The following is a 135,940-nucleotide window of genomic DNA, read 5'->3' as shown; positions in this document are numbered from 1 at the left end:
CTTCTTAGCAGGGCATACTTCTCTAGTCAGCAAGGAGCTGACTTCCTACTGGCTCATTTATTCCCATTTTACTACCCAGCAAAGGAAAGGGGGAATATTTGCTACAGCCTCAACTGCTTCATCTTACTTAGAATGCCGTCATTCAGCAAGAATTAGGAATTGAAATGTGTCATTTCCAGTTCTTCCTGACAGTTGTAATGTTCTCTCTGTTTATTACTGAATGCAATCCATTCTACTCAACACACTCAGTATGACTTTTAGTGAGAAATCTTTAGCAAAATTTTGTAAATCATTCTCCATACTTAGGCCAACACTTTTGCTGATCATAGAGCAGACTTTGGGCAATCTTGTCTAGACCCTAGTCACTTTGAGTGACACCTGGTGCTTGTTTAAGATTCCCTCCCCTCCCTCACATACCCCAAGCCCGAGTTTGCCTTGGACCTTCTGAGCCTCCAGCTGCTGGTAGCTTCATCCTCCGATCACATTTCCCTCTTCCTCTTCCCCTGCACACTCTAGGTGGCTTTGACCGCACCATGGGCAGCAGCTCTGCAAGTCACTCACACCCCATCACACGGAATGTAAACATGTTTATGGTCAGTCGTTTGCTGTCTTGTGGTTTCCTTTAATTCAAAGTTAAAGCCCCCTCAGGGTTTGCCATGGTTTCTTTGCGAGTCCCAGAACACTTATTTACCCTGAACATGAAGGTGGCTGATGGAGCTTCAACCAGACAAACCACAGCATCCTGTAGTCGATGTGCAGATAATTTGGGGCCAGTGTGGACTTTACGTGCATCTTGAGAACTTCTGAGTGTTATTTGATCTAGTGCCCTGAGAAGCAATCCCAGTACAATATCAAAGCTTTGTATGAATATTTTCCTTCTGGGAGTCCACTCAATTCTAGAAATTTTGTAGTCAAACTCTATATATTTTTTTTACCGACAATGTTGACTGTATAATTTTGACAATTTTCAGGCATTCTTTATTGCAAATTCTTTTGAAACCAGTGGTAAATGCTTAGTGCTATGGACAATATTGACCACAAATTAGATTTGAAATTTAAAAGAAAGGAAAAATAAATTAGTTCATTTTAGGTGTTCTAAAACCTGACTAATTTAAAAATATTGTTACCTTTTCTGAAGTCCACATGCTATTTTTTGTCTTAGAAAAACTTAAATGACCTTAATGTTGGAAGTATCTAGTAGCTGCTAGCCTACTCACATCTCTGGCTGAATATTAGCAGGCAACACATGAGATTATTGTCACAGCTGAGAGGATACTTTAGAGCTCAACACATTTGCAAACATTCATTAATTATTCATTCATTCAACAAATATATAGCTAGTGCTTACTCTGTACCAGAACTTGTTCTGGGTTTTAGGCCTTAAAATGATGAAAAAGATACAGTGTTTCTGTCTGCATGGAGTTTATAATCTAGCAGAGGCTCAAATGGTTATTAATTGAATAAGTGAATGAGTGAAGTAGACAGAGGAAGAAGGCTGGGATTGGGCTGGATTGTGGTCAGAGTAACCAACAATTTCTGACAATGCCCGAGGAAGCCAGAGGAAGTCAGTCCCAGGTGTCTGAACCAGCTTAGCGACCTCACCCTTTCTCCCTATACGTGTTGGCTCTACAAGATGCTCTGTCTCCCCATTCCAGTGCTTGGGAAGTGATTGCTGTTTTCACCTCCATCCTCCCTTTTGCTCCTACCTGCTCCATAATGTTGGCTCCAGATACAGTCTTCCTCTTTGCTGGCTCTTTTGTGCCAGGCTCCTTTGGATTAATACTTCTTTGGCCTGGTTGTTGGTTCTCCTCCTTGCCTTCATCCCTAGATCCTGTCCTTGCGATCCCTTCTTATATTCCATAGCTGTTGACAAGTCCTGCCTTAATCTGAGCCCACATCTAGTTTCTAAATTGGAGACTTAGCACCCCTGACCCAATAGGGGAAGTGGATGTCAGGGACTGGGGCTTAGCAGGCACGGCTTATTTGGAAGTACCATGATAAGGAGGAGATTGGCAGGAGAAGATCAAGGAGTCAGGGGTTCAGGGTTGCCTTTCTGTCTGGCAGAGTAACTAAAGTGCAAAATAAACAATTAAGGTAAGATCCAATCTTGTGAAAGGCAAGTATGGGATAGGGCCAAAGCTGACATTTGGTGGACACGTGGGTGTACACCAAACCCAGGCTGTGTTAGTATTAATTCCAGATTCCATAACTGGAAGTCTGAAGCCATTGACCTGACAGTCTGGTTAGGGCTGAGACTCACACAGAGTACTGGTTAAAAGCGCAGGCCTTGAGAGGAGTCAGAAGGTACGAATCCCAATTCTGCTGCTTACTAGCTCTGTGACCTTGAGTAAACTGCTTCACCTTTCTGATCCTTAGTCTTCTTACCTGTAAAATGGTAATGGTAACACCTACCTTACGTGGATGTGGGGAGGGTTAAATGAATGCATTTGGGATGACTATGGGACCTCTTCAGAAAGAAAGGCTGATGAGTCTTTGAGCATGTAGGGCTCACCATGAGGCTGAGGTGACAGTAGCCCAGGGCTGGCATGACTGACTCCGGTTTCAACAGCAGTTTAATGCAGTCACTTAGGTCAGGCTGCTGGAGAGCAATAGCATTCAGTGGGTGCATTCTCCCACTGGATCTGCAGGAGGGGCTGGGTGGCAGTACTCTTGTACTTGCCATGGCTCTGCTGCGAGCTCATAACCTTGAGGACTGAAGCAATGCGTCTCCTTCCTTTAAGTTCAGACAATGGTGACCAAACATTGAAAACAGACATACATATCTGGCCCCTGTTGCTGAGTTCATTCCACACACCAAAGTGAGACTTAACTTTTTATTCTTCTGCTCAGAAATCTTCAGTTGCTCCTCATTTTTAACTGCATCATTTGCTCCACTTTCTAGGCCTTTATAACCTGATTTCAAGTTATTAGTCACTCAGCTGCCTTTGCTTCCTGACACTCCCTCCTCTGTCCCACCTAGACCTGCGTCTCCAAATCACAGTTTTCCTTTATCCCTTGGGTGCTTCACCTCCAGTTGACTCTGTCCTTCCTCTCTTTAAAATCCTACTCTTTCTTCAACCTGGTTCAAGTCTCACCTTGTCCTTGTAGGCCTTTTTGACTCGTGGAATGCTTATAGATCTACATATCCAGCAACTCCTGTAATATTTAATAGTTTAGAATTTATCACATTTCACAAAATCTAAGATGCCATCAGCTGAAGATGCACCATTATTCTATGTACCATTAGAAGAATGCTTATAATTGAACTGGCAACCACAGAATGTAAGACACATCCTTATTTCAGAAATGTTAAACTGTGAAAGAGTACATCTTGGAATCAATGAAATATGGTAACTGTTTAGTGGTACATATTATTCATAATTATAATGGACATAATTATTATTCCCTAATTGTGTATTTTCTGACTCCTAGAACATATATTCATGAGGATAGCTTTCATGCCCGGCTCATTCACTAATGTTCCAGCACACTGTCTAGGACTCAACAAATGACAGAATAAAGAGACCTCTAAATTGAATGGAATGTTCCTTAAAGTCAGTGATTATGTATTGCACTTACATATACTTATTTTTTGAATTGACATGTAACGTGCATACAGTAAAGTGCACTAATCTTAAGGGTAGGGCCTAAAGTCTTTTAATATATGTATACATCTGCATTATAATCACTCAGATTAAGATACAGAACATTTTCCTACCGTGCTTTTCTCAGTGTTGAGGAAATAGAAGATATTTATCCGTACTGTAGACCTCAGTTTTAACTCACTACTGTTTTCGCCAGCTCAGTGGCTCTCGGGCTCCAGTGTGCATAGAGACTCCTGGAAAGCTCGTAGAAACAAAGATTGCTGGGCACTGCCTGCAGAATTTCTGATTTACCAGGTTTGTGGCAGAGCCTGAGAATTTGCCTTTGTAATAAGGCAATGCTGATGCTGCTCCGGGGGGGTGGGGGTGGGGGCGCGGATGGGGAGTCTCCACAACAATGTCTCCCAAGTCAGGAGCTCATTCTAGTCAGGAGTTCTTCGACTTTTCTTTGCCATGGACAGACTAGGCCGAGTGTGGTAAACCCCATGTACTTCTCAGTAAAATATTTCTAAATGGAATAAAATAAAACACCTAGGACTATGAAGAAAGCCAACTATGTTAAAATGGATTGTTCAGGTTGTTTTAAAATTATTTTTAAATTCATAATATTTACAATATTTGCAACAAGCCAACTGTAATGGGATATGAAATATTTGGGGTTTCAATTGGGGATAAACTCACACACCTCCTAATTAATACTACTATGCTTGGTGCTTACATTTATAATTGAAGGAAATGATAAATTTCAGATAGAGATTAGTAGAAATAAAGAACCTCGGTTAGAGGTTTTGCGCTGGTACAATCTGAAATGGCATGTTCTAGCCTTTACATTTAGTAAAGTTCCAAAGGCTTCAATTCAGTGCAGTTCAATGTTATTACCTCCTACGGGGAGACACTGTAATAAATGCTCAACATTCAGAGAGGTTTTAATTCAAGAACCTCTCGTTTTGGGGAGGGAAGACCACAATATAAACTGATGATTAAAGTGGAGTGTGACATATGCAGAAACAGAAGTAAACCCAGGCACAGAGCAAAGAATGCAGTGGTTTATGCAGAAGCGTGAGAGAAGAGTCTACTATCTCAGTTAACTGGAACTTGGTTGAAGGGAAATTGTGGTGGTGGACTATGAAATTGGAGGTTCCTGATGAAACATGCCTCTATATATTTGGGGATCCCCCAAGTTGACTGTGAATTTGATCACAAAAATGGCCTTGGCAGAGAACATGAGCAAGCAGGACACAAATACTTGCACACTGGGGTTTGTCTCTTGTCATGCTCGGGCTTCTTCAGCTGCCATGTGAGAAGCTAGGGCTTAGATTGCTCCGTGGAGAGAAGCGTGTGGAAAGTGGCCCTGCAGGATGTTCCAGCGTCAGGGGAACTCTCAGCTGAGTGTAAGAAAGCAGCGTAAGAAACCCCAAGTGGGGAGTGAGCAGGGTAAGAACAGCCCAAACAACAGAATCATGAGAAATAATACATCGTTGTTTTAATCACTGTTTTTAAATTATATTTTATTGATTATGCTATTACAGTTGTCCCAATTTTTCCCCCTTTTGCCTCCCTCCACCCGGCACCCCATCTCCCTCAGGCCATACCCACACCATTATTGTTCATGCCCAGGGGTCATGCATAGGTTCTTTGGCTACTCCATTTCCTATACTGTACTTTACATCCCCGTGGCTATTCTGTAACTACGTATTTGTATTTCTTAATCCTCTCATCTCTTCACCCACTCCCCCATAACCCTCTCTCATCTGGCAACCATCACAACTCTCTCCATATCCATGGTACTGTCTCTGTTCTTCTTATTTGCTGAGTTTGTTTTTTAGATTCAGTTGTTGATAGATATGTATTTATTGCCATTTTATTGTTCATAGTTTTGATCTACTTTGTCTTAAATAAGTCCCTTTAACATTTCCTATAATAATGGTTTGGTGATGCTGGACTCCTTTAGGTTTTTCTTGTCTGGGAAGCTCTTTATCTGCCCTTTGATTCTAAATGATATATTTGCTGGGTAGAGCATCTTGGCTGTAGGTCCCTGCTTTTCACGACTTTGAATATTTCTTACCAATCCCTTCTAGCCTGCAAAGTTTCTTTTGAGAAATCAGCAGAGTTTTGTGGCAATTACCCTGTAGGTAACTAACTTCATTTCTCTTGTCACTTTTAAGATTCTCTCTTTATATTTAACCTTTGGCACTTTAATTATGATGTGTCTTAGAGTGGGCCTCTTTGCATCCATCTTGTTTGGGACTCTCTGTGCTTCCTGGACTTGCATGTCTATTTCCTTCACCAAATTAGGGAAGTGTTCTTTTATTATGTTTTCAAATAGTTCTGCAATTCCTTGCTCTTTCTCTTCTCCTTCTGGCACCCCTATGATGCAAATGTTGGAATGCTTGAAGTTGTCCCAGAGGCTGCTTACACTATCCTCATTTTTTTGGATTCTTTTTTCTTCTTGATCTGATTGGTTGTTTTTCACTTCTTTATCTTCCAAATCATTGATTCCATTCTGTTTTATCCACTCTACTGTTGTTTCCCTGTAAACTGTTCTGTATTTCCATTAGTGTATCCTTCATTTCTGACTGGATCTTTTTCATGCTGTTGAGGTCCTCACTAAGTCCTTGAGCATCTTTATAAGCAGTGTTTAGAACTCTGCATCTGATAGATTATCTCTTTTTTTGTTTAGTTCTTTTTCTGGAGTTTTGTTCTGTTCTTTCACTTGGGCCACATTTCTTTGTCTCCTCATTTGTCTCCTCCTGTGTTTGTTTCTGTGTATTAGGTAGAGCTGCATTGACTCCATGTCCTTGTAGTGTGGCCTAATGTAGTAGGTGTCCTATAGGGTCCCGTGCAACAGTTCCCCCTATCACCCAAGCTGGGTACTCAAAGTACACCCTTTGTGTGGGCTGAGCACACCCTCCTCTTGTAGTTGAGACTTGACTGCTGTTGGCAGGTCAATGGGAGGGATTTACCCCAGCTCAGCTGCAAGGATTGGCTGTGACCATTGACCACCAACCTCTGTGCTCCGTGGAGGATCAGCTGTGCAGGGGCAGGTGGTGGTGCTCCAGTGTGGCCTGTAGCTGTCCACTGGGTGTGCAGGCTCTGGGGTTTCCTGGGTGATATAGGCCATGGTGAGCTCTACCTGTATTTTGCCCAGGGCCACCCTGCCTGAGCTATAAAGCCATCTGAGATGCTTTTTACTTTTTCTGGGCTTGGAGATTCCCAGGTGAAGCCAAGCTGTGAATCTGGGCTGGCTGCTGCTAGTGCTGTGTATGGGGCTACTTAGCAAGAGTTACAAGGCTGGGAGCTTACCGAGTCTGTCTGTTGCTTATTTGAGAGGATTTAGGAAATTGTGAAGCATGAGCCAAAACCAGCCATTCATATGGAAAAGCAGCTTTGGTGGGCCCATAAATTGGATAGGATGGAGTCTCAAAAGATTTCCAGAGTGGTGCAAACAGGGTTAGCCAGGTTGGTGGAGTCTCAGATATGACACCTGCTTGCCAGCTCTGTGGTTCTGTGGGGGAGGGCTCCAAAAAAGGACAATGGCTTCTGCCTGCCTTTCTATCTGGGAGAAAGCTGCCCCCGGCTCTCTCCTTGATGCCAGACACTTTAGTTCCTCCCTGTGTGCCACTGGTGCCTTTCCAGCTGCTACCCTGGTGCTGGAGCTCAGAGGGAGTCAGTCTGATCAAGTATGTGTGTGGGTTCTTTAAGAGTGACTGCTTGGGACTCTAGAAGTTTCTTCCACTGATTCAATCCCTGCTGGATTTTATAGCCAGAAGTTTTGGGGCTTATCTTCCTGGAACTGGAACCCTGGGCTAGGGGGCTTGGTGTAGGGCTAGGACTCCTTGTTCCCAAGATATCCCTCCACATGTGGGTGTGGAACCAGCAGGTTCTGTGATTGCACTCCTCCTACCAGTCTGGATAGATGTGGTTTCTTTAATTCTGTAGTTGTCAGACTCCCATTCAACTCAATTTCTGATGGTTCTGAGTGAGGGTTGTTCTATATTTTAGATGTAATTTTGATGTGGTTGTGAAAGGAGGCAAGCCGTGTTTACCTGTGCCTCCACCTTGACTGGAAGTAGCCGCTGTGTTTGGAGTGGTTTGCTACACACCGATAGCTCGCCGAAGTAGTTGCAGAGGACAAAACACTATAAAATAAGTGGATGCAGAGGTTTTTCTGCAAACGAGTAAGAACAACTTCCAGAGACACTCATGTGTTTCATACGCTTAAATCCTGTAAGATCTAGGGCCAAAGAATTGCCCTGATAATTATGACTCTGGTAAGCTGAAATGCTGATATTCAGAAACTGGTTACTTTAAAATCATACTCTTAAAACCTGGGATTTTGAGCCAGAAAATATTTGGAATATGTGCAGCCTAACCTTCACTTAAGAGATAAGGGCACTGAGGCCTGAGAGGTTAAAAATCGCACAGTATGTTGCTTGTAGGGTCTAGAAGTGAAGTGAAATCTCCTGGTTTCTAATGCACTGCCTTATAATAAGTAAAAAATAGTAATGTGTAGATTATCATATCCATTATCTTATTTTATTTTCACAATAGAAGCTTGACAAAAGGAATATTTTTATTCTTTCCAATTTTATAGATGAAAAACCTGAGATTTTGATTTGAAGAGAGCTGCTCATTTCATATCACTCATAAAACCAGGTTTTGGGCTTTGATATCATGCTGCGTGTGATGTTCAGTAGAAAAAGCAAGGAAATAAGCTAACATATTTTGGAAAGAGAATCAGTAGCAGACACTAATCTGGTTCATCCTTGAATTCCTTATGGCAATATACCATGCACATAATGGTCACTCAGTAAATATTTGTAAAATGAAATAAATACATGAGTGAATGAATGAATGAGTAACTGAACAAACAAGGGATGAAACAAGATTATGTTTCCTTTTTTCCAGGCATCACATTCTTTATGTGTATGGCTGGTCAAGATTCCCCTGGACTTGAGAAAGGATAGGGGATAAAAATGCCAGTCAGTAGTAATGGCAACATTTTGCAATTACTGTGCTTTGAATTCTAAATCGGAGTGATGAGTACAGAGGTATGTCGCACATTTCAATACGTCTTTCCTATCCCGCATGTAATAACTCAAAAGGCCTTCTATGGACATGTCACAGCGGGAGAAATTAGGGGAAGGGAGACCTTCCAACTGAGTCATCAGGAAACAAAGGTTACTTCTCCACTCCCAATGGGGAAAACTGAGGCAGAGCAAGTGACTCAGATAGCTGTGAGCAGCCGTGTCCAACAGAAATGTAGTGAGAGCCATATACTTAATTACAAATGTCTAGTAGCCACACACAAAAAGGTAAGAAGAGATGAAATTAATTTTGACATTAAATATTTTATTTAATTCCTTATGTCCAAATGCTATCTTTTCAACATGTAATCAATATAAAGTTATTAATAAGATATTTTCCCTGTTTTTTCTGTGGGTGTTTTACACTGACGGTATACCTCAGTCCAGACTAGTCACCTTTCTAGAGCGCAATGGCCACATGTGGCTAGTGGCTATCGTTTTGGTCAGCACAGGCCTAGTCACACAGGACACAATGATTCTGTTAAAGAGAAGGTGACCATAATTACAGCAGACAGGAAGTAGTATCCCAAGGAATACTTGAGGAAATAACCCTGCTTTAGCCCAAATGCATAACCCAGACCACTGACTTGGAGCTGCAAGGGAGATTCTACTACCCCCCCAGGGAAGTCAGGCCCAGAGTTTCAATAGCCACCTGGGAAGGTATTTGGCTGTGTAGCTCTGAGCAAGAAACTTAACCTTCATATCCCTCAGTTTCTCATCTGTTACCACTCAGCTGCTCAGATGCTTCCATGAAATAATAGGTAAACGCATTCAGTCAACACCGGGCAGGTAGGAAGCCCCCAATTAATAGTAGCTATAATGACCTACTAGTGTGTCACCTTATCACACTAACCTGAACCCCACTTTGGATTTTTAATAACAGATTAGTAGAGCTTCCTACAGATCACTGCCTTCTTTTCTGCAGCAAGTACAAAGGGCTCTCAGGGAAGGTGAATTAAAGAAAGAAAAACACACACACACACTGAAAAGCGAGCCTTCTACCGAAGGGAATCTCATATTAAAAAAACAAAGTGGCGCTTTTTTAACACCACTCATACATAACACAAATATACATAACATAAAATTTGCCATTCAAACCATTTTTAAATGTGTGGTTCTGTTGCATTTATTACATCCACGTTGTTCTGCAACCATCGCCATCATCCCTTCCCGGAACTTTCCAAACCCCCACGAGGAAACTCCGACCTGACAGCCCCCAAACCCACATTTCCAGCCCCCGGTGAGCACTGTTCTGCTTTCTGTCTCTTTGTATTTGACTATTCTAAGTTCCCCTGTAACATTTGGGGGTTTTTTGAAGTAACATTTGTTCTTTCTTTAAACATTAAAATAAGAAAATTTGTTCTGAAATACTGATAGAATAAACACAGAGATTTTTTAAAACAAAATCATTAATGTTGGAATGCATGTTGAGAAGGCTCAGGTGAGGGCACGGGAGTGACAGGCTGTGGGGATCACACATGCATATCTGAAGAAGTGATCCCGCAAAGGTCTTTTCTTACTTTGTGAAAGGAACTCTGTGTGAAAACATATACACATACACACATAAAGGTTATACATAGTGATGCCAAGATCTTCACGAATATCAGCAATCTTCCTGTAATAGCAGATACTTGGGTTCCAACCTGGACTTTGTCACTAGTTTGCCATTTGGGCCAGGCTTGGGCCTGATCCTTTCAAGTTCCTCCTGTCTTCGTCTGTAAAAGGCAGATCCTTCCTACCTCCTAGAGTTGATGTGCAGATCAAACAAGATAAAGTGAAAGAGCTCTGAAATGAAGCCCTGTAGAAATGCAAGGCATTATTAAAGACTGTGGAGAGATTGTGAACACAGTTTGATTCAAGGCCAAAATCTTGTCCTTCCAAAATTTAAAAAGATACTCAGTATCTGCAGAGTATTTAGAAAACCAGACTCCTGCTTTGGTGACTCAGTACCACAGCTGAACTGTGTTCTCAGTGCCGTACATTTGGTGCCTACTGCTGTAAGTCATCTCACCACATAACCACACTAGATGTAATTGTACAGCATTCCAGCAATGTCTTCAATTTTGGGTGGCTAAGAAGTTATAAATCCACAAAGCGTCAGGACAAAGTGATGTCTTCACAAGGAAGTTTTATTTTCTCTTCACTTTTACTTTATTCCAGCAGCAAGAGAGCTGCTTTTTATAACACATCTGCTATGAGAGACGTGGCAGCCAATGCAATTTAATAAGCACTTACTGAGTGCCTATGAAAGTATAAGTCAATTGGGGTAGAGAGAGCAGTCATCCTCGACCCTGCGAATGGCTCTCCTTTTCGTTTCCGGTCCATAGAGTTGCAAGAATTTTATCTATGTTCAGACTGGGGTTCCAAATTTAAATAACCCATTTCCACCTAGAAAATGCCTGCAGGCCCATACTCCACCTGCGTGTTTCTGAGCTCACTTCTCCCACCTCACTCAGTTTTCACAGACCCAGTGCGGGCCTGTACATTTAAGTTCAGTGTCCCCCGCCTCCAACCCCCAGGATTTCACTTTCTCCTTCCAATGCATTACTGTTAGATTACTCTTCTCTTTCCAAAAAGTTTAGGACCTCTCTTGTAACAATTATCATACTATTATTTATTGAGATCTTCCCTGGGTCAGGCGATGTGCTATGTGTATTACAGCATCTCCCTTACATAGGACAGGTAATGTTACTATTGTATTTCTATTTTTTAAAAGAAAATTTATTTATTTATTTTTAGAGAAAGGGGAAGGGAAAGAGAAAGAGAAGGAAAGAAGCACTGATGTGAGAGAGAAAGATCAATTTGTTGCTTCTCACATGCGTACCTTGTGCATGCCAAGACTGGGTACTGAACCCGCAACCAGGCACGTGCCCTGACCGGGACTCGAACCAGAGACCTTTCACTTTGCGGGATGATGCCCAACCCACTGAGCCACACTGGTCTGGGCACTATTTCTATTTCATAGGAGTGGTACAGAAGCTTAAAGAGGTTAAGTGACGTGTGCAAAGTCACAGTGTAGGTGACTGGTGGAGTTGGGACATGCACGGTAGCCTGTACATTTAATAACTGCCCTGCACTATCCCTCTCCCCTTGCCTTTTGCTTTGATATCAACCAAGTTCTGTGAAATTTAGGTGTCACTTACACGCAAACCATTTTGAAGAGTGGCAATCTACTATAGGTTAAGAGGAACAAGGCACTGCTGACTTGATACAATCCCGTTAACTAAGATTTATTCAGTACTCATATGTGCAAGGCTCTCTGCTTAACGCATGCACGTTCTCATTTTAACATCCACAGTAGACTTAGAGGGCAGCCTTTGCATCTCTTTAACAATTAAGCAAACTGTGCAGCACAAGAAGTAACTGTAAGGTCCTACTAGAATGTGGTGGAGCCCGTATTTGAAACTTGGCCATTTGACTTCAGAGCTCTAGCTTTTAACCTCTGAGCCACACAACCTCTTTGGATGAGTTGAGGGCCCCCAACAAGATCCTGTCTCAAAATTTCTCTCCCATCTGCCTGCCTCAGAGCTTTAAGTGAGAATCCTAAGCCCCTCCCTAGCAGGTAGGAGTGGCTGTTTGTTTCCTGGGGAGGAGTGACACCGGGAGTAGCAAGCACTGAGCTCCTTCAAAGCCCAGTAAAAGGTCATGCAAGGCACACACAGGTGAGCCAGACCCAGTACCTACCCTCCAGGCTGGAGAGGTACAGAAGGAGATAACCAAGGAAGACACAATCAACACTGAAAGGCTGTACCATAACAAATGAAGTCATGCCACTCCTTTGCTTAAAATCTTTTACCAGCAGCCATCACCAACGGGATACAGCAGCTCCCCTCAGCAAGGCAGGCATGCTACTCCTCCTGTATCTGCCTCCTTAGCTTCATCTCTGCCTGCCTGTCACACACCTTGTACACCAGCCACTACATATGACAGGTATGTTCATGTCTTCCTTGTCTCTACACCCACTGTTCTCTCCTGCTTCCATCTGACCTAAGTTATAACCCTCCCTCAAGACTAACCTTGGTAATTTCCTCAAAAAACTAAAAATGGAACTGCCTTTTGACCCGGCAACCCTAAGAATCCTGGAACCCCAATTCAAAAGAAGCTATGCACTCCAGTGTTCATAGCACAATTTACAATAGCCAAGTGCTGGAAGCAACTTAAGTGCCTATCAGTAAATGAGTGGATCAAAAAACTATGGTACATTTACACAATGGAATACAACCCAGCAGAAAGAAAGAAGGAGCTCCTACCCTTCAAGAGAGCATGGATGGAACTGGAGAGCATTATGCTGAGTGAAGCAAGCCAGGCAGTGAGAGACAAATAGCATGATCTCACCTTTAACCAGAACCTAATCAACAAAACAAACAAGCAAGCAAAACAGAACCAGAGACATAGAAATCAAGAACAAACTGACAGTGACCAGAGGGGAGAGGGGAGGAGAATAAAGGGAGGGGGGAAGAAGGAGAAGGGTCCTCAAGGAACTTGTATAAAGGACCCATGGACAAAGCCAAAGGGAGGTGGGATTGAGGTGGGAGGTGGGGGTGGGTGGGGCAGGGGAGAGGGGGTTGGAAAAGGGGACAACTGTAGTGGAACGACAATAAAAAAAATGAAATAAAAAAAAGACGTTGGCCACACTTCATTTAAGTGTGCCCTCCTTTCCCAATGTGTGACTCTATAATACTTTGTACACCTAGTATAGTAGTTATTACCCTAAATTGAAATTATTTACAAATTCGTCTCTTCAAAAGCAAGGAGAGTGGCTTAGTCCTTTCCTGCTTGCTGAGCGCTCACCCACAACAGGGACAGAGTGGACTCCTGGTTTGGGTGCAAGGACTCCTCCGCCAGGTTAGCGGTCCTGCACCGCTACTGAAGGATGCCTTTGGGGTTCCGCGGTGGTAAGTTTGGGAGGAGGAAGACCTTCGGAAGAACCCAAGGCAGACCTGGGCCGCCCTCTTTAACAAGGACAACACCTACTGGGCAGTTGATGAAGAAGGCCTTCAGGTTCACCAACTTGGGAAGTTTGCCTGGGCTGGCCCAATCATCAGTAATTTTTGAGAATTGGCTATGATACAACATTGTGTTTATAGGCCTGCCTGTCTCCCCACCAGCCTGCACCTTCCAGCATTGCGCCGGTCCTTGTGCACCCACAGGGTGGCTCAGGCAGTTCACCTGTGCTCACCGCTTATCCGGGTGTTATTTTATCACGTACTTTGAAAGGATGAGCTCATTTAATCTTCTCAACCTGTGAGGTGTTTTTATCTTACTGGTGAGGAAACGGATGCCCGGAGCGGTTAAAGCGTCTCGCTTGGGTCACGAGGCTCCAGCACATTCGGCGCCCCTTTCCCTACAGGGTGGTTGACGCCAAATGAGTGGATCGGCTCCTCGCGCTCCACGCTCTCGGATTCCAAGGTCCCCCAACGCGCAGCGTTAAATAAATAAATAACAGCGCTGCGTTCTTTGCGCAGTTAAAAAGTTGTTTCCGGGCGAGGTACGCTTGAGAAGACCGGGACGGGAGGACCCAGACGGCCTGGCGGAGGAAGAAGCGGACGGGGCGGGAGCGGGTGGGCGAAGGGCAGGCAGGGGGCTGGGGCCCGCGGGCGCCGAGGGCGGGCAGGGGCGGGCCGGGGAGCAGGCTCCGCGCTATTGGCCCGCGGCCCCGGAGCGCCCCGCTGCGGCGCCCACCGCCCGCCGCCCGCGGGAGGAGCCTGCACACGCAGCCCAGCGCTGACAGCTGCCGGGCGACACCTGGACCGCCGGGCTGGCCAGCGAGCGGGGCCGAGCCGCCAGCGCCCCGCCAGGGGAGAGGAGGCTCGCGCCGTCCGGTCCCGAGGAAGGTAACGCGCCGCGCCCGGGGCCGCGGGTGAGGATGCGGGAGGCGGCGAGACGCGCTCCCTACCCGTCTGCGCTCCGGAGCGCGCCGGGTTCTAGTCTCTGCATTTTGCCGATTCGCTGTGTTACCTCGGGCAACTTCCTCTCCCTCTCTGGGTCTCTTGTTTTCTTCTCTGTTCAACGCGGGAATCTTCTGACTTCTAAAACGTGAACCGCGTTTCGGCAGCCAGCAAGCTCCCTTCCTCAGTTTCCCACCTACTTAAGAGCCAGCTGCGCTGCGCAGAGGGCCGAGTCTCCAGGAAACGGAGGTGCCTGGATAGGTGGGGGCTCTGCTGGGAGGTCCTGTCTCTTGGGGCGTTTGAGGACGGAGCCCGGGGTTGGGAGGGCTGCCCGCAAGGCCTGGCTGCTGAGTAACTCCCCCCAGATTGCTCAGGTGAAGTAGGGCAGGACATCAGGACCTGTCTACAGGTGGGGTGTTAGGAAGGGAATTGGGGGACTGATGATTCCTACTTGGGAAATAAGCAGATTTGTTTCGGAATTCTCTTCCTACACCCAGACCTGTCCCACGGCGAGTTATACCTTCCGTGAATGGTACTTATCCTCTTTTAAGGTGGAAAACCAACGGCTTCAGCGGCCAAGTCATGGGGCTCCACCAGCATGTAGGAAGTGGGCCTCTCATTCTGCACCCACCCTGCCCTCTCCCCTTTCCTCCTTCCTCCCTTTAAACCCCCCTGTCCTGATAAAAGGTCCTTATTTTCATTTAGTGTTGGTTTGTGACCCGCAGCCTCCCTGCAGGGCTTTGGGCTCTGAGTTGAGATGGCAGCCCAGATAAGAACCGAATATGAATCACACTGTCAGCCTCCTGACCCGCACAGCCTGGCAGCGATGTGCAGAGGACGCCCAGTGAGGTTTCACACAGACAGACGACACTGGATGGTGGGATGGATTCAAACTGCTATCCGGCTTCCTGTCCCCTTCTTGGCAGCCATTCCCAGCTAGGGAATAGTGGCCCCAGCTGTCTGTCAGCTGGATGGAGCCACCCAACAGAGGAGGATGCTTGAAAGGAACTGGGGACTCGGAAGGGTTTCGGTGGAAGTTCTTCAGCATTCTCATCCCTCCTCCCCCCCCCACCTCTGCTCCTCCCATAGTTTTTCTGCTTTAGGGTGGTTTCCAGGTAAAATCAGATTCCAGGACCCTTCAAGAGGGGTGGGGGAGGAGTGATGCAAACCAGTGGCAATATTTACTGTCTTTTGTTGGGTGCTTATGGGCCAGACACTTTTCTTTGCATATCACGTGTCCTTAATTCTCATAAACCCTTTTTTCTTTTTCTTTCAATCCTCATCTGAAGTTATGTTCATTAATTTGAGAGAGAGGGAGAGAGAGAGAGAGAGATGTTTGTGAGAGAAACATTGCCAGTTGTATGTGCCCCCACTGGAGACCAGGGACGGAACCTGCAAACTCTTTGGTGTACAGGATGACAGTCCACCCAGCTGAGGCACCCGGCCAGGGCTCCTTTACCCCATTTTACAAACGTGAAACCGAGGCTCAGAAAGATCAGGTCCCTTAGTCACATGGCTAGTAAGTGGCACAGCTTGCATTCAAATCCATTTTCTGTGAGTCTAAAACCTGCGTTCTTTCTACCTTTCTGATGCTCCTTGTGTGAGAACGAGCTGGAGTAGTAATGGCAAAAATGAGTATTGAGTTCTCACTAAGTGCCAGACACTGTTCAGGGCGTTTAGAGGTGTTATATCATTTATGGTGCGGGAGTTTCGGTGGTTTTGCTGGCAATCAGTGACTGCCTCCGCCTCTCTCTAGCAACTCTCCTATTCCAGAACGCCTGCTGATCCCGCCCAGCTGCTGGGAGTGGGTGTGGCAGGGGCCCTGTTTTCTTTATCCCAGAGGTGGTTTGAGGTCTAATGAAAGATTGATTGTCCACCTCTGATCCGTTAGCCCTGACCGTTGGCTTGTGAATGATCCCACTGTCCCCTAAGAGGTCTTTCTCAGGCTTCACTCAATAAACATTTGTGGAATGACTGAATTAGCACCTTGTGCTGCGCAGCCTGCTGTCCTGCAGACACGTGAGGCAGCCCGACCCGGGCCCAGAAGCCAGGATGCCAGGCCAGACAGCTCTCACCTCCGGCTAGGGAAGTAGGGTGAACTCTGCGCCTGTGGCTTTTGGATTTCCCTGGTAATGTGTTTGCTGCCACCTGTTTTGTAAAGAACTTTCAAAGATCTAGTAGATGAAGAGAAATTTGGCTTAAAAAAAAAACTAACAGTAAAAGTGATTTTATTAATAAGGTTGCTGCTCTCTCAAAAAGTCGGGGAGGGGAGAGTCAGGTGGTGCGGTTTGCCTTAGGGCTTCCCCAGCTTTCCCATGGAGGGGTCTCCCAGAACAGTGAAGACTGACATGCACTCCTGGGTGGGGGGAGGACCTCACGTCGGCGCCAGGCAGCTTGGAAATCGATGTAAGGATCGATGCAATTTTTTCATTTGATTTTGTATGTTGAATTTGGTATGCATATATATATTTTGTTTTTTCCCCTTTCTCCAAAATCCTTGTGTAAAATCGGTGTCCTGGCACATTGGGGCTGAGAGCACTAAGACGGAGAAGAGGCAAGGCCAAGGGTCTGGTCTGGGGACTCGGAGTACTGCCTGCATTTTCCACTTGCTTGGTTCACAGTAATAGAGCTCCCAAGCCCCTACGGACACAACCCCATTTCCCATTTTTCAGCATGAAGAAAATGTTTTAAAAATAAAAACAATCTTTATTGTTTTTTCTCTTGTCTCCCCACTCTGCCCCTCCCTGCCAGCTTTACTGAGATGTAACTGACATATAACATTGTGTAAGTCTGAGGTGTGTGTTTGATACATGTAGATATTGCTACTTTTTTTTTTGTAGTGGGAACATTTAAGATGAACTCTCTTAGCAACTTTCAAGTGTGTAATTCGGTATTGTTAACTGTTGCCACCATGCTGTAATTAGATCTGCAGAACTCATTCATCTCACCACTGAACCCACATGGCCCCACTTCCCCACCCCCAACCTCTGGCAATCACCGTTCTGCTCTCAGTTTCTATGAAACCAGCTCTTTATGGATTCCACTTATAAGTAGATCATCGTTGTTTGTTTTCCTATTTCCATAGCTATACATGTTTATTGCAAAAACCCCCCATATTAGCGTTAATAATGTACTGCTAATAATCAGTACATCTGCCCTCAAGATTCAGCCTTTCAAATCTTTTTCTCTACATTTGTGAGTAAATATTTTTAAAGAGGAACAAATTAATTATTTTTGATTGAATTATTGTCAAAGCTAAGAGCCATTGCAGATTGTTTTTGAAAGAATGGAGAGAATTATGAATAATTTAAAACATCATAAGGTTAATCCTGTTTATGAACCCTTAAAGCTCCTCCTCCCCATGATTCACCTGTGTCATTCAGCTTCCTGCAGAGAAGCACCTGCTGCAGGGCCGCTGCTGAACTTGCACGCGCAAGCTGTGCTCCTTTCCCAGTGACTCAAGTGTCTTAAATGTCTCAAGTGTAGCAGCAAAGGCTGCTCTTCGGTGCCGTTGATGTGCAAAATTTGAGCAGAAAATTCTAAAGCTAAATTGCACAGTAAGGAGGAGAGAGCCTTAGACAAGGGAGTCGCTATGAGGACCAAGTGACAAGCGTTATTGTTACTTGCATTGCATGAAAGTGTGTATGCTATTTTTTTTAAGTTTAGATGTAGAAAGATAAAAAGCATTGTCGCTCTATAAAATGCTGGAATCTAATTCTTGGGTTTAACATGAGTAGGAATTAATTATGAATGCAAATACTCTATTTGATCCCTACTCTTAAGTTTTCTTCAAAAAATGTAGAATTCCTTGATGGCTAGAGGCTTCTGGATCTTCAGAAGAAAAGGACAGAAAGTAATCCCATTTCACAAAAGAAAAGCAGACATTGCCACTCAGGGTCATTCTTCATTTGCACGGGGTCTCAGAGCTCCTGAGAGCTGTGTCTTTTTGCTTTAAGCAAGGCAGAGTCATGCAAGGAAGGAGCAATGAGAGCAGCTAGAACAGCGGTGGGCTTGAGGGGCCGTGGACGGGCCCACTGCAGGGCTGCCTGCAGGCACACGCCTGGCTCCTGGAAGCTTGGGAGCGGAATGGGCCCTGCATGGGGAGGCAGGTGGCTCGGCTTCTACTCCTGCCTCAGAGACAAGCTGTGCAATCTGGGCTTTGTCATATCCTCTGCCTGACCCTTGGTTTCTTTATCTATAAAGTGAGGGAACTGGACCACATGAGGTTCCTTCCAGTGTTAAAAATCTATGATTCTGGGTTATTTTCCATTAACGTCTGCCCAAATAGAAGTGTGGTAGAGAATTACCACATCCAGATGAATCAGGTGGCATAAAATGTGTCTGCTTCCTGTTGCTTCAAGATCTCGGTGCCCCTCATGATTTTCTAAGGGTCTCCCCAGCTGACCGCCCTCATGGAGAACACATGGTCAGTAGATCGTTGGGACCTGTGTCTACTCCTCTGTCTGTTAACTCTTAACCTAGTAGAGCCTCCTCAGATTGTTGGGAGGAGAGAACTGCTTTCAGGCAGCTTTTGGGAAGATGGGTTGACGGAATAAAGCCACGTGTCACTCAACACTCACCTCTTAAATCACTAAATATTTTTTTTTCCTCAGTGCCCACTGGAGACTTGGCCGTGTGCTAAGACTTTTGCAGGATGGGGGAGGAGCACACTCTTGAGTGGTGCAGAACTCAGGGTAGGGGTCGGGGGAAGATGGAGAAAGGAGACAGGCGAGGGCAGCTGGAGGGTTTGGAGTACCACGGAGATGAAAAGACCAGTTTGTGAAAAGATTGGTCTCCCAGGGGCTTGCACTGTCTAGTTCAATTCTGCATCCACATTGCCTGGCACTCAGTGGGAACTTAGTAAAGTATGTTTAATGAATTAAATGAACAAATGGATGAATGAATGACTTCTGAGATGAAGTCTTTGCTGAAATGTGTTGCAATAACCCTCAGGTGATTGCAGTAATTTCCTTACATATGTGAGGTACTTTCAACCACAAGAACACTTCATATGCATTATCCCCATAGTGATGCCAGAGATAAGAGGCCAAAATAAAAGCATTTCCTAATGTCTTACTTTCTAGACACTGTGCAACTACGAGCAGAAATAGATTTGGTTGATTGTTCCTAGACGAATCTCATTTCTCAAATGCAGCAAGAAATATATATTTCATAGGGGAGGGTATAAGACCTAGTAAACAATTCCACAAATTTGCATTCTGAGTTAGAGGGAGAAAGACAGTCTCTGCTTTTCTTTTTGCCTTACAGAAGCATTGTTTTACTGCTAGTCTTGACAGAACTGGTACCATCGGCTTCTGATTAGAAAGATATGTTTTGTGCTGGCATTACTCATGGCCACAGGCTCCTGGGCTCTTCTGCCACTGGCTGAATCAGTTGCTTCAAACACAGGGCTGTGAGGCTGCGGGCCTGGGCTGGGTGTCAGCCAAGCCAAGTCGCTCAGTCAGATCAGGGCCTCAACCACCACCCCCTGGGAGGAACACTGAGCGGTGGCATGTTAGATTCTGTAGGGCAGGTTCTTTACCACTGCTAGTTTTAGGCTAGTCATTTCAGTTTTAGATGTAAGAGGTGTGGGTTTTCAGTTTAATTCTTTGATTCTTCATAGAATGGATTCTAGGGTTTTATCAGGTCTACCACGTCATGTTCGGGGTACGTCCCGAGACCTTTGTGGTGCCCAAGTCTGCAGCTTTCGCCACAGTGTATCAGTTTCCTCAGTGTGTCTGTAGAATGGGAATGATCATACCTGCCTCACAAGATTGTGCAGAGGATTGAATGAAGTCACATATTTACAAAAACCAGCAGAAAAGGACATTGACACACCGTCGCTGGGTGGTCGGCCAAGGACTCATTAGCCAAGGACTCACCACCTCACACCTATCTTTACTACATTTGATTTAACTGCAATTTCTGTGTGACATATACTCGCGGTAACTTGTGAACAGTGGAAACCGCAGGCATTCGGTCTGCAAATGCTATGGCACTACTGGTAGTAATTGGTTAGATATGGTTCCAAAGTTCATCCTCCAAAGTTACTTTTAAAAAATCTGGTCTATCTTTTTTGCTAAAGTAACATATTGTATTATATTTGGTTGCTTTAGACTGCTTTTTCAACCCTGGGGGGCAAGTGAATGATGATGGTATCTGACATTTATTGAGCAGTTACTATGTACCAGACACTGTTGGAAGCACTGTACCTGCACCCAGTTTTTAATCCTTCCTAATCTGTTATTGATGGTATTTTTGGTACTATTGTTTCCCCATTTCATGATGAGGAAATTAAGGCACAGACCAGTTAAATAAGTTGCCGAGCATAACACAGTTGTGAGGAGCAGTCATTAGTGGAAGGTCAGAGGCCAGGGTGTTACGAAGCATGATGGCTGGCAAGGTGATGGGGGCGGCCCTGGCGAGGAAGGTGTTTCTGGCTTGTGTCCATGAGCAAGTGTGAGTCTCAAGGCCCATGTTTCCTATCGGGGTTACTTTGTTATGGAATAAACTTGGCTTTGGAATCCATCTTGAGTTTAACCCTTGGATCCAATTAGTAGTTGTGTAATTGAACAAGTTACTTAACCTCTCTGAGTATCAGTTCCTTTTCTGAAAAATTTGCATGTATCTTTCACAAAGTGGCTCTGAGGAATAAATAAGATGATGAATATATTAAAGTGCTTAACATTGTGTCTGACACAGAGTAGCTATTTAGTGTCAGTTCCTGTCTGTTCCTTCCCTCTGTCTTCTCCTCCCTTATCTGTCTCCCCCTGGGCTTCCTCTTGACTTTGCCATTTTCCAACGACACTTCATCAAGTCACTCCATTTACAGATGCTTCAGTTTCCACGTATAGAAAATGAGGTTGATGGTATTTGCCCCACTATTTTATTGGGTTTTCCTCTGGTCATTAAGCTTACAACCAGATTCTGGGGATTAAAAAAAGAATAAGAATATGCCCATAATAAGGGCAACAATGATAAGGTAATACGTACAATACAGTGAGCTAACTGTGCTAAGAGAAATATGCGCTGCTTATTGTGAGATTGCAGAGAGACCAAGTGCCTGGAAAAGTTGGATGGAGACAGCTGAGGTAGAATCACAGCCCAGGAGGAGTTTGCTAGGTTGAGAAGGGAGTGGAGTAGAGAGAAGGGGTTGAGGGACTTTCAAGTTCAATGGCATGGTGGCAGGAAGGGCATGGGATAGCAAAGGAGCAGGGAGAGACCCCTGCATTGGCACGTGGACAGGTAAACTGTGGCTGGAGGTGATGCTCGTGTGGTGAGCCGAAGCCCAAAAGTGAAACCAGGCTAAAAACTTGGCGTTTACCTTGGAGGCTGTAAGGAAGTGTCTAAATATTGTGAGCGAAAGAACTAGATTTCTTTTTAGGTCAGTAGCACTGCCCAAAGTATAGAAGATGGATTTGGAGTTGAATGAAGGCACACTCGTTTGGACTTACGGGTACAGATACGACAGCATATTTTAATGACTTGTGTAAAAGTTACTTGTAGATGTAGTGCTACTATTTAAGACTTGTACAGGAAGGTACCTGTGTGTTGGAAAATGGTAACTCCATGTATTAATTTATAGACTGGACCACACTGGAGTGAAATTATTCCAAAAAGATACATATGGCCTACTTTGGAGTTATGCACATTTACTATTTTTTAAGTAAAAGACCCCGTATGCCTTTGGCAAATGAGTGAGGCTTGGACGTAGACAGAACATTTAAGGCCCTTTTTAATATCTCCAGAATTGAGTTTAAGATTCTGGAAATAGTTGACACCCAGTGCATGCTGAATTTGGTTAGTGCTTCACAGAGCTTCTTGTGCTCAGCATGCACTGCTGTGGTTAACAGTCTCCGAGTTTCCTGGGGGGAGGGGCAGGGAGGCCTGAACCACAAAACTATCATTTATGGGCAAATCGCAAGAAACCGGGTGGCCTTTTCCCCCAAGCAGTCGGAGTCAGGCACAAGTACACACAAGTGTGTGTTTGTGTGTTTCTAGGTCTGTGTTTATGTTTTCCTAAGTGTCGTCTGCTTTATGCAGACCAGAGGGAAAAGCTGACATACACCCGGGGTTCTGCAGGGGGAGCCACAGGGGAGGTTGGCCCTGGTTACTGGAGATGCCTGGGTGGAGAGAGGATCACCTGCTTCCCCACAGGAACTGGGTGGTGGCTGGGAGCCAAGGGTGTGGCGGAGATGTGGCTCCACCTGTCAGATTCTGCTGGGGACACAGTGTACCCCTGCCATGGCACTGAGCACAGGCGTTTGCTTGGTGTGGGAGGAAGCGAGGATGCAGTGGATGTGCTCGCTTTTTCTCTCCTCCGGTAGCCTTTCCCCAAGATCACTCTGAGCGGTCAGGAACTGAAGGGAAGTCTCGGGTTGGCTTTCACTACGCAGGGAGCAACATGTGTGCTTTCAACTCCTTGCGGCATCTCACCTTGAGCTTTTGGAATACGAGAACTTTGAACCTGACCTCCTTTACATGCCAGACCTCAGGCCCTTCTCACTGGGTCGATCATGTCTAGGATGATCCTTGGATAATCCGGGAGGGGTGGGGTGCAGGGAGACAGATGTCTACAATTCCTGTGCAGTGTGAAGTCGAAAATTAATAATTAGAGGTGAACACAGAGTAGAGAGGTCTAGTGAGCGGGAAGGCGATTCAAATGTCAAGGGCTTCCTTAGAAGAGGTGACCCTTGAGAAGCTTGAGGGATGAATAGGGGTCAGAAAGTTCAGAAGGGCAGACAGTAATGTGTCGGGCACTGTTCAAGGCGCAAGGATGGCGGGAGCTGAGGCCAGAGAGGTAAGCAGTGGGCTGATCGTGGAGAGTGTTGTACATCTCATTAAGGGGCTCGACTTTTTTCAGATCCTGTCGTGTGTCCTGTACTGTGTGGAAACTCGGCAAGTATTTCCTCTCCGAGCCTCAGTTTCGTCATCAGTGATATGCAGAAGACAGGGCTTGCCTGGCTTTATCTCACAGCATTGTAGCGCGACCAAAATAAGATAATAATAATAGTCAACAATTATTGAACACTACTACGTGCCAGAATTTGAGCTACGCTGTTTACACGAAATAACTCATTTAATCCTCAGCATAACTTTATAAGATAGGTACTGTTAGGAAGCCCATTTTACAGATGTGAAAACAGAGGCACAGAGGTTAAGTAACTGGTTTCAGATCATGAAGCTATTAAGTGGTGGAGTCAGGAGTTGAACTGAGGTAGTCTGGCTATTGCTTACGTCCCTGTCGTGGTGTGTGTGTGTGTGTGTGTGTGTGTTTATAGTGTTACCTTTTCTATCAGGCTTAACAACTGAGTTACTTTTGCTTTAGGGAGAAGAAATGCATAGCTGTGGGCTTACCATCTGTGGTGTTTGGCCCCCCAAATGCCCATTACCCGTGTTCTGTGTGTCGGGGGGAAAATAGCATGGCTCCTGATGCGCCCTGGGCAGGTAAACTTCTTGAGCCATCATTACTGTGCTTTTGGATTGTGAAGAGCACCCTTCACTGTCCCTGAGCTTCCCCCGTCTCTGCCCATTGAGGGAGGGGCAGCTCTGCTGCGGGCCCATCAGTGTGTTGTTTGGGTTTCATCTCTTCACCACCATCTGTTCTTCTGAAGGCAGGGTCCCCTCTTTACCACTTTCTCTACCTCATCCTCCAGAACTTTATCTCAGTTTCTTCCTCAGTGACATGAGGCCTTGGCTCACACACAGTTTTCTGCCCCACCCTGTCTTTGATTGGCAAAGGTCACTGGTGACATGGCAGTCACCAAATCTGTTGCCCTCCCTCTGCTCTGGTCTGCCTTGACTCTTGCTCTAACTGGCTGGGTTGATAGCTCCTTCTCTCCTGAAATTCTTTCCCCAGTGTTGTGATAAATTGCTCTTCTGCTTTTCCAACCTAACTGCTCTTTCTGCTTTCAGTTGACAAGTACAATGTCATTTGCTTTCTTTTCTGATTTTTTTCATTGCATTCTTTCCCTTGCTGATATTCAACCACCCCCATGGCTATAGCTCAGCCTTGGAGCTGGAGACTTCCATATTTATAATTCCAGACACAGCCTCTCTCCTGAGTGCTGGTTCTTCATTTCCACCGGAGATCTAGACCTGTCCACTGAATTCTCTGCCATGTTATTAGTTTTTATTAGTTTTTACTTTTAACCCGGCTTCCTTCCAGGCATTCCTGGTTTGGTGCATCAATCCCACAGTTAACTCAGCTTAAGTAAAGAACTTGGAGTCGTGTTTGAGTCTTTGAGTCTTGTGCGTTTCCAAGGAGCATTGTTACTGCTTCCTTCCTGATGTTGTTCCCAAAGGACACCTGTATTTCACCTCTTCTGGCTTTCATTGGCTTTTGTGAGGTCTATTGTGAAAGCCGTAGCCCTTTAGCTTAGAGTGACTTCTCTCCTTCATTCATGCTAAAGTAAACTGATTGAAAAAGGAAACACACGCACACAGGCTCTCCATCATCAACTGCATAAAGGACAATCTCCTTTGTCCAACAGTTGAGACCTTCGATGATCTGATCCTAGCTGCTGTTTGAAATTCTTGTCTCAAACCATCCCCTTCTGTGAACCCTGTCTTCCAATTAAACTGACTCCAATCAAATGATACTTTCATTGCCCTCGTCAAGTTCTTCCCAGCCCTGTCACTTACTCTAAAATCCTGTCTTCAAAACTGCAACCCTGTGGTAATGCTTACCACAATCTTTCCGGTTGATCACAGCAGGGAGGGTCCTCTTCCTTCTCTAACTGGTTTAGTGTTTGGCTTATACCTCTTTTATGGTTGTCATCGCATGCCACCTTGTGTTATCATCACTTTTTATTGACTCATCTTATCTTCCCGGTGAGTGTGAGGGTTCTAGAGGGCTGGGATGGAAGGAGTTTGTTATTTCCTTAACTCTGGGAGCCCAGCAGACTGATACAGTACAAGTGTGCTGAATGAATGTTTTGAAGCACTGAGTTATGTTCACTATTTGTTTAAAGGATTTCGATGCATAGATTGGCCATAAGAATTTAGTGGTCAATTGGCAGTTAGCAACTAGGTATTTGGTTTGCTGTTCCCATGTGTGCAGGAAGGAATTAATATAGCAAGCCTGAGACGGCTTCTCGTTAGAAAGGCCTCCTTGACCAGCACTTGAGAACTTGGATTTGGAAGGGTTCCCACCACTCCAAATGATAAGAGTAGCTCACTGTACCTCAACTGTTGTACAAACAGCACAGTTTATGATGAGCACCTGCTTTCCCTGTGGAGTCTGGAATTTGAGGGCATGCCAGGGATGGGGTATCTACTGGACCAATCCGCTGTAAAAACTCTGGGCCCTGAATCTCGGTGAGCTTCCCTGATTTGTAACATTTCCCGTATGTTGTTACAACTTGTTGCGTGTCCTGTGTGGCTCCACTGGGAGAAGACTCTTGAAAGCTCACACCTTGTTTTCCCCAGACTTCATCCCATCTACCTTTTTTCTTTGCTGTTTTGCTTTGTATCCTGTCACTGAGTCAATCACAGATGTGACTATGGCCATTTGTTGTCCTTTGTGTCCTCCTGGTAAACTATCAAAACCTGGGGCTGGTCTGGGAACCCCCTTAACACACCATGAAACGTCACCAAAGCAGAGCCAATCCTTTTTGTCTTTTCTTGAGCCAAGATTTCAGAGATATTAACGGCAGAGAGGTTACTGGGCCTTACATCAGAGACAGCCCAGGTCCTAAGGCTGTGTGTGTATGGACATGTCAAAGCATACGTTGCTCTGCAGAGAAAGCTGAGGTCTTTCGATGGCTCACTGTAAAATTTCGGTCAGAAAGAGCTATCGGAGAAGGTTTGATTGAGTTTTTCATAACATCTCAAGTACTGTCAGAGTCCTAAACATATCAGTTATCAGAACTAGGCTCTTAGCAAAATTAGGGGCAATTTTTTACCTGGGCTCCATTCTCATTCTGCCTCTAAATCAGGGGCTGAAGTTCCTTGGGCGTTTTTCCTGCCTGGAAATAAGGGATAGACAAGGCGTCTGCTGTGTTGAGCTTCTATTGTGCCAAACATCAGCTAGGTCTTTAACACGGATGATTTCCTTTAATCCTTACAAAGATCCTCAAAGGTTGGAATTGTAAGCCATGAAATACAGATAAGGAAAATGGAACTTAAAGAAGTTAAATATTTGCCCAGAGTCACACAGCAATGAAGTGGTAGCCCTGGAACTCAAACGCAGCAGGTCTCACTCCCAAGTCAGTGCTTTCTCTCTTCCCCCACCGGGCCGCCCGAGCACAATGGTGCGACTCCATAAAATAATCATCATTATATCAGCTCCTTCACAGGTGGCAAAGTCTCACCTGAGCCTCAGTAAATGTTAAGTTTTGAGAAGTTCTCGCTTTTGGTGCCTGGCTGGAAGTTTTAGAGAAGGAGGTTTCCCTGGTGATGATACTGAATGTGCTTGTGCGTGGAGTCTGCCTCCTGTGCGCCTCCCAGCATGGCTGCTCCGTGGCCGTGTGCGCGTGGCCCGGCAGTGAGCTCTGTCTGTGGGGGTGTCGGGGGGGGGGGGGGTGGACGTGTGGCCCGGCAGTGAGCTCTGTCTGCGGGGGGGTGTGGGGGGGCGGAGGGATGGTTGGCTGGGTCATGTTGTCAATTTCAAGGCAAGCTTGCCTGAAGTCTTCCCTCCTGACAGATTTTGGGCAAACACTTATCTGGGAATGATCTGCTTTATTAATTTGAAAGTAAAGGAAGTGTTTTGCTTTTTTTTTTTTTTAAATGGAACTATGGGGAGAAAAATAGAAACGGACAATTTGGGGTACCCTCTTCTATTCTTGTCAGCTTCATCCTGGGAAATGTTGTCATGTAACATTTCTTTTAGATGATCAGCACACTCCAGGATGGAAACAAGGCCTTGGACTCCAGAGAGTCCAGTGGGAGGTGCTGACCATGGGCGAGTACATGCAGCCCCCGGTCAGTGCCCGGTATAGGCTTGGTTCACAGTTGGCACTCATTGAATGGATGTGACTGGGCGTAAGTATCTTACGTCTTCCGTTGCCCAAAGGACAGAGTGACTGGGCCCTAGTTCCCATTAGTGTGCTCGGGCTGACGAAGGGAAGATTCACTTTTTTCTTTTTTTTTTAAGGTCAGATGTTGATCCTGGGACCAGGCCACCATTATTACAGAAAATGAGATGCAAATGATTTTTCCATGGTGGGGCATGGTTTTATTTGGGATGCTGAGAATAGATTTAGTGGTGCTAGTACAATAATAATAACAGCTAATACTTATGTGGTGTTTATTCTGCTAGACTAAGTGCTTTATGCATACAGACTCATCTAATCCTCACACTGCACCTTTAAGTGGGTATTTGATCAATGAGGATGCTGAGGTGTAGAGAGGCTGTCTCTCACCCGAGGTAATTGCCAAGTAGTAGCTCTGAAACATAAATGTGGATGCCAAAGAGCAGCCACTTAACCCTTCCCTTAGTGATATTATAGGGGAATAGAGATGTATGCATCCCCCCCCATTTTTTTATTGTGGTAAAATGCACATAAATTTATCATCTTAACTTTTTCTAATATATGGTAACTTCAAACACATCCACAATTTTGGGCAACCATCACCACCATCTAGCTCCATAACTCTTTTCATCTTGTAAAAGTGAAACTCTATACCCATTAAACAGTAATTCCCCGTTCCACCCCTAGCTCCTGGCAACTGCCATTCTACTTTCCATCTTTATGAATTGACTATCTAAGTACCTCACATAGGGGGAATCACACAGCATTTCTCTTTCTGATACTGGCTTATTTCATTTAGTATAATGTCCACAAGATTCATCCATGTCGTAGCATGTGTCGAACTTTCCTTCCTTTTTAAAGCTCCATAATATTCCATTGTGTGTTTACACCACATTTTGCTTACTCATTAATCCATGAGTGGAAACTGGGCTGCTTCCATGTTTTAGCTGAATAATACTGCCATGAACATGGGCGTGTAAGTATTTCTTTGAGACTCTCTTTCAATTCTTTTGGACATATATATCCAGAGGTTGAAGAGCTGGATCATATGATAACTCTATTTTTAATTTTTTAGGAACTGCCATACTGTTTTGCCCAGAGGCTATACCACTGTACATTCCCACCAACAGTGCACAAGGATTTCATTTCTTCACTTCCTTGTCAACACTTGCTGCTATCTGTTTTTTGATAGTAGCCTCCTAATGGATGTGAAAGGAGAATCTCATTGTAGTCTTGATTTGCATTTCCCTAATGATTAGTGATGTGGAGTATGTTTGCATGTTCTTATTGGCCATTTGTATATCTTCTTCCAGGAAATGTCTATTCGAGTTCTTTGCCCAGTTTTTAATCATCATTTTTTTTTTGGTTGTTGTTATTGAGTTTTAGGAATTCACTATATATTCTGGATATATAATCCCTATATATATAGTCATATATTCCCTTATCAGATATAGATTTTCAAATATATTCTCCCATTCTGTGGGCTACTTTTTTTCTGTTGATAGTGTATTTTGATGCACAAATTTTTAACAATTTTCATGAATTCCAGTTAGTCTATGATTTTTGTGTCATAGCCAAGAAATTGTTGCCAAAACCAATGTTATGAACGTTTTGGCTTGTATTGTCTTCTAAGACTTTTAGTCGTAGATCCATTTTTAGTTGACTTTTATATGATAGGTAAGGGCCCAACTTCATTCTTTGGCATGTAGATATCTAGTTTTATTTATTAAAACAGCACTATTTGTTGAAAAGACTGTCCTTTCCCCCTTGAATGGTCTTTGTACCCTTGTCAAAAATCTTTTGAGGAGACCTAGCCATTTGAAAGCTGTCTAGTTCTTGGTATTCCTTGGTTTTATTAAAAAGAAAGTACAGGTGATGGACTTCACTTTCCATGAATTCCTGGAGCAGTTTCTGAAAATTCTGTTTTTGTTTCACTGCTAGGGACACCTCAAACAATTATTTAAATTTTTATCAGAAAGAAATGTGAATTCATGTTTGAGTCTCCTTGGACTCCTCCCGCCCCCAAACGTAATATTTTTTCCTCTTCTCTAATACATGGCTAGTAGTAGAAATCAAGCACAGACCAGCAGAAAAGACTTAAGGTCTCTCACTGCAGGACCAGTTCATGGAGAGACACGAAGCCCAGTTAGGGGTCTAGATCCTCTTGAGTTTTGTGACATGAAGGTCTGTTTTGTGACCTTGAGGAGGCAGGAAGCAGGAAGCAGGAGGTTTTATGGCCTGCCCTGTTGTTCTTTAAGGTTTGAATCTGAACTTTGGAGTCATTGCGGCAGGGGGACGGAGGAATTGTGAGCTCCTCTCTCTAGTGAGTTGCAGAGCATCATTCATTAAAGATGGCAAAGCATTAACTTCTTATTTGGACATGTTTCCAGCTGTGCTGGGCTTGTTTTTCAGAGCACATTGTTATTCTTGATTAAATATTTTGCAGGGTTCACTTTGCATTGAGAGAGCACACAGACGAAATGTGAAAATGTAGTTGTTTGCCAGCTTCGTCCACAGATTCTCCAACCTTTTTTTGGTAATAGTTTTCATTTGTGCAGAACTAAGTAATGCGACAGCTGCGAGGCTTTACCCGTGGAATGGCTATTTATCTGCCTGTGAGGACAATTTCCATGACAAGAAGTGTTGAGAACATTTGCTTGATTTTTAATGACAGGTTTATAAAACATTGGTTATGAGATATATCAGTTTACATTTCATGGATGTTATCAAAATTTGAGGTGGCGGAAACTTTTCTCCACGCCTGTCTCTTGGAGAAGGTTTATAATTCGGAGGTCCTGAAGAGGAAAAAGGAAACTGCTCATCTCTAAAACATAGAATTTGATTAATCACAATTTTCAAATTACTTCCTCTCCTAAAGGTGTTTGTGTTTTGTAATGAAGAAGATGTAATAAAAACTCGGAGACTTAAGAATCTGGTTGCAGGAGGGGGGAGGTGAGTTTATTAACAATTTTCTTTTATGATTACTTCTCTTTTTTAAAAAAATGTAATCTTTATTATATTTTTTCCATTACCATTTAGTCCCCTTTTACCTCCCTTTCCCTAGCAATCACCACACTATTGTCCATGTCCATGAGTCCTTTTTTTTGCTCAATCCCTCCACCTCCAAACCTCCCCTGCCCACTAGCTGTCATCTGTTCCCTCTCTGTGAGTCTGTCTCTGTTTTGCTTGTTAGTTCAGTTTGTTCATTAGATTCCTCATACGAGTGAAATCACATGGTACTTGTCTTTCTCTGATGGGCGTATTTCACTTAGCACAATGCTCTCCAGGTCCATCCATGTTGTCCCAAAGGGTTACGTTTTCTTCTTTTTTATGGCCGATTAGTATTCCCTTGTGTAAATGTCACATAGTTGTTTTATCCACTCATCTACTGAGGGACACTGGGGCTGCTTCCATAGCTTGGTGATTGTAAATAATGCTGCAATGAACATACAGGTGCTTATGTTCCTTTGAATTAGTGTTTTGGGTTCATTTGGATATATTCCCACAAGTGGGATTACTGGGTCAAAAGGCAGATCCATTTTTAATTTTTTGAGGTATCTCCACACTGCTTTCCACAGGGGCTGCACCAGTCTGCATTCCTACCAACGGTGCAAAAGGGTTCCCTTTTCTCCACATTCTCACCGGCACTTGTTTGGTGATTTATTGATGATGGCCATTCTGACAGGTGTGAGGAGTTATCTCATTGTGGTTTTAATGTGCATTTTTCTGATAATTAGTGACACTGAGTATCTTTTCATATGTCTATTGGCCATCTGTATGTCCTCTTTGGAGACATGTCCATTCAGGTCCTTTGCTCATTTTTTAATTGGGTTGTTTGTTTTTTTTTGTGTGTTGAGTTTCGTAAGTACTTTATAAATTATGGATATTAACCCCTTATCAGATGTATTTTGGCAAATATGTTCTCCCATTCAGTGGGATGTCTTTTTATTTTGTTGATGCTTTTCTTTTCTGTGCAAAAACTTTTTAGTTTGATGTAGTCCCATTTGTTTCTTTTTTTTCCCCCCTTGCCTGAGGAGTTATATTCAATTAAAAATTGCTATGAGCAATGTCCACGATTTTGCTGCCTATGTTTTCTTTTAAGATTTTTATGGTTTCAGGGCTAACATTTAAGTCTTTGATCCATTTTGAATTTATTCTTGTGTGAGGTATAAGAAGATGGTCTAGTTTCATTTTTCTACTTCTCTTTATAAAATCATTTGAGTCTTCAGTGTATTGTTTCCTAAAGGCACTTGTTTGAAAAAAAAAACATCCTTCTGGAGACTTCAAGATATTTAAACTGATATACCCCATGGGGCCCCATTAATAGTTTATATTACGTGAACTAGAAACATAAGCTCCAGATTAAGACACAAAGTAGAACGCAGAAAGGCAAAGGACATTTGGCTGTCACCTGCCTCCTCTGCCCTGTCAGACAGCCGACTCTGAACTGTGCCAGATGGTTGTTTTGAAGGTGCTGTGTGTGTAGATCCCAGGGTCACCTGTGATTTGAAGACCACCTCCCACTGCCATAAAGCCCGGGTTGCTGTCATGGCTTCCCTGGTGAGTTATGTGTCTTTTAATAATTCAAAGAGTCTAATCTCCTACAGGCTTCCCCTGGAGCAGACTGTACCCTCCCTCAGACCTTGTTCATCTGGCTTCTTTTGACTCTTGTTGGGTCCACACCCCAACTTAGTACATAATAATAATCTGTCCTATAGAGTTCACCAATTACACTCTGTGTGTGGGTTCGATCTCGCCTCTCAGCATGTCGAGGTTACTGATCCCCTTCTCTTGCAGCTTTTGTATTCCTGTAACAGCTGGTAGAATTCCCAGGGAATGAAATTGGGAGTTATGAGTCTTTCTCAGCTTAAGAAGTTGAGAGAGAGCAGCTATTAGCTGCACGTATTCCCTTCCTATGTGCTCAGAGCTCAGGCCTATGACCCCACATAGTTGCTGTCGACATCTCGCTAACCGCACTTCATCTAAGACTTTGATTTAGGCCAGAGGAGAAGGGTGAAGTGGGCACTCAGAGTTTTCAAGTATGCATTTGAAGAGCTATTGTAGGCGTATGAGAAAACAGCTGTTTGCTGTGTCCACAGTGGTCTGTGCAAAAGGGAACAGATGGCAGATTAGCTGGTAAAAAGATAATAAAGGGCTGGCAGCCTGAGCGGTAAAGTCCCTGCTCACAACATAGCATAGGCAGGTGTTGAATCAGTGTCTTCAGGCTTGCAGTTTGGTGTTTTTCTGTAATTCTCTACTCCCAATCCTTAACCATTGCAAAGGCTGTGACTGGATGCTCAGGTGGTCTACCCAGCAGAGCTGAGGGCTCTTACTTTCTGGATTTTTTAAGACTAGGTGACTGTCTGCCTGGGGAGTAAACATGAAGTCCAAAAGAAAGTAGAATATTTTCCTGGAAGTTTCTGTAAGCCAGAATATTTACTGAGAGTTTTTTGTTTTGGAAGATACACATTTGTTCCCCTGTACCCTTTCTTCTGCCTCGCCATACTTCATCTCTTCACCCTGCGCTGGATTCTAGGTCCTTGGGTTTTCTCTTATGCTGTGGAATTCCAATGAGGCGGGAGCTGCCAGCACCACAGGGCACACCCCAGTTTCCCAAGAATCTTCCAGCTTGTTCTTTGTCTCTGACATGTGGGAGTCCAGAGATCAGAGGAAGCTGCTGGAAAGCTGTCCTTGAAAGGTGGCTGAATTTAGAATGAAAGAGAAAACAGTGTTTGACATGCAGTAGTCATTCAATAAATAATTATTGAACAAGTGAATTATGGTGCTTCTTCCCCTCCTTCCCCTGTACTTATAGAGCTAGAAGGGAACCTAAAGATAAATTCAGTTCAACCTCTTCATTGTATGGGGTGAAACAAGTGAAGATTAGGAATGTTAAAAGATCTGCCCAAAGTGATACATCTCGTCAGGGGCATGTCATTCTGTCTTGCAATTATGTTAGGTTGAACCAAGTGAAATTGCCATTTCTAGGGGTCAAAATGGTTGTGTATGAGCAATTTTGTGTGGTTAAACTCAATATGCTTGAAGGATCAATACTGTATACAGTCTTACTTTAATAGTAGCAGGAACACCAGGGGAGTCCAACCCGCAGCCTGCAGGCTACGTGTGGCCCAGGATGGCTAGGAATGCAGCCCAATACAGAATCATAATTTACTCAAAACATTATGAGATTCGTTGGTGATTATATGTCACAATGTATTTAATGTGTGGCCCAACACAACTCTTCTTCTTCCAGTGTGGCCCAGAGACGTCAAAAGGCTGGACACCCCTGAACCAAGCAAACATATGGCTTCGTGCGCAGATCAAGAATATTGGTTCTGAGTAAGATGTTCCCGGTTCTACATCCTTGGTCTTTCTAAGCTGAAATGTCCTCATCTATATGATAGGAAAAATATGACGTGCATCACTCTTAAGATGGTTTCAAAGATTCAGTGAGATAAATAATTCTTTGAAGTGCTTAGTCTAGTGCCTGGCACAAAGGAATTACCTAATTATGATTATGATATTATTATTCATTGATTAATAAGGAAGAGAATAAAACTGAAAGGTCTGAAGAGTTAAAACCCTTCTGAACAGCATATTCACCTTTTCTGGAATTGACGGGACATGTCACACCTGTGCTGTCTACCATGAACATAGCTTTGTATTCTGCATCATGTTCTTCTGCTAGTTATAGGGAATGTACTTGGAATGATATCCTAGCTTTGCAACCACTGCTTTGACAAATGTGCTCTTGTACTACGCAGGGTCTGCCCCTCTTATGGACGAGTCCTTCTCAGTTTCTAGTAGAGTCCAGGAGTAGAGTCGAGGCTCAAAATGCTGTTGACCGAAACTGACTGAGTTAGTGTATTCTTTTAAAACCTGGACCCTGGAACCACATCCAGTGTTTGTCCATTCCTGCCCCGTGGGTCAGCACATACCTCTGCTGCCTGTGCTTGGAGACACCTGTGTGTAAAGAATTTCTCAGAGACCTCCTCATGACCCAGTGACACATCCAGAGCAAACATGTTTTCAGACAGCTGCACAGTTTGGGGAAAATTATTATTCTGTGGGCAAGAGTGGACTAAGGCACTCCCAGCCCCGAGAAGGAAGCAGTAGACTTACCCTGAAAACAAATACTTCCCTAGCAGAGAACATAAACAGAGGTGCTCCCTCCTTCCCAGTACCACCAGCACACCGTTCTTAGGAATCACTAGGCTTTTTTGGGTGTCTTCCCCTCATGTGTGTACTGCCTTTGGACAGGACCACACATGAGACCATGGTGGGGAAGAGCAAGCCCAAGCCAAGCCTGCTTCCATAGTGACTGTTTTCACTGCTGTCGTGAATGCCCTTATTATCTTTCTCTTTAACTGGCCTCCTCCCATTTACCCTATCCTGTATCTCCGTTTACTTTGTCTACGTTACTTTTGTGACGGTAAATGGAAGCAAAGTTCGATCTCTAGAGAAAGGTGCTACCTCAATTAAACACTGCATATTTACTGCAAAGATGTAAGCTTATTAAGGACTGGCCAACATTCTGAACTGTAAAGTGAGAATTAGTGCCTGGAAGTATCTATGGAAGGATAAAACATTTAGTGGGCATCTATTTAAACTGACTTTGAGCTAGGCTGCTTATGTATATCACGTCTCATTCCTATAGCAATGTTGCAAAACTAAGTATTATTCTCTGTTTCACAAATGGAAAGACTGAGGCTCAGAAATTAACCGGCACAAGCTCACGCAGCAAATGATCAGTGCAGCTCTCTGGCTGCGGCTGTGTGTGTCCTTGCTACCAATGCAGCTCCGCTGGAGGCCACCTTTAGTCTCGCTCCAGGCCTGCAAGGCAGGCGGGCACATGGGAGAAAACTGGAGCAAAAGCATTGTGAATTCTCAGTTTATCCGGCTCTGGATAAGGAGTAGAAAATGCATATAGTCCTTTATTCACTTATTCATTTATTTTAAAAATTTGTATTCAGTCTCCACTCTAGGCTCAGCACTGTGCCAGGCACTGAGATGGTACTAAAAAAGGTATACACGTGGGCCCTGTCTCAGGAGTTTTTATTCTAGATAGGAAGATACGAAAGCATGAAATGTTTGTCCTTCATGGAAGAACAGCAGCTAGATTGTGTGATAAAAACAATTGGTGTGTTGGGAGCTTAGAGCTGGGAGAGTTCTGTGTAGGTGGTTGGGAAAGGTGTATGTTACACACACGCTCCGTGTGAAATTGGTGGTGCTGATGGTGGAGGAGGGGAGGTTGCTTCAAGATACATAATTTTAACCATGTATGGGTCCAGGTGGGTACTCGAAACATCTGGGGAACCGCTCTGTAAAGAACATGGGTTTCCAACCACTGTGCTCTACATGTGAGACTGATACAGAATAATATTGACTGTGAAGTGTAATTAAAAATAAAATATGTATTTATTTTTAATTAAACTCTTTATTTTGAGGTCATTGTAGGTTCTCATGCAGTTATAAGAACTAATACAGAGAGATCTGTGTGACCTAACCTCTCTCCCTCAATGGTAACATCTTGCACAGATATAGTGCAATAATTATTGTACAAGAATCACAAGTAGGGCATCTGTATGGATACAATCCCAGTTTCCCAGTTGTACGTGTGCTGGTGTGGGTGTGCACACGCCTGTCTGTGTTAAGTTCTGTACAATTTTATCACACGCATCTAGCACCGTCGTCAAGATACTGACTCGTCTCATCTGCACAAGGGTCCCTCCCGTTTTTCTTTTACAGCCGTGAGCATCTCCCTCTCACCTCCCCACCCTGACCCCTCGTAAGTACTAACCCGTTCTCCATTTCTGTGGTTTTGCCCTCTCAGGAATATCATGCAAGAGACATCATACAGTGTGTGGCCCTGTGGGGTTGTATCATTCCCTTAGATTCATCCAAGTTGTCGCGTGTATTCATAGTCTGTTGCTCGGTTGCTTAGGAGCTGTCACCTGTTGAAGGGCATCAGGGTTATTTCTAATTTCTGGCTATTACAATTAAAATGGCTATCAGCAGGATTTTTCAGACGCTACCTGTGTGGCATCATTGTGTCCAGTCGTAAGCAGAGTGTGAAGTGGGGGTCACTGTCACTCCTTCCTGGGGAATATTTTGTTCTTTTGTTTAACACTCGTCCGACAAGTGCTCTCGGAGCGAGGCGCCGCACTACTTGCATTCTACTAAGAAACAGGTGAGCGGACATTGCCTTTGTCGACTCTTGCACTTCAGTGACCTGCAGCTCTCGGTACACGGCTGCTCCGGAGAAATACAAAGTAAAAATCCCATTTGCGGCCTCATTTAAGCTCCTGTGGACTCTGATAGAACTCAAGCCTTCCTATAACTTTACATGATGATTTAGAAACTCATTTAAAATCTTAAAGTCCACTTTTTGAATTATTTCGGAAACAAAAGAACAGAAGAAGTTTCTACGGAAATTGTTTAAAGATCTGATTTTCTTTTTATGAAACTCGTAGACAAGGACTTTTCTTCCTCGGTATTAGATGTTAGACATTTGCTAGGTGCTGCCTGTTTGAGGGGAGAGGGAAATGCCACTTTTCCTTGCCTTCCGTGCTGAAGGAGATTTATCATATTTCCAGCTGCCCTCGAATAAGCTGTGTTGTTTGCTTGAGCTCATACTGAAACTCTGTCCTATCCACTCCAGTATTTAGGAAATGTCTTTTGATTTTAGTTTTGTTTAGAATTGCAAAAATCTCTGCCCTCAGGTGACACTGAATTCCCCAGCGGGGACCTCCTTGGATTCGTGCCTCTGGTTTTAGGGGAGGGACGCTCGGGTGCTTTTCACTTTAGCACAAATCACACATAGCTGTGGTTGCAGTGTGGGGCGGGCGTGGGGTGCGTGGGACTTCTCTTGGCGTAAATTGCCCTTTTCTCACCTCCCACTCCTTCCCGCCCCACCTTGCAGCCTCTTCTGATTGCTTCGAATAAGAAGTAGTAGCCAAATGAGAAGATACTGCATTGACTGCATGCAAATGCTGATGTGTTGCAGCAGGCAGAAGGCTGCGGGCCGATAGGAACTAGGTTATAAGCCCAGATGATGGAAACACTTTTCCCTTACCAGCTCTGTGGAATTGTGGGAAGAAATGAAAAGTAAGATTTAATATGATGTATTTTTTTGCATAATTCCTTTTTTTGGTGAATGTTGAAGGCTGATAATTTTCTATGCTTCCGACGTGCTCAAATTTAATAAAATGAGCGTGCAATAACGTAAGCCCCATGATGATATCATTGATTTCCCTTCATTTCAGCCTAGGTGGTAGTAGTGGCGTTTGAAAGCCATGATTTTGGGGGATAGTGAAATTATGGACCCAGAATTTGAAGTGAAAAAGCATCGTGGGCAGACTAGTTCTCCTTGATCTCCGTGGTGTTTTCTTCCCCTTTTTTTCCTTCTCTTGCGTCTCAGATTAGAGAAAAATCAGTAAAGCAGAGAATATATCCGTAAATAAGATTCCCCTCACCCCACCATCACATCTCTGTTAATTTACTTATTCCTTTTTGAAACACATTCATGAGGTTCACCACACTCTTCTTTTCCTCTTGGTGGCTTTGGCCTTTCTAATGGAAGAATAAGGCAGAAGGAATGTGAGGCGATTAGTGGTTAAGCAGCCCGAAAAGTCCAGGCTCTGTTTGCAGGACGTTATGTTACTCCATCTCCGCCATTAAAGTTTGACAAAGCTTAGTCTCGCATTTATTTGAGTTCATCGAACACTTTGCCTGGAGAAATGTCTCTTTTGTCCTCTGACTGGATCAGACTTCTCCCTGGGTTTAAGAAAGAGCTTTTTAGTTACCTTATGAAGGTTGGTTTTAGGACATTGTCTTAGTTTGCACCAAGAAGTCCGCCCTGTGGCACACGGCCCCATGGCTGAGTGGTGCCCGTCTGGCCTCCTAGGGCCTCCTCTCCTCAGGCTCCTTGTGGAAGTCCAGTCTGAGGAAATCTGTGAGCAGGACCCGCCAGTGATAGAAAATGAGGCAAGTCAGAGAGTTCGGAGAGCAGAGAGACAGGGGGCAGAAAGAACCTAAGATTCATAAAGCTACAACCCCGGTCACCCAAACCAGGCCAAACCAGAGAATGACTCCACACTTTGCGACACCTTTGTCCAGGAAAGACAGGGTGGTGTGGTGGTCAAGACTCTGGGTGCTGGAGCTGGGCTGCCCGAGTAGCGTCCTGCATCCCACTTACTAGTTACTCAGTCTCTCTCAGCCTGCTTCCTTATCCGTTACATGCTTACTTGGCATGTTGTGAGAAATCAAGATAATGATACAAAGTGCTAAGAACAGTGCCTGGAACATAGTAAGTGCCATGGAAGCCTATGATATTTTCACCGTTATGAGTAATAAGAACTATTTTTACCCAGTTTGTTATTTATTACCAAGAACAAGGGATATTTAATTGATTGTAGAGCCGCCCACGCTTAGAAGGGCCTGAGCACTGTGGAAAGGATGCCTGTGTTCACTGTGTTTCCTGCAAGATTGGGATGCTGTTATTCTGGGCTTTGAGATAAAATGAGAACTGTACTCCTGAGTTATAGGGCCATGGTCCACTGTAGCCAAATCCCGCCGTGGCCTGAATTTTGCTCCTTTATTAACTCGTCTGAGTGTGAGCAGGGGTCTATAAGAAAGTGCGTCTTTTTTCAGCACCCGAATTTTGCCAATGAGAATGAAGCCCCAGAAGGTGAAGAGACTTGCCTAAAATCACATAGCTAGTGAGTGACCGGGCTGGGGGAAAACTCGACCCTGCTAATTCTCAGGATATCGTTCCTTCTCCAAAACACAGGTTTGCCACAATCCCAGCCTCTCTCTGGCAGTTTAATGTACTAATGAGTCTCTCTCACACAGCATGTCCTTACGAGGTATTTACTGATTGGCCTTCGTTGAATAAAAATTTATAAAATGAAGGTTTATCGTCTTCCAAAATCCAAGTTATGGATAAGATTGTTTTACCTAAATAGTTTCAGTTTGCCATTATAGCTTAAGTATTTAAGATCTACCTTTGCTAAGAAAAAAAAAATAAAAAGAATAACATGCTTTTTATGACCCATATGGTTTTGGTTTTTAAATGAAAACTTGATATTCTATTATCTCAGTTTGTAGAAAGTAACGGATATCTCTAATATGCACACATACACGCATATCTGTATGTTACAGTATCCATAGTACTTGAGAAGACAGACGGGTAAAGCTACTTCACTTTTGTGAGCCCTGTTCCTCTTCTGTAAAATAGGAATGGTAATGACACTTTCCACACAGCGTTGAACTGAGGCTTCAGTGATACAGCTAATGTAAGTGTTCCAGCGTGGAGGATCTTCATAGAAACAGCAGCGATGGCGAAAACTTCACACATAATCCTGCTGTCCCTCTCCCCATGAACAGCTACATCTGAACCAAAATAATCTTTCTTAGGACATCCTTTTAGGGGCAGGGTGCCTGAATTTACCCACCACTGGGGCACCAGGACCCTGGTTTTATAGTCACGTAGCAACAACCTCCCTTTCTCTAAGCAATAATAGGGTGAGGAATTCTCAGGATTTCCTAAATTGGCTGCGAATGACTGAGAGCTAATATGTACATACATCCACAAATATGTACATACAGACTTCTGTATTCAGAGTACACATAATCTATATTTAAAAGATTTTTTAATTAATTAATTTATTTATTTTAAAGAGGGGGAAAGGAGGGAGAAAAAGAGTGTGAGAAACAACAATGTGTAGTTGCCTCTCACATGCCCACTACTGGGACCTGGCTGCAACCCAGGCAGGTGCCCTGACTGGGAATCGAACTGGCGACACTTTGGTTTATAGGCCAGCACTAAATCCACTGAGCCAAACCAGCCAGGGCCATATTCTATATTTTAGACAGATAGAAGGTTGTGTGTCTGTCCTGCTCTTCCTCGCTAAGCTTAGTCACGAGGCCCTCGCTCCAGGACAAGTCTTCGTCTCCAGTGGTGGATGTCTATGGAAGGCTTTGCTGCCTTCTGATGAGCTTCTCAAGATGCCAGAAGGCCGAAAAGATGCTGGAATTGGTTCCACTCTCTAGCTTAGGATCTCTGTTTCTCTTTGTTCATTGCATTTGCTCTGCAAATAGGTTCTGATGTGATGAAAGAGAAGATTTAAATTCCCTTTGGTGGAAAGAGTCACTTTTAGCTTCAAGTTCAAACTCCAGAACCACTTCCTGGGTACCATCATTAAATAGCTCCTGCCTCCATCCCATCCCCACTGTTTGCCAGTTGCTTGGGATTGGGGTGAGGGAGTGGGATTGTTTAATCTCTTCATACCCTATATTCTGTGAACTACACCTGTGAATTCCATCTCAGAAATTTCTGATGAAATAGGTATTGTTTCAAATGTTACCTAAAGAAATAAAATTGGAATAAAAATTCCAGAGGGTTGACTCAAGTCTCCATAGTAAGAAGTAAAACCTGTAATTCTGCTAAGGGTAAACATTAGAGTCCCAGTCACCTAAATTCCCTAACCCCAACGGGACTGTGGTTTAACTTGAACCCCACTCTGTGTCTGAGCTCCCCCCTTTCAAGGACCTCTAGCCCAATCCCACAGGCTCCCTGATTCCTGTTCTTTGGCTTAAAGCCCATCTGTCTGATATGCAGAGCCTGGACCTGTTTTATTAAGCCCTTCTGTGATTTTCGAGGCTCTATCATCACCTTGAAATCTTTCCCAGCCATTCTTCTCCTCTCCCTTCTTACCCCAGGAGTGGGTCCAGGTTGCTTATTAATTACATTCTTGAGCCTTGGCAGCAACGAATGCAGTCTGGGGAGGAAGGCTTGCTTACAAGCATGTGATTAGTTACACCCACAGAGAAGAGTACTTTGAGAAGGCCAGTTAGCTCAGGTAGTTACAGTTTTGGTTGAGAGTGCCAAGGTCAGGGCTTTTCACCCCAGCTCAGGGGTACAGATCACATAAACCTAACCATGTGTGAGCTGCCTGTCTCCCTGATACTTACTGTGAGCGCCAAGGAAAAAGGCTCAGAGCCACCCGTTTCTGCTCCTGGGAAAAACACCCAGAGCACACATGCTGGTTATTGATGGTGGCTAAAGAATGTCCACTTCTTAAATGGAAGGCAAGGCGCTTCTATGTGTATATATAAATACAGACACCCTTTGGTTTTTCTGCACTCCACCCTCCAAAGTAGCACTATGCTGTCTTCTGCATTGAATTCAGTGAATGCAGGTGTGAATTGTCTAAATCCTACCCCATGTTCAAAGCTTAACTGAAGTCCCACCTCTTCACAATTCTTGCCATGATCTCTTCACTTCCCCACTTATTGCGCAATCGACACTCTAAATATACCCCTTCATCTGTCTGGGGTCCTTTTCCCCCTTTGCAAATGTGTTCTCTTCCCAGCCATATGACCTGGGATAAGCCCCTTGACCCTGCTGAACCTCAGTTTTTGCGTCAGTAAAAGGAGGATTATGCTCTGGCCGCATGGCTCAGTTGGTGGGAACATCATCCCATACACCAAAAGGAGGTTGTGGGTTCAATTCCCTATCAGGGCACGTACCTAGGTTGTGGGCCCAATCCCTGGTCAAGGAGCATATGGGAGGCAACTCATGGATGTTTCTCTCCCTTTCCCTCTTCCTCCCTCTTCCTCCTTCTCTTCCTTGCTGTCTCTCTAAAATCAATAAATATATCTTCAGGAGAGGATATTTTTAAAAGTGGGAGGATTACAATGATACTTATTCCTACCTCCCAAGAAGAGTACATATGCTAGAACACAGAGTAAACCCCAATGTTGTACAAATAGGAGCTGTTATTATTGCTGTGCGCCCAAGTCCTCTCAACAACAGGAGTCAGTTCTTACTACTTAATAGCTGTATCCATAGTACCTACTCTAGTTCCAAACAGAGGGCACTCTTAGTGAGAAAGGAAGGAAGACTTTTGTCAGTTTTTATATCCGATTTTCCTAATCATCATTCTCTTCTTCGATATAGCTATATCTTATGAAAAAATGTTTAGTTTCTAAAAAGGCATTTTTCACTGGGCAGCAGGGTGATTTTCTTTTTTTCTTTTTAACTCAATAGTCTTCCTCTACATTTCTTTCTCCTTCAGCTAACTTTGTAGCTAACTGGTGTTGTAATTCTTTCTGGCCAGTGGCTTTTATGCCCATGAGAGGAAAAAAAAAAATCACACAATTGGAAGGTGTCTGAGAGATCAGAGAGCAGATGCCTCATTTTATAAGCATGGCCACCCAGAAACCCAGGGTTTCAGTCACTAGTGACAGAGCAAAGACCAGATCCCCATCTTCAGCTGCTCCTTCAGGCAGGGCACAGGCTGACCCAGCCTCATGAAGTGTCCATGATCATTTTTGCCTGCCATTGGAGGATGTCTTAGGGTTGACTAATACTATAGAGCTCTTTCCCAGATCTGTGCATGCATTTTTGTTGTTCGTGAGGGTTTAGGAAAAATAGATTTGCTGATGCTGCAACATCGTCCACCCTGCCTACCTACTCTCCACACTTCAGGAGTTTGTTCATATGTGTTGGTAAGCTGGCATCACATCAAGAATAAAAATCCCTTTGTCACTGGTTGCATTACTCATCAAGTTTCACAACATTCTGCATTGCGAAGCTCAGTGTTTTTGGTGTGTGAAGGGTTAAAGGAAACCCCAGGTTTGCTTCGCATCTTTAGGTTCTTTCTCAGGGCACTTGTGTGCCTGGCCCTTCCTTCCAGGCTTTCCGCAGCCTTTCCTGGTGTGTGGGGCCAGGCAGACCTGGGTTCAAACCCCAGCCTGGTGGCCTAGAGGAGATGTGGGTTTAGGCAGATACCTTATCCTCCATGAACTTAAGTTTCCTTACCTGTAAAACACAGACAGTACTGCCTCCTTTGTTGGCTTGCCTTCTGTAGAGATACACTGTGTGTGAAGATGGAAGAAGGCATTGGAGGGAGATAATGTCTGCTTCTTCTCCAGCTCTTCCATCAAGTCCAAGTCCTACCTATCAATTAACTTAGTAGTTGATCTCCCATAATACATGCACATACCTTTTAATACTGTTGGTAGTTCATAAAGAATTTTGTTTTTCTGTATAAGATTACATTCTTTCTTTCTGCTTTTCATGATTTTCCAGGGCTTGGCTGAGAATTTTCAGAAAGCTTAGCATATAATTTACCCCTTTTGGAGACCTTCCTTCCTCTTGGTTAAGAAAAACAACCCACTAAGTTGGGCATCATTTCTAAATTTGAATCTCCTTTTTAAAAAACTGTGATTCACTTGGTTTAAAGAGGGGTTTCTCAGGGACAAATGTATATTTTTCAAGTCCACAAGATTATGTCACAATTCCAAACAGCTATGTCTAATTTTTCCTAATAAGGTAAAGGCTTGGAGATAGTTTTCTTTCTTGCTTTTTGAATAGAGAAAACATTCCTTTTTAAAAAATTTATTTATTTATTTATTTATTTATTTTTAGAGAGAGGAGAAGGGAGGAAGAAAGAAGGGGAGAGAAACATCAATGTGTGGTTGCCTCTCATGCACCCTCCACTGGGGACCTGGCCTGCAACCCAGGCACGTGCCCTGATTAGGAATCAAACCTGTGACCCTTTGGTTCACAGGCACCAGCATTCAATCCTTGAGCCATACCAGCCAGGGTGAGAAAACATTCCTTTTTAAAAAATTAATTAATTTCTGGCCTTTGGGAATAACACTATAAAATGCATGCAGTCCTCTGGTGGAATTTGGTACAGTGTCAGCAGACATTGAATGGTGGGCCCAGGGCCTGATACTAGGAGTACAGAAAAGGTGGATCACATCTCTACCTTCAAGGAGCACCCAGGCATGCAAGGGAGACACTTAAGTAAACAGACAGTCCCTATATAGTGCCGAGTCCTGTGAAAGCACAGAGGACAAGATCCTAACCTAACTTGCTAGGAAAGAGCTAGATGCACCTTCCCAGAAGAAGTGACCCCTGGACTCTATGGTGAAAAATGAGTAAGAATTTAAGAGGCTGGGAAAGGGCATTGCAGGCAGAGGAGCTGCATGTTCCAAAGGCACAGAGGTGTCAGAGGTAAGTGTGAGGAACCTTAGGTATGGCGTAGGGGAAAATGGAGAGAAAGGCAGGGGCAGGTTGGGAGAGACTCACATAACACTGAGTTTGGATTTTATCATGAAGGCAATGAGGAGCCATTGAATGTACCTCCCAGGGAGTCTTATACCACGAGAAGACCTTGGAGGTCAGAGTCTAGCACTTCATTTTACGGATGTGGAAACTGAGGCCAAGGAAGGGGAAGTGACTTCCTTATGGCCCCCCCAGGTAGTTAGTGGCTAATAGCGTACGTCTTTCTACAGACCCAGTGGTGCCTGGGGAGTAGGGCAGGGGGAGCCTTCACCATCAAATTGCAGTGTTGACCTTGTGGAGGCAGATTCTCACAGGAACATTTGAACAAGGATTTATCAGGGGGACTGCATGGTTGGGGCTAATGACCTTAGCATGCCTTTTTGCATATTATGTCCTTTAAAGGAAAGGTCATTGCTACTTAGAAATGCTCTTTGGCTATTTTTAGGCTCTGTGGTAGGGGGAATTAGTGGAATTCCTAAGGTCAGCTCCAGCTGTTTTTCTCCAAAAGACCAGCTGAATTTTTTATGAGACTTGCTCATTAGGGCTTTTACCCTTCTGTGAGGCATTGTACCGAATCCCAAGCCAGCGTGTCCTGGGAAATCTGTAAGAGAACTAGAGTTCGGAGAAAACTAAACTGGGGTTGAGATGGTTGTTGCCCTTTTTAATGTTAAGTGCTAAGTGATGTTAAGTGCTGTCTTAGATGTGTTGGTCCTTCTGGATTACAGCTACTACCTTGCGCAATGATTGGATTTTAAAGATTCAGGATGTCATCTATGGAAAGAGGCTGGCAAGATGCCTGAGCAGGGGCAGTGCTGATGATGTGGTAGTTACCCTGAGTGGCACCTTGCGTTCAGGAATATCATCACCTCAGAACACTCTACAGGTAGCAAGTTCAGACATTCCTTAGGATTCCTGTGAGGGGAGCTTGCCTGTGGTTATTTGGCATCTCCAATTACAACACTACTGTCTATTGTGTTTTGGGGATTGTAGAAAGGCAGGTAAAGTGAAAGCATTCTTCGTATCTTTTAGAATGCCCGATGAACCTTTTCTCCTGTTCAATCCAAGGGTGTCTGCTGGGAGCTCATGCTGTGTGGGGAAGGTGAATGGATAAAACTAATTGTATAAATATAGCATTTTGCCATTTGTAAAAATGTCTTTCCATGTATGGTCTCATTGACCTCCCTGTAGTGATTCAGCAAGGAGGGTGGACAGTGGTAAGTCCCAATTTTAGAAATGAGGAAACTGAGGCTCAGGTAAGTGCTGTGTTCATGGTCACCAAGCTAGTAAGTGAGTGACAAGATTTCAAACCAGACCTTGACTTTAAATCTCATGATGACGCCAGCTAGATTGAGGGGACAAAGGGCCATGTTCCCGCGTTAGCGTAAAAGCGGTTTGAGGCACGCCTTTAAAGGAAGGTAACTCTGCTGCAAACCCAGCAAGGAATGCCGCAGCATCTCCAGCATGGGACGTCTAAACGTAAGGGAGTAAAAGGGAACTTTGTTCCCCCAGCTCCGGAACAACAGCTGTTTTCTGAGCTAGGACTCAGTGACATTAAAATAACAATGTGTAACTTATGCTAATGAAAACAATACCCATTTCTTGTTGGTGGGGATGAATAGCAGCTTAGGGGCATTAAGCAAAGAGAGTGGGTCTTACAAAGTTTCCATCCTGGGAATGCTGTCGAACACTGACAGCATTTCTCCCCGCTCTCTGGAGTGGAGAAAAAGGAGGCCATCCTTACTCTATACAGAACAGGAAGCCTGAAGAGGGGCTCCCGACAGTTCAGTGACTTATTCGGTATTTAAAAGATTTTTTCATTACTGTGTGCAAGGTACTGTGTGGGCACAAAAATGAAGTGGACATGAATCCTTCCCTTACAGAGTCTTGAGGTAGAATTTGATGTGTATGTAAGTTACTATAATGTTCGTGTAATTATGGAATATTTATTATATTGAGCACCTATGTAGGAACTTTAATCTTCTCAACAACCTGGCAAGATAGATATAATGCGCATTTTACAGATAAGAAGCCTGAGGCTCAGAGAAGCTAAGTAACTAGCACTTTGTACTCGGGTCTCTCTGGCTCTGCGGCCTGTGCTCTTTCCTACTTCAGATGAGGGTGTGCAGACGCGGGCTCCGAAGGCTCAGTGAAAGAAGTACCGGGAGTTACTGACAGCTGGCGGAAAGAATATTTGTGAGGAGAAAGGGGGCTGCATGGAGGAGGTGTCCTGTACGCTGTGATTTGAGTGGCAGGTAAGGTTTGGGTGTGCACAATGTAAGAGAAAGACATTCTGGGCAGAGAGAACAGCAAGAACAAAGGTCTGGCAATGACAGCACAGAGGTGCTATTGAGTGGTTTGGCTGGAGTTCTCGGGGTAGGAATGTTGGATAGGAAGCTTGGAACCAGCAGGATGTCAATACTAGAATAAGGAATTTGGACTTACTCTGCCATCAGAGAAGAGCTCGGCGAGGTTTTTAAGTCAGAGTATGGCAGAGTTAAAGAGGGGCTTTGGAGTACTGTGTGCATCCAGCTGGACTGTGTACAGTAGACAGAAGTGAGGGAGAACCAGGAATGCAAGAAGCCATGTTCAGAGACCGTTACTAAATGAGAGGTAGAAAAGGAGAGAAAGGGTTGAACTGGAGGGAGGTTGCAGAGATTCAATCAACTGAACCTGGCAACTGATGTGCTACAGGGCAAGGAGAGGAAAGCATGGCACCTTGCTCTCGCTTATGAGGATGTATTTCATCAACAGAGCTCCAGGCAACAAGCTGGGAATTCAAAGATGAATAAGGCACATTATCTGTCCTCCGACTGTGTATTGGTTTCCTTTTATTGCTGTAACAAGTGACCACAAACTTAGTGACATGAAAGAACACAAATGTATTATCTTACAGTTCTGGAGGTCAGAAGTCTGAAACGGGTCTCACAGGATGAAATCTAGGAGTTGGAGGAACTGAGTTCCTGCTGGAGGCTGGAGGGGAGAATCGCTTTCCTCACCTTTTCCAGCTAGCAGAGGCTGCATGCCTTCCTTGGCTCATGGCCCCTTCCTCCGTCTTCAAAGCACGTCACTCTAACTGCCTTCATCCCCTCCATCTCCTCTCTCTCCTTCAGATTATCCTTCTTAGAAGGACCTGTGATTACACTGAGCCAAGCTAGATAATCCAGGAAAATCTCCCAATACAAGATTCTTTTATTTTTTAATTGAATTTATTGGGGCGATATTGGTTAATAAAATTACATAGGTTTCAAGTATATAATTCCATAATGCATCATCTGTATATTGTATTGTTTGTTCACCATCCATGGTCAAGTCTCTTTCTTTCACCACTTATCCTCCTTTACCCTCTTCTACCTCCCTCCACCCCCTTCCCCTCTTGTAATCATCACACTATTGTCTGTCTGTGACGGTGTTTTTTTTTTCTTGTTTAATCCCTTCACCTTTTTCACCCAGCCCCCCAATCTCCTCCCATCTGACAACTGTCAGTGTGTTTTCTGTACCTATGAAGTCTGTTTCTATTTTGTTTATTTTGTTCATTGGATTCCACATATAAGTGAAATCAGATGGTACTTGTCTTTCTCTGACTGGCTTATTTCACTTAGCATAATACTCTCCATGTCCATCTATGCTGTCCCAAAAGGTAAGATTTCTTTCTTTTTTATGGCTGAGTAGTAATCCACTGTGTAAATATACCACAGCATTTTTATCCACTCATGTACTCATGGACACTTGGGCTGCTTCCAGATCTTGGCTACTGTAAATAACACTGCAGTGACCATAGGGGTGCACATATTCTTTTGAATTAGTATTTCAAGTTTCTTTGGATATGTTCTCAGAAGTGAAATTGCTGGATCAAAGGCAGTTCCATTTTTAATTTTTTGTGGTAACTCCATACTGCTTTCCACATTGGCTGCACCAGTCTGCATTCCCACCAACAGTGCACGAGGGTTCTGTTTTCTGCACATCCTCTCCAGCACGTTTGTTGACTTAGTGATGATAGCCATTCTGACGGATGTGCGGTGTTAGGTCATTGTGGTTTTAATTTGCATTTCTCTGATGATTAGTGATGTTGAGCATCTTTACATATGTCTGTTGGCCATCTGCATGTCCTCTTTGGAGAAGAGTCTATTCAGAGCCTCTGCCCATATTTTAATTGGATTGTTTGGTTTTTTTGGTGTTCAGTTTTATAAGTTCTTTGTGAATTTTGGATAGTAACTCCCTATCAGATATATCACTGGTGAACATGTTCTCCCATTCAGTGGGTTCTCTTTTCATTTTGTTATGGTTTCCTTTGCTGTGCAAACCCATCACATTTGTAAAGTCCCGTTTCCACGTAGTACCCTATTCACAAGTTCCTGGAGTTAGGATGTGGGCATCTTTGGAGTACCATTATTCTGCCTACCACAGGGAGTTAACAAATACTGTACATCTATGGAAGACAACTTACCAAGCTTTTAGTCCCACTCTTGTCATCTCTATTGGCTTTTCCTCTAGCTGTTGAATTGTCTTGGTTTTTCCCTTCTAATATCTGTTTTTCTTTCCTTTGTTCAATAAATGAGGCACTGGCTATATGCCAGGTACCTTGCCAGGTGCTGGGATCACAGGGATGCTAAGGCACCTCTATGCCCACCACCAGAGGGAGCAGAATTGGATGAGGGCTATTAATGTTGAACCAGAGACCATGATGTCAAACTCTTGACTTTTGATTTTTCTAAAGCTGAGGTCTAGGCCTAAGATGAGAAGATTTAGAAGAATTCTTGGTGGTTTAAAAATGGGAACCTCTCTACTGCCAAACTGCCAACATCAAATTTAGAAGATTTTTTTTCTTTTATCTCCTTAAAGGCCTGGTGGGAAGGATAGAGGAGCGCTGGCAGAAACTTAAGATTTTGACTCCTTGAGATGGGTGGGAGGTTGAAGATGGGAGAGAGTGCAATGAGGAAAACAGGAACAGCAGCCGCAGTAGCGTTCCAACCTGAGGCAGCATGGGAAGGGGACCCAGTCAGTGAAATGCTGGCGGGGCACTGCCACCGGGCATTTATGGAGCACATGCTGTGTCCCACACCATTTTATTCACAGCCTAATGGCATCCTCCTCCTCACAGCAACCCTGCGAAGTGCTGCCCACGTGGTACAGACCAAGAAACAAATTCAGAGTCCTTAGGGGAACTACCAAAGACTAATAAAAGATGAATCCCCTTCTGATTATTGGCTCCAAAACCATTGTGTTCTAGTCATCACAGTACTTGGATGTCATAGGCATTCTTCACCTACATCAGTATCAAAATGTGTCTCTTTAGAAGATGGAGAGGAGTAAGGAGGGAGGACCTTGCACATGGTAGCATCTTGATGTATCTTTGGGATAATTAATGTCCTGGCCAGAGGGATTTGAGTATGTCTGGGACTAGTGAGGCAAGTGAGGCAAGTGAGGCACCCAGGACACAAAATCTGTGGAGACAAGGACATGCGAGGGCTGACACTGCACAGGTGGTACCCTGAGAGTGGGTGTCTCCTTAAAGTTTGTGCTCGAGGTGCCTCACTTTTAAGGAGGCCTCACCCTCAGGGTGCCGCAGGTGTGGGTGCTGTGCTCATACAACCCTGCCTTATGCCCTTTGTGCCCTCATACCCTGCTTGCCTCGCCCCTAGGTCCTGGATTCAAGCAGGAGCCAGAGAGGAGAGGACCATTGGTTCAGTGACTGCAATGCTGGCTGCCAGTTAACAATCACCTAGGCAGTTTAAGAAAAATTCCAGGTAGGGTCTGACCCCAGACCAGTTAAATCAAAATAGCTGTGGGGAGATGGAGGGTGAAGAGACCCAGCATGGATATTTTTAAAAAGCTTTTCAGGTGATGCTAATGTAGTGAGGTTTGGGAAACCCTAAGTTAGTACATTTGGAGAGAGTCCCTCACTTTCAGGCCAGATAGGAATGTACATGTTTGCATAAAAATGAGACTTTATGTAGTCCTTTAAAAGTCTGAGTTGGGGATTGCTACAGTTCAGTTAACTTTATGATCCTGGGTTTAATTCCAGCATGGTTAATAAATCAGTTGGTTCCTCTACTCCTGTCCTCTGAATTTAAAACCTAGAAAAAAATTAAATCTAGAATTCATCTGTAATGCCTGCTGGTATCACTGTGCTGGTTTCAGGGTTTACCATGAAATGCAGCCCAACCCATTCATTAGCCCATTTGCAAACCCTTATTGAGGCTGAAATTGTATATGTCCTGGGAGATAAAGATGGTGTCCTCTGGGTGTCCCGGCTCTCACATTAGGTAGCTGTGTGACTTTAAGCAGTTGGTCTAACTCCTCTGCGCCTTGGCTTCCTCATCTGCACAAAGAACTAGTTATGACTGATTCAGCTGCTACTTCAGTCTTGTGTTGGCTCATTACAGCTAGAAAACAAATGAACACGCTGAACTGTACAAATTGCTGTGCTCCTTAACCAGTCGTCAACCATTTCTGACCTGTTGGGATCCTTTGTAGCTGTGATTCCCCAAAGCTGGCCAAACAGCTGCGTCATGTGGGAACACTTCAGAAAATGCAAATTCCTGGGTCTCAGCCCTGAAGATTTGGACTCAGTAGGACTTGAACAATCAGTGTCTGGGAATCTGCTGCTCATCAGCCAGAGCTGGATACAGGCAGTAACAAATACAAGTAAAGTGAGAGATCTCCCAGTTCCGATATCACTATAGACTTTATAGTTGACACAGACCCTATTTCTCCCAGGAAGCCTTTCCGGGCCCCCTGAGACTACATTAGGCCTCCCCACTGCCCCCCACCCGCAGGTTGAGAGTTTTATAGCATGAAGCTCTACTGCTTTGTAGGACTTCTTGGGCCTGTTCAACATCTGCCCTCCTCCTTTCCAGAAGACAAGGTCTGAGGGCAGAGACTGTGCACTGTCAGAGCGTTTGGGAAACACCACTTACCCTCTTCGGCACTGAGATCTGGGGCTGTGGATATTGCCATTCCAAGGGGAGAGGAAGCGTCTGTCTGGTGGTGTGACCTTCGGGAGGCTGCTGGTGCTTCCCAAGCTGGGAAACCAGCGTGAGCCCACAGGTATGCTGGCTCCCGCAGCAGCTCCCAGTGCTGTCTGGGGACCCTCGTTTATTCGTCTTCCAGCTCCTTCTCGAAGTGTTCGTTATCAGAGGTAAACCATCCCTTGTGTAGATCGTCATCTGTTTTTAGAAGTGATTTGAGTTTTCAGCCTGAGCGTGAAGTTTAAAATGAATTTTTAGCTGTCCATTCGCCCAGCTCCTTTTTTTCTTCACTGTTTTTATCTTTTGGTTAAAAACCATGAAAATATAGACTAAAAGAGTGGTCCTGGCACATTAATCAAGCCTGGAAAATGTGAAAAGTTCAGGTTCCAATCTTCTCGGCAGTTTTGGCCCCTCAGGGTCAGACCTCAGGTACTGTTCCCCCTTTTTACCCTGTAGCTTTAGTTTCTAGTCTTCTTTTTGAACATCTTTGCGGTTTCACAGCCCAACGCTCTTGGCTAGAAGGCCCACTTGCATCTCTGATTCAGCCTCCAGGTCCACTGCATTTCCTCTCTTTCCTAAATCCCCGTGGCCCCAACACTAGGTTTGTGCCTCCTTTGTCAGGACTTAACATAGAACTTATATGAGGGTTAGTTGTGTATAATGCTATCTTCTTCATATGGCCCATTATCTTGCCCTTGGTTGAGGCTTGGTTGAAATATTTAATTCCTATGGATACCATAAGTCTAAAGTTGAGGCCTAAGAATGGCAAAAACAAGCTTTTCAGAAACCTAAGGACATCATCTTTAGGTTCGAATATGGGATTAAGGGGGAGGGGAGTTGTCACACATAAGTAGTCTCTTCTGTCTCCCGGTCTGAGATTGCCAGGGCAGTCTGTGGGAGACATTAGCGGTGCCCCCATCAGCCTGGAGTCGGAGGAGTTGAATGCAGTGGAAAAATGGCTTTCACCTTTGGAAGAACCCTCACAAACGTGAAAGCTTTGTGTCTTGAAGTTGCCTTCGGTTTTGACATTTCATTTGTTCCTTTACAGAAAAAAAACAAGCAAACAACAAAAAAACCCAGAAACACTGGATAACAAACTTCTTTCCTATTCCACTACATTCTGTCATTGATTCACTTCTTCATATGTTCAATTCATTTTATTTCTTCACTCAACTCACTCCTTTTTGAGAGGCTACCTTGAGCCGGTCACCAGACAAGGAATTACTCTTCCCCCCGAGAAGCCCCATTTAGGCAGCACATTAGGTTGAATCATCTGTGTGTTTTAAACAGAGTGGTGAAAGCTCTGACCACGCAGAGGCCGGGACGTGTTCGTGTAGCGCTGTTTCCTGACAGTGCTGTGGACAAAGTCTGCTGTTCGCGTGAACACGTTTTCACGTAAGCACATAACAAAACATTCTGATTGACTTAAACATGTAAAGCAGGGTTTTTTAGTAATAGTCTCTGGTTCCAGGGATCTCTACCATTCTACGAGGCTAATGGGCATGTGTATAAACACCTGCCTGTTGACACAGGTATCCTTTTCCCTCTGTCCCATGCTTGTCCTTTTCCCCCCATGGCTGTCCATGAAAAAACCCAAAGGGCCCAATCATTTTCCTATTCCTGACAGGTTGTGCACAGAAGAGTGTGCCGTGCTTTGAGGGCCCAGGACTGACGGTCATAGGAAATGACAAAGAAGGAAGGAGCAGAAGGAGGAACAGCAGGGTGAAAGAACTGGCCTGGGAATCAGGAAACCTAGGGTGCTATTCTCATCTTTGTCTCTAACTAGCTGTGTGAGCTCTCTGAGAATAAGGGGGCTGGTGATGTAGTGAAGGTTAAAACCAGTGGCTTTAGAATCTCATAGCCCTGCGTTGAAATCACGTCCTGGTTGAGCAACTGTAGACAAGTTATTGAACTCTGCAAGCCCAGTGTTGTCTGCATGGTGTGAAGAATAGCTGCTTTACTGGGTGGTCAGAGGGATTCACTGAGGTTATATGTGTAAAGTACTTAGCACCATCTGCTCATTTTTTAGCCCAGAGAAAAATGACCAAGATCATGAGAGGATTAGAATACATCATGTGAGGGACAGCTGAAGGAAAGAGGAAGTTCATGTTAACCCTCAACAAAAGAGGCATGAAAGCTTTCGTCTTTTAAATGGTGTGTGAAGAGGGTGGCAGGGCAAATTGGAGGCAAAGGGTGGAAATTGCAGGCAAGTTCAACCAAATGCAGACTAAGCCTGAGCAGTGGAGCAGCCCACCAGGGGATCTTGCTGCTTTGGGCACGATGTCCTGGCAGTGTGGCCTCTGGTCTGGTGACCGCCAGTCCAGTACGTACGCTGTGGGGAGACCTTTCTGCTGGGAGGGAGATGAGCAAACATTTTCTGATCGACTCACCCCACTCTTTCCTTCCTAGGCTTTTCCTGAACTCTTTGTGGGTTATTCCATTTATCCTTTGATCCAAAGCTTTTGGTTTTATGTGTGATAGATCACCCCTGGTGGGTGATCTTAATTAAACAGGCCTCTTAATTAATAAGGCCTGTTTTTGTCTAGCGCCAGTCTCCCCAACCCCACCCCAACTCAAGCATCTTTGTCCCTGCTCTCCTTGTGCCTCCCAGGCTTTTCTTTCACGGCGTCCTTCCTGATGTCATGGGACTGTCAGAACAATTTGCCTCCCTTCTGAAAACCTCATCATGTGAGAGTCACAACTTACTCGTGTTTTCCTCCCCTTCCTTGGGGTCTGCAGGCTTCAGTACAACAGCAGCCAGCAGGCCCCTCCTCACCACAGAAGGAGTTGGGGAACAGATACTTTTGTTAACCAGGCTCTAACCTGCGTTGGGTCAGGCAGGATGATTGGGATTGGAGCCACAAGCCTAGCTCTTCTCTTTGCTGCCATCAAAAGCAAGGGCCAACTTGCTTTTGGGGCCTTGGTTTCTTTCTCCAGGTTAACTTCTGGACAGTTGATAGGAAAAGCATGGGCTTCATCGATGTGGCACAGCAGGGCTGACGCGTGGAGGCTGAACTAAGCACACCCTGCATTTGGAACCCGCAAACTGCCCCTGTGTGCTGCTGCTGCAGCCGCTGCCCAGTCCTTGTTTGTCCCTGATGGTGTCCTCCTGCAGTCTCACCAGAGCTTCACAGTAACTTCCATAAGGAGGGAAAGTAGGACCGAACAGACTCATTATATAGGTGACAGAACTGAGAGCACACTGTCACGCGGAGGACCTGGGGCTGGAACTTGATGAATAATGTGGACCCGATTTTTCAGTTATGGGCCTTAGAGCCAAGTGCGTGTGAAGGGGACCTGTGTTCACGTGGTAAATACTTGAGTGTGTAGCAGGAGCCAGGAGCCAGGCACAGTGGCAGATGCTGGGGATACAGAGCACTCAAAGGCCCAGGCCTTGCTCGTAAGCTAGTAAGGGACAAGGCAAGTAGACAGGGATTTGAGACAGTGTGAGCTGCCCTCGCTGAGGATGTCAGTTGCTAATGGAACACACTGGGGGGACCCCTGACCTGGCCTTGAAGGTTAGGGGAGGCTTCTGGGATGTAAGTGACATTTAACTTGAGATTCGAGTGGTACCAGCTCAACAAAGGATATTTCAGGAAAAGGAGCAGCATATGCCTGGGCCAGAAGGCAAAAGGAACTGACCAAGCTCAGTGTGGCCAGGGCCTGGGGAGAGGAGCTTGGAGGAGAAAACAGGCGCTAATTTCCGCAGAGTCCTACAGGCTGTGGTGAGGACTTGGGGTGACTTTGTTTGTTTGTTTGTTCTTTTAGAAAAATCACTCAGCAGCACTCAGGGGAGTGGCGGGAGGGAGGGCTGAACCTAAGGAGAACATTTTGTTCAAGTGGGAGCTACTCCTTCTGTGAACGCATTAGGAATCCCTATGGCCAAAATGTGTCCCACCCAATTTTTGCACTGAGGTTGTCCCCATGCTGACCGCCAGCTGTGGGCCAGTGATTCTTTGATGTTAAGCAGAGAATGAGGGTCCAGAGCCAGACAGAAGACTTTTGTTCTGCTTCCTCAGTTTGAAAAATCTGTGTGGAGGGGAGAATTAGATGAGATGTGAGCATTGGGGTGGCTTATGCTGACAAAGCCACTAGTAAATGCCAGCCCCACAAAACACAAGCTTGGTGGCAGACACCTCCCTGAGACTTGAACTCCTCATTTGGAAAACACTGGTAACAAAACACCTTCCTAGATCTTGTGAGGAGCCTACGAGATGATATATGTAAAGTGCCAGGCACATAGGAGGTACCCAGTAAATATTCTCTTTTTTTTCCTGCCTTTCCTAATGCTGCTTCATCTCAGAGAAAAAGTCAGAAATCTTATAGCCCTTACAAAGCCTCATACAGGCCCAGTAAGGTAGCTCAGTTGGTTAGAGCATCGTTCCAATATGACAAAGTTGTGGGTTCAATCCCTGGGCAGGGCACATACAGGAATCAACCAATGACCCTGGCTGGTGTGGCTCAGTGGATTGAGTGCTGGCCTGCAAACTGAAAAGTTGCTATTTTGATTCCCAGTCAGGGCACATGCCTGGGTTGCAGGCCAGGTCCCCAGTTGGGGATGCGCAAGAGGGAACCACACATTGATGTTTCTCTCCCTCTCTTCCTTCCTCCCTTCCCCTCTCTCTAAAAATAAATACAATCTTAAAAAAAAAAAAGAATCAACCAATGAATGCATAAATTAATGAAACAACAGATCGGTATTTTTCTCTCTCTGTCTCTCCCTCCCTCCCTCCCTATTCCTCTCTCTCTAAAATCAATCAATAAAAAAACCAAGCCTAATGCAGTCTGGTCTATTTCCTTTCTGACCTGCTCTATCCTACCCTCCGCCTGGCACACTCTGATGGTTCAGCACTGGCCGCCTCGCTGTTTCTTGACCAGCAGACACACTCCCACCTCAGGAACCTCTGATATCTGCGTGGCTTGTCTCCTCACCCCTGTCAAGTTTTTGTTCAAACACCGTTTTCTCACTGAGTTCCACCCTAAACTCTTTGAAACTCCAACTCCCTCCCCCCAACCCTTATAATTTCCTTCCCAGCTTTGTTTTCCTCTATGGCCCTTTTCATCTTCTAACAGGTTACATAATTCATTTATTTAGTGTGATTTTCAAAATTTATTTTTTATTATTGAGTTTGAACATTGTCTCCTTCAACTAGCAGGTAAGCTCCACAAAAGACTGGAAGTTTATTTCTGTCTTATTTATAGCCGTATCTTTAGTGCTGAGAACAGTGCCAGGCACAAAAGGCTCTCAATAAACGTTTGTTGAGTGGATGAAATGTTCAGTTGGCTCCCAGGATACATAGCACCCAGAATATTGGGAGTTGGGGGAGCACCTGGTATTGAAAAGTCTTAACAGCCACCTGAGGGCTCCCTGCCATCTGATGGGGTGTGTCTCCTGGCTACTCAATTAGGAGTTGAGGGTCCCAGACCTTCACTCCTTTGTCTGTAAAATGAGGATATTGCCCTTTGTCTCATTTACAGTTTATCTTTAGGAAAAACTTTGAAACCTTAGAAGCTTTTCCACAGAAGCACTGCTTTGCTTCTGGTTCTACCTGAAGGTGTGGAAACCAGCATTTCCCCCCTTAGCAGCCCTGCCAGTTACCACTGCGGGACAACCTAAGTGTTTCTTCTCTTTTGTTCTCTTCCTGTCCCCCTCATTGAACTTCAAAACAACCTCTCACTGGACCATATGGCAGTGTAATGCCTCACTGGGGACATGGTTCCCGGAATGTGGCTTGAATCTATTTCCTTCCCAGACTTTGAGATCTAAGGAAGTTACTGTGCATGAAAGAAAGCGACTGTGCATGAGAGAATTGAAATAGCTGTCCCCTGTGAAGTCGTGTGTTTGGATTAGGTCCATTCATTCGTTTACTTACTCACTTGTTTATTCATCCAGAGACTCACAGTCAAATGGGAGAGACTAAAGGCAGATAAATAATTACATCAGTGGAGGTATCTAGATGGAGGAAAAAGTTTTAGTAAAGTCAAGTTTCTGCTACGGAAATACTATATTGCAACCACAAACTTTCGTGGCTTTCAACAACAAATATTTATTCCTTGTATCTGCAGGTCAGTGGGGGTGACCTGCTTCAGGTGGGTCAGGTTCTAGTCAGTCCTTATATCCCTCTTTCTGGGACCAGACTGCAGAGGCCGTGGCTACCTGGGCAAGCTCTCCTGTGGCACGTGCAGCAGCATAAGAAGCCAAGCCAAACCACACAGGGCACATCCGCAGCCTATGCTTACATCACCGTTGTAACATTCCATTGGCCACAGTAAGTCACAGGCCAACCCTAGCATGAGGAAGGGAGGGATGAATACTCTGCTCACTCTAGTGGCGATGTGGTTGTTTGGTTCTTTTTCAGGGAGCAGATGAAGAGTTAGGAGCAATAAGCAAATCACCTACATCATTTAACTCTGGCTGTGGAAGGTAGGGGAGGCTTCCTGGGAGTGGAGACTTTCGTCTTGAAAGATGAGTAGTTTTGAAGATGAACAAGCAGGCAAATGCATGCAAAATGTTACAAAAGAGAATGAAGTACTGTCTTAATAAGACTACTGTCTTATTAAGTAGTTGAAGTAGTCTTTGTTGGAGTAGTCTCTGTAGGCATTTTGTAAAGAGAAACAGGAAAATAAAACAAAGGTCTTCATGTACCTGTCCATGAAGGCCAAACTCTGTGGGGGAGATAGGAAACGTAATTGAAAAGAGAAAAGGAAAATACGTGTGTACAACCAAGTACACTCTTATTCAGTTGGATGAATTCACTCTTATTCAGTGAATTCAGAAAGGAAGCTAGAATATATTTTTAGTAGCTATTTTTGGTACAGGAAGCAAGGTATATACTGTTCTATATTCATTATTTTATTTAGTCCTTACAACCCGTGAGGGATGTGGTACTGTCGAATAAGTACAGATGAGAAAACTGAGCCTCAGGGTGGGAGGTGACTTGCATAATGGTTCACAGCCAGTACATGGCAGAGGGAGTACACTCCCCAGTAGTTCTTTGTTGCCCAAAGAATGTATTCATAAAATTTCTCACTAGTGTACACACTCCGTTTTACTTTTAAGTGAGGCTACTTTAAAATTTCCTAAACTCCTGCTTTTTAGTATCTATTGTATATGCCGCAGTACACTTATGAAAAGGGCCCCTGACCTGGAGCTGATGATCTCTGAAGTCCTGCCCGGTTGCGTCATTCTTCAGGTCTGCCCTTCTCATTGCACGTGGGTTTAAGATGCCTCAGAGAAAACAGGGTTCTTTCCCATTGTCCCCATTTAAAGTGCTCACTTTGCATGATGGAGTGTTTTGAAATTCTGCCTCTTTCTTTTCCCTGGTTTATGTCCACACACCAGTAAGTGTTCTTTCTCCTCAGAAATGAAGGGAGACAAGCTTGATGAGTTGCTCTAGGCCCTGCAGGAGTTAGAGGTGGGACTAGGGGAAGAATAACAATTCCCACTGTTTTTTGCAAAGTACGTTGACCTGATACTAGCTCCCCTGTCCTTCCGGAGCACAGGTGTAATCCGCTGTGACATTCCTACTCATGAAGTGAGCGTGGGTGAATTATTTGTAATTTCTTACCCACAGTCACTTGACAACTTGAATCACATCTCCCCAGCCTTGCCGACTTTTACCGTGACTTTTTAGCCTAGTGTCCCGTGAGTTTGAGAACCAGCTTCTTTTTGAAAACATACCTTTCCTCAGTGGATTGGTAAACACTGACAGGCATGTGTGTGTGCTCTCTATGTTGGCGGTCTGGAATTGAGTCGAAGCGTGTTTCATGACCCATTTGCCATTTGCTCAAGAAGCCAGCAGAACTGGTTTCCCGATCTCAGAGACCGTCTCCCATGGTCCGTTTTCCTCCCAGGCATGTTTTAAATCTTGTAATAAATAGCAATGCTTGTAGGAATTACCTCTCACTGCTGTTTACTATCTCACATTTCCCCAGGTAGGTGATGCTCAGATGCTGCTCACTCCCCTCGAGCTGGTGACGAGGACCGAAGGAGAATCAACTGTGTCTAAGACTGGCCCAGAGAAGGCGTGTGAGTGGAAATGTGGCTGTAGGAACAAGTGACCTGGCTGGCAAGGAATGCAGCTTCCTTATGAGAACCTCTTCTCCACGTCGCCCTGCAGACCTCTCCTGCCTCATGGGAAAGGCCACTTAGGAGTTTGCAATTGGCCACCTAAAACTTTTGCTGAGCCAAAACAAGACTTTTGCTGCAGAACTGAACAAGATATTATCTCATTTGACTTTTGCATCTTTTAATCATCCGGGCTACAGTCAGAGTTGTTTAGCTTTAAGAACCTCAAGCCAGATTTGTTACTATTATTTTTGCGTACACCTTTCAAAATGATCGACTTAAGCTTCCTGACAGAGGAGGAGCAAGAGACCATCATGGAGGTTCTGCAGCGGGATGCCGCCCTGAAGAGGGTTGAAGAAGAGAGAGTCAGGTATGGACCTGGAGGTCCCTGGCGTGGGGGAGGGAGGGCCAGTCTGTAAGAAAATGAGACACATTTTTTTTTTCCTCAACCATAAGTGGTAGTTCTGACTTGGAGCCTGAATTTATGGGTTCCAATTTTAGGTTTACTTCCTGGATGGAACTTTTCCTCCTTGGTGTCTTTTAATTGTCGCATAGGACTCCTGCCAGAAAAGATTAAAAATCTAACTAAAGTCCTTTAACTTATTAAACACTGAATTAAAAATGAAATATACATATATATATATAAACACCTACATCTACATCCACATATATGGATGTGTGTATATGTTTATATCCATATTTTTGTTGAAAGCAGTTTTTAAACTGAATTATGGGCCAAATTAGAAAGATTTTAAAGTTACAAATTTTTAAAAGAAAATAAATGGGGAAATAGCTCACATTTCTGCATGCTTTCAGAAAGGTTTGGTTTCAACAGCAATTAAAGTTGGCTGTGCCGGAGCCGGTTTTTCATTTGCGTTCCAGGAGAAGGAGTGGCAGCTGTGACACACCGTCCTTTCATTTCGGGAGGAGCCCAAGTGTCCACGTCCACATTTCTGCCGCCTTCCCTCACCCGTGTGGAAGAGGAGCATGAGGTCAGGATGGTGCAGGAGCGGGCTCGCATCTGGGCCCGCCATCTGTTGCCTATGTAGTCTCGGGCTTGGAGGCAGTGAGAGGCTTCCTGAGTGTAAGGCAGTATTAACTGCACGACGCCGTCCCAGGAGTTATCCGAAAGGAGCACATCCTCTCAGAAGACAAGATGGAGAAAAGGAGCCATGTTCTTATTTTCTGGCACACAGAACCAGGAATAATGGATTTATTTGCACCATTGCCCATATTTTGACCCTAACTGAACGTGGATGCTTTACAAATGAACATGCTGAAATGCACTTCAGGCGGTCCAGGGTGTCTGATTATGGCTACTACTACTATTTTGTATATAGTCAGTGCTTAACAAGTTGCAAAGGGTTTACACGCCCATTATTTTTTCTGAGCTCACAACACTCTTACGTCATTAGGAGGATATAATTTTCCGATACGTGAGGAAATTGACTTTGAGACAGGTCAGGAGACTTGCTGAAGCTCATACAGTGTGTCGGTTCAGAAGTGAGAATCAAATCCTAGCCTTCAGGTACTCGTCACTAAGTCCACCTCCTCTCCCTGAAAAAACAATAGCAGACAGGCCATCCTGGGACGTGGCCATAGGAAAGGGGGTGGCTGTCGTGGTGTGAGGTAGCACACTGAGCTGTGAAGGTGACAGGAGGTGGCCGTAGGTAGTGGAGATCATAAGAACGGGGATCTTGTCCTGCTCCTCCCTGCAGGTCACCTGCAGTGCTCCAGGCACCTGGACGGGGCGCTGCTCCCCGTACTCAGCAGGTGAGGTGCCTTGAGCAGTTTCCCCAGCAGGGACAGAGGATTTACACTACTCAGTCATCGTTGTCATTAATGCTCTACCCACTCACAGTTTCTGAAGCCTTTTCATGAATGTTACTCTCTTATGCTCCAGGCAGGGCTGTTACACCCATTTTAGAAGTAAGGGGAGGAGCCAACACAGAAAAAATATTAGTTGATTCTTTTTTAAACATTTCCAAAATTGAATTTATTGGGGCAACATTGGTTAATTAGATTATATAGGTTTGAGTTGTACAGTTCTATGATAGGTCATCTGTTTATTGGATTGTGTGTGCATTACCCCAAGTCAAGTCTTCTTCTATCACCATCTTAGTTGATTCTTAAAGCCCACTGGGAATTGGGAATTCCATTAGCCTCTCAGAAGATGAGATGGAGAAAGCAGTGGGTCTGCTTCCTACTTCAGGAAGTTGGGGTTCTGAATAACTGGCTTGCTGCGAGTGCCTTCAGTTCCGTCCACTTCCACACTGTTACGTGTGGTCTGCAATTCTGCCTCCTCTACCTAGCCACCTTGTGACAGAGATTTGTTCTCCTCCGCCTTCTGTATTTTCTTGGCCCCTGGAATTCCAGGCTGCTGAGCTGGCCCTGGCCAGAGGCTCAGTGGTTGGAGCGTTGTCCCCAAACTGAAACATTGCGGGTTTGATTCCCCATCAGGGCGCATACCTGGGTTGCAGGGGCGCATGCAACCCCCAGCCCCAACGTGGATCCCCAGTCTGAGAGCATACGGAGGCAACCAATCGATGCTTCTCTCACATCTATGTTTCTCTCTCTCTCTCTCTAAAAAAGCAAATGAAAATGTTGTCGGGTAAGGATTAAAAAAATGCAGAGCTCCGCCTGGGCCTTGTAAGGGCCGTGAGTGTGTAGATTGTGGCACCAGCGAGTTTGTGGCTGCTGCAGAAGTGCTGAGTCCCTCTGCAGTGGTGAGTTTGCAGACTCTCCTTCGGTCCACCGTATCTGATGGTGCCCCAGCAGCTGCCACTGGTGTTACCCTTGAATTTTGCTTTTTAACCTGATAGGAACAAGGCTTGAGGTGGTGAAAAATATGGTGTGAGTCAAGCCCTGTCTACCACCTCCATTCTGGGGAACCTTTTAGTTAGGTCCCAGAACCCCATGTTGGCTTGGCCATGGGCAAGTCCAGGACCCCAGGCCTGGGGAGAAGCGATGGTGTGCAGGGGGAGCAGATGGGCACGAGGTCCATAGCCTGTGGGCACAGGAAGGGGCCCAGCCCACCACCTGCTTCACGCAAGAGGAATCATGGTCTGATCCCCTCTTTGCTTTACGACTGAAGGGACTTGTGGGGATGGTCGTGAGGTGGTTCTGTGCCTGGGCTGGTGGGACCAGAACTAGGTCTCTGGTTTCTGGAAATTCTGTTCAGTGGGCTTCTGCTTTCCAGCCCCCTCACCATCCTCCAGCTCTTTGTTTTTGACGCTCCCATCAGAGTTACAGCTTGGCAGTTCTGAAAAGATTTTTTTTTTGGTCCACCTAATCATTTTATAGATAAAGAAGGTAAAGCCCAGAGAGGGGGAGTGCCTTGCCCAGGGTCACACAGCTAGTCAGTGCCAAAGCTATAATGAGAAAAGTTTTTGGTCCAGTCCTGGTCCCTCTGCTCCATACGGTTCATTGCTACCATTCTGTCAGAACAGTAAGGGTTTCACCTTGACACAAGGGAAGAACTTCCTTGCACAGACCTTGGAGTCAAAACTGACATAAATCCTATCCTCACCACTGATTAACTGTGGTTTGTTAGTCAAGTTCCTTAACTTTTCTGAGCCTCGACTCTGACTGGGAATAACCATAGTACCAAAGTTAAAGGTTTAAATTCAGGAGTAAGTAAAATAACTCTCACTCTTAGCTCATAATAGGTGATGAATATGTTTTAAGTCCCTTTCTGCCACTCCACCTATGCCTCTAAGAAAGGACAGAAGTCTCTGGTTAGTAGTCTGATTTTTTATTATGAAATTATCCCTAAAAACTCTCAATTATGTAATGCAGTGAAACTTAATGCAGTGAGTAACTAGTAAGTATGGGGACCTCCTCTGCACAATGATATGAAGTTAATTCTAGGATGATTGAATACGCTTCCAGTCCTCAGGGAATTTGCCAGGTAATGGCCTTTATATATTTAATGGATTATCAATTGCAAATTTAAAATCTTAACCTTGTTTTACTAAACATGATTTTATAATGCCCCAGTCATCCTTGTAGTCGGTATGTGGCTTTAGAAATTAAATTATATTACTATAATGTTAGTTTAAGTAAAACATTAGAAAGTCAAACCTGCCACTCAAATTGAGACTGTCCTTCCAAACGCTAATGTGTCACAGACTTTGGAGGACAACCCTGCTATAGCCATGAGGGCATCACTAAGGGATGTCCTCATCTAACCCAGATATGCCTCCGAATCCTTTTCGGTATGGTTGTGGATCAGAGTTGGCATTCAAACACAAATCCATTTGCCACGCCCGATGTATCCAGTGCTTTGAATTGCTCACATCCAAGCTCATTTGAGACGCTTTAAAGATGATTTAGTCTATATGTTATCTCCTATCTTGATTTCATGGATGAGAAACATGAGTGCCATATGGGGGAAGTGTTCAGTTTCCATGTCACTCAACCTGTTAATGGTACAACATGCGCTTGAACCCAAGGGAATATTCCATGGTAGTGTCTCTGGGGTACAGTTAGAAGATAACAGCTCCAGATCCCTGTTGCCATCACAACTGTCTGTCGTGCTGTCTCTCTACCTGTAGCCACAAGTGCTGAGCGCAGCTATCACCGTGCATCTCCATTCTGCTTGCCACCCTATCAACCAGCTGGGGACATTCACAACCCAGCGGAGAAGCAGACATCAGGATAGAATCTTTTTCTCTCTTCCCCACCCCTCTGCCCTCTTATTTTTTAAGAGGCACCTTCATACATACACATATGTAATTTTAGTCTTTCATGGTTTGAAAATGACACACTGTGGAGGTGGTGTTTCCTGTGCTTTGCATCACACCGCCAGCAGGAAATCGCTGCTCGAGTGTGTCTGCACACCGCCAGCGCCGCGTCCCCCACCCCTGCACACACCACCACATCCATGGCGATGGGCGTTCTCATAGCAGATACCATCTCAACCGCGACCACATCTTAGGATTCTCAGCGGCTTCCTCAAGACCTAGTTTCTTTTAAATGAAGGCGGCTGTCATTGAAGAACCGCTTTCCAGGACCTCAGGTGGTGTTTTCTGTCCAAGCAGAGGGGACGGGGAGCAATGTTTGTCAAGGAACTGTGTTGTACACAGAGCTTCACTTACGTTTTCCCCTTTCATCCACATACCAGTGGAGCTGAACCAGTCAACAATGAGGAAGGAAGTCCAATGGAAGAGATTGACTGCCCTGTAAGATTGAAGCCTTGCTTATCAAACTAGGTGTCTCAGCAGATTGTGGGGTCTGTGATGTGTCTATGACACAAGGGACACATGTTGCAACTCCCTTTCCATTGTAAGGATCATTTGCAGTTTAGTTCATTTTCACGTGCATTGGTTTTCAGATTCTCTATCAAAGACTAAAATCCTTTCTAGAGAGAGTGAAGTGTAATAGCCATCTTAGAAACCAAGATCATGTTTGGCTCTCCGAGGAAGCATGGGGTAGTGGAAAGAGCAGTGGCCAGGAGTCAAGCTGCCTTCCTCTCCCTGTTCTGTGTGACCTTGGGCAAACCTCTTAACTTTTGGGGGCCTCACTTGTTTAATCTGTAAAGTGAGGCCATTTGTATCTAAAGTCCTTCCCGGTTCCCACATTCAAAATAAACATCTAAGCATACTTTTAAGTCACATGGACCAATCATCCTTTCTGGCCAGCCTGCTGATTCTTATTATCCACAACTGACTAGATACTGTCAACCAGGGCCTGCCTATGATGTTAGGCCTTTGCTTAATCATGAGGAATAGTGGGAGCTGGGGTGTGCTTTGTAATTACAAGGAGGGAAAGGGGGTAGGCCGAGGGGAAAGGGCTGAGGGCAGGCTGGAGGGCTTCGCTGCTCTTCGGGCTTCCCTGTGAAAGTGCGCGCAGTCCCTGCACCACCGCAGTTGACATTGGCAGTTAGGGCTGTAGCTTTGTTATGCACAATTCCGACCATAGGCCTGGTCTGTGATAGGGGATTAACGAATTAGTGAATGAACAAATGAACAGATATGGCCTTTAACATACAGAGGAGGCAAGGTGGGCCATCCTTTGCAGTTGACTAAGTTCTTTGTACATCATGGTGAAGTTGCACGGACTGAATGAGATGCTGTGTGATGTAAAGTGCCAAGCAGGGGACCCAGTATAAAACAATGCTTTGTGTGTGTTAGCTGGAGGAGTGTGGGGTGACCAGCATGTCCGGCCCGGAGGGCAGCGGGACAGTGTTCTCTCCACACTGGGTGCCCTTCTTCTGCCTTCGCTTCTACTCACCAGCCCAGGGTGTTTGTTAAGCATCTTCTCTCCCCTCAGCTCTTTACTAAGCACAGGGTGCATGTGGGGAGGGATGCTAAGGTGTAAGAAGTGAGTCCCAGGAAACTTACACCTTTCCCACTGCACCTAAATGGTACAGTGATCAGAGAATCAAATGCTGATTTGGTTGGTTAGACTTCAGGAAAAGGGAGACATCAACATGGGCTGGTAGAGAAGATTTTAACAACACTGCCTAGGTGGTGGGTTTTTTTAATGATCTAGATCTTTACAAAACTTGGGCTTTGATGTCACACACATTAATTCATCTGTGAAATATTTCAAACAACTGAGATAAAAAAGTAAATTGATTAAACGAAGCAGATTGTCATGTTAAGATATACATCAATAGCGTGTATTGAATTTGAGAGAATTTCCTATTCTTTTGCCACTTTAAAAGAAATGAGCCAGCAACCCAACCTTAGTTCCCTCCTCTAATGGCTCCCAGGGGCCACACGTCTCAGGGAGCCTGCATCCCCTCGTGCACTGAACGCTTAGCAGGGGCAGGGGCGCGCAGCCCATCTCTCAGGCAGGAGAGATCGAGAATGGCACAAAGACCCAGGCGAATGCCTTTCAGTTGAACAACAAAAATGGGTAAATAAATCTCATGTGGAGAAATCGAGCTGTTATGCTATGAGGGTTTGTGGTCTCCTTCAAAAAGGTGATGACTATTGCCATATTTTATCACATTTTTTCCTATTCCACTGAGAGATGAGCTACCCTGCCCCACCATGAGAAGGCGCTGCCACTGTGATAGTGCGGTTCCCTGACCCCCTGGCAGCGACAGGATCTCTGTTATCGCTTGCCTGACTCACATGGGTGGCTGTTGAGCACTTATTTATTCACTGATTCAGTCAGTCAACAAACAGTCTTGGGGTATCAGCTCTGTGCCAGGCTGTGTGCTGGGTGCTGGCATTGCACAGGTGGTTGGGATGTGGTCCTCGCCTTCGAGGAGTTTGCAGAGACAACAGCTCAGTAGATGAGACAGTGAATAAGGTGCACACAGAGCATCAGAGCAGGGTGCTAAGTTCTGTCATGGAGGTGCTGAGGGAGCGTGGAGAACGGCACGCTCAACTGTCGTTGTGGGGATCAGGGATGGCTTCCTTGGCCAGGTGGCGTGTGAGCTGGATTTGAAGGACGTGCAGTGACATGCTGGCAGAGAAGGGAGGGAGCGACATCCACAGAGGATTCACACTTACGGACCTCTTACTGAGGTTCAGGCACTGTTAGCTACTTTCTCAGAAACGCCTCACTGAATCATCCCCGAAGTCCTGCAGAGGAGGTCTTATTTCCCCCTAGCTTTGCAAACTAGGAGACCGAGGCTTAGAGGGGTCCAGTCACCTGCCAGAGGTCTCATCCAGGAAGGGTCAGAACTAGGATTTGGACCTAATTTGGAGGAGACTCCAAAGCCCATAGTCTTTCTGCAACATCCTCGTGCTGCTACTGCTGACAGGGATCATGAAGGAGCAGTGTGAGCGACAGTGAGAAGTCCAGTGTGCTGGCAAGTGGGAGCATGGGGGTTAAGTGCTGGGAAGTGAATCCAAACAGGTAGCCTTAAGCCAGCTAGGCCGGGGCCTCAGGTGATACCTTCACTCCACAAGCACTGAAGCTCTGAGTAAAATGCCGACTGTTTTTCCCACACCGAGCAAAGACATACTGAGTACAGACCCTGACCCTAGGGGCTCACTCTCTAACAGGGAAAGTTGGAAGGACTTATCCCTTCTGGACTTGAACTCAAAGTTGGTCTTTTAGGGAGCAACTCCATCAGCAGCCCAGGGGGTAGTTTGCTCTACTAAAAACCTAGGCAGTGAGACACCATTAGAAACATTTAATAAAAACCATGACCTGCCTGGTGATGCAGAAGTGTGAAGTGACAACACTGTCCCCGTCAGGATTTGGTGATGGGCAGTCATGGCAGTGTGTCCAAGGGTGATGATGATGAGGCATGTTTGGGATAGGGTCACTTCCTCCTCGGTGACTGGCAGAGTGGGGGAAGTCCTGGCAGAGAGATGGACTCCAGGTGGAAAGACACTATCCAAGCACACCTGGGAGAGACTCAGGGTCACTGCGCCTCTTGTTCCTCCCGCTCCCAATCCTCATGCCCGGCCCTGCTGCCACCCTGGGGTGGCCCCTACACGTGCTCTCTGGCTACAACTTAGCTTCACTACCTTGGGAAGCATGCATATGTATTGATAACAGTCATAAAATCTTCTTGGACGTATGCAGCACCTTATCTTCCAAGAGTTCAAAGTCTCCTTAAGGCTTTTATTCTACTTTATTCTTAGTGCATCTCTTTGAATAAGAAAAGGTAGATTTTATGATTCTCATTTTAGTGAGATGGATAGAGAGATGCAGAGGTTAAAAGACTTGTAAAGAAGAACGTAATTGTTCTAGCAAGTGTAAATTAGGGACGTTTCAGAGGGCAGTACTTGGGTAGTTAATTAGGTTGTAGCTTTTCAGAAAGCATGAATGATTGTGGAACCCTTCAAAGCGATATCTGCATAGAAGGGATTTGCCTCTGCCCCTGCTTCCACTAATCACCCCCCCTCTGCCTCCCCCAGAATTTGATCTTTCTTGATTCTCCAGCCTGCCTTTCCAGCATTTGTTTCCCTAACCAGGGACATCATGCACTGTCTGTCTCCCACAGGCTTCCAGGAAAATGTCACTGGAAAGGAAAGGACTGATAAGCTGATAACTACCTCACCAGTTAGTCACTGAGTGTTTATTAGGTGCCAGGCATGTGCACAGGGTGGTTGACACGCATAGACTAATTTAATCTTCATAGCAACACCATGAGGTGGGTTACTATTATTAACCCCTTTTTACAGATAAGGGTTCAGAAGCTTAGCGAAGCTTAATATGCCATCTCTCGCCGGGTTATCTGCATGTGAACAGTGCACACAGAAGACTGTGGCCAAAAAGTGGATCTGCCTTTGAGAAATTTCAGGCGTCATCTGGGAATCATGGATTAAATCTTCGAATTTTTAAAAAATGTTGGCCTTGGCTTCTCTGACTTCTCAGTCAGTGGGGAGCATACGTTTGTTAGTCATCTGGGAGATCTGTGGAATCTTCCAAGACATCAAGAGCTTCATTTTGACTGTTTACAAATTGCTTTATGCAGTTTCACAGTGAACTCATTTATTTACTGTGGGTTCTCAGCAAAGTAAAGCTCTTTTCCTTTTGTAGACATCTGCCTGAAAAAATTAAGGATGGGCAGCAGCTGAAGAATATGAGTGGCCAATGGTTTTATGAAGCAAAAGCAAAAAGGCACAGAGACAAAATCCACGGCACAGATATCGTCAGAGCATCCATGAGGAAGAAGAGGCCCCAGGTAGCAGGTGAGTTGATGGGGCTAGTACAGTCAGAGTCAGCCTTTGTTTGAGAAGGAGGAGTTGGGAGAAAGGAAATGTCAGAATTGTTACAAAAATCTGCTGAGGGAAATCGTTTAAATGTACACTTTTCATAATGTGTAGCCCTCTGGCTCCAAATTTTCTTGCTCTGCATTTGGATGGATGAGGTGGGGCTGAGTGACTCAGTGTGGTGTAGAAGGAGAAAGGAAGCCCTTCAGATGCTGTGGTGAGTAGTAATAGCAGCACAATAGAGATTTATAAGGACCTACCACCTCCTCTTTCTTTTTTTTTTTTTTTGTATCCTTACCCAAGGATATATTTATTGATTTGAGAGAGAGAGGAAGGAAGAGAGGGGTCAGGGAGAGAAAGAGAATGGGGGGGACGGGAAACATCAATTGGTTGCCTCCCATAGGCACCCCAACCAGGGATCAAACCTGCAACCTAGGTGTGTGCCCTGACTGGGGTTCAAACCTGCAACCTTTGGTGTACAGGACAATGCTTCAACCAACTGAGCCACTGGCCAGGGCCGCCTTTTTTTTTTTTTTTTTTTTTAACCTCTGAAGATGCAGAGCCTTTTCTCCTGAGTAGGGTGAAGAACTTATTAAGAGATTAGCCTCCTCGCTTAATTACCTTGACATCTGATACTTCTTTAATCAACCAAGTACATTATTTAAGGGACTGTAAAGACAGTATTTTGAGGGTTTTTAAGAATTTTGTTGAGTTCATTAAATATTTCCCGAGTGCATTCTAACTGTGGACTAGTCAGTGTAAATCTTTATCCCTGAGAACAGCCCCTGCCTAGATCTAGCCTGTACTCAGTAAGGAAAATAACTGTCACCTTTTGAGCACCTAATACATGACGGGTATTTTCTCTTTCTTATTTCTAATTGTAGCAGCAATCTTGTAAGATACATATTATTATCCCCATCCTATATATGGGGTATGTAAAGTTCTATATGCCCACGGTCAGATAGCTGGCAAATGGCAGGGCTGGGCTTTCAGTCTTTCTGAAAGAAGGAGCCACACTCCTTATAGGGAAAGCCTGCCTGCTTGGCATGGACCACACATTGCTCACAGGCCCTCACAGGCCTCTTGATTTTCAAAACCATCTAGACCTTCAGGAATCTTGAGGGGTTCAGGTTAGTACTGTGGACTCCATGTTGCAGTTTGAAAAACTAGGCTTATACTATAAAGAGACTTGTGGGGGATACCACCCTGGAATGTGAGTATATATGGGAGTTGGAAACCCTTATATAGCTTCATCTTTTTAACACTGATGAAAGTATTCTTGGCACTTACTGGTTATGTGAGCTTGGGTAAGTTTCTAGAACTCTGTGATCCTCAGTTTTCAAGTCTGCAAACTTGGAAAGTCAGTCCCTCCTCACAGGAGAATACATGCAAAGAACTCAGCTCTGTGCACGGCACGGTCTTCGCTCCGTTGATGCTCATTATCTGCAAGCAGCAGGTCAAGAGCCCTGGATGTTCAACCACAAAAGAGGTTATTTCCTGAAGAGTGAGCACAGAGGTTTTTGGGGCCCTGACATCTGAGCTGGGTATTAAGGAATATGTAGAATGTGGGTGTGTAGGGACTGGGGAGAGGAGAAGGTAGTAAAGGGGAACATTCTAGACTTAGAGCATTTGTTCCTCTTAGTATCCCAGAGCCCAGCCTCTAGTCAGGCTCATTGTAAAAGTTCAGTAAATGCGTAATGATGATGGTGCTGCTGTTCCAATGAGGGCTCCCTGTCCTCAGTATCCCCCGGCCATACACATCTAGTCTGACCCAGTTCGGGTCAGACTCACCTAGAGGCCATCATAATTTTGCTCCAGTTGTCTCTGGAGTTACCTGAGTGGTGCTCTCAGGAGACTTTGCTGGGTGTGGGGTGGGGGTGGCTAACATCAGAGGAATCTACTGGCTTCTCTTGCAGATATAACTCTGATCCCTAATACTCAGACACATTGGCGATTGCCTTGGCACTCAGGGAAGGCCTGAAGTTCAGGTTCTAGCCTTCAATGATAAGAGATGATGAGTTTGTAGGTCATGGAGGTGAGAGATAACCTTCCTGTCTTTATTGTTTCCTGTTTCAGCTGAGCAGAGTGAGGACAGAGAAAACGGGGCAAAGGAAAGCTGGGTGAATAATGTCAACAAAGATGCTTTCCTTCCCCCAGAGTTAGCCGGAGTTGTAGAAGAGCCAGAAGAAGATGTAGGACCAGCAGGCCCCAGGTAAGACAAGGCGCTTGTGGGGAGAGCGGCTGTGTGTGGCGTTCATGACTCGGTGTACTGTGCCCTGAGAATAGCAGGCTGTTAGTGCAGATGCTAGACTGTCCTCATGGGCAGGGGGAAGGGGCATTTCTGAGAAAATCCTGGGCCCCAGCATAAGCAGAGCCTGGGTCATACTGTGCCCCAGCTTCCAGAATGTGTAACAAATCTGAATATTAACTAAAATTAAAATATTAAGTGATGATTTCCAAATTATAACAGCCTGGCACAATGGAAGATGCTCAAGCATGCGAACAAGGCAGATGTGAATTCATGTCCTGAATATGCCAGTTATTAGCCGTTTGACCATGGGCGGGTCATTTAACCTCTCTGAGACTCTTTTCTTAACTGGAGATAGGAGTGATAATCTACACCAGGAAAGGCTGTGGTGAGAATTAGTGATAATGGATGCAGAACACCTGGTTTCTTAAGGCCGCACATTGTCCTCAATGTTTCAGTCTTGATTTTTGGTGTTTTCCATACACGCTGTCATCTGGCTGATGGGGGCTGCCATGCCACAAACGTTTTGAGGCATCATGATGACCTTTTAGGTATTTAAGGTTTTTCCTACTGGTGTTCATCCCTCAGAGGTATAGTTGTTACCCTTTGGTGGGAGGGCAGTTCCACTTTATCTCCAGCTCCTCAGTGAAGACAGGTCGGTTACTGAAGAGTCTCCAGTGGGAGACTCCAACTGGGATAAAGGTGATGAATTCGCTGGTGGGACTCATTGAGTCAGTGGGGTCCAAGGCACAGTAGATTCTCAAGGAATGGAAGCATGGGTTCTCACGTACACACAGCTATTCAGGAAGCTCAGGAAAGGGTGTGAAGAATATCCTACTCCTTGCCTTTCAGCGACTCTCCATTTACCAGCTGCTTGCAACCCCTCTAATGGGGTGAATACCTGCCTTCCGTCTATAGGGAAAGATGAGACCTTAAATAATAGAAACTCTGGGAGTGAAAATACAGTCATTTAGGTAAAACTACCAAGGAGCTGAGAGCAGCTTCTAAGAGCCAGGTTTGATAGGGGTGCAGGGGCACCAGAGCACTGACTGAGGGAAGAGGGTACAAGTCGCACAGAAGGAGAAAATTTTGGAGTTTCAGAGACGAACTTAGCTCATTGCACAGTTTTATGTGGGTCAGACTTCCTGTCCTTCTCCCAGAAACTCACTTCATCTCAAAGGGCCGGAGGAACAGAGGGGCCACTGCCTGATAGCCCAACTCGTTTTCCTCATGCCCCCATGTGGGCTGGTGGGTTTTACCCCACCCCTTCCTCAATTTGAGGCTACCGAGTTTCCAAACTTTATGTCTGCATTGTTTCCTGCCTTCCTTGTGTGACCTTTAGGGGCTTGTGAGTCTTTGGGGTCTCATCTGTAAATCAGGACAGAGCTGCCTCACTAGGATGCGGTGAGATGAAATAAAATGAGGTGTGGGAACCACTTGGCGTTTCTCAGGAAGAAAGAAAATTGGCAATTTCCAAAATTAAGTCATTATAATATAGATGAGGTATGGTTCATCTGGTTCATTGAAGTTAAGAACAATCAAACAGTAACCAGAGGGGAGGGAGGAGGGGACAGTGGGGAGAAGGGTTTTCAGGAAGTGCTGTAAAGGACACATGGACAAAACTAAGGGGGAGGGTGGAAGCAAGGGAGGGAGGGAGGTTGCCTGGGGTTGGGGGGAAGGGGTGGGGAGAAAACAACTGTATTGAACAACAATAAAGTAATAATAATTTTTAAAAAAGAACATTAGATGTACCCAGCATGCTCTGCTCATTACATGGCGTGGGTGGTAATCACCCAGAACTGTAGGCGGAGCTGTTGTTTACTTCCTCCGTTCCTTGTCAGAAACCACTACTTTGCTCAGTATCAGGTTCCTGCAGTGTTTCTCACCTATACTTTAACCTTTGGGAACTGGGTGTGTTAAGTGTGTTTTGGAGATTGTACTTTTAGACTAAGTGAACTTCAACAGAATGACTCAATACCTGTCAATATTTTCTTAGCCAGGAGTCAGAGAGTGTGAGGTAACAGTGACTGGATGTTGTAGTTTCTGAAGGAGGTTTTCTAATGGTCTCCCTGGCTAGATTCCTTCTTTCTGTTGTGGGTGCAGCTCTGTGGGCATTCTGCGGGAGGAATGAAACCACTGTGGGTACCGAGCATGTAACTCAACCACTGGAAGCTACCTGTGTTCTTTTGGAGCTCGTCTTTGTTTGCACCTGTCACACCAGGAAGCAGAGAGAGGTTTGGTGAATGGAGGAGAAGAGAATGAGAAAACTCCAAATGCCCACAGTGCTAGTTCTGGCTAATGACCTTCAGCAGGGCCGTGTCCGTCAGACTGTGGGCGGCACTGGCGGAATCTGTGGTAAAGGACTCGTATTCTGTTTTGTGGGGGTTTTTTAGGCATTTCTTTCAATTTCTGTACTTACCTCATTGTGAATAGCAATGGACAGTTCACAACTGGCACTGGTCCACGAACCACACCTTGATGGCCCATCGTGCCCCACCCCCGAATTACGGTTGAACATGTGCATAAACTGCAGGACTGAGCCAAGGCGGGGAGTACAGCATGGAAATGTGAGGTGCTCTCTTCTTGTGGTCAGGACCCAGTCCGTAAATGCGGTGTAATGTGTCCTGGCTATAGAGATAGGCCTGTTCTGGGATGAGAAGCCCCTCCTTTGTTGCTTATGGTGACATATTCTGTAAAACAAGTTTGAGGGCTCCGGGAAACATTGAGAGTCTAGTCGCCTCTCTACTGAGCCGGGCTGTTGGTGCTTCTTTGGTCTGAAGCAGCCTGGAAGGGGACTGGCCTTTTAGTTTCTTTCTCTTTCTTCCTTTAAGACTATCTCTCTGAGGACTGGCCTCTCTGGAAGCTTATAGTGTCTTAGCTCTGTGGCCACAGACAGGACCAGCCCAAGGCCTCTTAAGAAAAACACAATAGTTTCTCCAGTGTGTTGCATGCTTCCCAGTTCTTTCCCCCTTCTGGTTCCTCCTCTCACATCCTTCGTATCTCACATCCCTCAGTTGCCTGGCAGCCTCCTTTCTCCTTTGAAGAGATCTGACATGCATTCCATTCTAAGCCATATTTGACTTTGCAATAACGCCAGCCTGTCTGGATGGGAGTTTTGAGCTTCTTTTCTGATGAGTCGATCTATGGACAATGCATTTGATCTTTTGTCCTTGGAATTGATTGCAATCCAGCGATGTGGCCATTTCATTTCCTGGAGGCCTGCCTCACAGAGTCATTTATATTGAGCTCTTCCAAGAATCGTTCTTAACCCTAAAGGGTCTTGGATTTACCCACATCCGCCGTGGTAGGAAGAGTTCACTGTGCATTGCAGTGCCTTGCACTTGGATGAGAATATTCGTGTTAGATAAATTTGTAGGATGAAGCATGGGAGAACCAGAGAAGTAATATTTTACTTTAAAAAAAGACTGACTTGAAAGACTTGGTACAGCATATTTCCTAATTTTGTTCCCTCGAGTTATCCCTGAGCCATTTCCTCAGTTGTTTACTCACGTGTTCAGGCTTCACTGAGTGTAACATGTGCAGGCTCGGTGCTGGGCGCTGGGGATGAGCTGCAGCATTCCAGAGGGAGAGGTCAGCGGCAACAGAAAACATGGGAAGAAAATCACTCGCAGGATTGCTTCCGATTCTAGACACTGTTGATATTTAGGCTGGAAAATACCTCCGAAGAAGGTATATGATGTATGCTGTTATTTTTCACTGTTTTAGAGAGAAAGGCTGGTTAAGGTTCAAAAGCTTTTTAAAATTGGAAAGTTGGAGCACTTTATGGCTGGACATAGAAATGAATGGAGTAGCCGGCTGCTCATGTGGTACGATTTTAAGACTTCTGTAAAGCCCTACCACTTTCCCTGAGTCCCTGCCACAGTACCTAACGTTATTATTTTTTTATTTAAGTCTTCAAAGGCTTGCACTAAAATGCAGACACTTTTAGGAGGGGAATCCTAATGCCAAGGTCACACTCCAATATTTTAATAATCCTGTTAATTGAAGTAAACAATTTTGTCTAAGTGTTCCTTTTAGTATTGCAGGGAGTTTTCTAAGGGTGCCTGAGGGAAGAAATTACAGAGTATAGGGTTTAGAATTTGGCATGCTTTTCTGTTTAAAAAGCTCATCTTGTGGGATATACTGAATATCTTTTATATGCAAGACACAGTCTACTGCCCTCTGAGAGGGATTCTAAGACTCAAAAGACACAGTATCTGGCTATAAAAAGGGTATATGCTCTTAGGAAAATGAATGCATCCGTCTAAAAATATCTGATCACATGATAACAGATCGGTCCAGGCAGGGAGGGAATGCCCAATCCAAAATACCAATAAAATGTGCTGTAAGGTTTGAGACAAGGAGACCCACTTCCCGCTGGGCTGACACAGGAGCAGGGTCACAAAAGGAGGTGAGGTTTGGAGTGCGCTTGAAGATGAGAGCGAGGATTTAGTGAAGAGAACAGAGCAAACACTTGAGGGAGGAGTGGGGAGACAGGTTGAGTGGAGACAGCAGTGACAGTGAGGTTTGGGGGCAGTGGCTATGTAGACCACGTTGTTTGGCATGAAGGGTCAACAGAAGGAGTGGGAAGGTATGTTGAGGAGATGGTGGACCATTTCCATTTCCTTTCTGGGGAATTCAGACTTTATTCCCCAGGCCTTGAGGATCCAGGGAACGGTAATTAGTAGAAGAGGGACAGGGTCTACATTGTGCTTTAGACTATTGCAGCTTAGAGGTGGAATGCTGACTGGTTTAGGGGAATGGAACTCTAGAGTCGGGAGGTCAGATGTGAGGTTAATACACAGGTGGACAGGAAATGACAGATGTAGGAGTCACTGGGAAGTAGACTCGCCCATACTCCAGTCCTCTGGCCATTAACGGCCGCTTTACTGATGCCAGAAACAGACAGTATAGCTGAGCCATTATGATTGTTTTTGGAGTCAGGGCGGGGTGCACTTGGTTCAAACCCCCAACTCTTTCACAACTAACTTTGTGACATCGAGCAAGTTACTTAACCTGTCCTGGCCTCAGTTTTCTCACTAGTAAAGCGAGGTGAAGGATATATACCTAACAGGGATGTCGCAAAGATTAGGTGAGAATACAGTGATTACTATACTGATGGCTGCCCAATAAAAGACCGGCATACAAAACACTGTTGTCTTCCTTGAGAGAAGCAAAGCTGGTGCTTAACCTAGGGAATAGCTGTATTTTCAAAGATAGAGCTTGAGACATAAGACTCGTGTTTTAAAATTTTTAAATTAAGCAGACTTGTAAACTGCAGCTAACCAGGTATTCTACTCTCATCTCACTTCCCCCATCCCAACTACAAGGTAATCCGGTGAATTCTGTGTGTTTCTGGTATTTTAGTATCTGACCATCTGTTCTGAATGCCTCATTTCTTCCATTCTTTTGCTTTCTCAATAGCAGGACAAAGACATTTTGTTTAAAACCTACACAGTGTGGCTCATTGTAGTTTGACAAATAACATGGATTTAAAAAACTAAAACAAAACATGGTCACCTGTCTGCTGCTGCTGCCTTCCCTGCCACTGGCTCGGTTGCCTTCACTTGTTCCGTCATTCACTTGTGTGCCAGGCCCCATACAAGGCATTACAGGGGTATAAGGTAGTTGGGATCCTCTTGAGGGACCTTCCAGTTTACTGTGAGCAGTAAGATATATATACACAGGGTGAGGTTACGAAATAGACACAAATTATATAGCTGGGTAGAGCTGAGTAAGAGAGAGACTGGTTTTATCTCTGGGAAGGAGGGAACAACACCACGTGCAATATGAGCATTCAGGACTGGGTTTCTGGGGAACAGGGAAAGGAGAACTAGAGACTCGGCTTATCCTTTATTTTTGGTGAGTGGGAAGGGGAGAGGAGGAAGGCGGCAGGAGAAGATGAGAGTCCCATGGAGACCCCTGACCATCACACCTGGCTCATGTCTTCCGATTGCTATGTGACTGCTGTACTGACTCAGGGAGACGATACGGAACTCTGAGAAACTGAGCGTTGCACCTTGTATAAGGCTCCTCGCGTCACTCACCACTTCTGAAAATGACACTCAAGAGAAATTGCTTTCTAGTCCTGAGCTAGTGTTTGTTTTTTTATCGAATAGACACTGTGAGCTCTTATCAGTGACCAGATTTCTTTTTTCACATTGGCTGCTAGGTAACTTGACTCAAGTGTGTGCCCATCTGTTGCGAGAATAGCCTCCTGTAATGTGTTTGTCTATTAGCCTTACTTCTGGCTCCACTGTAAGTTCTCACTCTTGTTTCCTTTCCTTTCCCTCCCCATCCTTCCCCGCTTCAGACTGTATTTTATATACGTCTGCCTCATCTCCTGTAATTCCTTTCTGGAGCAGTGAAGAGGGGAACAAAAGGAAGAATGGCTACTTCAAAATTTCAGCCTGTTCCTGGGACCAACTCTGCACAAAAAATGACAGTTGAAGTGCAGAGGGAAAGAAAGGAAATGAAGCTGCAGGAACATCTAGCCCACAGTCTTGATAATAATCTTGGGCCAGGCTTTATAGCCTTGGGGCCAATTACTCTCTTCCTCAGCCTCCAGGTCCTTTGCTGCCTGGTGGGAAGCCAGCACCCTCTGAGGTATTTTCCATACTCTTGACTCGGTGATGCCACTGAGAGAACTGGTGGAGTTTAGTATAGCATCGTGGTTCAGCCAACAGTGACCTCACCTCTTATGCCCGAGGTGAGGTAAGGCCACTGGAACAGGAAATTGAGCAGGTGGTTTTTTCCCCATCCAGAGACACTCTGACCCTCTTTTGCCCTTCTTACTCAATAGCCAAGGGAGTGGCTTTTCAGGAGGGAGCCTGCTTAGCTCACTTTCTTCCATTCACTCTCCCTGTGCTCTCACTCTGGGTCTGGTCCTTGCAGTAGGGAATCATGTCTAAGCCATCTCCAGGCTCTAACCTCCCACCATCATCTGGATGCTGTGCTGGCCCTTATTCCTCTTGTATATGAATAAGAAACTCACCTGGCCAGCCTGGAGAGTTGGGCTGAAAGTTCTTAGTAAGTTGCCCAAACTCTCTGGTCTTGCTTTACAGAATCTCTTAGATCTGCTGTTTCTTCTGTTCCTTTGCTGAGTCACTTGTCTCATCTGAGTCTCCTCTTTGGTATTCGCTCCCTGAGTTAGAGTAAGCACTGCCATTCTGGCCCCGGCCTATATGATGAGGCCCTAAATCTCTTCGGAGCCATGTTTCAGCAACATTCCCTCCTTGAGACCATCTGGTCACTTTTGTCTGCATCCGATGTTAGCTTCTGACTTTGAGACAAGTTCATTTCTCCAAATTTAAATGGTGAACCCCTTGTGTGCCTGGTACCGTGACATAAACTTCGGGGCTTCTAGGGGCTTGTTTTTTTCTTGTCTCATGCCTACCTCTCATTTCTGCTCTGCCATTTCCTTTGCTTCACTGCTTAATCATTTCTAGGCTCAACTCTCTTTCCCTTCCTGCCTTAATAATGTTTGGCTTCAGAGGCATGATTTATGCTTCCCCAAAGGGCGAGGTTTTCTTCTCTGAATTATTGTTTCTTTTGCAGTTCCAGCGTGGTCAATCCAGCTTCCACCATGATTGATAAGTCTCGGGAAAATTCCAGGAGCTCAGCTGTGTCTCCAGCTAAGGTAGACTGGACTCAGGCTTTGAAAAATCACGCTTTTGGTGGGAATTCCATTTTTCTCACTTTATCAAAGCACTATGAAATAAAGAGGATTTGGTAGTACTTTTTGGTACCAAACATAGATAATTTTTACTATTTAATATAAGAAGTCACTTGTGTGATGGGAGAGTTGATGAATACCATGTTAGTGGTATATCATGCTGAAGACCCAGATTTCTTGCCCTAGAGAATAAAAAGTCTGAAGCTATTTGGGGCTGCTTTAAGCTTACGGAGTGTGGCTGGTTTATGCCATGTCAGGTTTTTTTCCTATTCATAGCTTCCTGACCCACTGCTAGAGGTCTGCTTGGGGGAGGGGATTGCCAATTTATGAAACTATAGACAGTAAACATTGATACTTAGTCTTATATTAATTTAAAAAATTCTGTTTATTGATACCTTTTCTTCATTAGAATTGATAATGATAATAGTGACTATAAATACTTCAAGATATGTTCATAAGTGTCTTTGAAATCTTTATAGAAAAGGTCAATTACAGTTTTATGTAGTGCAGGTTTAGTCCAGCACAATGAAAGTCCCATTGGTAGAGGGAGCGTTGGTAGGGAATCTGTCCTTATTAGAGTGTCAGGTATACCTTGACCTTAACCATCTCTTTGATATATCCAGGCCTAAGTTTTCTCACCTCTATAAAATATGAGACACAAATTTGAATGCCTGGTTCTGGTGTAACATTGTAGAACTCTGGAATTGAGTATATTTTATGTAACAGCTTTACCTTTTTGTGTGACATATATGAGGTCTGTCCGGAAAAACCCAGCCATTGTTAATATAACGAGAATATTTTGCACGACATCAATGTAACCTGGCAGCCAAGGAGAGTGGACTGGAATGTGCATGTGTGAACAATGAAGACTTCACTGTACTAGTCAGTGGGGGCAGTAGGCCACATTGAGTGAGCATGTGTACTGTGTGACTGTCCCATTCAAAATGACTAAGTGAGTAGAGCAACAGATCTGCATCAAGTTTTGTGTTAAGCTTGAACATTCCTCTGCAGAAAGATTCAGATGATTCTGAAGGCTTTCAGGGACAGTGCAATGAGGGCAGCACAAATAAAAGTGTGGCACAGATGCTTCAAAGATGGTCGAGAACCTGTTGAAAGTGATCCATATTCTGGAAGGATCTGTAGCAAGCAGAACACCTGAAAATGGTGAACGTATATGGGCTGCAGTCAACAAAGATCGGCTACTGACAGTGTGAGAACTAGAAGCTGATCTGGGGAATTCATTTCAAAAGATGCTGGCTTTTCCTAAAACTAAAATCACCTTTGAAAGGGAAGAGATTTCAGATCTTTGATGAGATTCAGGAAACTATAGATGGGGCAGCTGATGGTGATTCCAACAAAGGATTTTACAGAGCGTTTTGAACAGTGGAACTGGGAGAACTGTGTGAGGTCCCAAGGTGCCTACTTTGAAGGTGACAGAGACATCATTGTCCTATGTTTCCTGTATCTTGTATCTTCTTCAATAAATGTCACTGGGGCCAATTACTCTCTTCCTCAGCCTCCAGGTCCTTTGCTGCCTGGTGGGAAGCCAGCACCCTCTGAGGTATTTTCCATACTCTTGACTCAGTGATGCCACTGAGAGAACTGATGGAGTTTAGTACAGCATCGTGGTTCAGCCAACAATTACTCTCTTCTTCATAGTACATGGCTGGATACTTTCTGGACAGGCCTCATATAGTAATTTTATGCTAAACTGATTAACCAGGACAGACATTTTTCAGACATGCCAGATAGAATTTACTGGGTAAGACTATTAAATATTAGAGATACTAAGCATTTGCTAACACTGAGTTGTTGTTATGACATTTAAAATGGGTTTAATAAACAGTGTTTTTCCCCCAGCAAAGGAAGAATCCGTTTAATAGCTTCAAGTTGCCAGAAGATCACTTATCTCAACAAACCAAGAATGAGCAGTCAGAAAATGGAAGGACTGGTTTCTCTCAGACTTCAAAAGAGGGTAAATATTATTTTTATAGACTAGATATTTTTATCTGTGCTATCTGTAGACAAAGGGAAATTCTCAGAGTGCTTTTGACTAAAATAACTTTTAAGAGAAAGTGAAAGGTCCTGGTGGTTTTCTTGTTCTGCTCTGCCCATTGGTTTCCCGGGAAGGAAGGAAGGAAGCCCACGTTTTAGAAGCCAGAGGATCGTGCCTTCTAGCCTTGGGGCTGAGCTGGGAAATTTTTTGACCAGAGGCATTCAGTCACTCATTTAACAGCTTTTATTGGATGTCTACCATATGCAGACCCAGTTGTGTTGAAAATTAAAAGTTTGCCTCAAAAGAAAAGGGCTACTTGATAATGTTATGATCATCTAGTCTGTAACCGGCAGCCCCATCCCTCAGGAGCATTAGGTCAGGTTTGTGACTAGTAATTTAAGTCTGCCTCTTATGAAATTTCACCATTCTTCCATACCATTGAAAGGAAATAGACAATTTAATCTCTTCAAAAGTAACTGTATGAACATCCTGGCCAGGTAGCTGAGTTGGTTAGGGCATTATCCTGATATGCCAACGTTACAGGTTCGATCCCCAGTCAGGGCACATACAAGAATCAACGAATGAATACATAAATAAGTAGAACAACAAATCGATGTTTCTCTCTCTCTCTTTCAAATCAATAAATAAAAAATAGAAGGTAACTAAGAAAATTTCATAAACATTAAAGATTGGGTAAGGGGTAGAAAATCAACAATTAAAAGTAAAGTTAGGACTTTCAATTAGCCTGTTTTAATATTAATATTTCTCTCCATTGGGAGTACTTTATATAGCATAAATATTATACAGAAAAAAGTCACTGGAATATGTTACTTTTTTAAACATTTGACAAAGTTAATTTTTGTTTTAAGTATTGAGTTTTGTTTTGTTTAATTGAGTTTCTTTTTCTGGCTTCCATATATACATTTTTTAAGTGACTTCTATGTTTTCCTTCCCCTCCTTGTGGCATTTTTTCAAATTGTTTTCTTAAAAACTTTTTTATTGAGTATAAAATACCACAAAGTATGTATGTAAAGCACATTAATCTCAAATGTATAGTTTAGTGAAGTGCGTGCATGCATTTTAAAAGGCTTTTTAATTAGTTCTGCATTTATGCTACATACTTTATTGTCTTTAATATTTTAATACTTTTGCTAAATGTAGATTAAGTTTTTGATAAGTGTGTTAAATTATACATTACTTTCCACTTGATATATTATCTAATGTGTTGTCAATTTCAGGTGAATTATCAGGGTCAAAAGAAAAGTCGTCTATCCTGGCTATTTCAAGCCAAAATTTAGAGGAACCGAAGCAGAATTTTCCAGGCCCTGAGAGTGGATCCCAGATCAAAGCTCCAATCCCTAAAGCCAGGAAAATGATCTACAAATCACATGACTTAAAGCAGGACAATAACCAGTATTTTCCTAGACAGAGGACAGACTCCCTAAATGCAAGAGGAGCGCCAAGAGGGATCCTGAAGCGCAACTCCAGTTCCAGCAGCACAGACTCAGAAACTGTTCGTTTTCATCAGAACTTTGAACCCAAAAGCAAAATTGTGTCACCTGGCCTAACCATCCATGAGAGAATTTCTGAGAAGGAGCGCTCTTTAGAAGACGGCTCCTCCTCAAACTCACTGGAGCCATCCAAGCATGTGAGATTCTCTGCAGTGAAGGATGAACTCCCGCAGAGTGCCGGGCTAATCCATGGCCGGGAAGTAGGGGAATTCAGTGTTCTAGAATCTGACAGGTTGAAGAATGGAACAGAAGATGTCAGGGACATGGATGAGTTTTGGAAGGACCTGAAGTCTTCCCAGTACAGAAAGCCTTTGCCTTCACATCAATTAGACTCAAGCCCAAGTGCATTAAAAAGTGAAACACATCAGCCAAACACTTCTGGTTCTTTGCCAATTCACGGGCACGCTTCTCCCTCGGAGGTTTTAACTGCAAGACCACAGTGCAGTGAGAACTCACCCACCAATGAACACAAAGCTAAATCATCAGAATTATCAAGGCTTGAACCGGAATTATCCAAAAGCCCTGCTGGTAAGAGAGTTGTCACTATCAGGCTATAAGCATTGACCCAGTGGGCGTGGCATGGCTAGGCCAGGCTCCGGTGGAAGCTGCACTGTGCCTCCTGGCCATTCCCACTGGAATCCAGGCAGATGCCACTGGGGAATGCTTATACCTCTTCATGGGTCTGCAGGTTTTCCTCAATCCCCAACAATTAAATCTGGATAGCACCGTTTCTGGCCCATTATGCTTTAACCTAAAAATGTAATCACATCAATTATTTAAGCAAATTGCCATGTTTTGAGTTATATCAAAGTTTTTATACAGAGCAAGAATTAAAGATATGCTAATACCTTTCTATGGAATGAATATATTATTACTTATCTAATTCAAATTTGTCAATTGCCATTTAACCAAGCTTTGGTTTCTCTTTTAATCTCAAAAGAACCTTCACTTTCTTATCCTCAAAGGATGGGAACGAGACTTTGAGTACTTATTTTGGCCTCCACGGGCCTCTGGCCTTTATTCTTAGCCTTTAAAAGCTCTGCGAACTTTCTCTTCCAGCTGGTGTGAGTTGAGAGGCAACAAGAATGCTGCTTTTTCCTGCCAAACAGCTAACTATCTTCTCTTTTGAAGATTCTACAATTCTCGGGGGATACCTCAAACTGCTCTCCCATACTTACATGATTACTTCATAATTCTTATGTTTTAAAAAACAGAAACAATGATGAAAATCATTCCTTGTACTCTCCCATCTTCAGGAAGTCTTCACCCAACCCTATTATTTCTTTCTTGTCAAGAATATCTATGGTAGCAACAGGCAAGTTTATAACCCATTGGCTGTCTCCCTTATTTGTTGGTAGTAAGTTAACCCTAAGTCACTTTTATTTAGCTCTACAGTTTCATACTTGTTCAGATCAACCTACTTTTTAAAGGACAAAGCATTTTCACCACCCCTGCCCCGGACACTTGAAATCATTTGAAGAGAACGGAATATTTTTTAAAAGTTAAAAACCAGCAGGTACTTCTTTAAGAAATCAAGGAACTCATGTTAAAGGAAATTATCAAAGTTTGAGTAAATATTAGCGAATAATTGGATGATGCCTACTTAAATGTTTATTCAAAAGATGAAGGATATTTCTTTGATAATATTTTTCCATAGAAAATATTTGGTAAATCTTTACTGTTTTCCAAACTGCACCTGCTTTTAAAGAATATCTTTGAAACTTTGTAATAACTACTTACTTGTGTTTTCTGATTTTTAAATCACAACTGACCATGAACACTGGGAGGCAGACATCAGTCATCAGCTGGGCCCACTTTGATCGACAGACAGGCCTTCTGACCCCAGAGCTTGTAGACAAAGTTCTGCTTACATAGTAACACCCTGCTTTTTTTCCTGCTTACCACAAAAGTATACAGTAAAAAATGTAGAGCATAAAAAGAAAATTAGGACCAAGTAAAAGGTAAAATCTCTTCAAACTATAAAGGTTTGACTTTAGCTCTGAACTTCAGAATAGTCCTCATCCTGGACAAAACACAAAACAAAAGAATTCCTTAAAGGAAACAACATTACCTGGCATCCAAGTTTTAAAATAACTGTTCTTCTTTTAAAAGTAATAAACTTTCATCACTAAATATTTGAAAAGAAGAAGTGCCTGCAGATGCATCGAGCCAACAGCTGATAAATGGTGCTGTATCTCAATAGCTAAACTATGTGGGACCTAGGGATGAAGGGATGGACGTAAAAAGAAGAAATGCACACAGAAGAAAACAAATATCTGTGATGCCATTACCCAGCAGTAACTATTGCTAACATTTCATTGTAGGGCCTTTGAGTAATTTTTAGGCATGAATATAGTTTTAAATTATGTTTGTACCGCCTAGACTTCTTTTTTAGTAACAGTATATTACAAACACTTTTTCGTCATCAAGCAGTTTTCTGTTACACAGCCTAACAGAATTCCTAAAGATTTCTCAAAGAAACTTCACAATTATTACATATATTTAATAGTACAAAGTATAGGTAAGGAAGGAAACCAGTATCTAGTATAACCTGTAATCATCAATTGCTATATAAAAGTTTGTTGTTTTCATATTTAACCAGAGGTGAGGAATGAAATTAAAGATTGAATTTTATTAACTAATATGCCCTCTAGTGCATTTGAAATGTAGGTGGCTTCGTAAAAAGTTAGCTCACATAATTTTCAGAAACATGTGTTGCATAGCTTAGCATTCATAAGGAAGAGGGAGACACGCTGAAACACCTGAATCTTAGCTAGAAGGAAAGAATGTCTGAGTTCCCTTATCTAAATGTGCCCTGTGCTCTGTGATTAAGGCTCAGAAAGGACTCTACTTTATTGATGGCTTAGAAAGAACGTAAATATTCTTCTCTACCCTCCTAGTCATTGGTTAGCCAATGTCAGGTAGAGATCAAATTTTCCATCAGTCCTCATTTTAGTTTATTTGGCTCATTGAAACTACTTCTAAGTCACAAATTATAGGAGGGAAATTGGGGATAATGAAGGAGCTTCTTGAGATCGTGGTCCTAAAACTCCAGTATGCAAGACAGTCACTGGGATAGCTGTTGGTAAAGACTCCTGGGCCCCATATTCAGAGATTCTTGTTTGATAGATCAGGAGTCTGGCCCAGGAATACAAATGTACTCACTGTTTCATTCTGATATTCTGTCGGGAACTCCTTGTTTAATCTTCCTTGAAAGATGTTTCTCCAACTCCTGAAATCTCCTAAGTCTATGTTCCTCAAACTTGGGTATAAACCCCAAGTGTTTATGAGTGTGCCAGTGGGTAGGTGAAGTCATAAAATCAACATGGTGTATCTTCCTGGAAGGTCAATTTTATACAAAGATGATCTGAGAGTGAGAGAAAATTATATATAAATGTAACATGGAGCAGAATACAGAATTTACATGAGTTTTTAAAATAAACCAAAGACCTAAAAGAAATTTCCCGATTCGGTCTACACCCCATACTTCTAGGCATCTTCATTTACCTTCCTTTACTGTCATAGGGCATTTTTGCCAGAATATCTTAAGTAGGATGGTTTACCTTATAACCCCTGAAAAACGCTGATCTAAGCAGCGGATGGTATGGATCATGTAAATATAACATGCCTTTTTAAAAGATAATGTGAGCGATTGAATAACAATTCTTTGAGTGTTCTCTTTTCTTATTTAGAAAAGCATTTCTGTATTGCAGATGACCTGTCTCGTGTTGAGCCTGAGCCTTCTCAGGTGCCAGATCGCAGTACCAGAGACCATCAGCAAGGTAAGCCTCCTCCTCTCAAGACCTTAAAAGATGAAACATTCTCACTCTCTGGTCCATATGCCACTGAGATAAGGAAGACAGCTGATGATTCCATATCTAAAGTCCTAGACTGGTTTAACCGAAGTTCTCATTTAGATGACAATAAGTCATCTCTCCAGCATCTCCGAGGAATAGAGCCCAAAGAAAAAGCAGACTCAAAAACACAGGTTGCTCCTGCCTTGGTGACAGATGATATCAGTCCAAAAGAAAATGGCTCAAAGGCTCTATTACCCACCAGAGTTAAATTGATCCCTATGGAATCGGATGTGGTGTCCCAGGTAGAGGGAAATATGCTGCTTTCTGGAAAGTGCCAGGACAGTAATGTGAATCTCAAACCCAAGTCTATTAATTTGTCCCATCAAGGCAAGGAAGATCCAGGCATATTGCAGCCATTTGAAATCTACAGTCCAAATCAAAGAAGTGAAACTGTGGACGACAGCCAAGCTTCAAAAAACACAGGAGCGGGAAATGCGATACCTGGCCCAACCAGTGCTCTCAAGGGGTCTGATGCAGCACACCACGTTCCGTGCAACATTAAGGACGTTGGCAGCTTATGTGAAGAAGAGCCCAAGTTTCGTGTTTATGAAACAGATAGAGGAAACACAGAGGTCAATTTTGACACTTCGAAAATTGTCAAAGAACCAGGTTTGAAAGACAACATGAAGGCAGAGAGAGCAGGCAAAGGAGGAGACGCTTATTTTCTGAAAGCTTCCATAGAGCCAGAGGGTACTGAGTCGCTCCCTGGGGCTGCCAAAAGCTCATCTCCTTGGAAGGAGCCTGAGGTCCAACTACAACAAGAAGCTGGTGAGGTTCCCAAGAACCAAGTGCTAAGAGAGACATACAAAAAAGTGAGTGACAGAATATCCTTTTGGGAAGGTGAGAAAGCTGCACCTCAGTTAACTCATAAAGAACCCACATTTTCACACAATCAGGGACAAGTTTCTTCTAAAGCCTGTCAACCTGTAAAGTCCATGGCCAGTTCAGCTACAGGCCAGAATGAATTCAGTGAAATGATTGCCAGACAAGTGGTCCTAGATGAGCATGGCCAACCAGCTCACCTCTCTGGTTTTTATTCCTCAAAGAAACCTCCGGAGACCAGGGCCCAAATATCAAGCCCATCTAAAAATTATCCTTCAACTGACCTATCAGGTCAAGTGTCTTTGTTTCAGAATAAGATAAGTGAGCCTACGAAAAGATTGCTAGGGGCAGACAGTTTACATTCTGGAAGAGACAGCACTTGGCCAGCACTGCAGCACCCTTCGAATGCTGGGAGTGAAAGGCATACTTCTTTGGAGAAAGACAGATCTCTAACTGATAGATCAAATCCCAACTTGAAAGTTGTGTCCCTCGAAGAAAGAATAGATGAACCCAATACAGAACAGGTTTATAATCACTCTCAATTTGAGAATTTGAGGAAGTTTTGGGACTTAGGAACCAACCCAAACAATCAGGATGATGTTGAGAAGAATACCATCAAAACAAGCCAAAGAAAATCTGTGCCTTTTAATAGCCAGAAACACAAACAATTTCATGACCTCAAATCGTCAGGAGAAAATACCCGTGAGATAGAGATGCTTCTAAGCCCCCCACAAGTTCCAGCAACACAGGAAATACAGGAATTAAATTCAAAGCGCACACTCCAGGTGTTACCGTATGAAACCACATTTCCACTGAAACCACCCACAGAGTCCACTCATCAGCTGCCAGGAAATGAGTCATCAAAGGAAAATGTGCAAAAAAATATGGAATGGTTTGTTACTCCAGTGTTCGAGGAAGAAAAGGATCACTCAGACGAAGAGATTCTAGAATCCACAGTGAAAACAAATGTTTTGTCTAAAGACTACAAAGACACTTTTAATGTCAGCTTACAGAAGCTACTTTCAGAAGCATTTTCACCAGCAATCCAACCTTCTGGTGAAAAAGTTCATGGAAAACAAGTTCTTGGACCAGGTGGTGCTGAAAATAGGACATGTCCTCAAAAGGCAGAATTTGCTGATATTGAGGAAGCATCCAAAGGACCTAAGGACATCATTAATGAGCATGTAGATAAAACAGTAGCTCCTCCAAAGGTCAAACCAAACACTTTGGCTGCTAGTCTAGAAAACCTCCTGAAGGAAGGAACTGGAACTTTACCCTCTCCCTTGCAAAGCAAGTTGGAACCCATTACCTGTAGGGTCAACTCTGAGCTTGAAGCAAGTAGAGTTTTTGAAAAAGGCGTAGAACAGAGTGACGACTCATCAGCGTATCAGAGAGAGATGATAGCTCCTTTTACAGAAGGGGAAGAAACTTTGGGAAAAACAGCTCTCCCCCAGCAAACCGGAAGTGGTGAGTGCCAGCTAAACACAGGAGACTTGTTTCAGGAGGCTGCGGAAGGCTCTTACCCATTGGATCAACCTTCCCATCTTCACAGAAAGGGCTCTTTTGGGGTTGTGGCCAACTCTCCCCAAGATGTGCCTCCTTCCAGAGATGCTTATCTTGCTCCTCAGGATAAGGCACTACCTTCTCACCGGGAGATTTCAGGGACTGTGGGAAAAGTCATTGTTCCACCCAAACCTGCACTGAAAGATGTAAATGTTGTATTACAAAAGCCACTTAGAGAAGCTGGGTTGGGTTACCCAGTTGGGAGGGAAGAAGTTCCTGGAGAAGTAAAAGAATTTCCTAAAGGAGCAGTACACGCAACAGGTAGTCTCCAAAATTCTCCACCGTCAGCTACAACGGACATTCCAGTTCCAGACAGAAAGGATTTTTATTCCTTCAGTGTAGTTCCTGATAAAACTCATGAAGTTGCATCTTATTTAGCTGCCCCACTGCCTCCATCAGAAGAAACCCTCAGCTCATATGGTTCCACTGTGGATCGGTATAGCAAAGAGCTACCTCAGGAAGTGGCAGAAATTGTGAGGGAAACAATTATTCAACCTAAACCAGTGTTCCTGGAATTCAGTGCTGGCTTAGAGAAACTACTGAAGGAAACAAATGAAACTCTCTCCTCAAAATATGAAAGTGAGACAGGTGGTACTGAGGGGCCCAGGCCAGCTGCTTCTGAATTCCATCCCGAGGAAATACAAGGGATAGTGAAAAAGTCTGAGGCTCCATCAATAACTGAGAGTGCTTTTGATACTGGTTTTGAGAAACTCCTTAAAGAAGCATCAGAAGCTCCCTCTGATGCACTCCAGGTGTCAGTGAGGGAAGAAACTCCTGAGAAGGAGACTTCAGAGTCAAAGCAGGCCAGGTTCTTGGGCAGAACCCAAGAGGCCCCCCAAATGAAGCTTCAGAGTGATGTTTTCAAATCTCCAGTCAGCCAATGTGATGACATGTTGAGAGGAGAAGCTATGACTGATTTATCAGGATATCTTCATGGTTCTGAAAGTGGAGTTGAGATCATCCCCGGAACCCACTGTGTGGACCATGAAATAGGGATCATTGAAACCATAAAGCCCCCAGAGCCCAGGGATAGTGACAGTGAGGTTGCCGGGGTTCGAGAAGTGGCTTTTCAGGAGCCTGGCTTTGAAGAGGGTCCTGAAACAATTAGTGTGTCTGGAAAGAGGCAACCTATTCCTCTCCTGACCAACAAGGAAAACTCTACAAAAGCAAGTCAAGTCAAAATGCTTCTGGCATCACCCAATGAGAGGCCACAAGAAGAGGAAGAAAGAGAAGGTGTCTCTGACTGTGATTTTTCAGATGGAATCATTGGTTCTGATGCAGAAAGCTGGAGAAATACATCCAGTGAGCATTTTGAAGTTTTTCATCCATTGGTTAATGAGTTAATTAATGGAATAATGACATAAAGGATGAGGGAGTTTTTTAAATTGGAATTAATTTTACACTCGCAAATAGTGCTAAATTCTTCTTATGACTTCCACTCTCCCTAGCCTTTCTTGATAAAAACTACATTTCCTTTTGTAGTCTTTAAATAAGTTACATAGAGACAGTTTTACCCGCAGGGCAGTGTTTTAGAGTTTTACTTTTTTTCTCATTTAATCAGCACTAGAACTTTTCAAAACTATTTTTAAAAATAGTTTTCTTAAAATTATTTAGTTTTCTTAAACTAAAGCTAATAGTTTTCTTAAAACATAGTTTTAAGAAAAGTTAAAAAGAACTTTTTGTGTTTAGAAACTACCGCTAACATTCAAGTTACTTTTCCTTCTGGAAATAATTAGAATTTCTTTCATAATTGGCCATCCAAACAGAACTCTCTAGTTATAGCTGTGGCAAGAAAGTGCCACAAATGAGCGCAGATTTCCCTTCTAGGAGCACTAGTTTACCACAGCCGTGGATGGACGCCAGGGACAAAGTGCAAGGCGGGAACGTTGCTTTCCTCAGACCCCTTGTGCTGTGGTGTTTTCGCTGCCACACTCTCCCTCCCATTTTCAGTTATCTTCAGAATCTTCCCCCTCTAGAGTATGACTTTGGTCAGATGACCTCACCTGATCCACACAAGGGCATTGCCTGGCCTGCTGAATTTCTGTGTCTCCAGCCTTGGCCAAGTGGATGAAGATCTTAATCGATTATCATATTCACCTAAGTGGGATCACGGGGACTGGTTTCAGCTAGGCTGTAAAACGCAGGGTTTTTCTCAGTTTGCTCTTCCAATCAACACAGGCAGTTGGGCAGAGAAACCCAGGAGCGAATAGGAATGAGTTACCTGACGAGAGCGATGAAATGATAAAGGATGCTCCCTGGCAGGACATTTTAACCAAAGCTGCACATCTAGTGTTGATCGCTTTCCTAGGAGTTGAATAGCATTTCCCACTTTCCAGCTCCCTTCAGTCTCATGGGAATAAATAAGCTTTGCTGAGTGGCTGCCTTGTGAGGTTTAGGTTCCTTGGCAAGTAGCTGTGGAGCCTCTTAAAAACTGACCAAAGAATGTGTTTTTAGTCCTAAGCATCAAGGTGAAGACCCTGTAACAAATGTTTCTGGTAAGAAAAGGAAAGTGAAACACCTGTCTCTGAAACCAGACGTACGCAAGAATATAAGTCAGCATGTTGAACTTGGTGAAGTGGACGTTTACCAAACTGCCCCAATGAGTCCCTGGAGTAAACTGGCCCATGGGAGGAGGAGGGCTTGCATATCCGCCCTTCCTGTGGCTACTGTTGCCTACTGCCTGTGGCTGTGTTTATCGTGTACCAGCCTAACCAGTTGAACATCGAAAAGCCTACCTAAAAATGAAATAATCCAGATGATATAATAGCCCAGACAGGGCCCAGAGAAGATATATTAAAATTATAAGCCTTGTAAGAGGTATAAAATGGTACAGCCACAGTTGTACATCCTTTAACCTAAATTATTTTAGAACAAATGGGTGGCATGGTGAGAGTAGAAGGGGACCTGACTACAAAGGCACCGAAACTTTGGTGAGCAGCCTAACACGTCTGACTCGTGGCTGGGCTCTTAATGAACCAACACCTCTCTACGTGTCCCTAAAAAGTCAAAATAAATCCTTTTAAAGGTTCCATCGTCAGATACTTTGGAAATGCTGGGAGATTATGTACATTATTAGCATTAAAATTTCCAAGAAGGTCTATAGTGAGAAACCTTTTAACTTTGAACACAGAGAATCCCAAGTCTAATTCATCTTGGAACCATTTGTTGTAGAATGCCCATTAGCATTGGGCAGAAGTGGGATGCGTTTCTGTGAAGTATTGTCTGGAGAAGTAGTTCCCAAAGTTATTGATCCATTAATGGAATCACTCATTGGCTTTGCAAACGTTTCTGAAGTGCCATCAGCCAACTGCTGTCCTGGGCCCTGAGAATGTAAGAGTGATCGATGGCAACGCTCACACCAGAGGCCCCCCATGATGGAGTTGGTACTGTCGACACAGAGAAATGAAGGGTGGTCTGGGGAGATTCTTTGAAAGGTTATATGTATCTAGTTGTTACATTCTGAGGTCATGGCCTTTTTCTTTTCCTTTGGTCCTCCTTTTATAAAGAAAAGGTATTAATAGGTGATAGAACCGCCTCCCACCGATTAAAACGCCCAGTAAAACAAAAAGTTGACTGCCTCATGTCACTTCCCGATATTTTGATGGAAATTTTACTAGCTCATGAAACCCAAAAAAGCCTACATCTGTTGATTTGGACGATTTGCCCATCTGTGTTGTATTAGATTATACACAGATGTTAAACATCTGAATCCTGCCTTTTATGGTTTTCAGCTAATTTTTTTTAATGCTTCTAAAACCACTTTGTGGCGATCTTCAAACGCTAGAAACGAAGTGGAAAGATTCAAAGTCTGGCACAGAACAAGATCATGTGCCTAAAATAGAGGTGTAGAAGACTAGGAGATCACACTTCTATTAATGTGGCAATCTTTCTTCTGTATGATTTATACTTGCAAATATTTCTTGACCAGGAAAATTGTTTTTTTAAAGGACATGCTATTTGTGAAGAAAGTTTATTTCCTTCCTTGCAGTGCTTCACAGAGTAAACAAAGGTATAGAGGCTTACGGCACAATGCCTCCTTTCAGCCTACCATTTCGAGGTCCATTGGTTACAAGAGTTTGGTGGGTTATTTTTTTATTGTGCAGTGTTCATCGGTTTTGTCTTATAACAGGTTCAGAAGAAGAACCCAGGCCTGTTTTGAAAACTTTGGAAAGGAGTGCTGCTAGGAAAATGCCTTCCAAAAGTCTAGAAGACATTTCATCAGATTCATCAAGTGAGAATAAAGTCCGCCCCATTGTTTGTGCCCCCACCTAAGCTTAAGAATGCTCACGTGCTCCTCTGTGGCCTCACCGCATGCTGTCGTGCACTGAAACCCCTCAAGGGGGCTTAACAGCTGAGAATAACCTTTCCCCAAGTGAGCCCAAGAGGCTTGCCCTAAAGGGGCTGGAAGTTTGCGTTTAAAACAATGCCTGAGGTTTGGTTACTAGAACACTAGGTTTCCTTGCATTGAAGAATCCCAGTTTGAGTGTTTATTCAAGTAGCATGAGTTTTAAAAGACAGTGGTAGCTAGTGGATCTAGTAGCAGTAACTAATGTGTATTGAGTACTGTGTGCCAAGACTTGGCTAAGCGTTTTACTTGCACTATTTTATCCACCTGGCATAAGTAACCCTGTGAGGGACAAGTTGTTATCCCCAGTTTACAGAGGAAGACAGTGAAGCTCAGAGAGGTAAACTAACTTGCTTAGTATCGTACAGCAGAGCTGGGGCTCAAAATCAGGAGCATTCATGACAGAGTTGGGTGTCTGGTGAATTTGGCATGCGAGGGAGATGAATTAGTCCCTGGCTTTAAGGACTCTCCTTTCTCTCTCATCCCTTATTTTCATGCATCCTCACTGGAACTGTAAGCCTAAAGCCTACCTGACACGTGGGGCACGCTATTCCCCACTGGCTGCTGCTTTAGTGGGTGAAGGATTTCTCGAGTACTAACATGACACACATAGGGACTTGGGGGTCAGACAAATGGACTTCGAAACCATAACTTCTAGTGGTTTTGTTCTTACTGTTTTCCAGCTAAGATACACTCTCAGGATTGCAGGTGGTCATGAGAAAGTTTATTGAATGAACGTTAACCACTGTCAAACTCATATGATTAAAAATTGTCCGTTGTCATGTTTAGAATACTTTTTATGCATCTGCAGTTGAGACTAGGAAGTCAGAAGTTAAAAAGAAAAAGAAAAAAAAAAAACACTCCACTAAACAATTTCTAAAATTCAGCGATTCCCAGGGCTCCGAAGGCAGTGCTCCCAATTCGGCATGCAGTCCTAACCCTGCCAAGGATCTTGGAATCCAAGGGTTGGAAGGGACCTTGAATGAAAGCCACCCATTCCAAACTCCCCGCAATGCAGGAATTCCCTGTAAAGCCTCCTCAACAGGTGGCCAACCCCCACATCCGCCTGAATGCTTGCCGAGAAGGCCTTCCGATCCTTTGTTGGTCAGGCCTGATTGTTCTTCCTGATGCTGATGGGCCCTGAGGGAAGGAAAAAAAAAAAAAAAACAACTTAGCAACAATTGTTCAATTTGGAAAACCTCTTATTTGTGAAACTTGGGGCTCTTTCCATGGTGCAGTTTTAGAGTACTCAGGAATGTGTAGGGTTAAAAAATATTACCATCAGCTGATGGGTATTCCTGCACGCTCCCTTCCAAATACCAGTACCCACTCTCACACTAGCCTGCCAAGATTCCACTTAGCAGCTGGTCCCCAGTCACATCTCTTCAGTTGACTTCCCAAGCAAGGCTCCCAGAGGCGTTCACAAATGGTGATGCGTGCACAGAAATATTTGTTAATGACCGTGGGTTTGGGAAGGTGTTAGTCATGGCTAGCATCTTACTCTTTTTAGAAGAATAGGGAGGCTGTTGCAGCCCCATGCTTTCTCCTGCTGCCGGCTGACTGCTTGCTCTGAGCTCACCCTCTAACCCTTGGGAGTCTGTGTGCAGCAGTGTGCTGATGTAAGCTGCATCGGGGCTGAAACGGGAGCTCCCGCTATGGCACTGGCTCAAGTGGCTAAAGAGAAAGTATTTGGGGGGAGACATCTTGGTTGCACCCCTCACTGCATCTTGACTAATTGCTTCCAACTCCCGGGGCTTTCAGGGACAGTCTCATTGTTCTTTCTCGCCAAGGGTCAGCCGTGTTAACCATTTGTTAATTTCTCCTGAACAGATCAAGCAAAAATAGATAATCTGCCAGAAGAATTAGTACGTAGTGCTGAAGATGGTAACTATGTTTATGTATCTGCATGTCTGTCTGTGTATTAGGTTCTGGGGTGGTTTGGGCCGTCACCGGGGCGCAGCTGTTGAAAAACTAGAGACGTCGTTTGCCGCTCTGTGATGAATGGTGCCTAAGTTATTATAAAACGGTTCTGACTTGGTGCATTTAATGATAACTGTTTGTATTCTTAAGGCTTCTGCTGGTGATAGCATTGCGAGGATCTCCTTAGAGACCCTGGGAAGTGAGGGTTTCTATAAATAGGCAGTTGTATTTCTATGGGTCTGAGCTGATTTTTGCTACTCTGTCTGGCAGAACTCCTTGTGAAGGCTGGGAGACTGGCGTGGGTTCCTGGATTAAGTTATTCTTATATAAGTTATTCTTTGACGATGTCTCATGATCATATAGATCACTCTGGGCATACCTGGCTTAAAGCTTTAAATTCAAAGGAAAGGGTCCCAGAACAAAAATGGGAATTCTGCCTCTGCTCATGTAAATAACTATGAACAGGCCAAGTGTAAAATTAACTGATTCTGAACATTAAGCAGCCAGAAGGTTTTGAAGATTTTCAGTTGCTCAGGTATTACTCGGTTCAGTTACAAAAAGAATAGGGTAATAATGCCCTGGTGGGGGAAGGGAGGGATGGGAATGAGTCTGAGTTTTAGAGTTCAGCATTTATGCAAATGTATCATTTATATTTGTATGCTGGAATTTTGTTTTCTAAATTGCTTTCTCTAGAATAATAACAATGTATATTCACTGAGCTTTCCCATATAGAAGCAGCAGCAGAGATCCTCAAAGGTCATTCCTTACTTTTATGTAATAGATTTGTCTTTCTTATTTTATGTTTACAACAACCTTGCTGAGGTCATTGGAGCAGGGGGGTTTACCTTCGTTTTACAGATAAGAGAACCTCCAAGAAATTAGGTGGCTTGTCTAAGATCCTGTAGCTAGTCAGTGGGAGGGTAGGGACTAGAATCTCAGCTTCATTACTCCTGGTCCAGTGCTCTTTCCATTTTAAAAGCTGTGGTTTAGTGAATTGGAGGAAAGATGCTAAACAGCTCCCGTGCTGGATGGTGGACTTTTAGTTGAAGAGGAGACACTAATGAAGGTCGTTCTGGGGAATGGAGGAAAGCAAGCTGAACACGGGTCAGCTGGATTCTGCAGTCTCTGCTATGAAACTGACATTTGAGCTTTACTTTCATGTCTCTTTTAATACTTCTGTTAAAATGGTATTTATTCCCAATGTTGCCCTTCTGAGTAGATCAAAAAGCAGATCAGGAACCAGATACAAATGAGTGCATACCAGGAAGTGAGTAGCAGGTTCTTTCTCACAAATGACTAAATGTTGCCACTTATACATGGTGTTAAATACACTGAAATAACTAACCCCTTTAATAACACAGCTTTATTATTAGTACTAAACTCTTGCAGCTTACAAAACTATTTCATTCTGGCAAGGGTTATATTAAAAACGTTTTACTGCTGCCTGTGTTGAAAAATTAATTGGTAGTTCTACTGAGGGAGAATTATATATTTAAAAAACTATTATATATACATATGTATGTAACATGTGTTACGTATATATGTTAACGCCGGATATTTTCCCTTTGCTAGTCTCTCTGCCCTTTGAGTCTGCTTAAAATGAAGCTGGCACCTTCCAATATCACTTGGCTTTTATGCTGCAGTATGGTCTTGAGTACTGGACCTTTGTGGCCTTTCCACAGACTGGACAAATGGAAAAATGTATAATTTATCTGTCTCTAGGGAAGAACTGTACTTTGACAATGACTGTGTAGTATGGTTGTGTATGCTTCTCTGCATATCTACAGAAGCAAATTTTATGATGTCCAGGGAGTAAACGCTGAGGTTTAAAATTGGACTCAAACAGGATATATTCAACATATAAAGCAAGTGAATATCTGAATCTTAAGAAATAAGTGTACACTTGTGGTGGTTCATGTCTGTGAACTAATTAATAATCACACCCAAGCAAAGATTATGATTCTTTACTCTTTTCTGTTCAATCTCAAGACTGCTGTGCTTAACTGTGACTACGAAGTTGAGGACACGTAGCACAGTGGAAAGGTGCTTGTGGGCAAGCAAAGCAGGGAGCTGTGCACGAGCGTCCGCCTAGCTCAGTCAGTGTCCTACTCGGGGACACTGGCGGACTGAAGGTCATGATGCGCATGCCTGCCCTCGGGAGTCCAGGGGTTTTAATAACAGTCTCTCAACACTCTTTGGATGTGCCTGTTGGTCTTAACGAGAAGAGCAGCTTAAACGAACGGGCCGTTAGAGAGAGAAACAAAGTGCCGATGCTAGAAAGCGGTGACATCTTGTCTGAAAGCTGAAACTTCGCTCGTGCAGTCTTGCTGGAGATGAAGGTGCTGAGCTTTAGCACAGGACCTGACAGATTCTTAAGAACTACCCAGAGAAAAAGCAATCCGGGCTTTGGTCCCCGGCGTTATTCTCTGTCTGCCTGCTGCAGAGGCTGCAAGACTTCTGCCCTTCGGGGGTGGTGGGTAAAGGGGCTTTTCCAGTTGCTTTTGAACTGGCAAACCCTTAAATTTGGTCGTCTTATTTTATCGTGCTGTTTTGTTCAATATTTGGGCTGAAGAGTAAGAACAACATATAGGTATACCTACCTACATCTGTACCGATGGAGATATTTAGATAGAGACACAGTCGATGTATCTACATCTTCACTGGTGATCTCCTGATGCGCTTAGTTATCGGTCAAAGCAAATAGACTAACCGTGTGGTGAATTCTGGACAAATTCCCTCTTTTTTATGGTATTTTCCAAGATGATTCTTAATCCTTGGACTGAGATTATTTCTTTTCTCTAGTGAAGAGTGTATTCTTACCACACAAGACAATGAAATGCATGATCTGTGTACCTAAAACTAATATAATATTGAATGTCCACTTTAATTGAAAAATTTAAATTTTTTAAATGGTTTACTGAAAAAAATGAAATACATGACCAAGACATAACTAAATCCCAGTAAATGTAAAACTGACTGTGTTTGAGTGCTAGGTGTATACTTCCAAAATAATAGGGGGCAGTGTTGTGATAAAAGCTTTTGCATACTCTTTGGGCTATCCTGTGCCCTGCCGGGACCTAATCTCACACTGCTCCCGATAAGTCCCCGAGTCCACACACATACGCATTATTGTGTAACAGCAAATGATCGATGCAAGGGGCCATCTTGTGAGATACCAGAAATGTATTTTGATACATTTGCGAGCCTAAGGCTGGCTGAGAACTACTATGTGAATAGGCAAATATTTAATATGCATAGCTCAGTTTTCAGTCTTCCTTCACTTAGATTCCATTTAGCTAATGCTTAGAGCTGAATCTGAGCCTTTTAAGTTATATATAGAAACATAATTTGATTTTCATCTTCCTAGTATCACTTTCAGTGATAATGTCAATATATTTGTATCACATTGTAATGGTAACTTAAAGAATCTCTATCAGATAATATTTATTTGTTTAGCAAATACTTGTGTGGGGCCTATGTGCCAGGTACTGTTCTAAATGCTTTGAAGAGTATGAACTCACTCAATATAAAAAGCTCTGATTCACCACAAAAAAAGCTTCGACACTGTGATCCCTAGACAAAGAAGAAAAGAGCTTTTAAACTAGAGTTCCACAAATTAGGAATAGATTTCATCATCTTACTGTGACTTCCACACATATACTTACTGTATCAGGAAGAAACCATGTGCTACATTTTCATATGAAGTCCTTAGAGTATCCTTACTTGAATTATTCAAACTTGGCCTTGGGTATTTCTATTGAAAATTCTTTGAGTTGACAGGTATCTAATATGTGGAATCTAAAAAAACCCCAAACAAATGGGCACAATAGAAACAGACTTATAGAGAACATTTGGACAGTTACCGTAGGGGAGGTTGGGGGGGACTGGGACAAAACAGCCAAGGGGTTCAGAAGCGCACATTGGTTGGTAGTTACAGGATAGCCATGGGATGGAAAGCAGAGCAGCGGGAATATAGTCAACAGTATTATAGTAACTGTGGTCTCAGAAGGGTGATCACTTTGAAAGTTACATAAATGTCTAATCACTGGGCTGTATGCCTGGAACTTAAGTCAACTGTAAAAGAAAAATTTAAAAAAATGTTTAATTATTTTTATTTTCAAAAAGTAATTAGTTTTGAAATCGTTAATGGTCTTTCATGGTAATCTCCACAGTCACTAAACAAACAAACCTTTTTTTAGACACTCAATAACCAGGACACGGTTATGATTGAGTTGTATATACAGATCCTTGCTGTCCAATGAAATAGTTTTTCAGCCTGCAGCATGTTAAAAATATATCTCAAGGAGATGAATCAATAAATTATAGATCTTGTGGTTCAAAGCTGCGATGTGAAAAAAATAAGTCAAAACCAATTCACATCGGCAGTATGCTTTAATGTTTAAAAATTGATTCTTAGAGGGAGTGGGGAAAAAGAAACATCAGTTTCTTGTTTTACTTATCTGTGCAATCATGGGATGATTCTTAAATGTGCCCTGACTGGGGATTGAACCCACAGTCTTGGTGTATCGGGAGGATGCTCTAACCAACTGAGCTACTTGGCCAGGACCATTGGCAGTAGGTTTTATTATAATTCAAATCCAGCTCCAGTTCAATAAAAACAAATGGTTTTTAAATTAACTTTTATTTTCTATTTGGTTCAACTCCTTGCTAGTTTTCTCTCTCTAATTAGTCTATGAATACAGCATGCTGCTTACCTCATGATCCTGTGCATGTGAACTACTGTGCCTTTAACCACTTTACAAAAACATCTCTGTTCATAGATGAAAGAAAGATGTGTTTTCAACTTATGCCTTATGTTTATCTGACAATTGTAAAGATAATTTGAATGGAAATGCTGCTGTTTAGTTTCCACAGTGCCTTCACAGCCTGATAATCAATTTTCCCACCCCGACAAACTCAAAAGGATGAGCAAGTCTGTTCCAGCATTTCTCCAAGATGAGGCAAGTTTATCTTTTGTGCCTTCAGAAAAATGGAATCAAATAAGTGGATTTGCTTTGCCAAGCCAGTTGGGGTGTTTGTATTCAGCCGTGGCAGAGACCAGAGGTTAGCAGAACTGACCCTTGCCTTTCATATCAATAGAGGTAGTGTTGCTGAGCTGGAAAAAGGCAAGGCATGTCTCATTTGACTCACACAGTAACTCTTTTTGGTGGTGAAGTCAAATTGCATAGATTTGGGAATGTGGCTTTTGTTTCAAAGTGGGTACAAAATAAAAAATCTAGACAGAAATATGTTGGCAGGAACTAACTACTCTGTAGTTTAGAGTACAGGTGGTTTGCGAAAGCTTAGTCTAAGTAGCACGTCTAGCTAGAAAACATTTGTTAAAATAATAAAGTAACGATGACACAGCAAAATCAAGGATATCTACTGAGCATAGGCACTTTATATATGTTATATACATTATCCCATTTAATCCTCCAATGACCCTAGGAGGTGGGCACCATCATTATCCCCAGATATTACAGATGAGGAAACAGCTAAGGGAGGTGAAGTCACCTCACTCAGCTAGAAGGGGGTTGAACCAGGACTGGAGGCCAGATCTGACTCCCATGCAGTTAACCATTAGGTAACTGTTACCTACTGTCTCTAGTAAGAACATGACTATTTTCTACTATTCACTGAATACCTAGTAAGTACCAGGCATTTAATATTCAGTCTGTTACCTAACTCTCACTAACAAAATGTGGTACTATTTTCTCCGATTTATAAAAAAAAAAAATAGGGAACCTCAGAGAGGTTAAGTAACTTTCCCCAAATCCAACAGCTACTAAAAAGTACTTCTAGAATTGTAACTCATTAGGATTCCATGTTCTCGTAGCTAGGTAAGTAGGAGCCTGAGCTTTGGAGTCAGGCATTCCCAGTCCTGGCTATGCTACTAATTTGCTGTGTGATCATGGCAAGTTCTTTAACTTCCCTGAGTCCAGCTTCTTAGTACCCACCTCATTAGGTTGTGAGGGGTCAGTGAGATAAGGTGGGGAAAACACATAGCACAGGGCCTGACACAGGGTGGGTACCCAATAAATGTTAGTGGTTACTGTTTGCAGTTTGGGTCTGATTTTTGGTGATGAGATAAAAAGCTTCATCCTCAAGCATGCTCTTTGTAGGTAGAAGGTGAGGAAAGCTGTAGAGAACACTCAAGTTACACCTCGCCTTCCCCCCCTTCCTGGGCACCATGCTTGGGCCTTAGATGACGGTACCTACAAATAGTCAGCCCTTGAATATTTTTAAGAGTCCACATTGCAGTTACTTAGGGAGGAACCACTCCTTCTTTGACACTAATTCATTAGCTGGAGGCCAGCTGTGCTTCTATACCTTTGTAAATACGGTTTGGTCTTGTTTGGTCACATGAATGAACCATATAATGATATGAGAGACAAATGACACCGGTTCCTGGCTTTTTATTTTTGTCCTTCCTTCAGTTTTAACCTGCTGCCTCACGATAGAGCCCAAATCATTTGAGTTTGTGCATCAGAGATGCCAAGTTAAGCCATATCATCTTACCTTTCAAAGTAGTACACAGGTTGGACTGAACGTTGGAGGATGTGGAGATGAAATCAGGCCTTGCTCCTTTGTCCATGGGCCCTTTGAAGCTTAGCATCAGTGACATATGTTGAGTGCCAACCATATGAAAAGTCAGTGTTCCGGGTTAACAAGACAGGGTCCCATCCTTTCAATAACTCACCAATGAGCTGATATACTAGGTAAAACGTAGTACATGCTGTAATAGAGGGAATGGACTGTGAGCCTGTGGGGGCAGATTGTGACAACAGAGATACTAAAAAGGGTTGGATATGTTTTTAATCCTGGAGGGTTCTTTTCTCATTCATACAGGTCGTAAATTTGGGGGTTTTTTTAACTCCTTTCTTGATCTGCACTATAATTGGCATCTGTTACACTGATGCATAATTGCATGGCTCTGGAAAACGTCCGCATGAACTAACCACTTCACAAAGGAGTTGCCCCGATCCCCGGAACCACTGAACTGCCCCATAAACGCTAACTTCCAAAGGAGCTCATTTGGAATCATGATTTTTTTAAGACTACCATCTAAAAATCTTTAGATCTAAATATAATATAATTTATTATTGCCACTTTCCTGACCCAGGTAAATATTTCCTGGGACATACATAAAATAAGCATCTTGTTGCTGTTTTTTTCAAAAATGTATTAAAATCTGATGTAGGTAGAATGTATGATATAATATATTTCCCTAGAGCAACAAAAAGATGAGCACAAGAGCACTACAGAAATACATGCGAAGCGGTCTAAAATTGTGTAACTATATATCATTTTTAGTCGAAACAGATCACACTGCCATTTGTTTTTCCTAGTTTAATTTGATTTTTAGGGAAGTTAAGGCTATGTTAACAATGAGAGGAATTAATCATGACATTTTATGTTTTTACAGTAAAACTTCGAACTTACTGCCTGGGTCAAGTTAATTTCTCATATATATCAATAAAGTTCTCCAAGAAACATGTATATGTAATATTAAGAGAGTAGCAAGAAGCTCACAGTAGTACTGTCCTCTGTAGCAGCTTGGGACCAACCTGTAGCACTAGTAGGTGAAAAAATAGTACCACTATTTTGGTAACTAAGCACTACTCTTCTCCATAGGTGAGGCCCAAGGCAGGCAGACCCCCACCTCATCCCAAATCCCATTCCCTGGCAATTAGCGCTCCTGTCCTTTGACTTTGGGAAATGTCATACATCAATGTGATACCAAGATACTGTCTTTATCTAAACAGAGATTCTAATCTTGACTCATTCTGAATGTAAATTGTGTCTATATTATATGATGTTTTGTAGAGTGATGACAGAGAAACAGATACAGCATCAGAAAGCAGTTACCAGCTCAGCAGACACAAGAAGAGCCCCGGCTCTTTAACCAATCTTAGCAGCTCCTCTGGCATGACGTCCTTGTCTTCTGTATGTAAACAAAGGCTCCGTGTTACTAGCCCGCCGCTCCTGCGAACCCCGCGCTGCCGTGCGCCTGCTACTGTGAAATGGCCTCCCGTTGTTGTTCTCAGATTCCAAGGGCATGAGCTTTTCCTCTCACCCACCATTAGCTTCTGGCTAGCTAAATCCTCCTGTGTGTGTGTGTGTGTGTGTGTGTTTTAAGCATAAGCGTTCATATCCATTACAAATCAATATGATTTTTAAGGACTTTGAAAATAAACCTAAATTACCAACACATGAACCACTAAATTTTTCTGTTCAAAAAATGGGTAACTGTTACCAAGTCTGCTTATACCAGAAATACTTTTATATACCATTGACAGGTATGGAATCATACCTCTCCGCCCCCCCTCCCCCAGCAAGCGTGATGAGGTAAAAGTACTGATTTGCATTAAGGAGTAGGAGCAGTGATTCTTTGTCTTATAAAAGGATTCTGAACAGGGTTTTAAAAGCAAAGCTCCCTAAGTGTGGTTGCTCAGATTTGATTTAGAAAGTTTGCCTTCACACAGAACTTCTTTCATAAAGTGAGGTAGTTCTGTGTGCATGTAGTATATGTGTACAAATATATATTTGTAAATATATCTACATACGTCACCCAGACATTTCCCCGACATACACACACACACACACACGCACGTGTCTTGCAAGGTGTGCGGAACAAACAATAAAGCTGTGCTTACATCCTTACTGGCCTTTACAATTAAAAAATGAATTATTTAAAAACATTTCTACTAGCCTCACATTTCTCAAACTTCTTCTTTTAGAATCTGTTTAATTTCTGCTGACAACAGTCTAACGTGTAGTCTTGGGAAGGCTTTAAACTCCCTTCATCCATCATCCCTTTTCTACCCTTCCTGACCTCTAAAAGCATATGGCTCAGTAAGCATTTTTCCTTGACTCAGCAGATGGGTAACATAGTAAAATTCCTTGTGAGTGCCTTGGAAATTTGATAGAGCAAGTGTCACTGTGATTTGTGTGCCTGGGGTTTTTCACATCCTCTTTCTTTAACATTTTCAATACTAAGCATGCCTAAAAATGGACCTCTGAAAACCCCTCACCATAAGAGCACCCTGCTGCGAAATGAGCCAGCATCTAAATAACTTTGCATTTTACTTTTCTTCTAGGCCTCCCAGGGCAATTTTTTTTAGAACACTAGTCATATTGTATATATCATGTCAGGTTATGTGTTGGTGTGTCTCTACGCCATATAAAGTAAACTGCTCCTATAATGGCAAGCAATGATTATATCCATGACCCCCGTGTTGGGTACACGAATGAGACAGAGACAAACACTGCATGTTTCCGATGCTTTCAGGTGAGTGGCAGTGTGATGAGCGTTTACAGTGGAGACTTCGGCAATCTGGAAGTCAGAGGAAGTATTCAGTGCGCAGTTGACTATGTGGACTCCCTGAAGGAGCTGCATGTCTTTGTGGCCCAGTGTAAAGACTTAGCAGCCGCAGACATTAAAAAACAGCGTTCAGACCCGTAAGTACACTTGGAGTTGCTGTTTTCTCTTAGTTAATCTTGTGGAAATTGGGAAGGAAAGAAAGTAATTGAGGGGAGGGTTTGTGTGTGACTCTGTTAAAAGGACTGTTTGAAAGGAAAAGCTGGGTGGAGAGGAATGCTGTTTTATTTACTTTATATATTCGTACGCCAAACTTACTTCATTGCAAAAATATCAGAAATGCACACAGTCTCAAATTGGAAGGAACTTTTGAGGTCCTGTTGTCCAGTTTCTTCTTTTTACAGATAAGGAAACAAGGGCCAGATAAGATAAGCAGCCTATTTACATCAATTCAGACTGTCAGTGGCAAAATGAGGAATGAGGGCTTGAACCGAGGACCCTGGTCTCTTTCCACATCACTCTCAAACTTCCTCTAAAATTAGGGACATGTGGGGCATTCTGCATGATGTTCAGTGGTGCAGGATTAGTTAAGATTCTTGAATGAGGTAGTTTCCATATTTGAATTGTACTCCACAGAAGCACTTTAAGGGGGATTCCCAGTTCACCTTTGAAATCACAAGTTTAATTGCATTTCAGTTTACTTGCAAAAGTTGAATGGTATTCCTCACTTACGCCTATGCAGAAGTCTGATTCTTTGTCATTTTACTAGCATAAGCCCAACCCTTTTTTCTTTAAAAAAAAAAAAAAACTGAGCTCAATATCAGGGTTTTTTTTGGTTGGTTTGTTGTTTTTTACATTGAATATGGCTTGATTAGGTGTATGCCAAGATTAATTTTATTTCAAAACAGTAACAAAAACTTTTAAAAATAATTCTGCAAGTACCAAAGCCTTTCTTAATAGGAAAAAAGCCAGTGAATTAAACCAGACCATGTTAGAGATCTGTTGTCCCCTCCCCCCATTACAGAAGGCCAACGTACGGAATTCATGATGAATTCCACTGAAATAGCTTTAAACTTTTAAGTATAAAGGCATTGGTGAGAACATTTAGTACTTACTGCTTTTCTCATTATCATGAAGGAATTGTATCTGTCCATTTCCAATGCATTTTTAAAAGTAGAGGTTTAAACATCCCTTTAATTTTCTCTGATGTTCTTGTGTGTTCAATGCTCTTTTTAGGTATGTGAAGTCTTACCTGTTACCAGACAAGGGCAAAATGGGCAAGAAGAAAACACTTGTAGTGAAGAAAACTTTGAATCCTGTGTATAACGAGATATTGCGGGTATCTATTGAACTCCCTGTCTAGGAAAATCCTAAATGGTGACCTACCTATGTGTGTAACTAGCCATGTCTTCTTGAATAGTATCTCTACAGATGAAGTAGGTTACTGAGAGATGAGAAGGAAAGGAGTAAACATTTTCTGAGAAACTGCTTTGTATGAGATGATATGTCACGAATATCGTAGGCATTATCTCATTCACTCCCTACATACCCTGGCAGGCGGGTATTGTTATCTGTATCTCACAGATGGGGCAAAGGAAGTTTAGAGAAATAAAGTATCCTTGCTCAAGGATACACAACTGATGAAGTTGAGCATTGCAACTGGAATGCTCTAAAAGCATAACTGATTGTGGTATTTCTTTGCTTACAGGGTTTTAGGGTGCCCATCACCATTAGCGTCAAGTCCATCCTTAACTTGCACGCCAGGCCCTCCACAACCTGAGCTCCAGCCTCGCCTTTACAGTCGTAGATTTTGATCAGGATACCCCGACTCCTTCTGTTCTTTGGGAGAACTATATTTCTCACCCTGCTGGGACTTCCGTGTTTCCTCAGGCTGGAATATTCTTCCCCACATTCTATCCCTAACCACCTCCCTCAGCCTTAAATGCCTCTTCCTATGAGCAGCTGGCCTTAACTCCTCGGTCCCCCTGCTGTCTGCTGCCTCAGTTTTCCTGTTTTATAATAGGCTATGTTAACTTCCAGCACTTTACTGGTTTGTCTGCATTCCCATTAAACTGTAAGTTCCCTGAGGGCAGGGACCAATTCTGTGTTGTTTTAAAACTGAGTGCCCTTGGGTAAATGATTTAATCTGTCTGTACTTCACACCTGCAAAAGGGAGATAATAATACTACCTACCTTTTAACATTCTCAGTAGTTGTGAATATATAAAGAGATGAGTATACATTAAACACTAAATGAATGTTGACTTTTGGTACAGTGTCTGGGATGGGTACTCAAGAAATGTTTATTGGGAGGACAGATGGATGGACAGATGAGTGAAAGTACCTGACTCAAACACCTATATTCTTCCCCCCCCCCCCAAACTGCATCATGCTATCTTAGTCATAAGTAACAGATCATTTAAAACTACAAATAGAAGTATTATTCATTCCCTCTCTCTCAAAATTCTGTACAAGTATTTGGTTATCCTCTGAGAAAAGAAGTAACATTAAATTAATTTTCAGTCAACCATGGGTGAATTTTTTGTGGATTTTCTGGAGCAAGTTTTTAATTACGGTTTGACTGTGATATACCTCAGCACCCTGGCTATTTCTAGGTCAGCTACTTCAGCCCTATACTCAGAAAAAGCCAAATAATTTAAATAGTAAACTCAGAGAAAAACAAGTCTGGTACACCCAAAATGGGCATTCAAGTAGAAGTACATCATAAAGCCAAACAGAGGTTATTTTTAGATTAGAAGTACTATTATCTCTTTCATGATTACATATAATCAAGGAGTGACTGTATTTTAGACACAAAACTTTCGGGATGCCAAATATTTTCCACTGGACCATTTGAAGCAAGAAAAAACAAGTACATCTGTTCTTGAAAAATTCCGTGCCCCTGTAGGATACCCAGCGGGAGATGGTGGGTGCATGGGGGGCGGGTGTACAAGGGAACTCTTCGTACTTTGCACTCAATTTTGCTGTGCATCTGAAACTGCCCTAAAAAAATAAAGTAACTTGAAAAATATACCTTTTCCTTAGATAGGAAACAGACCATTGGATTAAACTTCATTTGTACTTTTAGACTAAATTTGATTTATGTTCTATGTAGTTAGAACTAAAAACATCCAGTAAAAATTGAATAACTGGCTTTTGTTTTTAGAGAGCTATTACCAGCTATGATATTTGAGCCACAGTTTGCTTTTTCCAAAGGGGCAAAGAAAATCGGCTTTTGTGAAAGATGGATTTTAGCTCTTTGAAACAAGACACTTAGAAAGATGACTTTGCAATATTCTTGAGACTGGAAGCTGACAGATGAGAAAATGTGGTTTGCACGGATGACTTTTCATTTCTCTGTCATAATTTTGGCATAAAGTAACAGTACTCACTACTTTAATTTCCTTCTTTGAACTGCAGTATAAAATCGAAAAGCAAACCTTAAAGACACAGAGGCTGAACCTGTCTGTATGGCATCGGGATACATTTAAACGCAACAGCTTTCTAGGGGAAGTGGAACTTGATTTGGAAACTTGGGACTGGGACAACAAGCAGAATAAACAATTGAAGTGGTATCCTCTGAAGCGGAAGGTAAGTTCAAGAGTTTTTTGATTGGTTGGTTGGTTGGTTGGAGGCCTGGTGTGTAGGAGACAGCTACTCTAAAAGTGCATTTTCATTCAGAATACTCATCCATAGTTTGGGATCATTCTTTCCTTTCACTGTCTTATATGTCTCTTATTCTCTTTTCTGCATTTTCTTTTTTTCCCTCTGTATGCTTTAGTTTGGCTGATTTTTGCTAACCTATCTTTCAGTTCAACAATTTTCTCATCTTCTATGTCTAATCTGCTGTGATACCCATCTGTGAGTTCTCAATTATTATATTTTTCAGATTTATATTTTCATTTGATTCTTTTTTATAAGCTCCACTTCTCTGCTAAAATTCTCCCTCTTGACATAATCTTTATAAGTATGTTAATCCAAGTTATTTGAAGTGTGTATCTGAAAACTCTAGTACCTTAATCATTTGTGAGTCTTATCTAAATATTTTGTATTCTATTTATTTATTAAATGAATAGACATATTCATTTTATTTATTTTATGTGCTTAGTAAATGAATGGACATACTAGGTCCTTTGTCCTCGTATGTCTATTCATTTGTTATTGCATGCTCGACATTGCATACAAAAAATTCCAGGGATAATTTGAGAGAAATAACTCTTGTTTCTGACACACAGAGTAGGGACAGACCGCCTTAATCTAGTCTGGGAATGAACTGACTAGCAGCTGGGGTTCGGTTTTCATGTCGTCGATCTAGTTCTTGTTTGCCCATATTCTTAGGCTGGGGCCCTTCAGGGGCTCCAAATGGAGCCCAGGGAAGGAATTCTCAAACTTTAGCATGATTCCAATTCACCTGAAGGACTTATTAAAACATGGATTTCTGGGCCCTGTTTCCAAGGTTTCTGATTTAGTAAGATCTGGGCCCAAGAATAAGCATTTCCAACAAGTTCCCAGGCACTGATGATGATGCTGGCCTGTGGATCATACTTTGAGAACCACTGATCTAGAATATTGTCTAAGGCCATTCCTCCTTAGCTGGCTGTGGACTTCCATTTTTGTCTTCCCAGCCCTATGAAACCTCCAAAAGCCCTGCTCAGCTTCTTAGGCTCTTTCTTCTAGGCTTTTTAATTCTCTCAGTTTGGCACTACTTAACAATCAGGTAATGCCTCAAAGTGGAAAATAGAGGAAAATGTCAGGCTCCAACATCTTGTCTGTTTGAGTTCTATCTATTTTAATAATCCTTTTGCACCTTCAAGTAGACTTTATAACTGATTTTTGTTCTTGGTATAAGGGTTAATGAGATCCCAGCTAGTCCATCATAGGTACAATTGATACATATAAACAATTAATACAAGCTGTTATTTAGTATCTACATAATAAGACAGTTCCTTTAAGAAAGGCTTCCTAAATATCACATCAAAATCACCTGTAGCACGTATTTCTAGCCCTACCCAAGACTTGCTAGATCTAACTGAACTCCTCGGAAGTTGTCAAAAGTACTCATTTTTAACTAACTTGCTTTATGTTTCTGATGCTTGGCCATGTTTTGGAAATAAGGCTCTAAAGGACCAGATTTTGAAAGTAAAACCATCTCTCATATACTTGAGAATAATAGATATACATTTTAAAATTATTGTCCAGTCTTCATTGAAGTTAAGAACAATCTAACAATAGCCAGGGGGGAGTGGGTTGGGGACAGTGGGAAGAGGGGATTACAGGAACTACTATAAAGGACACATGGACAAAATCAAGGGGGAGGGTGGAGAGGGGGGAGGGCGGTGGGTTCAGCTGGGGTGGGGTGGAGGGATGGGGAGAAAAGGCATACAACTGTAATTGAATAACAATAAAAATCTTAAAAAAATTATTGTCCAGTCTTTGTTATTCTTATAAACAGCTACTCGTTTGGTCTGAAATAACCAGGTTAATGCAGCTTAGACAATGTGAGATTTGGCTTTCCCCCTGCCTCTACCTGCCCATACTCTTCTCACTCTTCCAAAGAAAGAGAATATAAATATATTGTTTTATGAGCTGGATGAGTGATTAATAAAATGTGTTTTTATAAAAAACAAGGCATCCCACAACACATTTCCCATCTCCAAGAAAGCCATTCTGATTTCTCCACTATCTCTGAAACTAAAAGGCCTTAACGTATGTTCTGGGTACCCTGCAAGGTTTTTCAAGATACACAGTACAGCTCTCCCAGATATAAAAGTAACAGTCTAGGTCTGATGAGGAGGGAAATTTTAACCCAGGGCACTGAGGAGTGATACATTGTCCCAGAAATGAGGCAGATAAAATCCTGTAACAGAGTACCAACAAACAGGGTAAATAGTTTGTCTCACACCTGCTGACATTCCTTCATTTTTCCAGACAGCACCAGTTGCCCTTGAAGCAGAAAACAGAGGTGAAATGAAGTTAGCTCTCCAGTATGTCCCCGAGCCAATTCCTGGTATGTAATGATTTTCTGTCCAGGTTTATGCCCTGCCCTTTCCTTATCCCCCCACTCTCCAAGGTTTTCTTTGGGTTCTGTGATATTTCTCAAAGGTGAAGCCCTAAACAAACTTATTAACCTAGTAATTATATAGATCAAATGAGTCAATTCACAGTTGTAAACTAGAAAATTCTCATTTTTTATTTAATAAAAACATATAAAATGTACCATCTTAACCATTTTTAAGTGTACCATTAGTGTTGTGTATACTCACATTGCTGTGAAATAGGTCTCCAGAACATACCCATTGTCAAATGATGGTCACTGACATCAGTTCAACACCAACAGGAATCCCCAATTTGGGGTGCAGTGAAGAAGGAAACTGTATTCAGTACAAAACAGAGTCAACTCTGATACAGCACAGCTGTAGAAAAACACTGGGGCCAGGGGGCCCTGGGGCCAGGCCGCTTTCCAGCTAGACAGCTCTGCTCTGCTCTGCTCCTCAGTGATCTGCTGTTCTCTATGCCACTTGTCTCCAGCTGATGATGCGATGGGCTTTGCTGCTCACGCAACACATCTCCAGTGTTTTGACTCAGCCAGGGAGACACGGTCTCTCTTCTTGGGTGTAAAGGGAAAATGTGCTCCCTGAGCTAGAGGGGAGCTGGCTTATATGGACAGAAGTCCTCCCCCTGGTTCCTAATTGGTCTGTCCTCATGCAAATGAGGACTCCAAATCTTCACAGTTTGATTGGTCCAAAAAGCACCATGCTGATTGGTCAGAATAAACTTGCTCTGATTGGCTTGAGTTGCACAGCTCCAACTGGATGGGGAAAGCCTCAGTCCTATTGGTTGAAATGGCATTCCAGGATACCTTTACAGGGCTGGCTCAGATGGTAGAAACACAGTGCAAGCAGGCAGTTTGTGTGAGAGGCCCCTATGCAGAAATGGCTGCTAGGCTCTGCTTTTTCATTTGATCCCAATTAGCCACCAGGACCCCTTCTTAGTAGGTGCATTTTTTTTTCTTAGGGCTCTTGCCACTGAATTACAACCCTCCTTACCCCCATTCCCCCCAGCTCCTGGTAAACACCATTCTATTTTCTGGTTCTATGATCAGATTTTTCATTTTTTTCCAGTCCAGTTTCCAGTCCTTATTTTAACTTTCACCTCACTCTCCCAAAAGTGTGTGTCTGCCCAGTGTGAATGGCCTTTCCCATATACAGAATTTGGACCTGCTGACAGTGCTGTGATAAGATGGAACCTGAGTGTTGTTTTTCACAGGTGGGAATTGGAAGAATTCATACGAACCCCTAAGTAAGAAATTAAAGCTCAGTGGCCTTTCACTGTTAAGGTCTCATCAGGGGAGAAAGCTTTTTCCTGCTGATTGCTAATTGTAATCTTTCCTGAAGATTACTAATTCTTGGTGTTAAGGCCTCAGGTCTGCAGCCCTATTGAGGAGCAAGGGACAGGCAGGAAATGAATGCCAGCCCCCCTCTCATTTCCCAAGCAAGTTCCCTAAGTTCTTCCTCCTAAGAGTCTGTGTGAATGTTGTGGCTGAGATCAGGGATTGCACATGCAAATGCTTCCAGCAACCATGCAGTGAAGCTGCGGGATGAAAGACAGAGTGGATGCTGAGGACAGTGACGGAACTAGGGAAAGACATTTTAATTCAGTTTGAAAAAAGTTAGAGGGCAAGCAAACATATCTTTAGGCCAAAATGGCTGCCAAACCACCATCTTGTTACTTCTGGATCTTTCTAAAAGGCAGATTCTTTTATATATAATTTGTACCCTATCATTTATGGTCAACATGCAGAGAAATTCTGCCAGTCTCTTTTCCCATTCTCCTCACTGTTGTTTCTTGGTGCTGGGTGCGGGGAGACTGTGTGTTGGGATGGGCCCCACGTCGTCTGGGTTTTCACTCACGTAGTTTCTCTTCTCTGTATCGTCATAATCTTCTCCTTGTCCTTTCCAAGTCTTAGATGAAGTCCCATCTCTCCCATGTAGCTTTTCCTGACTATGTTTCCCCTCACTGATCACATTATCTCTTAGAACAGTACAATAATAACTTGGCGTTTCATTCAATTTTACATTTTTATCGTTTTTATTGAATTTCTCTCTCTAGATTAATGGTAAACATTTCCTAAGGGCATAGATTTCTTATACTCTTTGTATGGTTGACTGATTGGGTTAACTCATCCAGAAAAAAATATGGCAGTATTTCTTTGTCCAGGTGCACCCAGTCTAGACAGAAATGTTGGACCAAACCAACTTCCCAGTAATCCCCTGTCCATAATATTCACTATTATATGTGTGTATACAATAGCCTTATAAAATGTGTAACTCTTAACACTCTACTTTTAACAAGAAGAATAACTACACCTTAGCCGGTACCTGTTTTGGTTATTTTACAGTAATATGTTTAAAATACCTCCTGTCAGCACCAATTGATCTTGGTATCGGTGTTTGAAAGGCATATGCATTTCACTGAGATATTTCGAATAGAACTGTAAATGGATGACTCACATACCTGATGTCTATAATTGATCCTGTTGAGCCAAGCAAAACCCAACAGGAATGATGTAATGCTCTGTACTTGCAATCACATAAATTATTTTCATAGAGCTGCCTGAGCTCAGTACAGCCAGACTATAAAAGATACAGTTAAGGATGTATATAGAGCTAACCAATTAGGGTCATGTCATGAAGCACTAGCTCTATCTCTGGGCCAGGCCATTTTTGGACCGGCATCTTTAGATGCAGTACTTCCAAGAGAGGACTGGTAGTAAAATTTTATTTTCTCCCTTTTTCCTATTACAGGTAAAAAGCTTCCTACAACTGGAGAAGTGCACATCTGGGTGAAGGAATGCCTTGACCTGCCAATGCTAAGGGGCAGCCATCTAAACTCTTTTGTTAAATGGTAACAGCATGGATAACTCTGCCTCCCTCAGTTCTTTCTCCAGTAGCCTGGCCTTTCCTGGTTGATTTTAGTTCTCTGTATCTGTCATGCTGAAACTCATCGTCCATAGTTTAAATGAAATAACTTGAGACAGTGACTACATGAGCTAGAGGGATCTGTGACATGAACCCCCCAAGGCTTCATATAGTTTTAAAATCATAACGATGAGAGGGCACATATAAAAATGAAGCCAGAGACCACATACTCAGATATGCAATGCCTTCTAGGGGGCACATCTCCTGGTGGGAACAAAATTCGGTACTAAAGAGTTTATGAACTTCTAACGGTGGGATGTCCTACCTCTTGGCTCCTTAGTGAAGGACCTGTTCTGTGGCCCATTTGCAAAGAGCCCTTTGGCATCAGCCTGCAAATATCTGGAAAATTATTTGCTAAACAGACCTGAGCTAATAGCTCATAAAAGCTTAAGACAATTTTGGTTCTTAAGTGGCAAACTTTTTTCTCTGTTAAACATGTAAATAAATGCCTGGTATCTAGTAAGTAGTAATTAAACAGACATTAGTGTGTTGTCCTAGCTCCCTCTGACTAATTTTATCTATATAGAGTCTACCAGAAATCCAGATGTAGCTATTTAATTTTATGCGACATTATTTATGGTTTTCTCTTTACATGTTCTTTTTAAAAAATTAAATTTATTGGGGTAACATTGGTTAATAACATTGTATAAGTTTCAAGTGTACAATTCTGTAATACATCATCTGCATATTGCAGTGTATGCACTTCTATCACCATATATTTGACCCTCTGTACCTTCCTCATCCTCTTTCCACCCCTCTTCCTCTTTGGTAACCGCTATACTATTGTCTGTGTCTACGAGTTTGTTTTGTTTGTATGTTGCTTTATATCCCACATATGGGTTTGTATGTCTGTTTTATATCCCACACATGGGTGAAATTGTATGGTTCTTGTCTTTTTCCACCTGACTTATTTCACTTATCATGATACACACTCAAGATCCATCCATGTTGTCGCAAGTGGCAATATTTCATCATATTTTATGGCTGAGTAGTATTTCATTGTATAAATGTGCCATGTTTTCCTTATCCATTCATCCATCAAAGGACCCTTGGGTTGTTTTCATGTCTTGGCTGTTGTGAACAATGAACATAGCTGGCTGCAATGAACTAGGGGTATGACACCACATATAAAAATTAACTCAAAATGGATTAAAGATTTGAATATAAGACCTGAAACAATAAAATACATAGAAAAAGCATTGGTACTAAACTTATGGACCTTGGTCTCAGAGAGGTTTTTTAAACGTGACCCCAAAGGCAAGGGAAGTAAAAACAAAAATAAAGGAATGTCTACCTCAAACTAAAAAGCTTCTACACAGCGAAAGAAACCCTCAATAAAACAAAAAGGCAGTGCATTCTTCACAGATACCAGCTGGTGAAATTCCTCAGCTCAGGTCAATTTTGAGACTAGTCTCAGACCTTCCTGCCTTTACAGGAGACATGATAAGTTAAAGTTAATTCAGTGATTACCACACATTAAATGTAAATGGTTGCAAATATATAATTTATTCCCAAAATCAAACCTAACAAATTGGAGAGGTTTATATTCTTTGTCAATTCTGGGCAAGACTAATTCCTTAGGCTATCACAGATAATCAGGAATAGACTGTACTTCCGAATTTTAAAGGAAGCCTCAAACAATTGCTACATAGTAAGTACTTACTAAATGCAGAACTGAACTAAGTTATTTGCTTAATGTGTAATTTTAATATTAACCTTATGAAGTAGGCATGAGTGTTCCAATCTTATAGATGAGGAAGCAAGTATCTGAGAGGTTAAGTCACTTTCCCTACAACACACAGCCACTAAGTGGCAGAGTCAGGATTCAAAGCAAGTCCGGTCCACTCTGATGAGCAGTCTTTCCAGTGGGATGCTCGCCACCCCGTCAGCACCGTTTCTCTACTCTATCCTCAGTAGCTGTGGTGAAGTGCACTGGAAGCATAAATGCTCACTATCTTATTCACATGCTCTCACGATAATGTTTCCATTTGCAGTACCATCCTTCCAGATACAAGTAGGAAAAGTCGCCAGAAGACAAGAGCTGTAGGGAAAACCACCAACCCTGTCTTCAACCACACCATGGTGTATGACGGGTTCAGGCCTGAAGATCTCACGGAGGCCTGTGTGGAGCTTACCGTCTGGGACCATTACAAATTAACCAACCAGTTTTTGGGAGGTCTTCGGATTGGCTTTGGAACAGGTAATATTTGCTACATTTTTAATTTTCTATGAGTCAAATGCTTCTGGAGACACTAGAGATTTGTTGCGTTGCTTCTTCCCAATGAGAGCAGATATTTTATTTCTGTTAAGGGTAATGAAATAAATGAACTGGTGAAGGAATGTCAGGCTGTGTGTGCTAAGGGCTCAGGAAGTGAAGGTTACCAGGATGCCGAGTGTCTCCACATAGTGCTTACCTTATTGTGGGGGGAACAGAAAAGCCTTCATCACCACTCTTCCCTGAAAAAGCATGTATGGCCCTTCATAGCTAAAAGTGTGCTGTGAGTAATCAAAATAGCTAACATTTATGGAGTGCTAGTCACTGTTCTGAGTGCTTTATTTGTATTACATCACTTAATGCTCACAATTCTATGAGGAGCTACTAATGTTATCTCCAGAACAATTGAGGTTCCAAAAAATGAGCAGAGCTAATGATTCAAAATTGAGTCTGTTCAACACTAAAGCTGTAACCACACTTTCTTAGGGTTCATCTAGTGTCACTTCCAACCCAAGGCGGGAATCCTTCCTACCACTCCCCTACGCCTGTGACAGATCATCTTCTAGCTTTTGAGTACTCTTCTCAGATGGCTCAACAGTTCTTCCTTCTATTGGGTCCCAGATCTGTCCTCCTGGGGATGGTAAAACTCTTCCTAGCTGACTTCCATTGGTGGTTATAATTAAAGAATGACTCCTTCCCCCCCCCCCCCCAAAGATCTATTCCTTTCTTAATGCAGTGCTTCCTGTGTTTGTTTGTTTGTTGTTCATTTTTTCAGGCAAAAGCTATGGTACTGAAGTGGATTGGATGGACTCTACTTCAGAGGAAGTTGCTCTCTGGGAAAAGATGGTAAATTCCCCCAACACTTGGATTGAAGCAACCCTGCCTCTCAGAATGCTGTTGATTGCCAAGATTTCCAAATGAACCCAAAGTCCATTGGCTCCTCCACTGAAAGCTACTAACCAGGTGGAATGTGGTCTTGAAAGTCTGGCTCTGTGGGCAGAGATCTTCTCCTCCTGTCTGTTGGCACTAATGAATGCTACACCGCGTGTTAGAGTCAACCTGCAGGTCTTCTTTGGTTAAAGGTCCAAGAGATTTAAACAATAACAAAATATGTAATGTATTTGTGACTCCAATGTTAAGACATTTTAGAAAGCTAGGAAAATCCAACTGTTGCTTCACAGAAAAAGCTGCCAAAAAAATTAAATGTGGGGTGTTGTTAATGGGAAACGTTTCCAAGTTTGCTGTCATGTGCTTCACCCCAGTCTTGTGCTACATTTAGGAGGGCCTGCCTATTGACCACTGAGATTCCTTATAAGAAATGAAAATGGGTAGGTTGTGGAAAAAAGTGACAAAAGGACACTAATATGGGGGAGAGGAGGCAGAATATCAGTGACGATAAAGAATTTGACCATAAGAAGTCTATCTACTCTGTAATCTCTATTAAAATATGGAATTCCATCTTAAGGCAATGAGACTGAATTTACTGCATGTATTTTGGGTCATGAGAAACTGCTTTTCCTTTTCCCAGTGTTAACAGTCTCGAATGTGCTTTGGTGCCACCCACTGGCCAAAGGTGGAATTCATTTTTTTGGCTTAATTTTCTCCTGAGGTAGGTCTGAAGCCTGTACTTTCTAACAGAGTATGTAAAAAAAAAAAACCCCAAAACCCCAAAACCCCCCAAAACATTGCATATACAGATTCTGTTTTTCTTATAACTCTACTATATGAAAGCAGCATGAGAGTGGTCACTGACATGCTTTGCAACAAAGTTTTAATTAGAATATAAACTGTTAAATTACATTGTACTTCCTATGTATGTATAATTTTCATAAAATACTTTGTAAAAACCCTTAGAATAAATTATTATGATTCAAATGTACTTTCAAGTTAATTTAACTTTTTACTTTAAATGAAATACTTTATATTATGAATCCAAATGCTAAATTCCCTAGCAAGGCTAAAGAAATTCTGCTAGGCTAATATTTCTCCAGTCTTTATAGCAGCTCTGGACATTAGTTCCTCTAAGTGGGCGGTCTTAACTATTTTATTCAGAGTTTTTACTTTTAAAGAGTAGTTGAAAGCTTTGAAGATAAGTTAACATTTATTCTTGAGAAGTTTTTTACAGAGACATTTTTAAACCATATTAATATAGAGAGCATCACCCTCCCTTAGGACCCAACTAGGGTGCCTTTCTCAAAACAAGAACTGATTTCATGTGAGCTAGAAGAAGCCTGGATGGTGGGGGAGTGTGAGATCTTCTAACGGGTGCTAACAAATGTCATTGAACACAACTAGAGTGCTTGCCTCCTCCCCCAAACAGATATTAGAACCTTCTACACACTTACTAATAAGAGCAACTAACCTGGACCAACACCTTTCCCATTGTCTGGAAAGGTCTTTCAGGGGGGTGTTGAGTCTACTCTATTTCCTCTTCCTGTGCTGACCATGGGGAGGGGCAAGGTGAGCTGAGTGGAGGCACACCTCCAAGGTCACCCGGAACACTAGCAGAAGTGCAAATCCTGTTCCAGCTCCTGCCACTTCAGAGTATGCACAAGCTACTTCCTCAGCCTTTCTTTCAGTTACTTGCTTAGCCACCTCCCAGCAGCCTGCCAGCTCTGAAGCACTAATGAGATTGGTTCTAGTATATCCCCATCTCGAACTAGGACTCCCTGCTTCCTTGCATAACTAGAGTGAGTAATAGAAACACCCTCCTTGCGTCTGCCACAGCACTTTCTGACTGCCTCAAGACATCAAGGGGACTTCAGATCTCTTTTCTCTTTCCGAAAAAGAAAATATGAAGCACAACCTTAAATCTCCCCTGGCTACAAAAGGAAGGCTAAATGGGACTTTCATGCATTATAAAGTGTGGGCAACGTGAATTCTTTAGTGGACTCCTGTTGACAGACTTGAGCCAGTGAGACTTGTAAGTAAAGTTCCCACTAAAACTTTGATAAATATTTTTTAAAACTGGAGGTTTCTCCTTGAACTGCATGTCTTAGGGCTTTTTACTCCTTCAATTTTATTTTTTTAATTCAGAAAACCCAACTAGAAATCAGCCCCCAAAGAGGAATTTATTAGAACTATATTGTTAGCCCTAAGAATTAAAAATGTATTGCGGGAACCTAGATTATTTTGGGGACTCACAGGCTGGGACCAGAAACTTAGATACTATCTCTGTGGGTGCAAGAGAGCCTTACAATCTCTTGGTTGAAAGCACTTCTCTTTTCTACGTTCAGTTTGAGAGATCTCGGGGACACCAGCCAGGCTTCGGTCATGTCCCCACCTATTGAACCACTCACATGGCCAGGAATGGGTAGAGCAAGATCTTATGATTGACCCTGCCTAGAATTGAGTCCACCTTGTGGCCAGGGAGAAGTGATCCATTATCAGAAGAATGGAGTGTTGTATTGACATGGGTGCTGAAGAAATCAAGAGCTGTAATTTGTGTCTGCCTCACATGAAAACACTTCCAAATTCCATTATTGAAAAAAATGAAATAATATTTCATAGTCATTGCTGACTCCAGAGAGGCCTAAATTTCCTATCCACCATGACTGATGGAGCTTCTAAGTAGGCGGGGAGGACCCTAGGAACCCCCATGACCTGCTCACATGGCCTAGGAATCCACCAAAAGCACGATTACTGTCAGCCTAGGCTAAAGTCTTCCATAGAGACCTAGCTGTGTGTACCAGGGAACTTGCTTGGACTTCTTCCTTACACATCTCTGTCATCCAAATTCACCATGGCACTAAAAACCCCGAACATCTGCCTTCACCTGTATTCTCATTCCCGTTCTGCTTTGGGACTGCTCTCCCATCTCTTCTCCTGTCTCCACTCCCTCCCAGGTTTAATCTCACTAGTTTCACAAAATAAATGCCCCCACGTTTGATCCAAACACAGAATGTTCCTTCTCCTTCTTTGGGACTTGTTCCAAAAGACCCGGTTCTTCTTCAGTCTCACAAGAAGAAGGCTCACTCTACCACATTGAGTAGCTCGGTCAGGATGAGGGATTAGACTTCAGGTCATTGCTTTCTTATCTTTACTCTTTAAGAGGAGTGATGTGGGTGATTTATTCATAATTACGTTAGCAATTATCACACTGAATTGCTGTTTTTCTATTATTTGTCTTCATCATTAGGCTGTAATCATCTTAAGAGCTGGACTGTAACCTTGGACATAATAGTTTCTTGGTATGTGAACTGAGTGAATGAATAAACGAGCAAATGAATGAAGTATGAACTAAAGATCATTGGCTTTGGTATCAAAAAAGATCTGAGTTTGCACAGTGGAATACTACTCAGCCGTTAAAAAGGAGAAAATGTTACCCTTTGCAACAGTATGGATGGACCTGGAGAACATTATGCTAAGTGAAATGAGTCAGACAGAGAAAGACAAATACCATATGATTTCACTTATATGTGGAATCTAATGAACAAACTGAACTAACAGGGAAAACGGGCACAGACTCATAGATGGAGAGCAGGATGACAGGTAGTTGGGGCAAGGGGGGAGGTTAAAGGGTGGAGGGATTGAGCAAAAAGGAAAAAAGACTCATGGACATGGACAACAGTGTGCTGATTGCTGGGGAGAGGCAGGTGTAAGGGGACTAAAACGTAATGTAAAAAAATGCAATAAAGATTAAATTAAAAAAAGAAAGAAAAGATCTGGGTTTGAATCTGGCTCTATCACTTACTCTCTGGATGAGCTGGAGCAACTTGCTTAACCTTTCTGTACCATAGTTTCTTTGTTCCCGGTAAACTCTAAAATGTGGATAATAGTGCCTGTCTTTCAAAAAGATCGTTAGATATAGTTAAATCAGAGAAGATGTACAAATGCCTAGTCCTGTGTAGGATGTATAGAAGAACTCTAATAGTTTTTGAAAAAAAAGAAACTGCTAGTATGGCTGTGGTTGGAATGTCGTCCTGCGCACTGAACGGCTGCAGGTTCCATTCCCAGCCGGGACACGTGCCTAGGCAGTGGATGAAAAAATAAATTAAAAAAGAGATAGACATTAAAAGACCTAAAGGCAAGTGGAGGGGACTCACTAGTCACCACTAGGGAGAGCATTGACCAAGGTTTATTCCTTGGACCTCTGGGAAGGGAATATACTGGTTAATTTGGAGATCAAAGGTAGCTGGAAAAAAAAATGGTAGGACAAAGGAAACAACCCGATAGAGAGGAACTTTTGGTAGAGAGGAACCAAAAGTCATCATCACTAAACTATAAGTTCTTTGAAGAGTGATGGTATCTAATTTATTAATGTATACTTTGCATCTAGCCCCACTCTGTACATTGCAAATGTTTGTTGAATAAATCAATCAGTAAATATTGATTAGGATCTTATGAGATTCTTAGCCTTGACAAGTAATCTATGGATTTAATGTTATTTAAAATAATTTTAACAGAAGAAATATAAAATAATTTAAATGTGGAAACTATTTAATCAACAAATAACATTGAGCATCCACTGTATGTAAGGGACTTAGGCAGAAGGAGGAGGGAAAACATCCATAGCTCATCCTCCAGAAACAACTGCTGTTAAAATTTTGAATATTTTTCCAGTCTTTTCTTTTCACATATTCTGTGAATTTGCTAAACTATATCAGACCATATAAGGTAATCAGCAAATAACATTTTCAATTATGTATGACCCTTTTATTTAAATGAAGAGGACTATTCTAATTTTCTAGTCACTTGCCTCAACTTTACAAGTTCCATTTCAGTCTATAAAGTTGAAATTCAAGGAAAAGTGAAGAAGAGAAAGGGAAAAGTTACAAATGTGTTTACTTTTTTAAAGATTTTATTTATTTATTTTAGACAGAGGGGATGGGAGGAAGAAAGAGGAGTGAAACATCAATGTGTGGTTGCCTCTCACGTGCCCCCTAGTGGGGACCTGGCCAGCAACGCAGGCATGTGGCCAGACAGAGAATCGAACCAGGGACCCTTTGGTTGGCAGGCAGGTGCTCAGCTCACTGAGCCATACCAGCCAGGGCACAAATATGTTTAATTCACACTTTTTAAAAGTCTTTGGAACCCACTTTCATAAAACCTCCATATTTTATAATGCAAGAAGTTATGAAAATTTCAGTTCAGGAAACGTCCTTAGTCCTCAACCTTGCTTTTCCTGTTGAGACAAGAGATTTGGGGTTTGGAACATGACAGCCTGGTCTTTGAGACCAAAGGGGAATCTGAAACTCTTCTCTCAGATCTGTTTTGCTCCCAGTGAAATCTGAAGCATAAAAAATCCATCCAACATCTATCCTAACACCCAGGCCTCTTCCTTATCATTTTGACTTGAGAGAGAAAATCTGACACCAGAGACAGTGATCAGATCACAGGAATTGACAACATTCTATGCTTAGCTTTCATAGCAGTAAGATCATTCCATTTTCTTCCTAACGTAAGCATTTCCATGCCATTTAATTGCCTATAAACAAGATAATGTTTAATGGCTGAATAATGTTGTTATGTGAAAATACCATAATTTTCTTAATATTTTCTCTTTTGGGACATTTAGGTTTTCAACTTTAGTTGTTATAAACCACACTACAATGAAAAGCTTTGTGTAAAACTTTTTCTTTCAGACAATATTCTAAGCAAAGTGCTCTCCAGAAGGGCAATCATTAGTCCAAAAAACATAAAAATGTTCTAAATTCTCAGTACATGCTGACATCTGACTTTCACCAAGAGTATAAGACAATACCTATCTCACTATACCTTTGCCAGTCCTGAGTATCCTTAAAGTAGAGGGAAAACTTTTAATAACTTAATACATTAAATACTAATTTTAACTGTATTTATTGGATCACTGACAGGGTTCAATTCTTTACCATTTCTGTCCCCTTATCTGTGAGTCTAGTTGTTGATTTCTCTTGTAAGATGTTAAATAGCTTTATTGGTTTTCACAGGCTCTCTATAAAAATATAAATCTGTTTTCTGTTGTATTTATGGTGGATAATTTCTCAAGTTGATGTTTGCTTTCAACACACATTTGTCTGAGTTTTCCCAATGTGTCAGGCACTGGTCTAGTCATCATGGACAAAACACATGCAGTCTCTACTTTTAATGATCTCAGGGTTCAATAGGGGGAGGCAGGCACGTAAACAGTGAGTGCAATAAGGTTCTGACACATTCCATTAGGAGTACAAATAGACTACGCTGGATGCACTAAAAGAGGTGAATGGTCAATTCTACATATTGGAGCCAGGAAAGGCTTCACAGAGATGATTCTTAACTGTCAAATAAGGAACAAACGACTAGAGAGTAACAAGGGACAAGGAAGGCAAAGGCATTCCAGGCACAGGGAACCTACAGACAGGGCCAGGGAGCTGGTTGGCTAAGGAAACTTCAATTGTTGGTTTGGGATAGGGAGTAAAATGTCAGGCAAGTCCAAAGGAAGGAGAGACTGGAAAGACCTCAGAGGTCACATAATATTTAAAATTATACACAACTTTATATGTCCAACAAAGTGAAAGTAAACTTTTCCTTACTCAACTTTTACATAACATTTAAGCTAAGAAAGTCCTTCCTAACCCAGAACTTTTATGGTTACCTTTATTTTCTTCTAGTTTTCACTTAATTCTTTGATTTTTACTCTTTACATTTAACTATTTAATTCTTTGGAATGGACTTTGTTATATGAATGGTAAACCTCATTTAGATATTTTCTCCTGTTTTAATGTTTATTATATCTACATCATTAAGTTTCCTTCTGTAACCTTATTTTGGTAAGGGTAAAAACAGGGAGTGATGAATATCTAATAAAGAGCATTTATTCACACCTGGGGACAATGCTAAGGAAAACAACAAAAAAATTCATTGGCGTTTGCTCTTTTACTGAACTGTACCAATCACTACAGACGCAAACTCACAGCTATTCAGGGTCCTGGCTCTCAGAGTCCCACTGCTACGCTGAATTTATAGACTGCAGGTTTTTAAGGAGCCAGCTGTGTTTCCAAAGACAGTAATTTATTCTAATGACAACAGAAGTGTGGAGAGGAAGGAGGAATAGTCCCAGCCAGCTTGATTTGTTTAGTCCTACCAGAAATTACGTGGAGTCAAGTTTCCTGCCCCAAGCTGGCTGGAAATCGAGGGGGGGGGGGAGTGTCTTCCACGATCAGTGAAGGCCAGACGCCGGGCTGTGAGCTGAGAGCTGTGATTGGTTAGAAAGGCAAGCATAACCTGACAGGATTGGTTCCAGCCTCTCCCAGCCCCTCTGTTGTTACTTCAAAACATTCCGAAGGTCTGTCCACCAATCACAGGGCTCCTTACTGGAGGAAGCAGCGGCTGGAGATTGCCAGGAGTCCCTAGCAACACCGCGGCTTTTGAAATCTGAGGGGGAAAGACTGTGGAGTCAGCGGATAGCGGAGGAGAGCGCCTGTGCCTGAGGATGAGCGGGCTTTCGGGATGGGTGGACACCCCACCCTCTGAAGAACACTTAGATTCTCAAAACAAAAAACTGGAAAACCAGGAAGAGGAAATGGGATTTAAGGAACTGGACGGTCTGCGGGAAGCCTTGGCAAACCTCCGGGGGCTGTCGGACGAGGAGAAGAGTGAGAAGGCGAGGCTTTGCTCCCGCATCCACGAGCAGTCCCAGCTCATCTGCATCCTGAAGCGGAGGTCAGATGAGGCTCTGGAGCGCTGTCAGGTCCTGGAGCTGCTCAACGCAGAGCTGGAGGAGAAGAGGATACTGGAGGCCGAGAAGCTAAAGGCCAAGAGTGAGCTTGCCCAGAAGCTGGAGGAACGCTTTATGACCCTGGCAGCCAACCACGAGTTGATGATCCGCTTCAAGGACGAACACAAGAGTCAGAACATCAAGCTGAGAGAGGAGAATGAGAAACTGAGGTGGGAGAACAGCAACCTCTTCAGCCAAGCTCTGAAGGACCAGGAGACTAAGGTCCTGAAGCTCACCGCCCGAAGCAAGGCCCTGGCCGAAGAGCTGCAGACTTTGAAAGAGAGCTGTGCCCAGGAGGCCTGCAGGACACAGGCCCGAGAGAAGGAGCTGCTGGAGCTGCAGAGCCAGCAGGCAAGCGCCCACGCCAAGGAGACGGAGCAGCTGCGCAGCCAGCTGCAGACCCTCAAGCAGCAGCACCAGCAGGCCACGGCGCAGATGGCAAAGGCCGAGCAGGCCCACAGCAGCCTGAGCCAGGAGCTGCAGGCCAAGCTGCAGATGGTCACTCGGGAGAAAGAGGAGCTGCTGCAGCTGTCCATGGAGAGGGGCAAGGTGCTTCAGAGCAAGCAAGCAGAGATCCGCCAACTTGAGGAGAAGTTGGAGACAGCCGATGTGGCCAGGAGACAAGCGCTTGAGCGGTTTGAGCAGGAGGCGCTGGCTGTGGACAGCAACTTGAGAGTCCGGGAACTTCAGCGCAGAGTGGATGGGATCCAGAAGGCCTACGACGAGCTCAGGCTACAGTCAGAAGCCTTCAAAAAGCACAGCCTGGATCTTTTAAGCAAGGAGAGAGAACTCAATGCCAAACTCCGCCATCTCTTCCCATAAGGAAGCTTTTGCTTCCTCTGGCCTCCAATGTAGAATTCAAATATTTGTGCCTTAGCATTATGGCAAGAGTAAAGATGGTTTTGCATTTTTAAAAAATATTTTTAAGCACAAAAGGCACCTAAAAGAAAAGCTACTTTACTATGATATTGTTGTTGTTGACTTGTAAGGCTAACACTAAGTTTCAGTCATACCACTTAGAATACACATCATTTACCAGACTGTATTCTGTGCCTTTGAAATCTTCCTCAGTGTGCTATCAGTATCCCTACCTCTCCCATAACATACTATTTATTCTCAACCTCAGATATTTTCATATAGCCTATGATTTTAAATTAGCAGCTCCTATAGATTTCAGTAAATCTTAAATGTGCAATCAGATGTGCTATTGTGAAAAAAAATTAGTATAATTAGCCCTCGTAGATAGGTAGGTGTTTAGTCTCCTATAGTTCAGATAGTAAGCTATAACAGTGAACAGCATAATAATAGCATGGACAACTTGCAGAAAGGAAGTGTCTGATTTTGCAGCAGGCCAAACAATTGCTTGCACCACTAGCTTTACAACAGTATCCTTTTAATTTTATTTGCACTAGTTTGGAAAACAAAGATTGAGATCATTAAGTAAATTTTATTACAGTCCTTCTGTAATAGCAATAAGATTTAAATAAGTGTAATCAACTAGTTTTGATTTTTTTCTTGCAAGCTTAGATCACACTCCATTTTCCTGGCTTTTTTCTCCTTAATAAAAACAGTATTTAGAGATACAAGAAGGCAAAAACATCAGCAGTTTCATTTGATAGTGTACCCTATACTAATAGATAGAAGGCCCCAATTTGGGATAACAAGTCATAGCAGACCGGATAGTTACATATAGAAACTCATAGTGATTGTTTCATTTTTATTAGCACGAGGGGTTTTTTGCAATTAGCTTTTTCCTTTCTTGAAACATCTAAACAGCATGTGTATATGTATACTTAAGCATTTTTGTAGGAATACGTAAATATATAGTTATAAAACAAAATAGTTATATATTTATATAAAGTAGGTAGTTATTAAAAATATACTTTATGCTTCCTTATTTCCCTGTATTTAGTTGATATATAAACATTACTAAGAATACCTCTCAAAGCAAATTATGATGTAGTGTGTTTCTCACCCATTTGATGTCAGGAGTGCCAAGAATTACCTAATGCTTTGGATTTATTTAAAAAACATTACTTGGTACCTTCTTTATTTTATTTTATTTTTTTTCCTTTTTTTTAAATTTTAAAATATATTTTATTGATTATGCTATTACAGTTGTCCCATTTTTTCTCCCCTTTATTCCCTTCTGTCCTGTATCCCCCTCCCACCATCATTCCCCCACCTTAGTTCATGTCCATGGGTCATACATATAAGTTCTTTGGCTTCTCCATTTCCCATACTATTCTTAACCTCCCCCTGCCTATTTTGTACCTACCATTTATGCTTCCTATTCCCCCATTTTCCTCCCTCCCTGCTGAGAATCCTCCATGTGATCTCCATTTCTCTGATTCTGTTCCTGTTCTAGTTGTTTGCTTAGTTTGTCTTTGTTTTTTTTAGGTTCGGCTGTAGATAGTTGTGAGTTTGTTGTCATTTTACTGTTTGTATTTTTTATCTTCTTTTTCTTAGGTAACTCCCTTTAACATTTCATATAATAAGGGCTTGGTGATGATGAACTCCTTTAACTTGTCCTTATCTGGGAAGAACTTTATCTGCCATTCCATTCTAAATGAGAGCTTTGCTGGGTAATGTAATCTTGGATGTAGGTCCTTGCCTTTCCTCTCTTGGAATACTTCTTTCCAGCCCCTTCTTGCCTGCAAGGTTTCTTGTAAGAAATCAGCTGAGAGTCTTATGGGAGCTCCTTTGCAGGTAACTGTTTCCTTTTTTCTTGCTGCTTGTAAGATTCTCTCCTCTTTCATGTTGGGTAATGTAATTATGATGTGCCTTGGTGTGTGCTTCCTTGGGTACTTTTTTGGAACTCCCTGAGCTTTGTGGACTTCCTGGAAGTCTATTTCCTTCGCCAGATTAGGGAAGTTCTCCTTCATTATGTTTTCAAATAATTTTCCAATTTCTTGCTATTTCTCTCCTTCTGGCACCTTTATAATTCGGATGTTGGAACATTTAAAGTTGTCCTGGAGGTTTCTACGCCTCTCCTCCTTTTTTGAATTCTTGTTTCTTCATTCTGTTGTGGTTGAATGCTTATTTCTCCCTTCTGCTCCAAACCATTGATTTGAGTCCCAGTTTCCTTTCCTTCACTGTTGGTTCGCTATACATTTTCCTTTATTTCACTTTTCATAGCCTTCACTTTTTTCTCTATTTTGCAACTATACTCAACCATTTCTGTGAGCATCCTGATTACCAGTGTTTTGAACTGTGCATCTGATAGGTTGGCTACCTCTCTGTCACTTAGTTGTAGTTTTTCTGGAGCTTTGATCTATTCTTTCATTTGGGCCATATTTCTTTTTGTCTTGGTGCACCTGTTAGGTAATAAAGGGCAGAACCTTACATATTTGCCAGGGTGAGTCAACCAACACGTGGATGCATTGTGGCTATGTATGTTGGGGAGGGGTCTGAGAGGGAACAATGACATTTGCTCAGCACTCTGCCAGCTTTTACTAACTTTCTTTGCTACCCACAAGCAAATTGGGCCCTTCCCGTGCTGATTCCTGGGTGGGTGGTTTTGTGTATGTTCTAAGACCCTGTGAGTCTCTCCAATGAACTCTCCTGTGAGGCTGGGAGTTTATTCTGCCACCTAAACCCCCACAGGTTTTTTCAGTCAGACGTTTCAAGGCTTAATTTCCCCACACTGGAACCCTGGGTTTCATGGTCTGTGTCGCTCTCCAGTTGTTCCTCCTGATTTATCCACACACAAATGTGGGACCCGCCCGCTCTACCAGTTGCTGCCTAGCCCACCCTGGTCCTCCAGTCACTGCCTAGTCACCAGTCCTCTCCACCCCGGCTGCCTGTCTCTACCCCTCCTACTGGTCTGGATGAATGTTTCTTCTTTAACTCCTTGGTTGTCGGACTGCTACACAGTTTGATTTTCTGGCAGTTCTGGTTATTTTTTGTTTTTAAATTTGTTGTCCTTCTTTTGGTTGTGTGAGGCAGCAAAGTGTATTTACCTATACCTCCATTTTGGCTGGAAGTTCCTTTCTTTGTAAGTTTTTTATTGTCAATTTTTTTCCATTACCACTTAGTCCCCTTACTTAATAAATAATTTCCAAGCTTCATCTTACCCCAGGCATCTTTTAAAACCTATTTTCTCACAGTTTTATTAAGATTGAGATATTAAATACAAATTTCAGGGAACTATATCACTGGCTTTGGAAGAACTATTTACTTCCTCTTACATGTTACCAAGGATCAGAATACAGGGACTAACTTTATAATGGTTATCCTCTATTGAGCCCATAGTATTTATCATTATGATGAAGCTCTTGAAATAGATCATTTCATTTCATCCTTAGGGCCATTCAAGAAGGTAATTATGTTCACTTGTATTTCACATCAGAGGAAACCAGGATTTAGTAATTTGCCCAAAACCACCTAGTCACTGAAGGAACTGGGATTTTGATGACACTACCACACTGAAAGATTTGTGGATTGTCCACTGAGTGCCATGTTCTGGGGGTAGGCACTGAGAATATGCATGAAGTAGTATGTTTTCTGCCCTGGCAGAGCTCCCACACACTCTAGGCTGTGGGCACAAAGCAATTACATACAGTACAGTGTGTTTCCCCAGGGGGTGTTATGAGACCCCAGTGGTTAATGCCAGCCCACCCCCCAACCCCGACACAAACACACAGAGCAGCCAACTCTGCCTAAGGGTAAGGGTTGGATGGTTGAGAGGATGTTCAGAGACCACTAATACAAGAAGAGATACACAAGCTGGTTGTTAAGTAGCTAGTACAATTTCATCAGGTGGAGAAAAAGAAATGTTTGAGATAGCATCATGTAGAAAGTCATGGAGGTTTAAAAGAAAATATCCAGAATATTTGGGGAAATCATAAGTATTTGGGAGGAGGTGCAGAGAAGCATGTCTACCGATAGAACTGAAGGGGAAGGTTGTGAACATCATATAGGCAGTCTCGAAATCCAGGCTGGCCCCTTATATTGGGGGAGAGAGGGTGAAGGAGAGGGACAAGTGTGCAAATAAGGGCCACAAACCAGCCCTCCTCTTCCCACCCAGGTTGGGGAGGCTCTGTCAAGGGCCTGGTGTGCATGCTGCCAGCATCCCTCCCTCCCTGACCCCCACACCTGCCCACCCAAGCTCCACCCACTCATCCCAATCAGCCTTCTGGTGGTGGTCTCTCCAGCCCAAGTTTTGTGCCCAGCCTTTGAGGAGGAAGAGGAGGCTTCTGGGCAGAAGCCAAGCAGGTCCTGGAAGAACACTGATGGTCATTTGGGAAGGGAATCTTGGGTCCTGATCCCCAAGTGTGGTCTAGTAGAAGACTTGGCCTGGGACTCCTTGTTGATGGGGAATGGTTGGTCTGGAAGAACACGAGGGGTGGGTAAGATAGAGGGCAGGAGTGCATATCCCGTAAACCGTGGGTGTGAAGGAAGGATCTCAGTTGCCCAGGTCTGAGGACAGTGCTAGGGAGTTTGGATTAGGTTGGACAATATAAAACTGCCTCTTTGTCAGTCACAAATGATTAGATATGAGCCTTTCATAATGTCTACTCTAATACCCTTTTAAAAGCTATTAAAAATGGGTAATAAGCATAGAGGGTCAAAGAAGGATGCCTAGAAAAAAAACAAGGAAAAGAATTCACAACATAGACTAAGAAAGTAAAAGAAGTATGAACCTGTGATGTGTCAAGTGCTTTTCATGTCACCTTCATATCACCTCTTCAGGGAGGTTCAGGTTTCACTATTTCACAGATGAAAAAAGTGAGACTCAGAGGAGGTGAACCAGGGAGCATTGGGGTTGGCAGGAGTGAGATTTGGACCTGAGCCACTCTGGCAGAGTCGGCTTCATGGCTATACCACCTGCTTTAATGTTTCACTGTTGCTGCCTTGAGATTCTTAATCATTGTTTGACAAGTGGCTCTACATTTTCATACCCTGCTGAGCGCTGCAATTTATGTAGCTGGACCTCCTTTCTGGCTCTAAAACCCATGCTCCGCGCCCCCCCCCCCCCCCCCACTGTACAAACTACCTTCTAACTAGCCACAAAATGGCATTGTCTTTTCATGCTTCACAGCACTTTGTATCCCACTCTCTCAGTGCTTAATTCGCAGTCAGTCTGTGACCCAGAGCCAAATTCAGGGATGAGCAACTAGTTTATTGTGGTGTGCTGACGTATAAAATGATCTTATCACTGAAACAAATTGGCAAAATGTCAATGGACTGTGGCCAAACTACTGCCCTTGAAGGGAAATTTAAAAAACAAAACCACAAAACTGCTTTATAAAGTGACCTGTAGCCCTAGTAAATTTTCTGCAATATTCCACAGGCAGTAGCAGAGAGATTCTGAAGTCATATAATGTGTGAGTAGCACTATGTAGCTGATAAGTGTGATCTTTGGTGTTACCTATTCAATATATTGTGAGCCCTTCAGTGTGCCTCTAAGGAACTTGTCTGGTTCCATGAAAATCATGGAGAAGAGCTAGAAAAGGAATGAGAGCTATAGGAAAAGTGAACTGACTGTATGACGTTCTCACAATAGTGGCTGTTTGAATTAGTAAAAATTAATTTAATGTTTCTAGTAAGCAAAGTAGTAACAGAAAATCTATTTCTCCCCAACTTCACTGTATTGAAACTAAATAATTTAAAGAAGATTGTTTGAAGGAGTAGCTGCCCAGGTGCTTGCTGTTCTGTCCAGCCGTTGTTGACTGAGATGACTGTAGGGTCGCTGTGGCTGGGTCAGTGCAGGAATGATTCTCTGCTTCTGACTTGGGCAAGCCCAAGAGAACCAGGCAGACGTTTGAGATACCACATCTTGGCACATGAATAAAGGAAAAAGGGCCATGGCCCTAACTGCTCTCCCAAAGCTGACCCTGTCCCTCCAGGTGACTTGTCTTCCATTGTCATTGGCCAACATTAGGCCATATGCAAACACCTCAACCAAGCTTCTTCATGGTGACTGTTGCCACCATGACTAACCTGGGCCAGTCAGGATCTGCCCCTGGATGGGAATGAGGCCAGTCTATGCCACAGAGTAGAAGGAGCTCTCTGACGAAGGCAGGGTTGGCTGCTAACAGTGTCTGTTATACCATAGTTACATTGACGAGGCCTTATCAGGCTGGAGGTCCTATTTTTTTTTTAAACTCGGCCTCCTAAATTGTAGGAATTTTGGGAGGTGGCCAAGAATGGGCCTGTTCTAATTATTTTTCCATCTTCCTAAAGACAAACTGGAGGTTATTTTCCAAACACTGAAAACATCTTATTAAATTTAAGAGCTTAGGATTGTACAGATGTACCTCTCTGCTTCATGCTGTTCTCTCCAGACCTTCTGTTTATCTCACTTGGAAAATGTCCAAGAAAAAAGTTCCCTTTGGACAGATCTCCCTGGTCATTCGCTGCACATTTAACTGACTACAGTGGCCCCTTCCCCAGCCCCCTCATTCTCACAAAGGGACTCACTCAGCCATTTGCCAAACTGTTCCTATTTAATGCTCTAATCTACTTGGATTTGTACTAATCTAACATGGTGCTGTTTGTAATAACAAAAAATTGAAAACAGACTCTATGTCATCAGTAAGGAACTGATTAAATTGTGGGCCCTTCATACCTTGGAATATGTTGTACATGAAGAAAAAGAAAGGAAGAAAGACGAAAGAAAAGAGAGGCTCTTCATATAGTGCCATAGAAATATCTCCGGGATATACGTAGGGGAACAAACAAGATACAAAATAATATCTGTCGTATACTATTTTTTGTGTAAGGGTAGAGAGGCAGAGAGGGAAATAAGAAAACAAATATATTTACTCCTATTTGCATAAGTACATATTGAGAAAATAAATACTGATGAAGCGGTTATTAGTGGTGTGGAGGGGTGTGGGGACTACGGTGGTTAGGGATAGGAGAGGACAGGAAACTTCTCAGTGTATACCATTTTATATCATTTGACTTTTGAACCACGTGCAGGTATTACTTATTTTAAAAGATAATAAAAACAAAAGTAAAAGAAGCTGGTACATACCTGCTTAACTTCCTAGTAAGCTCTGTTTCTGAGTAGAGGACCTCAAAAAGCCTGCAAATTTTTCTTTCTCCAAGAACTGAGTTGACCAAACCTATTTTGTATAGAGGCAAGTATGGCCTGACATGTCTGGGCCAGGCCACCCACCTCTAAGCGTCCACGTGCACAAACGCTAACAACACACGGCTGGTGACAACACCCTTTTCTACTGAGTGCCTCCTAGCGACTACCATTTCTCTCCGGAATTTAAACTTTTAAATATATGACTTTTCTCATGGATTTTCATGTGTGTGTGAGAACTAAATTTTAAATTTTAGAGAGCCTGTTCGCTCATTGCAAGTTTTTAGACTTTGGGAGTTGGTTTTTGGTTTCCGCCTAACAGATAAACAAAAGATGGCAAAGGTAGGGCAGACCAAGCCATTCTGATCTTTCAATTTTAATTAATAACTCATTCATTCAGTATAGCTTATCAATTTAACAAATATTTATAAGAGTCTATTATTGGCCAGGCACTGTGCTAAGTTCCAGGACACAACGTGAGCAGACAGAGATATTATCCTCACTGAATGTGCATCCTAGTGAGTGAGAAAAATGCCGAAAGATGGTATCACATGGGAGAGCATAGCAGGGTTTTCTAACATAATGTAGGAGAGATCAGGGAAAGCTTTACCTAGAAGGGGCATTTAAAGTAAAGCCTGTAGAATGGGTAAGAATCGTGCAAGAGAAGAGATGAAGAAAACCTGAGAGTACAGTAGCTCAGAAGCCTTCACAATGCTTCCTGTTCCTGGTAAGAAAACTGCCTTTCCCTTTTTCTCCCCACCATTCCCCCCAACCCCAGCCATCCCCACCTCCCTTGATCCTACCCCTTTAGAATGCAAATAAAAAAAATAAAAAAATAAAATGAAGTGTAACTAAATTCCAAAAAGAAAAAAGAAAACTGTCTCTCCCAATAGCCACATCATCCAGCATGCAGAATAAGTAGTCACAGTAGACTTTAATAACAGACTCTGTGGCCAGATAAATTCTACTCTGCTCACATCCATATTTACCTTCATCCCAGTCAGAAGCGTGAGCCTTTATGATCTGGTTCAATCCTCCCCTCACCCCACCTCCACTGAAACGCATCACTACTAGGCCCTTTGGAAACCCAGATCCATGATCACCGGACTAGTCAAAGTATTAGTGCTGTGAGTGAATGCGTGCATTGGCCCCACACTGCCTGAATTCAAATCTTGTTACTTACTGGGTGACCTTAACTAAGATCTTACTGAGTGCAGAGGAAATCAGAGAGCAAAACCTTTCAGTAAGAGTTACTACCAAGACACAGTACGAATTTCACATTGATATAACCATATTATGGTTAGTTGTTATATGGGTATTCTTTTAAAACTACTATATAACCCTTTAAAACTATTTTTAAAGTATATTATATACATACATATGCATGTATATATACATACATACACAGAACAAGAGACTGAGAGAATGAGAGAGGCTAAAGCAAAAAAATGACTGTTAATGTTTCTAGAGACGAAATTTTCAATGTGTAAATTAAGATATTAAAAAGTAAAGTAAAAATCATTCAATCTTAAATTTGAATCGCAAATATCAGCCTAAACCTATGACAGTTTTACTTTTAAAAAAAAGAGCTCTGTCCTCTGTAGCACTTGTGCCATTCTGCTGCATCCGCTCAGCAAGTCACCACCCTGATTCAGCGTCATTCCCTACCGTTTCTGCTCCAGCTCTCTGCTATAGAAAATTCATAAATGTATGTGTTGGCGTTGAAGTACCATACAGTCACGGTCTTTGTGGAGAATTTGATAGATTTGTATTCATCATCTATTCTAACCCCTCTTTTAATGTGTGTTTCTGTATTACAGAAATGGAAAAGCTAAAACAAAGAAACACAAAGCAAACTATTTGCAGACTCCTTATGCAGTTATATTTGGAAGATGTAAATGAAGCAGGAAACCTTTTTCCTTGCGTTGGCTGTTGCTGCCAAGCACATTTTGGGAGACATTTTTCTGCAATAGCATTCCAATGAGCATTTGCTAGTTTTATGGGCTATAGTAGCCAACCCCCAAGATAGCACCTAATGATTCTTGTCTCCCAGTACTCACATTCTTGTGTAGTCCCCTTCCACAGTGAATACGGTCTGACTCGTGACCCATTGAATATCACAGAAGTAATTGATTGATTTATGTGACTTCTGAGGCTGGGTCATAAAAAACATTGCTGCTGCTTCCTTGGTCTCTTGGATCATTCTCTCTAGGGGAAGCCAGCCACCATGCAGGGTAGAGGCTCACACAGCTTGTTGAGAGGCCCAAGCTGTGTGAGTTTGGTAGGAGGGGGAACTGAGGCATTCCCCAGGACAAACCTGCCAGCCACCTTGGAAGTGGACCCTCCAACTTGAGTCAAGCCTTCAGATGACTACAGCCCAAGCCAAAATCTGACTAAATTTCATGAGAATTCTGGAGCCAGACTGCATAGCCAAGGCAATTACACATTTCTGACCAACAGAAACTGCAAGAGATAATAAATGTTCATTGTTGTTTTAAGTCACACAATGAGCAAAGATTTTTTTGTTGTTTTAAGGTTTTGGGTAACTGGCTAGGCAGCAATATATGGGGTTGAGAGTTTTGGCAGCAGCTGTACTCTTGAAACCAACACTTACCCATCTGGGGCAGAGAGAACATTTTTTTATCAGGCCTCTTTGGCCACGTTGTACTGAGCGGCATTCTTGATCACCCAGCCTAATGTCCACTCCTCCCATCCTTTCAATGACTTTGTAAGCATGCATTCTCTGTATGCTATCTTTTTCTGCTTAAAATAGTTGGATTGGTATCTGTTTTCTGCAACTGAGCTTAACCTAATAAAAATATTCATCTCAAATCAATAGCCAAACACTAGAGGCATTCCTGTTAAAGTAAATAAGACAAGGAAATTGGCTATCAGCAGTATTATTTAACATCAATCTGGAAGTGCTATTTCATTATTGTATTGCAAAGGAGGCAAAACTGTCCTTACATATAATAAGGTGACATAATTGTCTACCAGGAAAACTTGAATGAATAAGCTGAAAATAAAAATTATTAAGAAATTTCAATGGGCTAGTCAGTTAAAATTTAACAAAAAAAGATCAGTAGCTTTCTTACATAACAACAATAACCATGTAGAAAATATAAAAGAAGAGATAATCTAGTCCAGTAGCAAACTATGCACTAAATAACTAGGAAGGATAAATTAATAAACAATGCAATTTTTATAAAAGTTCCAACTTTTTTTGAACTTGAAAAATTTATGAAGTTATCTGGAAGCATAAATATTCATCTGTTGATAAAAATTCTGAGACAGTGAAACAAAGGACTTGTCTTACGAGATATTTTATAAAGCTGCAGTAAAAATGGAATGATTTTGCTTCCGGAATGATGAGACTGACCAATGAACCGGAAGAAAAAGAGCAGAAATAGATCCAACTGCATGTAAGAGTTTGACATGTAGGATACATGTTGAAAAACAAGAGGAGCAAGTGTGAATT

The 135,940-nt window shown here is 43.0% G+C and overlaps 2 protein-coding genes across 21 annotated transcripts; both read left to right on the top strand.

Moving 5' to 3' along the window:
- Positions 1 to 14,357: 14,357 nt before the first annotated feature.
- Positions 14,358 to 117,626, top strand: SYTL2 (synaptotagmin like 2). Of its 20 annotated transcripts, XM_053924133.2 has the most exons (22): positions 14,359 to 14,523; positions 30,430 to 30,503; positions 33,805 to 33,890; positions 59,535 to 60,037; positions 69,124 to 69,275; positions 71,373 to 71,508; positions 79,102 to 79,183; positions 81,080 to 81,194; positions 82,454 to 83,254; positions 86,440 to 90,270; positions 93,098 to 93,199; positions 95,144 to 95,197; positions 96,453 to 96,500; positions 100,100 to 100,194; positions 103,061 to 103,180; positions 104,526 to 104,695; positions 105,792 to 105,894; positions 107,975 to 108,145; positions 110,483 to 110,561; positions 113,359 to 113,458; positions 115,527 to 115,732; positions 116,523 to 117,626. In XM_053924133.2, the coding sequence occupies exons 4-22, from the start codon at positions 59,937 to 59,939 to the stop codon at positions 116,666 to 116,668; spliced, it is 6,612 nt and encodes a 2,203-aa protein (XP_053780108.1). In that variant the 5' UTR covers positions 14,359 to 14,523; positions 30,430 to 30,503; positions 33,805 to 33,890; positions 59,535 to 59,936; the 3' UTR covers positions 116,669 to 117,626. The 20 variants fall into 20 exon arrangements, with proteins under 20 accessions (XP_053780112.1, XP_053780114.1, XP_053780108.1 ...); XM_053924132.2 differs by lacking the exon at positions 30,430 to 30,503; XM_053924137.2 differs by lacking the exons at positions 30,430 to 30,503; positions 33,805 to 33,890 and having other exon boundaries at positions 14,358 to 14,523; positions 71,454 to 71,508.
- A 6,450-nt stretch (positions 117,627 to 124,076) lies between these two features.
- CCDC89 (coiled-coil domain containing 89) lies at positions 124,077 to 125,387 on the top strand. Its single transcript, XM_024572535.2, has one exon. The coding sequence runs from the start codon at positions 124,137 to 124,139 to the stop codon at positions 125,241 to 125,243; it is 1,107 nt and encodes a 368-aa protein (XP_024428303.1). The 5' UTR covers positions 124,077 to 124,136; the 3' UTR covers positions 125,244 to 125,387.
- The last annotated feature ends 10,553 nt before the right edge of the window (positions 125,388 to 135,940 follow it).

This window comes from Desmodus rotundus, chromosome 5, assembly GCF_022682495.2.
Source record: "Desmodus rotundus isolate HL8 chromosome 5, HLdesRot8A.1, whole genome shotgun sequence".
Taxonomy (NCBI): domain Eukaryota; kingdom Metazoa; phylum Chordata; class Mammalia; order Chiroptera; family Phyllostomidae; genus Desmodus; species Desmodus rotundus.
Note: the sequence above shows the minus strand (reverse complement) of the source record. Positions and strands in the feature narration are given on the sequence as shown.

Bases quoted from the DNA above. Each gene is read 5' to 3' on its own strand.
- SYTL2 (XM_053924131.2), top strand. From the start codon at position 59,937: ATGATCGACTTAAGCTTCCTGACAGAGGAGGAGCAAGAGACCATCATG. The intron at 96,501-100,099 runs GTGAGTAGCAGG...GCTGCTGTTTAG, and splicing joins AAATGAGTGCATACCAGGAA to TTTCCACAGTGCCTTCACAG. The intron at 108,146-110,482 runs GTAAGTTCAAGA...TCATTTTTCCAG, and splicing joins GGTATCCTCTGAAGCGGAAG to ACAGCACCAGTTGCCCTTGA.
- CCDC89 (XM_024572535.2), top strand. From the start codon at position 124,137: ATGAGCGGGCTTTCGGGATGGGTGGACACCCCACCCTCTGAAGAACAC.